Below are 113,359 nucleotides of genomic sequence, written 5' to 3'. Positions count from 1 at the left end.
GATAAAAATACTAAATATATCACACTTTTTTACTGTATTTTGATATAATATTAATTGATATGTGCTATATATTAAATTGCCTCGATAATAAATAATATTATTTATTATAAATACATGTATAACAAATTTCTGTTTTTTAATTTATTTTTATATACTCTATACATCATTCTTATTGTAATATATATTTATAATTGCGTTCACAAAAATATATGTAAATAAACGTTAAAATAATGATATACCAAATTTATCAGTGTTTCTTCTTTCTGTATTATTATATATATATATGTATATATATATATATATATATATATATATATATATATTAATATAACATTAGTTTTTAATATATTGATTGATGAATGATTTTCCAGTTCCTTGTTCTGATCAATACAACGAATAGAACTAATATGTGAACATTTATTGCATTTTGCTTGATTGTTTTCTATAGAAAAAAAGTTCTTTTCTTGTAAAACTTGTAATGGAATCCGTTTTCCATAATCTGTTTTATGTTTATTATATATGTGGCTATTTATAGTTGCGTAATCTACGGTAATAGATAAACGTTTACCACAAATATTGCAATTTGCACGTTCCTCTCCTTTTGTTAATAAGTATTTTGTAACAAATTTCCACATCCATTCTTTGCGATTTGCAGTAGACTCCCATAATCTGTATAATAAAGAGTAAAAAATAAAAAAAATAAAAAAATGCTGAATTAATCAATATTATAAAGTTTTGTTTAAATCCTGTGTATAAATTGTACAGTAAATATAATTATGAAACACAATCATTAATAAAACACTTTTAGTATTCGATCGTCTCTCAAAATTCGAATTTGATATTTCCATAAATTAACAATATAAAAATGCTATTCGAGTACAAAAGTTCTCTTTTTCTTATATAATTCACTTTTTATATTTATTCAAAATTTCACTTATATTCAAATTGTCACATATCACTAATTATAAGAGTTTTAAAATACAGTACTCGACAGTATAGTGTTAGACTTGAATCTTTATATCACTTATGATAAATATATGTCAAATATTTATATTTTATGATTTTATTATCTACACACAATTCTACGTATTGTACATAAATTAATTTTTATTTATTTATTTATTAATAATTTAATAAACAAAAAGTAATAACATTAAATTCTTACTTTGTTGGTCTGATCTTCTCAGGTATTTTAATCTCATCATGCACTTGTTCCAAATGAAAAATTAAAAATACTGGTTTATTGGGAATGTCATTATTGCAATGATTGCAGCAGCATGATTTTGCATCCACAATATTTTTGCCAAAATGTTTTTGTAGCCAATTGCAGATTTCTTTTGCTTTATTTATTCCATCTATATGAATATCCGTTATGTGATTTTGTATATAATGGAACGTTTTGTTTTCTCCAAAATAAATTTGTTCACAAAAATTGCAGTAAACGTCATTATTTTTTATTGCATAAACTTGCGTCGATTCATATGATCTAAAGTTGATTTCTGATGAATTGATAATAGTCAAATAAGATTCCTTATGTTTGCGTATCAAGTGAGATTTTATTAGCTCTATCTGGTCGTCAATAAGATTATGTTTCCAGGAACAAATATCGCACATTGCCATATTATTTTCTATTGTGCAAAAATTCAGAAACCAATTACTATCTTCTAAGCTTGACGTGTCCATGATATATCTACTTTGTATTATCTGTCGTGCACTACTAACAATAAATACAAAAAGAAAATATTTTAACTAAGCATATAGAAGATATCAGACAGAAAAAAATGAGAAGTCGTGAAAGACTCGTATATACATATAATTTATTGTATAAATGTAAATATCAGAGAGATATTTGTATTTTAACGTGTGTTTTAACAGTTACAGTTTTGTAATCCAATGCCGATAATTCTATAGATTAGAAAAATGAATATAAAAATTATACAATCACGAATTAATTTACAATAAAATGCGAATGTTTTCAATTTTTAATTTTAAATAAGTTAGCAAAGATTAGTCTTGTCAAAATGACTAAAGTAAATTTTTAAGATTTTATTATCAAAGAATAATATAACTTTGCTTTGCGCGCATAATTGTATTCGGTTAGATTAAACAAAATGATATATATATATATATATATATATATATATATAAATATATATATATATATTTATTTAATATAAACTGTTAATTAATAATAAAACACTTTTATTAAAACATCTCTCACTTTATTATTATTAAAATATCTCTAACAGAAAACTTGAATTCAATATTCTTATAAATTTGATATATATATATATTTTTTTTTTTTTTTTCAAGTACAAATATTCCTGTAGATTTATTAAATTTATATGATTCACAATTTACATTTATTTAATAAATTGTCAAAACTTATTGATTATAAGAAAATTGAACATATGATTAATAAATTTTTATTATCGTATTTTGATATAACAATAGCTAACATAAATTACGTTTTGTCCCAAATATTTAAATTATTTACGATAAAAATATGATAAGCCTACATACTAAATAAATTTTACGACTCAATTCAATTATATTCAATTCTACGTATTTTAATAATTACTTTTATGTATATAAAAATGTAGATAAATGATTTAAATGAAATTATAAAGTAATACAGATTTTATCGTAATTTCCTTTTACCTCGTTAGTGAAATTTTGGATAAATTTTGATCAACATTCTGAACTGGCTGCTGACAGCTTGATGTAGCATTATCTTCAGCATCATCATCAGCATTTGAAATATCTAAATCTTTATTATTTATTAATCTACACGGAATAAAAAATAAAATTTACTAAATTAATCAATATAATAATGTTTTGTTTAATTAATGTGTATGTACAATGTATAATTATTAAATATGAATTGTGGTAATTATGGCTTTTTTTTATACTCGCAACTATGTTAGATTGTAACGTCAGAGGCAAAACATATACTTCAAAATATTTGCGTGCCATTTATAGACAGAAAGATATTTTGATAAGGCACAACATTAGATGGTATTATCTTTTTTAAAATGCTTCGCAAACTATTTTTTCCTTTGGCGCAGTCAATCTTTAACCGTAAATAAAAATTGAAACATAAGACTTTGTCCTGCGAAATAGCTGTGCATGCGTGCAAGAATTAATACGAGTACAGATTAAACCTCAAATTTCATATTATATTATTGTCACATTTTACAACTGCAAATTAATTATAAAAAAAGGACAGTGTTCAAAATATTTTAAAAGTATACTAAAGCTATCTGAAATTTTCTGTTTCATTAAAATAACTTTTTATTTACAAATAGCATTCAAATTTTCTCGCATCTGACATCACAATCTAACATAGCCGCGGCGAGTACGCAGGAGCCTTAACAAAACACTTTTATTATTAATAAATATATTTCACGGTAAAATCGAATTTCAAATTTTTATTATATTCAACATACAAATTCCATTCGAATAATTTCTGACCAATTCTTTAATTCGAATAACAATTTTATACTTAACGAAAATATCATAATTTATTAATTATAAGAATATTAAATATAATAAGAATATATAATAAGTAACAAATTTATATTAATCGTATTTTTTGAACATGGCTAAGTAATGTTGATTCGAATATTTAAAATACTTGTGGCAAACACATATGCTAACTAACAAAATTTTATGATTTTATTTATGAAACACAATTCTATTCAGTGTAATATCTACTTATACGTATACATAAAAATATAGATGAATAATTAAAAAGATGAAATATAGTAATTATCATTGTATTGCTTTCTTTTACCTTGTTGATGTGTTATTGGAGAAGCTTTGATCAATATTCGGAATTGGCAGTTCATAGCTGCTTATTGCTGATGTACCTACATTTTCTATGTCATTATCAGAACTTTTAAACTCTGAAATATCTGATAACCTGCGCACAAAAATAAAAACTTCTGAATTAATCTATATTATGAAATTTGAAAGTATATGCATTTATATTAAAATGTCCAAACACAAACATTTTTAACAGATTATTTAATTCCTATTTATTCACTATCTATATACTTATATCTTAATTGTCATAAATTACAGGAATATTAAATATAGTAAATAACAAATTTATATATATACAATTCTACTCTTTGTAATATCTATTGTACTTATACACGTACATCAATAAAGTATATAGACAAATAAATGAAACAAGAAATATAGTAAGTCTGATTTTATTGATTTTTTTTACCTTGGTGATGTGATTTTGGAAGTACTTTGGTTAATATTCTGACCTGGCTGCTGATTGCTGCCTCCTGGTTTAGCAATATTCTTGGCATCATTAAATATCTTTAAAATTTGTAAATTATCTAATAATCTGTACGGAAAAATATAGAAATTGATGATTTACAAATAATTATTATATATGTATAAATTTATTATTGTTATAATATATAATTAATAAGCACAAATCATTATTAATAGAAGTTATATATTAATAAGCACAAATCATTATTAATAAGAAAAAACTTATTATCGAAACATCTCATAATAAAAAATCGACATATGCGAATACTGTTCGCACAAATAAATTCTTTCACTATTATTTAAACATATTTATTCACCACCATGGTTATTTATTAGATAAAAATATTAAATATAATAAACTTTTTTACTGTATTTTGATATAATATTAATTGATATGTGCTATATATTAAATTGACTCGAATATGAATAATATTATTTATGATAAATACATGTATATCAAATTTCTGTTTTTTAATTCATTCTTATATACTCCATACATCATTCTTATTGCAATATATATTTATAATTGCGTTTACAAAAATATATGTAAATAAACGTTAAAATAATAATATACCAAATTTATCAGTGTTTCTTCTTTCTGTATTATATATATATATGTATATATATATATATATATATATATATATATATATATATTAATATAACATTAGTTTTTAATATATTTAATAAACACATTAAAATATTATAGTTTCTATAACTTCACTTACATACAATTCTACTCATTATAGATAAAAATTATTTAGAGTTATTAAATTATAATATTTATAAACGCGCTTTATAAAAGATAATATAAAATAAAAAAATAAAGTATGTTTTTCTTACTTTTCTGATATTAGATGTAAGAGAAATTTGATTGAATGTTCTTCAATAAAATGTCTCATTAAACTAAAATAATTGTCATTAGAAATGTTCTTGCAAGCATTGCATTCTAATGTTTGAAAATAAATTACATTTTGATACAATTTTAGCCAGTTGACAAAATCATTTATTTGGGCGTAATCAAGTTTATGTTCATTCGAAAAATGATTTTGTAGTTCCTTGTTCTGATCAATACAACGAATAGAACTAATATGTGGACATTTATTGCATTTTGCTTGATCGTTTTTTATAGAAAAAAATTGTTTTCTTGTAAAACTTGTAATGAAAACCGTTTTCCATGATCTGTTCTATGTATATCATATATGTGGTGTCTTATAGTTGCGTAATCTACGTTAATAGATAAACGTTTACCACAAATATTGCAATTTGCACGTTCCTCTCCTTTTGTTAATAAGTATTTTGTAACAAATTTCCACATCCATTCTTTGCGATTTGCAGTAGACTCCCATAATCTGTATAATAAAAAGTAAAAAATAAAAAAAGTATAAAAAATGCTGAATTAATCAATATTATATAAAGTTTGTTTAAATCATGTGTATAAATTGTACAGTGAATATAATTATTAAACATAATCTGTTATCATTAATAAAATATTTTTAGTACTCGATCGTCTCTCAAAATTCGGATTTGATATTTCCATAAATTAAAAATATATAAATGCTATTCGAGTACAAAAGTTCTCTTTTTCTTATAATTCACTTTTTATATTTATTCAAAATTTTACTTATATTTAAATTATCACTTATCACTGATTATAGAAGTTTTAAAATACAGTTCTCCACTGTATAGGACTAGACTAGAATAATTATATTACTCGAGATAAATATATGTTAAATGTTTATATTTTATTATTTTATTAGTTACACACAATTCTACGTATTGTACATAAATTTATTTTTATTTATTTATTTATTAATAATTGAATAGACGAAAAGTAATAATATTAAATTCTTACCCTGTTGGTCTGATCTCCTCAGGTATTTTAATCTCATCATGCACTTGTTCCAAATGAATTATTAAAAATACTAATTTATTGGGAATGTCATTATTGCAATGATTGCAGCAGCATGATTTTGCATTCACAATGTTTTTGCCAAAATGTTTTTGTAGCCAATTGCAGATTTCTTTTGCTTTATTTATTCCATCTATATGAATATCCGTTATGTGCTTTTGTATATAACGGAACGTTTTGTTTTCTCCAAAATAAATTTGTTCTCAAAAATTGCAGTAAACGTCATTATTTTTTATTGCATAAACTTGCGTCGATTCATATGATCTAAAGCTGATTACTGATGATGAGCTAATACTCCGATAAATCTTTTTATGTTTACTTGTTATGTGAGATTTTATTTGGTCTAACTGGTCGTCAAGAAGATTATGTTTCCAGGAACAAATATCGCACATTGCTATATTATTTTCTATTGTGCAAAAATTCAGAAACCAATTACTATCTTCTAAGCTTGACGTGTCCATGATATCTGTTTTGTATCAGAAATTGTACATTACTGACGGTAAGTACAAAAGAGAAATATTTTAACGAAGAATATAGAAGCTATCAAGCAGATGAAAAAAGAAAGGTCGTGAAAAAACGCGTATATAATTTATTGTGTACATATAAATATTTATATTCAGAAACAAATTTGTGTTTCAATAGTTACGGATTTTGTAATCTAGTGCCGATGATCTCATATAATAGATATCTTATATTTTATTATTAAAAATATATTATAATTATTATTTTATCGCAAATATTATTTTAATAACTGCAAATTTTTTCTTTTTCTACTTTTATAGTTAACAATGATTAGTTTTGTCAAAATGATTAAAGTAAATTATCTAATTAATAAAAAATAAAAGACAAAATGCCGAATCTATAATATATTATATAAAATTTTTATGTATGCTGGAATAATTAAAAAGATGTTTTATTTTGTATTTATTTATATATTTTATTATATTTGCTTATTATTTACAGGGGCTAAACAAAATAATGTGAACACCTGTAAAAAAATATTTATATTTGTTTATTAACAAGATGTTGGGCCATCATTTGCTTTTTTTCAGAGGAATATTGTCTTATTTTTCTGCCAATTTCTTTAAAGATGCTGAAGGAGGAAACCCGCTTTTTCAAAATTGCCTACAGCTCGATGATATTAAGCTATTAAGATGTTAAATATGTTCCCTGGGCAGTTCAATTAAATTATATTTTGAATGCATGCATGTATGTAAACTACTTTTTCGAAAAATCAAACATTCATTACTCAAGAATTGTTTGAACTACAACGCTTATTTAGGATATAAGTAAAATAGTACGATTTTTATTTGTCGTCACTTTTATAAAAATTTGTATTGTGTTTTAGATTTTAATATGTACCTTCAATTTTTCAAAGAATATCTGTAATTGCTCTAACTTTTGTAAATTTTAAAATATTAAACTAAATTTTTTTACATAAATAGAGTAGGTACTATTAAAAGATGATTGGTATTGAATTTAAATAAGAATCGGTGAAAGGATTTATTTTTTACAAAATTTTGAATTCTAATTTTTTTAATGTAAATTCTCGAATTTTTAAAAATTATTTATGTGAAAAATTGTAATCTATGTAAAAAAGCTTTATGAGTTAATATTGAAAAACCAGCTTGTTCATGTTGCAAGTTTCGTCTCTTTGCGTTTTTGTTTCGCGATCAATCGTTCTTGAATTTGAGACGAAACTCGCTGACCAACCCACACCAAATAAATGGTATATATATATATATATATATACAGGGTGTCCCAGACTTACCCGTTATGGTAAATTATGGATTAAATGTCGAGATACCAATAATTTTTTAGTTATAAGCGATTGAAAATGAAAGGTTTTTCGCAAACTAATAAGCCTTGTGGAAATAAATTATCAACACAATGACATATTTCAGTTAATTTTAAATTTAATTTAATATACCAAAATTTTAATTTAAAACTTAATCACAAAAATATATGGTAACAAAAATTAGGAGCCAGCACAAAAAATCACCTTCTTTTTTGGGGAGGAAAAATCGTCTCTAAATAACCTTAAGAATCTCATTAATGAGTGATCCTGTACAACTGGGACATCTAGTATATGACAGAAAATATGTGTATATAATTCTTATTTTAAATTTTGGGTTAAAACATATATACAAAAAAAATATTTTTCGTTAAATTTTAAATTTTACTATAAATTTTACACATTTTTAGTAACCTTATTATTTGATGGTATGAAGAATATTATATATATTATTCTTCTTAATCCTGCGTTAATAATTCTTGAAAGTTTTCAGACATATTTTATGGATTTTATACTCAAAAGAGAAAAATAGTTCAAGTAAATTGTAAAATTATATATTATACAGTACCCTCCATAAATTTAGAAACACTTAACATTTTACAGTTAAAGAATTGCATGGCAGCGATCTGTTATAAATAAAAATATTATTTAAGTATTTTATGTTTATTTTATGATTTATTTATACAAAAAATCTGCACAGATCTGTCAAAAAGATCCTCTTAATTTAAGGGAAAAGTTCTCTAAAGAAATATCTTTAATTAGATATTCGTAACATGCAAGAATATAAACTTAATGGAATGTTATTTATCAATATATTATTTAAAATATTATTAATCGTGATAACAGAAAACAGTCTTATAAATGGACATTTGTTATTTATTGCATACAGTACCTTTCACAAGTTTGGATACACTTTACATTTTACAGTTGAACAATCGCATGGCAGCGATCTGTCATAAATAAAAGTGTTATTCAAATATTTTACGATTTATTAGTACAAAAAATCTACACAGATCGCTACCATACGATTGTTTAACTGTATAATGTAAGGTGTTTCCAAATTTATAGAGGGTACTGTATGTTGAATAAAAATTATATACACGGAGAAAATTTTTCATTATATTTTAATATTAGAGGTTTTTGCGTTTCTAATTTGTTGATGATCGATACATATACTATATGTTACAAATAATATAAAATTATTGCAATATATTCTAAATAAAAAATATATGTATAGCATTATTAAACATATACGATAATATATAGATATATACATACATTAATACAATTTTTTAATTTATCATATATAGTATATATCTTTTTAATTATGCCAACATATATAGAAATTTATTATAATTTTTGATAGATTTTGCATTTTGTTCTTTATTTTTGACTAATTTGATCATATACTTTATTTGTATAGACAGAAATAATTTTTGCTAACTTAGAAAGTAGAAATTGGAAACATTCGCATTTATTGTAATATTTGTGATTATATAATTCTTTAACTTATTTTTATAATCTCTTTTGGATTATCAGCATTGCATTCAGTCTCCGTATATACTATAAATATTTACATTTTTACAATAAATTATATACGCGTTTTTTTACGACCTTTCATTTTTTTCTGTCTAATATCAAGCTATATTCTTCGTTAAAATATTTATGAAATAGAAAGTGCTTTCACCTGCGATGTATATAAATTTTTATCACTATTTATAAAATTTTTATTATAATTCAAGAAATTAATATTGTTATATATACCGATTAATTATGTCAATGGGGAAACAATTGTTTTGTAAAATTTTTTTAATTGTCCGTATATTTTCTTCCTGAAACCGTTTATCGGTGGACCATGCAATATTATTATCCAATTCACACTTATCTATTATAAGAATATTGAACATAGTAAAATTAACAGATTTTTATTACTGTATTTTAATACAATATTAGCCAACAAAAATTATGTTTTGTCCCGAATATTTAAATTGTTTACGATAAACATATAATAAGCTTACATATTTGATAAATTTTATCATTTAATGATCTATGCAGAATAAAATAATAAAATTTACTGAATAAATCAGTATAAAAATGTCTAGTTTGAATAATGTGTATGTATAATGTATAATTATTAAAAATAAAAATTGTTGTTATTATGATTCCTTTTTTACCACTGATCACGTGTCCATCGGGCTTGTGCTCGCGAATCAGTCTTGCGCGAGCCGCGCAGCGTTACGGAGTATGGGGCATGGTGTTTCGCGCGAGTCTAATAAAAGTGTAGATATTTAATCAGAAAAGATTCTTGTACAAAATTTTATTTCTTCGTTCGTATTTTCTGTAAAAGATTTAAATATTAAATTTTTATTCGTTGCATAATAAATTAGTATACTTTTTAGGCATTGATTGCAATAATAATTTTTGTATGCATGCGTCGCAATTTTTGATATTTTATTATCAAAGAATAATATAATTTCGTTTTGCATGCGTAATTATATATGGTTAGATTAAACGAAATGATACGTATATGTATATATATATGCTACATAAAAGTATTTATAAGAAAATTGTACTTCCACAAAAATGTACTCCGACAAACGTACTCCGTCAAAGAAACTCGGAAATTCGGCGAATATCTATTATGTTGATAATTTTAATTCGTCGAATTTCTATATGACAGTTTATAGAATAATTTCTATATTATAATTCCTAATTTTGATTCGCCGAACTTCCATATCATGAAATTTTTTTTCGCTGTATGTAGATTATGTGCATAATTATAATTCTTGATTTTAGAATATGTACATAATTTTGATTTGTCGAATTTCTATTATGTACACGAAGAATCTATTTATGTATAAAATATTCGTACGCTTTCTCAAAAATAGAAGTTAGAACCAACACGCATATTTCACAGAAAATTCAGAGTTTTATCTTGAAAATAAAACTTTCGACCGAACCTCGTCAAATTCATTCGTTTTAATTTAATACACATTTAATTACATAAAAAATACACAAAATTTAATACACATCCAAATCAATCGTTTTAATTTAATACACATTTAATTTCATAAAAATACACAAATTTAATACACATTTAATTATTTTTTAATTTCATATTTTATTATGTCCGTAGTAGCAAGCATCTTAATTTTAATTAACATTTCAAACTCTTTAAGGAAAATAATTTGGCCATCACTGTTGGTGATTAGGTCTTTATTCAAAAACTTGTTATCTCAACTTAATCTGCACAGAATAAAATTAAATTTGTTAAATTAACCAAAATTATACATGTCTTGATTGAATAATGCGCACAATGTATAATTATTTAAATATAAACTGTTATTTAATAACAAAGCACTTTTATTAAAACATCTTCCACAGAAAACTTGAATTCAATATTCTCATAAATTCGATATATAAATATTTTTTCAAGTATTAACATTTCAACTGAATTATATAATTTATATAATTTTCTACAATTTACATTTATCTAAATTGTCACAACTAATCAATTACACGAATATTGAACATAGTATAAGTAACGAATTTGTATTGCCGTATTTTGATATAATTTTGGCTACCAAAAATTGTTTTGTCTGAAATATTTAAATTATTGACAATAAACATATAATAAATATATTTAAATTTTATGATTTCATTCAATTATACACAATTCTATATATTTCAATATTTACTTTTATGTATATAAAAATATAGATAAATTATTGAAAAAAAATTATAAAGTAATACAGATTTTATTGTAATTTCCTTTTACCTTTAATCGTTAGTGAAATTATGGATAAATATTGATCAATATTCTGTACTGGTTGCTGACAGCTTGATGTAGCATTATCTTCAGCATCATCATCAGCATTTGAAACATCTAAATCTTTATCATTTAATAATCTACACAGAATAAAAAATAACATTTACTGAATTAATCAATATTATAATGTCTTGTTTAAATATTGTGTATGTACAATGAATAATTATTAAATATATATTGTTATTATGGCTTCTTCTGGTACTCGCAACTGTTAATAAGTTAAATAAGATGAAATATAGTAATTGTAATTTTATTGCTTTTTGTTTTACCTTGTTGATGAATCTTTGGAAGAACTTTCTTCAATACATTGAACTGGCTGCTGACTGCTGCTTCCTGGTAAAGCAACATCATCGGTATTGTTATCAAAATTTAAAATCTCCAATTTATCTAAAAATCTGTGCGGAATAAGAAATACAAATTGCTAAATAAATAAATATATTGTAAAGTTATTTTAATTATAAAGACTTCAATGTGAATAATATATGCGTAAAATGTATTATATTACATGTATTAAGCATCAATTATTATTTGTAATAAAACACATTTATTATTTTAACGTCTCATAAATTCGACATAAATACTTGAATATATAATTCAAACACAAAAAAATGTTTTCACGATTATTTAAGATTCATTGAATACTTGTTTATTATTACTAAAATTAATATATTTATCCCAGTTGTCACTAACAACTTATCGATGTAAATATAATAAATTTATATCACTATATTCTGATATAATAATAAATGATATGATTCAATTAAATTGATTCAAATATTGATGATATTTATGATAAATACATGTTAAATATCTAAATTTTATACTTTAATTCATGCTTTTATACGTCATTCCTATTATAATATATATTTATTATTATATTCACAAAGATATATGTAAATAAAAGATTAAATAGTAATATACTGAACTTAGCGGTTTCTATTCGTATTATTATATTTTAATATAATATATAATATTAGTTAAGCTGACTCGAACATTTTCCATACTTGTGATAAACACATGCTAAATATATTAATTTTTACGATTTTAATTACATACAATTCTCGTTGTACGTAAAGATTATTAATAATTATAAAATTATATTTATAAATAATTTTATAAATTCTCTAAATAAAAATCTAAATCTTAAGAAGATGTGAAGAGCTAAACGCTATGGAAACAAATCGTGCACAAGGCACATACCTATTACTCTTGGTGTACTAACCAAGACTTTGAAAATTGAAATAATCTCTTACTTGAGATTTTATTTCAAAAACCCCTTGACCCTCCTATCGAAATAAATAATTAAATGCAAATTCTCTAAATAAGTTTATATAAATTCTTTAGATTAAAGTATATTATTTATAAATAACTTAAAAGAGATAAAATTATATTAAAGCAATAAAGTACATTTTTCTTACTTCTTTGATATTAGATGAAACAGATATTCGATTCGATGTTCTTTTATAAAATGCTTCATAGTCATTAAACTAAACAACTTATGTTGAAATATGTACTTGCAAATTATGCATTTTGATGTTTCAATATGTAATACATGTTGATACAACAATAGCCAGTTGTAAAGATCATTGGTTTGAGCGCGATTAAGTTTATGATTGTTAAGTAAATGATGTTTCGGTTCCTCTTGTAGACCATTAAAATGAATAGGACAAGAATAATTACATTTATTAAAATTGCATTTCAATTGATTGTCTTCAACAGAAAATAACTTTCTTATTTGTGCGTCTTCTGTAGAAATAAATTTTTCAGACGTTTTTCTATGTTCATAATTTATGTGCAGTATTATCTTTATGTGATATATGCTAACAGTAAAACATGTACCACAAATATTGCATTTTATATTTTTCTCATCTTCTGTAACTAAATCTTTTGTAAAATAATAATAATACGATAGCCATTCGTTTTCGAATTTTGTAGTAAAATTCCATAACCTGTATAATAAAGAGTAAAGAATAAAAATGGTTGAATTAATCAAATATTATTAAGTTTTGTTTGACATATGTCTACATTTTATACAATATATAATTGTTAAATACAAACTGTTTTATTATTAATAAAACACTTTTATTATTCAAACATCTCTCAAAATGTAAATTTAATATTTTATAAATTATCAACATGAAAATATTATTAAATTACAATAATTCTTTATTTCTTTTAATTTACTTTTCATACTTATTGAAAATATATAAATAATAAGATGCAATTTAATTCAACCAAAAACTGATTATTCATTTATTGAAAATAAGTACACATTACGTTTCGACCCACATTGTGGTTCTTCTCAAGTGTTGTTCTTATTCAGCAATTACATTAATTAAAAATAGAAACATGAAAGTTGTCCTGTCATATCGACAATCTGTTAGCTACTGATATCGTAGTGTGTACGTATTTTCAATAAATGAATAGCCAGTTTTTGGTCCAATTAAATTGCATCTTATTATTTGTTAAAATTTATCATTGGCGATCAACAAATTTATTGTCAAAATATATAATTATATTTAAATTGTCACATTACTGATTATAGGAGTTTTTAAATATATACCTACAGTACTCAACAGTACTAGACTCGAATATTTACATTATTTATGATAAATGTATGTTAAATATTTATATTTTATGTTTTTGTTAGTTTGATACAGTTTTATTAATTGGATTCAAAAAATTATTTATTAATAATTCATTAAAAGAAAAGTGATAATATAAGAGTTTTAACAAGGCTCTGTAATATAAATATAAATTTAACGTATAAGACGGGCAACAAGAGTCAAATCGCGGATGACAATGCGTTATCCTAACGAAACTAAATAATTTTCCGTTAGTATTAAATACCGGTGCACAAGGCACCAAATTTTACTTGGACACGGCCAAGATTTTAAATATGAAATAATCTCATATTTGAGATTTACTTTCAATACACCCTTTAACCCCCCTACGGAAAATAAATAAATGAATGCAAGAGAAAAATATAGATCCGAAAATTCCCGATTCAGCGATTTTCGGATCTATATTTTTCTCTTGCATTCATTTATTTATTTTCCGTAGGGGGGTTAAAGGGGGTATTAAAATTAAATCTCAAATATGAGATTATTTCATATTTAAAATCTTGGCCGTGTCCAAGTAAAATTTGGTGCCTTGTGCACCGGTATTTAATTCTAACGGAAAATTATTTAGTTTCGTTAGGATAACGCATTGTCATCCGCGATTTGGCTCTTGTTGCCCGTCTTATACGTTAAAAGTGATAATATATTAAATTCTTACAATCGTGGTATGATATCCAGAGGTAGTTCAAACTCATGCATTTGATTCAAATGGATTAATAAAAATACTGGTTTATTTGGAATTTCAAGTTTGCAATGGTTGCAGCGACAACGTTCCTCATCCATATCAAAATTTTTGCACAGCCAATTGCAGATTTTTTCTGCTTTATTCGTTTCAAATGCATGAAACATCGTTATGTGAGTGCGTAAATTAGAAAACGTTATGTTTTTTCCAGGATAAATTTTATCACAAAAGTTGCATTCGACGTCATAATTTTTTATGGTATAAAATTTCAATTCTTTTGAGCTGATTTCTGATGACGAAGTCATACGCCTCCGATAAATGTTCGGATTCTTATGTTCATTCAATATGTGACTATGCATTTTTTCTTCCTGTACTTGAATATTAATAGTAATTTCCATTACACAGTAACAAATATCGCATCTTGCCGTATTATTTTCTATTGTATAATAATCCAGAAACCAATTGTCTTCTAAGTTTGGCGTGTCTATGTTATATCTACTTTGTATTATCTGTCGTGCACTACTAACAATAATTACAAAAACAAAATATTTTAACTAAGCATATAGAAGATATCAGACAGAAAATAAATGAGAGGTCGTGAAAGACTCGTATATACATATAATTTATTGTATAAATGTAAATATCAGAGACAAATTTGTATTTTAACGTGTGTTTTAACAGTTACAGTTTTGTAATCCAATGCCGATAATTCTACAGATTAGAAAAATGAATATAAAAATTATACAATCACGAATTAATTTACAATAAAATGCGAATGTTTTCAATTTATAATTTTGAATAAGTTAGCAAAGATTAGTCCAGTCAAAATGACTAAAGTAAATTTTTAAGATTTTATTATCAAAAAATGATATAACTTCGTTTTGCGCGCATAATTGTATTCGGTTAAATTAAACAAAATGATATATATATATATATATATATATATATATAATTATTTAATATAAACTGTTATTTAATAATAAAACACTTTTATTAAAACATCTCTTATTTTATTATTATTAAAATATCTCTAACAGAAAACTTGAATTCAATATTCTCATAAATTCGATATATATATTCTTTTTCAAGTACAAACATTCTTGTAAAATTATTAAATTTATATGATTCACAATTTACACTTATCTAATAAATTGTCAAAACTTATCGATTATGAGAATATTGAACATATGATTAACAAGTTTTTATTATCGTATTTTGATATAACATTAGCTAACAAAAATTACGTTTTGTCCCGAATATTTAAATTATTTACGATAAAAATATGATAAGCCTATATATACTAAATCAATTTTACGATTTAATTCAATTATACCCAATTCTATTTATTTTAATAATTACTTTTATGTATATAAAAATGTAGATAAATGATTTAAAAGAGATTATAAAGTAATACAGATTTTATCGTAATTTCCTTTTACCTCGTTAGTGAAATTTTGGTTAAATTTTGATCAACATTCTGAATTGGCTGCTGACAGCTTGATGTAGCATTATCTTCAGCATCATCATCAACATTTGAAACATCTAAATCTTTATCATTTAATAATCTACACAGAATAAAAAATAACATTTACTGAATTAATCAATATTATAATGTCTTGTTTAAATATTGTGTATGTACAATGAATAATTATTAAATATATATTGTTATTATGGGGCTTCTTCTGGTACTCGCAACTGTTAATAAGTTAAATAAGATGAAATATAGTAATTCTGATTTTATTGTTTTTTGTCTTACCTTGTTGATGAATCTTTGGAAGAACTTTCTTCAATACATTGAACTGGCTGCTGACTGCTGCTTCCTGGTAAAGCAACATTATCGGTATTGTTATCAGAATTTAAAATCTCCAATTTATCTAATAATCTGTGCGGAATAAGAAATACAAATTGTTAAATAAATAAATATATTGTAAAGTTATTTTAATTATGAAGACTTCAATGTGAATAATATATGCGTAAAATGTATTATATTACATGTATTAAGCATCAATTATTATTTGTAATAAAACACATTTATTATTTTAACGTCTCATAAATTCGACATAAATACTTGAATATACAATTCAAACACAAAAAATGTTTTCACGATTATTTAAGATTCTCATTGAATACTTGCTTATTATTACTAAAACTAATATATTTATCCAAATTGTCACTAACAACTTATCGATGTAAATTTAACAAATTTATATCACTATATTCTAATATAATAATAAATGATATGATTCAATTAAACTGATTCGAATATTGATGATATTTATGATAAATACATGTTAAATATCTAAATTTTATACTTTAATTCATGCATTTATACGTCATTCCTATTATAATATATATTCCTATTATAATATATATTTATTATTATATTCACAAAGATATATGTAAATAAAAGATTAAATAGTAATATACTGAACTTAGCGGTTTCTATTTGTATTATGATATTTTAATATAATATATAATATTAGTTAACCTGACTCGAATATTTTCCATACTTGTGATAAACACATGCTAAATATATTAATTTTTACGATTTTAATTACATACAATTCTCGTTGTACGTAAAGATTATTAATAATTATAAAATTATATTTATCAATAATTTTATAAATTCTCTAAATAAAAATCTAAATCGTAAGAAGGCGTGAAGAGCTAAACGCGGATGTTGCTATGGAAACAAATCGTGCACAAGGCACATATTACTCTTGGTGTACTAACCAAGACTTTGAAAATTGAAATAATCTCTTACTTGAGATTTCATATCAAAAACCCCTTGACCCTCCTATCGAAATAAATAATTAAATGCAAATTCTCTAAATGAGTTTATAAATTCTTTAGATTAAAGTATATTATTTATAAATAACTTAAAAGAGATAAAATTATATTAAAGCAATAAAGTACATTTTTCTTACTTCTTTGATATTAGATGAAACAGATATTCGATTCGATGTTCTTTTATAAAATGCTTCATAGTCATTAAACTAAACAACTTATGTTGAAATATGTCCTTGCAAATTATGCATTTTGATGTTTCAATATGTAATACATGTTGATACAACAATAGCCAGTTGTAAAGATCATTGGTTTGAGCGCGATTAAGTTTATGATTGTTGAGTAAATGATGTTTCGGTTCCTCTTGTAGACCATTAAAATGAATAGGACAAGAATAATTACATTTATTAAAATTGCATTTCAATTGATTGTCTTCAACAGAAAATAGCTTTCTTATCTGTGCGTCTTCTGTAGAAATAAATTTTTCAGATGTTTTTCTATGTTCATAATTTATGTGCAGTATTATCTTTATGTGATATATGCTAACAGTAAAACATGTATCACAAATATTGCATTTTATATTTTTCTCATCTTCTGTAACTAAATCTTTCGTAATATAATAATAATACGATAGCCATTCGTTTTTGAATTTTGTAGTAAAATTCCATAACCTGTATAATAAAAAGTAAAGAATAAAAATGGTTGAATTAATCAAATATTATAAAGTTTTGTTTAAAATATGTCTACAATTTATACAATATATAATTGTTAAATACAAACTGTTTTATTATTAATAAAACACTTTTATTATTCAAACATCTCTCCAAATGTAAATTTAATATTTTATAAATTATCAACATGAAAATATTATTAAAATACAAAAATCCTCTATTTTTTTTAACTTACTTTTCATACTTATTGAAAATATATAAATAATAAGATGCAATTTAATTCGACCAAAAACTGGCTATTCATTTATTGAAAATAAGTACACATTACGTTTCGACCCACATTGTGGTTCTTCTCAAGTGTTGTTCTTATTCAGCAATTACATTAATAAAAATTGAAACATGAAAGTTGTTCTGTCATATTGACAGTCTGTTAGCTACTGATAACGTGGTGTGTACGTGTATTTTCAATAAATAAATAGCCAGTTTTTGGTATTATCGAATTAAATTGCATCGTATTATTTGTTAAAATTTATTATTGGCGATCAACAAATTTATTGTCAAAATATATAATTATATTTAAATTGTCACATTACTGATTATAGGAGTTTTAAAATATATACCTACAGTACTCAACAGTACTAGACTCGAATATTTACATTATTTATGATAAATGTATGTTAAATATTTATATTTTATGTTTTTGTTAGTTTGATACAGTTTTATTAATTGGATTCAAAAAATTATTTATTAATAATTCATTAAAAGAAAAGTGATAATATATTAAATTCTTACAATCTTGGTGTGATATCCAGAGGTAGTTCAAACTCATGCATTTGATTCAAATGGATTAATAAAAATACTGGTTTATTTGGAATTTCAAGTTCGCAGTGGTTGCAGCGACAACGTTCCTCATCCATATCAAAATTTTTGCGCAGCCAATTGCAGATTTTTTCTGCTTTATTCGTTTCAAATGCATGAAACATCGTTATGTGAGTGCGTAAATTAGAAAACGTTATGTCTTTTCCAGGATAAATTTTATCACAAAAGTTGCATTCGACGTCATAATTTTTTATGGTATAAAATTTCAATTCTTTTGAGCTGATTTCTGATGACGAAGTCATACGCCTCCGATAAATGTTCGGATTCTTATGTTCATTCAATATGTGATTATGCATTTTTTCTTCCTGTACTTGAATATTAATAGTAATTTCCATTACACAGTAACAAATATCGCATCTTGCCGTATTATTTTCTATTGTATAATAATCCAGAAACCAATTGTCTTCTAAGTTTGACGTGTTTATGTTATATCTACTTTGTATTATCTGTCGTGCACTACTAACAATAAATACAAAAACAAAATATTTTAACTAAGCATATAGAAGATATCAGACAGAAAACAATGAGAAGTCGTGAAAGACTCGTATATACATATAATTTATTGTATAAATGTAAATATCAGAGAGATATTTGTATTTTAACGTGTGTTTTAACAGTTACAGTTTTGTAATCCAATGCCGATAATTCTATAGATTAGAAAAATGAATATAAAAATTATAGAATTGCAAATATAATTACAATAAAATGCGAATGTTTTCAATTTATAATTTTGAATAAGTTAGCAATGATTAGTCTTGTCAAAATGACTGAAGTAAATTTTTAAGGAATAATGTGGCTAGATCGCTCTTATTGTAAATAACAAGGATAGAGAATCTATTGCTTAAAGAGCCAATATATCAAATTTGTCAAGATAAGGAACTATCTCAAATCGAGATTTATAAGTTCCTCTTTCCTCCTAACAAACTCCCTAAAATTTCCTAAAATTTCCTAAAATTAATATAGACGAAAAAAATTAATCGGTCCGAAAAAGTCGACTTTTGTACCGAATATTTAAATTATTTACGATAAAAATGTGATAAGCTTATATGTACTATAAAAATTTTACGATTTAATTCAATAATACCCAATTTTACTTATTTTAATAATTACTTTTATGTATATAAAAATGTAGATAAATAATTTAAAAGAGATTATAAAGTAATACAGATTTTATCGTAATTTTCTTTTACCTTGATAGTGAAATTTTGGTTAATATTTGATCAACATTCTGAATTGGCTGCTGACAGCTTGATGTAGCATTATCTTCAGCATCATCATCAGCATTTGAAATATCTAAATCTTTATCATTTAATAATCTACACGGAATAAAAAATAAAATTTATTGAATTAATCAATATTATAATGTCTTGTTTAAATAATATGTATGTACAATGTATATTTATTAAATATAAATTGTGGTAATTATAGCTTTCTTTGGTACTCGCAGCTATGCTAGATTGTAACGTCAGAGGCAAAAAATATACTTTAAAATTTTTGCGTGCCATTTATAGACAAAAAGATATATTGATAAAGCACAACATTAAATGGTATTATCATCCTTTTAAAATGCTTTATAAACTATTTTTCCCTTAACGCAGTCAATCTATAACCGTAAATAAAAATTGAAACATTAAACTTCGTCCTGCGAAATGGCTGTGCATGCGTGCGAGAATATATATACAGATTAAACCTCAAATTTCATATTATATTATTGTCACATTTTACATCTGCTAATTTATTATAAATAAAAAGACAGTGTTCGGAATATTTTAAAAGTATGCTAAAGCCATCTGAAGTTCTCTGTTTCATCAAAATAACTTTGTATCTACAAATAGCATTCAACTTTTCTCGCATCTGACATCACAATCTAACATAGCCGCGGCGAGTACGCAAGAGCCTTGACAAAACACTTTTATTATTAATAAATATATTTCACGGTAAACTCGAATTTCAAATTTTCATTATATTTGACATACAAATTCCATTCGAATAATTTCTGACCAATTCTTTAATTTATATAACAATTTTATACTTAACGAAAATATCATAATTTATTAACTATAAGAATATTGAATATAATAAGAATATATAATAAGTAACAAATTTATATTAATCGTATTTTTTGAATATGGCTAAGTAATGTTGATTCGAATATTTAAAATATTTGTAGCAAACACATATGCTAACTAACGAAATTTTATGATTCTATTTATGAAACATCTATTCATTGTAATATCTACTTATACGTACACATAAAAATATAGCTAATTAATTAAAAAAATGAAATATAGTAATTATCATTGTATTGCTTTCTTTTACCTCGTTGATGTATTATTAGAAGAGCTTTGATCAATATTCGAAGTTGGCTGTTCAAAGCTGCTTATTGCTAATGTACCTACGTTTTCTATGTCATTATCAGAACTTTTAAACTCTGAAATATCTGATAACCTGCGCACAAAGATAAAAATTTCTGAATTAATCTATATTATGAAATTTGAAAGTATATGCAATTATATTGAAATGTCCAAACACAAACATTTCTAACAGATTATTTATATCCTATTTATTCACAATCTATATACTTATCTAAATTGTCATTAATTACAGGAGTATTAAATACAGTAAATAACAAATTTATATATATACAATTCTACTCTTTGTAATATCTATTGTATTTATACATGTACATAAATAAAGTATATAGACGAATAAATGAAACAAGAAATATAGTAAGTCTGATTTTATTGGTTTTTTTTACCTTGGTGATGTGATTTTGGAAGTACTTTGGTTAATATTCTGACTTGGCTGCTGATTGCTGCCTCCTGGTTTAGCAATATCCTTGGCGTCATTATATATCTTTAAAATTTGTAAATTATCTAATAATCTGTACGGAAAAAAATAAAAATTGGTGATTTACAAATAATTATTATATATGTATAAATTTATTATTGTTATAATATATAATTATTAAGCACAAATTATTATTAATAAGAAAAAACTCTTATTATCGAAACATCTCATAATAAAAGATCGACATATGCGAATACTGTTCGAACAAATAAATTCTTTCACTATTATTTAAACATATTTTTTTACCACCATCGTTATTTATTAGATAAAAATACTAAATATATCAAACTTTTTTACTGTGTTTTGATATAATATTAATTGATATGTGCTATATATTAAATTGCCTCGATATTAAATAATATTATTTATTATAAATACATGTATAACAAATTTCTGTTTTTTAATTCATTTTTATATACTCTATACATCATTCTTATTGTAATATATATTTATAATTGCGTTCACAAAAATATATGTAAATAAACGTTAAAATAATAATATACCAAATTTATCAGTGTTTCTTTTTTCTGTATTATTATATATATATATATGTATATATATATATATATATATATATATATATATTAATATAACATTAGTTTTTAATATATTTAAGAAACACACAAATGAAATATTTTAGTTTTTATAATTTTACTTACATACAATTCTACTCATTATAGATAAAAATTATTTAAAGTTATTAAATTATAATATTTATAAACGCGCTTTATAAAAGATAATATAAAATAAAAAAATAAAGTATGTTTTTCTTACTTTTCTGATATTAGATGTAAGAGAAATTTGATTGGATGTTCTTCAATAAAATGTCTCATTAAACTAAAATAATTGTCATTAAAAATGTTCTTGCAAGCATTGCATTCTAATGTTTGAAAATAAATTACATTTCGATACAATTTTAGCCAGTTGACAAAATTATTTATTTGAGCGTAATCAAGTTTATGTTCATTCGAGAAATGATTTTCCAGTTCATTGTTTCGATCAATATAACGAATAGGACAAGTATATTTACATTTATTGCATTTTATTTGATAGTTTTCTATAGAAAAAATATTCTTTTCTTGTAAAACTGCTTGTACTGAAATCCGTTTTTCATGAACTGTTCTATGTTTATCATATATGTGTGTCGTTATATTTTCGTAATCTACGTTAATAGATAAACGTTTATCACAAATATTGCAATTTGTACGTTCCTCACCTTCTGTTATTAAATATGTTGTGACAAATTTACACATCCATTTCTTGTTATTTGCAATACTATTCCAAAATCTGTATAATAAAGAGTAGAAAATAAAAAAAGTAAAAAATTGCTAAATTAATCAATATTATAAAGATTTGTTTAAATCATGTGTATAAATTGTACAATAAATATAATTATTAAACACAATAATTAATAAAACACTTTTAGTATTTGATCGTCTCTCAAAATTCGAATTTTCCATAAATTAATAATATAAAAATGCTATCCGAGTACAAAAGTTCTCTTTGTCTTATAATTCAGTTTTTATATTTATTCAAAATTTTACTTATATTCAAATTGTCACATATCACTGATTATAGGAGTTTTAAAATACAGTACTTCACTGTATAATACTAGACTAGAATAATTATATTACTCGAGATAAATATATGTTAAATATCTATATTTTATTATTTTGTTAGTTATACACAATTCTACGTATTGTACATAAATTTATTTTTATTTATTTATTTATTAATAAGTGAATAGACGAAAAGTAATAATATTAAATTCTTACTTTGTTGGTCTGATCGCCTCAGGTATTTTAGCCGCATGCACTTGTATCAAATGAAACATTAAAAATACTGGTTTATTTGGAATGTCATTATTGCAATAATAGCAACAGCATGATTTTGCATTTATATTATTTTCGTAAAAATGTGGTTGCAGCCAATTGTAGATATCTTTTGCTGTATTTATTTCAACTTTATGAGTTTTCGTTATGTGAGTTTGTATATTACTGAACGCTTTGTTTTCTCCAAAATAGATTTCATCACAAAATTTGCAGTAGACGTCATAATTTTTTATTGTATAAACTTGCGTCGATTCATATGATCTAAAGCTGATTACTGATGATGAGCTAATACTCCGATAAATCTTTTTATGTTTACTTGTTATGTGAGCTTTTATTTGGTTTAACTGTTGTTTAATAAGATTATGTTTCCAGGAACAAATATCGCATTTTACCTTATTATTTTCTATCGTGCAATAATCCAAAACCCAAGTATTACTTTCTGAGTTTGATGTTGCCATGATATCTGATTTGTATCAGAAATTGTACACTACTGACAATAAGTACAAAAGAGAAATATTTTAACGAAGAATATAGAAGCTATCAAGCAGAAGAAAAAGGAAAGGTCGTGAAATAACGCGTATATAATTTATTGTATAAATGTAAATATTTATATTTAAAAACAAATTTGTGTTTTAATAGTAACGGTATTTGTAATCCAGTGCCGATGATCTTATATAACAGATATCTTATATATTATTATTAAAAATAAATTATAAAAATTATTTTATTGTAAATATTATTTCAATAAATGCGTATTTTTCCCTTTTCTACTTTTATAGTTAACAAAGATTAGTTTTGTCAAAATGATTTAAGTAAATTATCTAATTAATAAAAAATAAAAGACAAAATGCCGAATCTATGAAATATTATATAAAATTCTTATGTATGCTGAAATAATTAAAAAGATGTTTTATTTTGTATTTATATTTATATGTTAATATATTTGCTTATTATATACAGGGGCTAAACAAAATAATGTGAACAACTGTAAAAAAATATTTATATTTGTTTATTAATAAGATGTTAGGCCATTATTTGTCTTTTTCCAGAGGAATATTGTCTCATTCTTTTATCTGCCAATTGCTTTAGAAATGCTGAAGGAGGAAATCTGCATTTTCAAAATTGCCTACAGTTCGATGATATTAAGCTATTAAGATGTTAAATATTTTTTCTGGGCAGTTCAATAAAATAATATTTTTAATGCATGCATGTATGTAAACTACTTTTCCAAAAAATCAAACATTTATTACTCAAGAATTGTTTGAGCTACAGCGCTTATTTAGGATGTAAGTAAATTAGTACAATTTATATTTATCGTTACTTTTATAAAAATTCGTATAGTGTTATAGATTTTAATATGTACCTTCAATTTTTCAAAGAATATTTGTAATTGCTCTAACTTCTGTAAATTTTAAAATATTAAACCAAATTCTTTTACATAAATAGAGTAGGTACTATTAAAAGATGATTGATATTGAATTTAAATAAGGATCGGTGAAATAATTTCTTTTTTACAAAATTTTAAATTATAATTTTTTTATGTAAATTCTCGAATTTTTAAAAATATTTTATGTGAAAAATTGTAATGTATGTAAAAAAGCTTTATAAGCTAAAATTGAAAAACCAACTTGTTCATGTAGCAAGTTTAGTCTCTTTGCGTTTTTGTTTCGCACTCACTCGTTCTTGAATTTGAGACGAAACTCGTTGAAAAACCTGATAAATGGTACATATATACATATATATATATATATATATACAGGGTGTCCCAGACTTATGGTTAATTATGGATTAAATGTCGAGATATTAATAATTTATAAGTTATAAGCAATTGTAAATGAAAGGTTTTTCGCTAATAAGCCTTGTAAAAATAAATTATCAACACAATAACATTATTAAGTTAATTTTAAATTTAATTTAATATACTAAAATTTTAATTTAAAACTTAATCACAAAAATATATGGTAACAAAAATTAGGAGCCTGCAAAAAAGATCACCTTCCTTTTTGAGAAGAAAAAATCGTCTTTAAATAATCTTAAGAATCTCATTAATGAGTAATCTTGTAAAATTGGGACATCTTGTATATGACAGAAAATATGTGTAAATAATTCTTATCTTCAATTTTGTTAATAATTCGTCAAACTTACTGATATTATTTACAGACTCTATATTTTATAGAGAAGGAGATAGAGGGATGAATAATTCAAACAAATAGTCAAAATTATGTTAAATAAAAATTATATACAGACAGTTTATTTTTCGTTAAATTTTAAATTTTACTATAAATTTTACAGATTTTTAATAATCTTATTATATAATGGTATGAAAAATATTATATATATTATTCTTCTTAATCCTGCGTTAATAATTCTTCAAAATTTTCAGACATATTTTATGGATTTTATACTCGAAAGAGAAAAATAGTTCATGTAAATAGTTAAAATTATATATTATACAGTACCCTCCATAAGTTTGGAAACACTTTACATTTTACAGTGAAAGAATTGCATGGCAGCGATCTGTTATAAATAAAAATATTATTTAAATGTTTATTATATGATTTATTTATACAAAAAATCTGCACAGATCTGTCAAAAGGATCGTCTTAATTTAAGGGAAAAATTCTCTAAAAAAATATTCTTTAATTAGATATTTGTAACATGCAAAAATATAAACTTAATGGAATGTTTTTTATCAATATTTTATTTAAAATAATATTAATCGTGATAACAAAAAACAGTCTTATAAATGGACATTTGTTATTTATTGCATACAGTACCCTTCACAAGTTTGGATACACATAGAATAATTTCTATATTATAGTTCATAATTTTGATTCGGCGAATTTCCATATCATGAAATTTTAATTTGCTGTATGTTGATTATATGCATAATCATAATTCTTAATTCTACAATATGTATATAATTTTGATTTGTCAAATTTCTATTATGTACACGAAGAATCTATTTATGTAAGCAATATTTGCACGCTTTCTCAAAAATAAAAGTTAGAACCAACACGTATATTTCACAGAAAATTTAGAATTTTATCTTGAAAATGAAACTTTCGACCGAATCTCGTCAAATTTATTCGTTTTAATTTAATACACATTTAATTACATAAAAAATACACAAAATTTAATACACATCTAAATCAATCGTTTTAATTTAATACACATTTAATTACATAAAAATACACATTCAATTATTTTTTAATTTCATATTTTATTATATCCGTAATAGCAAGCATCCTAATTTTAATTACCATTTCAAACTCCTTAAGGAAAATAATTTGGCCATCATTGTTAGTAATTAAGTCTTCATTCAAACTTGTCATCGTCACTTAATCTGCACAGAATAAAAATAAAATTTGTTAAATTAACTGATTTTATACATGTCTTGATTGAATAATGCGCACAATGTATAATTATTTAAATATAAACTGTTATTTAATAACAAAGCACTTTTATTAAAACATCTTCCACAGAAAAACTTGAATTCAATATTCTCATAAATTCGATATATAAATATTTTTTCAAGTATTAACATTCCAATCAAATTATACAATTCATATAATTTTCTACAATTTACATTTATCTAAATTGTCACAAAATCAATTACACGAATGTTGAACATAGTAAAATTAACGAATTTGTATTACCGTATTTTGATATAATTTTGGTTACCAAAAATTATGTGTTGTCTGAAATATTTTAATTATTTACAATAAACATATAATAATTGTATCTAAATTTTATGATTTTATTCAATTATACACAATTCTACTTATTTTAATATTCACTTTTATGTATATAAAAATGTAGATAAATGATTTAAATGAAATTATAAAGTAATACAGATTTTATCGTAATTTCCTTTTACCTCGTTAGTGAAATTTTGGATAAATTTTGATCAACATTCTGAACTGGCTGCTGACAGCTTGATGTAGCATTATCTTCAGCATCATCATCAGCATTTGAAATATCTAAATCTTTATCATTTATTAATCTACACGGAATAAAAAATAAAATTTACTAAATTAATCAATATAATAATGTTTTGTTTAATTAATGTGTATGTACAATGTATAATTATTAAATATGAATTGTGGTAATTATGGCTTTTTTTTATACTCGCAACTATGTTAGATTGTAACGTCAGAGGCAAAACATATACTTCAAAATATTTGCGTGCCATTTATAGACAGAAAGATATTTTGATAAGGCGCAACATTAAATGGTATTATCTTTTTTAAAATGCTTCGCAAACTATTTTTTCCTTTGGCGCAGTCAATCTTTAACCGTAAATAAAAATTGAAACATAAGACTTTGTCCTGCGAAATAGCTGTGCATGCGTGCAAGAATTAATACGAGTACAGATTAAACCTCAAATTTCATATCATATTATTGCCACATTTTACAACTGCAAATTAATTATAAAAAAAGGACAGTGTTCAAAATATTTTAAAAGTATACTAAAGCTATCTGAAATTTTCTGTTTCATTAGAATAACTTTTTATTTACAAATAGCATTCAAATTTTCTCGCATCTGACATCACAATCTAACATAGCCGCGGCGAGTACGCAGGAGCCTTAACAAAACACTTTTATTATTAATAAATATATTTCACGGTAAAATCGAATTTCAAATTTTTATTATATTCAACATATAAATTCCATTCGAATAATTTCTGACCAATTCTTTAATTCATATAACAATTTTATATATAACAAAAATATCATAATTTATTAATTATAAGAATATTGAATATAATAAGAATATTGAATATAATAAGAATATATAATAACTAACAAGTTTATATTACTCGTATTTTTTGAATATGGCTAAGTAATCTTGATTCGAATATTTAAAATACTTAAGGGCAAACACATATGCTAACTGACGAAATTTTATGATTTTATTTATGCAACACAATTCTATTCATTGTAATATCTACTTATACGTATACATAAAAATATAGATGAATAATTAAAAAGATGAAATATAGTAATTATCATTGTATTGCTTTCGTTTACCTTTTTGATGTGTAATTGGAAGAGCTTTGATCAATATTCGGAGTTGGCTGATCATAGCTGCTTATTGCTGATGTACCTACATTTTCTATGTCATTATCAGAACTTTTAAACTCTGAAATATCTGATAACCTGCGCACAAAAATAAAAATTTCTGAATTAATTTATATAATAAAAATTAGTAGTATATGCAATTATATTAAAATGTTCAAACACAAACATTTCTAACAGATTATATAATTCCTATTTATTCACAATCTATATACTTATCTAAATTGTTATAAATTACAGGAGTATTAAATATAGTAAATAACAAATTTATACAATATATATACAATTCTACTCTTTGTAATATCTATTGTACTTATACATGTACATAAATAAAGTAAATAGACGAATAAATGAAACAAGAAATATAGTAAGTCTGATTTTATTGGTTTTTTTTACCTTGGTGATGTGATTTTGAAAGAACTTTGGTTAATATTCTGACGTGGCTGCTGATTGCTGCCTCCTGGTTTAGCAATATCCTTGGCATCATTAAATATTTTTAAAATTTGTAAATTATCTAATAATCTGTACGGAAAAAAATAAAATTGATGATTTACAAATAATTATTATATATGTATAAATTTATTATTGTTATAATATATAATTATTAAGCACAAATCATTATTAATAAGAAAGAACTTATTAACGCAACATCTCATAATAAAAGATCGACATATGCAAATACTGTTCGAACAAATAAATTCTTTCAATATTATTTAAACATATTTATTCACCACCATCGTTATTTATTAGATAAAAATATTAAATATACTAAACTTTTTTACTGTATTTTAATATAATATAAATTGATATGTACTATATATTAAATTGCCTCGATATTAAATAATATTATTTATGATAAATACATGTATATCAAATTTCTGTTTTTTAATTCATTTTTATATACTCTATACATCATTTTTATTGTAATATATATTTATAATTGCGTTCACAAAAATATATGTAAATAAACGTTAAGATAACGATATACCAAATTTATCAGTGTTTTCTCTTTCTGTATTATATATATATATATATATATATATATACATATATATATATATATATATATATATATATATATTAATATAACATTAATTTTTAATATATTTAATAAACACACAAATGAAATATTTTAGTTTTTATAATTTTACTTACATACAATTCTGCTCATTATAGATAAAATTTATTTAGAGTTATTAAATTATAATATTTCTAAACGCGTTTTATAAAAGATAATATAATATTAAAAAATAAAGTATATTTTTCTTACTTTCTTGATATTAGATGTAAGAGAAATTTGATTGGATGTTCTACAATAAAATGTCTCATTACACTAAAATAATTGTCATTAGAAATGTTTTTGCAAGCATTGCATTCTAATGTTTGAAAATAAATTACATTTCGATACAATTTTAGCCAATTGACAAAATTATTCATTTGAGCGTAATCAAGTTTATGTTCATTTGATAAATGATTTTCCAGTTCCTTGTTTTGATCAATATAACGAATAGAACAAATATGTGAACATTTATTGCATTTTGCTTGTTCGTTTTCTATGGAAAAAAGGTTCTTTTCATGTAAAACTTGTAATGAAATCCGTTTTCCATAATCTGTTTTATGTTTACGATATATGTGGAGATTTATAGTTGCGTAATCTACGGTAATAGATAAACGTTTATCACAAATATTGCAATTTACATGTTCCTCATTTTTTGTTAATAAATATTTTGTGACAAATTTCCACATCCATTCGTTGTTATTTGCAATACACTTCCATAATCTGTATAATAAAGAGTAAAAAATAAAAAAATTTTTTAAATGCTGAATTAATCAATATTATAAAATTTTGTTTAAATCATGTGTATAAATTGTACAGTGAATATAATTATGAAACACAATCATTAATAAAATACTTTTAGTATTCGATCGTCTCTCAAAATTCGAATTTGATATTTCCATAAATTAACAATATAAAAATGCTATTCGGGTACAAAAGTTCTTTTTTTCTTATAATTCACTTTTTATATTTATTCAAAATTTCACTTATATTCAAATTGTCATATAGTACTTCACTGTATAATACTAGACTAGAATAATTATATTACTCGAGATAAATATATGTTAAATATCTATATTTTATTATTTTGTTAGTTATACACAATTCTACGTATTGTACATAAATTTATTTTTCATTTATTTATTTATTAATAAGTGAATAGACGAAAAGTAATAATATTAAATTCTTACTTTGTTGGTCTGATCGCCTCAGGTATTTTAGCCGCATGCACTTGTATCAAATGAAACATTAAAAATACTGGTTTATTTGGAATGTCATCATTGCAATAATAGCAACGGCACGATTTGCATCCATATTATTTTCATCAAAATGTTGTTGCAGCCATTTGTAGATTTCTTTTGCTTTATTTATTTCAACTGTATGAGTTTTCGTTATATGATTTTGCATATAACGGAACGTTTTGTCTCCAAAAAAAATTTGATTACAAAAATTGCAGTAGACGTCATAATTTTTTATTGTATAAACTTCCGTCGATTCTGTTGAACTAAAGCTGATTGCTAATGATGAGCTAATACTCTGATAAATCTCTTTATGTTTACTTGTTATGTGAGCTTTTATTTGGTTTAACTGTTGTTTAATAAGATTATGATTCCAGGAACAAATATCGCATTTTGCCTTATTATTTTCTATCGTGCAATAATCTAAAACCCAAGTATTACTTACTGAGCTTGACGTTGCCATGATATCTGCTTTGTATCAGACCACTACTGACAATAAGTACGAAATAAAAATATTTTAACGAAGAATATAGAAGCTATCAAGCAGAAAAAGGAAAGGTCGTGAAAAAAACGCGTATATAATTTATTGTATAAATGTAAATATTTATATTCAGAAACAAATTTGTGTTTTAATAGTTACGGATTTTGTAATCCACTACCGATAATCTTATACATTAGAAAAATAAGTTACAAAAATTATTTAATCGCAAATATTATTTCAATAAATGCAAATTTTTTCATTTTCTACTTTTTTAGTTAACAATAAAAATTAGTTCTGCCAAAATGATTAAAGTCAATTATCCAATTAATAAAAAATAAAAGACAAAATGCCGAATCTATCAAAAAATTATCTTTAATTTTTATGTATGCTGGAATAATTTAAAAAATGTAATATATTAAAAAAAAAAGATATTTTATTGTGTATATATTTATATATTATTATATTTGCTTATTATATACAGGGGCTAAACAAAATAATGTGAACACCTGTAAAAAAATATTTATATTTGTTTATTAATAAGATGTTGGGCCATGCCTTTTTCCAGTGGAATGTTGTCTCATTCTTCTATCTGCCAATTGCTTTAAAGATGCTAAAGGAGGACTATGGTTTTTTATAATAATTTTTAAAATTTACCAAAAATTTTTTCAGTAAAAGCATTAAATAAAAAATTTTTTCCAAAAATAAAACCTTGGAAATAAATTAAACCAAAAACACTTTCAATAATTTTAAATTTAAATTAAATTTATAAAATTTTTAATTTTAAAAAAAAACACAAAAAAAATATGGAAAAAATTTGGCCGCAAAAAGAAACCTTTTTTTTGGGGAAAAAAAATGTTTTTTTAAATAACTTAAGAACTTAAGAGAAATTTTTAAAAATTTTGGGAACTTTATTTGACAAAAATTTGTTTTTAAAAATTTTATTTTCCCCAATTTTGGGTAAAAATTTCCAAAATTTTGAAAATTTTTCAGACTCTAATTTTTAGAGAAGGAGAAAAAAATAATTCAAACAAAAATAAAAAAATTTTTAAAAAAAAATTAAACAGAAAGAATTTTTTTTTAAATTTAAATTTTTCATAAATTTAACATTTTAGTAATTTATTTATGATGGTTGAAAAATTATTAATTTTTCTTCTTAATTTGCGTTAATAATTTTTAAATTTTTTTAAAATTTTATGGTTTTCTCGAAAGAGAAAAATAATAAAGAAATATCAAAATTTTTTTAAACAGTCCCCTTTTACAATTTTTAACTTTTTTTTCAGTAAAATCGCGGAGCGATTTCCCAAAATAAAAATTTTTAAAATATTTTACGATTTTTAGTACAAAAATCTCACAGACGTTCCATACGATTTTTTAAAATGAAAAATTTAAAGGGGTTTTTTAAATTTAAAAAAGGGGATTATTTTGAAAAAAAATATACCGGGAATTTTTTGATATTTTAATTTAGGGTTTTTGGGGGTTTTTTAATTTTTTTGATCGAAATACAATTTACAAAAAATAAAAATTATGAAAATTTTTTTTAAAAAAAAAAAATTTATAGCTTATAAGAAAACATAAATATAAATATAACATAAAAACTTTTTAAATTTTCAATATATATAATTTTTTAATTTTCCCCACATAAAAAATTTTTATAATTTTTATAGATTTCGCTTTTGTTTTTTTTTTTGAAAATTTATCAATATCATTGGCAGCAATTTTTTGTTAACGAAAAAAAGTAAAAATGGAAAAATTCGATTTTTTGTAATATTTTTGATATAAAATTTTTAACTTTTTTTAAAAAACTTTTTAGATTTTTTAGCTTCATTCAAAAAAAGTGTTTTAAAAAAAGTTTAAGCAAAATTTTTCTTGTATATAAAATTTCATTTTTACAATAAAATATCCTTTTTCACACCTTTTTTTTTTTTTTGGTATCACTATTTTTTTTAAAATTTTTAATAAAGGGTTTTACTTAAAAAGTATAAAATTTCATCCTTTAAAAATTTTTTAAATTTAAAAAATTTTTTTTTTTATATATACCGTTATTATGCAATGGGGAAACAATTGTTTCAAAAACTTTTTAATTTCCGTATTTTTTTTTTAAAAAAGTTATCGGAGATCTTGCAATATTTTATTAATTCCTTATTAAATTTTCGCAATTTATCTTTATAAAATATTGAAAAAAACTAAATTAAAAGATTTATTATGTATTTTAATATAAAATTTGGCCTGAAAAAAATTTTTTTTTCCCCAATTTTAAATTTTTACGAAAAAATTTTAAGAGTTTAAAATTTTTTAAAAATTTTTCATTAGATCACGCAGAAAAAATATAAAATTTACTGAAAAAAACAGTAAAAAAATGTTATTAAAATTTTGAAATTTAAGAAATTTTTTTAAAAAAAAATTGTTTTATGATTTTTTTGGTACTTGGGCAAGTAAATTGTAACTAATGAAAAAAATATATTTAAAAATTTTTTTGGGGCCGTTTTCAGACAAAAATTTTTTGATAAAGCAAAAAATTTTAAAGGTTTTTTCATTTTTTAAAATGCCCCAAAAAAATTTTTTCCTTGACAACAATCTGTAACCAAAATAATAATTAAAAATCAGATTGCTTTCAAAAAGGGGTTTCATGCGTGCGAGAATATTCAATTAAATCTCAAACTTATATATTTAAAATTTTTCAATTCCTGCACTGATCATTGACCACTGATCCGTGTCAGGACCCGATTCGTGAAATCTCGCCGGAGCCGGGGGCTTAAGAGTATGGGGATGGAGTTGGGGAGTTTTAAAGAAAGGGTATTTTAACAAAAAGTCTTTTTAATAAATTTTATTCTTTTTTTCGTATTTTTGTAAAAGATTTTAAAAATTTAATTTTTTTGCGTTGGATAAAAAAATAATATATTTTTAGGGTTATTGCAATAAATTTTTGTTGCAGCAATTTTTTTATATTTTAAATGAATAATATCTTCGCTTGCAGCTAATTTATAGGTTAATTTAAAAAAAAATACGTACATGTTTTTTTATAATATATTACATAAAAAGTATTTTTAAGAAAATTTTTTCCACAAAAAACCCCCACAAATACCTCAAAGGAAAAACGGAAATTGGCGAATATCTATTTTGTAGTAATTTTAATTGTCAAATTTATATTACAGTTATAGAAAATTTCATTTATAGTTCTAATTTTTATTCGCCGAAATTCCATATCATAAAAAATTTTTAATTCGCGTATTTTGATTATGTGCATCAAAATCTTAATTTTAAAATAGATATAATTTTGTTTGCGAATTTTTTTAGTACACGAAGAATCTTTTTGTAAACAAAATTTTTCGCTTTTCCCCAAAAAAAAAAAATTAGAAAACCCCCACGATTTTAAAACAAAATTAAATTTTATCTTTAAAATGAAATTTTGACCAACCCCGTCAAATTCATTCGTTATAATTAACACATTTTTCATAAAAATACCAAAATTTAATACACCCAAATCAATTTTTTAAAATTTAAAAAAAAATTTGTTAAAAAAATAACAATTTAATACCTTTAAATTTTTTTAATTCTATTTTATTATATCCGAAAAAGCAAGCCTCCAATTTTTTAAACCATTTCATTTCCTTAAGGAAAAAAAATTTGGCCATCATTGTTAGTAATTAGTCTTCATTCAAACTTGTATCGTACTTAACTGCACAGAATAAAAATAAAATTTTTTTTTAAATTAAACTATTTTATAATGTCTTGTTAATGATCGCACAATGATAATTATTTAAATAAAACTTTATTTAATAACAAAGCACTTTTATTGAAACTTCCCCCCACAGAAAAAACTTGATTCAATTTTTCATAAATTCGATATTATAAATTTTTTCAATTTATTAACATCCAACCAAATTATACAATTCTTTATAATTTTTACAATTTAATTTTCTAAATTGTCACAACAATCAATTACCGAAGTTGAAATATAAAATTAACGATTTGATTATATTGTATTTTGAATAATTTTGGTTCCAAAAATTATGTGTTGTCGAAATTTTTAATTATTTACAAAAACAAAAATAATTGTATCTAAATTTTATATTTTTATTCAATTAACACAATTTACTTTTTTAATATTACTTTTTTATATAAAAATGTAGATAAATGATTGTAAAGAGATGATTACTAAATTATAAAACACAGTAATAACGATTTTTCGTAATTTTTTTTACCTCGTTAGTTAAATTTTTAGGGAATTTGGTCAATACTTAAAATGATTGCGACAGTTGAGTACATTTTTCAATATATCATCATCACTCAAAATACTAAATCTATATCATTTATAATCTAAAAAAAATACAAAAAAATTTACTGATTAATCCAATTTATAAGTCTTGTTTAAAAATTGTTAGTACATGTATAGTTAAAAATAAAATTGTGTTAATTAGGCTTTTTGGAAACCCCCGCAGCTATTTAGTAATAACGCCAGAAGCAAAATATACGAATAAGAGTTCTAACACGGCTCTGTAACAGAGAAAAGTATAGAATCGAAAAATCTGAATAGCTCAGTGGAAGAGCAGTCGCTCGGCAAGCGAAAAGTTCTCGGTTCGATTCCCGATTCAGCGACTTTCGGATCTATATTTTTCTCTTGCATTTATTTATTTTCTGTAGGGGGTTATAGGAATTATTGAAATTAAATCTCAAAAAATGAGATTATTTCATATTTTAAATCTTGGCCGTGACCAAGTAAAATTTGATATGCCCTGTACACAAGATATTTAATTCTAACGAGAAAATTTAGTATTATTAGGATAACCACTGTCTTCCGCGAATGGCTCTTATTGCCTACCTTACACTTTAAAATTTATATTTACAAAAAATATACTTTAGAATTTTTGCGTGCCATTTATGACGAAAAGATATTTTGATAAAGCACAACCTTAGATGGTATATCACTCTTTTAAAATGCTTCGAAAATTATTTTTTCTATTGGCGCAGTCAATTTATAACCGTAAATAAAAATTAAAAAACATTAGACTTTGTCCTGCGAAATGGCTGTGCATGCGTGCGAGAATATATCCAGATTAAACCTCAATTTATATTATATTATTGTCACATTTTACATCTGCTAATTGATTATAAAAAAAAGGACAGTGCTCGGGATATTTTAAATGTATGCTAAAGCCATCGAATTCTCTGTTTCATCAAAATAACTTTTTATTTCCAAATAGTATTCAAATTTTCTCGCATGAAAATCACAATTAAACTAGCCGCGGCGGATGCAGGAGCCTTAACAAACATTTTTATTTTTAATAAAATTTTTCCGGTAAATCAATTTCAAATTTATTTATTCGACTAAAATTTCATTCGAATAATTTCAACCAATTCTTTAATTATTATAACAATTTTATACTTAACGAAAATATCATAATTTATTAATTATAAAAATATTGAATATAATAAGAATATAATAATAATTAACAAATTTATATTAATCGTATTTTGTGAATATGGCTAAGTAATCTTGATTCGAATATTTAAAATACTTAAGAGCAACACATATGCTAACTGACGAAATTTTCTGATTTTTATTTTATGAAACACAATTCTATTCATTGTAATATCTACTTATACTTATACATAAAATATAAATGAATAATTAAAAAGATGAAATATAGTAATTATCATTGTATTGCTTTCTTTTACCTTTTTGATGTGTTATTGGAAAGCTTTGATCAATATTCGGGAGTTGGCTGATCATAGCTGCTTATTGCTGATGTACCTACATTTTCTATGTCATTATCAGAACTTTTAAACTCTGAAATATCTGATAACCTGCGCACAAACATAAAAATTTCTGAATTAATCTATATATAAAATTTAGTAGTATATGCAATTTATATTAAAATGTTCAAACACAAACATTTCTAACAGATTATAATATTCTTTATTATTCACAATCTATATACTTATCTAAATTGTTATAAATTACAGGAGTATTAATATAGTAAATACAAATTTATATATATACAATTCTAACTTTTGTAATATCTATTGTACTTATACATGTACATAAATAAAGTAAATAGACGATAAATGAACCAAGAAATATAGTAAGTCTGGATTTTATTGGTTTTTTACCTTGGTGATGTGATTATTGAAAGAACTTTGGTTAATATTCTGACGTGGCTGCTGATTGCTGCCTCCTGGTTTAGCAATATCCTTGGCCTCATTAAATATTTTTCAAAATTTGTAAATTATCTAATAATCTGTACGGAAAAAATAAATATGATAATTTACAAATAATTATTAGATATGTATAAATTTATTATTGTTATAATAGATAATTATTAGCACAAATCATTATTAATAAGAAAGAACTTATTAACGCAACATCTCATAATAAAAGATCGACATATGCGAATACTGTTCGAACAATAAATTCTTTCACTATTATTTAAACATATTTATTCATTACCATCGTTATTTATTAGATAAAAATACTAAATATATCACACTTTTTTAACTGTATTTTGATATAATATTAATTGATATGTGCTATATATTAAATTGCCTCGATAATAAATAATATTATTTATTATAAATACATGTATAAACAAATTTCTGTTTTTAATTTATTTTATATACTCTATACATCATTCTTATTGTAATATATATTTATTAATTGCGTTCAACAAAAATATTGTAAATAAACGTTAAAATAATTGATATACCAAATTTATCAGTGTTTCTTCTTTCTGTATTATATATATATATATATAATATATATATATATTACTATAACATTAGTTTTAAATATATTTAAGAAACACATAAATGAATATTTTAGTTTTTATAACTTTACTTACATACAATTCTGCTCATTATAGATAAAATTTATTTAGAGTTATTAAATTATAATATTTCTAAAACGCGTTTTATAAAGATAATATAATATTAAAAATAAAGTATATTTTTCTTACTTTCTTGATATTAGATGTAAGAGAAATTTGATTGGATGTTCTTCAATAAAATGTCTCATTAAACTAAAATAATTGTCATTAGAAATGTTCTTGCAAGCATTGCATTCTAATGTTTGAAAATAAATTACATTTCGATACAATTTTAGCCAATTGACAAAATTATTCATTTGAGCGTAATCAAGTTTATGTTCATTTGATAAATGATTTTCCAGTTCCTTGTTCTGATCAATATAACGAATAGAACTAATATGTGAACATTTATTGCATTTTGCTTGATCGTTTTCTATAGAAAAAAAGTTCTTTTCTTGTAAAACTTGTAATGAAATCCGTTTTCCATAATCTGTTTTATGTTTATTATATATGTGGCGATTTATAGTTTCGTAATCTACGGTAATAGATAAACGTTTATCACAAATATTGCAATTTGCATGTTCCTCATTTTTTGTTAATAAATATTTTGTGACAAATTTCCACATCCATTCTTTGCGATCTGCAGTATACTCCCATAATCTGTATAATAAAAAGTAAAAAATAAAAAAAGTATAAAAAATGCTGAATTAATCAATATCATATAAAGTTTGTTTAAATCGTGTGTATAAATTGTACAGTAAATATAATTATGAAACACAATCATTAATAAAACACTTTTAGTATTTGATCGTCTCTCAAAATTCGAATTTGATATTTCCATAAATTAACAATATAAAAATGCTATTCGAGTACAAAAGTTCTCTTTTTCTTATAATTCACTTTTTATATTTATTTAGTATTTTACTTATATTCAAATTGTCACATATCACTAATTATAAAAGTTTTAAAATACAGTACTCGACAGTATAGTGTTAGATTTGAATCTTTATATCACTTATGATAAATATATGTCAAATATTATATTTTATGATTTTATTATTTACACACAATTCTACGTATTGTACATAAATTAATTTTTATTTATTTATTTATTAATAATTTAATAAACAAAAAGTAATAACATTAAATTCTTACTTTGTTGGTCTGATCTTCTCAGGTATTTTAATCTCATCATGCACTTGTTCCAAATGAATCATTAAAAATGCTGGTTTATTGGGAATGTCATTATTGCAATGATTGCAGCAGCATGATTTTGCATCCACAATATTTTTGCCAAAATGTTTTTGTAGCCAATTGCAGATTTCTTTTGCTTTATTTATTCCATCTATATGAATATCCGTTATGTGCTTTTGTATATAACGGAACGTTTCGTTTCCTCCAAAATAAATTTGTTCACAAAAATTGCAGTAAACGTCATTATTTTTTATTGCATAAACTTGCGTCGATTCATATGATCTAAAGTTGATTCTTGATAAATTGATAATAGTCCAATAAGATTCCTTATGTTTGCGTATCAAGTGAGATTCTATTAGCTTTAACTGGTCGTCAAGAAGATTATGTTTCCAGGAACAAATATCGCACATTGCCATATTATTTTCTATTGTGCAAAAATTCAGAAACCAATTACTATCTTCTAAGCTTGACGTGTCCATGATATATCTACTTTGTATTATCTGTCGTGCACTACTAACAATAAATACAAAAAGAAAATATTTTAACTAAGCATATAGAAGATATCAGACAGAAAAAAATGAGAAGTCGTGAAAGACTCGTATATACATATAATTTATTGTATAAATGTAAATATCAGAAAGATATTTGTATTTTAACGTGTGTTTTAACAGTTACAGTTTTGTAATCCAATGCCGATAATTCTATAGATTAGAAAAATGAATATAAAAATTATACAGTCACGAAATAATTTACAATAAAATGCGAATGTTTTCAATTTTTAATTTTAAATAAGTTAGCAAAGATTAGTCTTGTCAAAATGACTAAAGTAAATTTTTAAGATTTTATTATCAAAGAATAATATAACATTGCTTTGCGCACATAATTGTATTCGGTTAGATTAAACAAAATGATAAATATATATATATATTTATATATATATATATATATATATATAATATATATATATATATATTTATTTAATATAAACTGTTAATTAATAATAAAACACTTTTATTAAAACATCTCTCACTTTATTATTATTAAAATATCTCTAACAGAAAACTTGAATTCAATATTCTTATAAATTTGATATATATATATATATTTTTTTTTTTTTTCAAGTACAAATATTCCTGTAGATTTATTAAATTTATATGATTCACAATTTACATTTATTTAATAAATTGTCAAAACTTATTCATTATAAGAAAATTGAACATATGATTAATAAATTTTTATTATCGTATTTTGATATAACAATAGCTAACATAAATTACGTTTTGTCCCAAATATTTAAATTATTTACGATAAAAATATGATAAGCCTACATACTAAATAAATTTTACGATTTAATTCAATTATATTCAATTCTACGTATTTTAATAATTACTTTTATGTATATAAAAATGTAGATAAATGATTTAAATGAAATTATAAAGTAATACAGATTTTATCGTAATTTCCTTTTACCTCGTTAGTGAAATTTTGGATAAATTTTGATCAACATTCTGAACTGGCTGCTGACAGCTTGATGTAGCATTATCTTCAGCATCATCATCAGCATTTGAAATATCTAAATCTTTATTATTTATTAATCTACACGGAATAAAAAATAAAATTTACTAAATTAATCAATATAATGTTTTGTTTAATTAATGTGTATGTACAATGTATAATTATTAAATATGAATTGTGGTAATTATGGCTTTTTTTTATACTCGCAACTATGTTAGATTGTAACGTCAGAGGCAAAACATATACTTCAAAATATTTGCGTGCCATTTATAGACAGAAAGATATTTTGATAAGGCACAACATTAGATGGTATTATCTTTTTTAAAATGCTTCGCAAACTATTTTTTCTTTTGGCGCAGTCAATCTTTAACCGTAAATAAAAATTGAAACATAAGACTTTGTCCTGCGAAATAGCTGTGCATGCGTGCAAGAATTAATACGAGTACAGATTAAACCTCAAATTTCATATTATATTATTGCCACATTTTACAACTGCAAATTAATTATAAAAAAAGGACAGTGTTCAAAATATTTTAAAAGTATACTAAAGCTATCTGAAATTTTCTGTTTCATTAGAATAACTTTTTATTTACAAATAGCATTCAAATTTTTTCGCATCTGACATCACAATCTAACATAGCCGCGGCGAGTACGCAGGAGCCTTAACAAAACACTTTTATTATTAATAAATATATTTCACGGTAAAATCGAATTTCAAATTTTTATTATTTTCGACATATAAATTCCATTCGAATAATTTCTGACCAATTCTTTAATTCATATAACAATTTTATATATAACAAAAATATCATAATTTATTAATTATAAGAATATTGAATATAATAAGAATATTGAATTATAATAAGAATATATAATAACTAACAAGTTTATATTACTCGTATTTTTTGAGTATGGCTAAGTAATCTTGATTCGAATATTTAAAATACTTAAGGGCAAACACATATGCTAACTGACGAAATTTTATGATTTTATTTATGCAACACAATTCTATTCATTGTAATATCTACTTATACGTATACATAAAAATATAGATGAATAATTAAAAAGATGAAATATAGTAATTATCATTGTATTGCTTTCTTTTACCTTTTTGATGTGTTATTGGAAGAGCTTTGATCAATATTCGGAGTTGGCTGATCATAGCTGTTTATTGCTGATGTACCTACATTTTCTATGTCATTATCAGAACTTTTAAACTCTGAAATATCTGATAACCTGCGCACAAAAATAAAAACTTCTGAATTAATCTATATTATGAAATTTGAAAGTATATGCAATTATATTAAAATGTCCAAACACAAACATTTTTAACAGATTATATAATTCCTATTTATTCACAATCTATATACTTATCTAAATTGTTATAAATTACAGGAGTATTAAATATAGTAAATAACAAATTTATATATATATAATTCTACTCTTTGTAATATCTATTGTACTTACACATGTACATAAATAAAGTAAATAGACAAATAAATGAAACAAGAAATATAGTAAGTCTGATTTTATTGGTTTCTTTTACCTTGGTGATGTGATTTTGAAAGAACTTTGATTAATATTCTGACGTGACTGCTGATTGCTGCCTCCTGGTTTAGCAATATCCTTGGCATCATTAAAAATTTTAAAAATTTGTAAATTATCTAATAATCTGTACGGAAAAAAATAAAATTGATAATTTACAAATAATTATTATATATCTATAAATTTATTATTGTTATAATATATAATTATTAAGCACAAATCATTATTAATAAGAAAGAACTTATTATCGCAACATCTCATAATAAAAGATCGACATATGCAAATACTGTTCGAACAAATAAATTCTTTCACTATTATTTAAACATATTTATTCACCACCATCGTTATTTATTAGATAAAAATATTAAATATACTAAACTATTTTACTGTATTTTAATATAATATAAATTGATATGTGCTATATATTAAATTGCCTTGATATTAAATAATATTATTTATTATAAATACATGTATATCAAATTTACTGTTTTTTAATTCATTTTTATATACTCTATACATCATTTTTATTGTAATATATATTTATAATTGCGTTCACAAAAATATATGTAAATAAACGTTAAGATAACGATATACCAAATTTATCAGTGTTTTCTCTTTCTGTATTATATATATATATATATATATATATATTAATATAACATTAATTTTTAATATATTTAATAAACACACAAATGAAATATTTTAGTTTTTATAATTTTACTTACATGCAATTCTACTTATTATAGATAAAATTTATTTAGAGTTATTAAATTATAATATTTCTAAACGCGTTTTATAAAAGATAATATAATATTAAAAAATAAAATATATTTTTCTTACTTTTTTGATATTAGATGTAAGAGAAATTTGATTGGATGTTCTTTAATAAAATGTTTCATTAAACTAAAATAATTGTCATTAGAAATGTTTTTGCAAGTCTCGCATTCTGATGTTTGAAAACAAATTACATTTTGATACAATTTTAGCCAGTTGACAAAATTATTTATTTGAGCGTAATCAAGTTTATGTTCATTCGAAAAATGATTTTCCAGTTCCTTGTTCTGATCAATACAACGAATAGAACTAATATGTGAACATTTATTGCATTTTGCTTGATTGTTTTCTATAGAAAAAAAGTTCTTTTCTTGTAAAACTTGTAATGAAATCCGTTTTCCATAATCTGTTTTATGTTTATTATATATGTGGAGATTTATAGTTGCGTAATCTACGGTAACAGATAAACGTTTATCACAAATATTGCAATTTGCATGTTCTTCATTTTTTGTTAATAAATATTTTGTGACAAATTTCCACATCCATTCGTTGTTATTTGCAATACACTTCCATAATCTGTATAATAAAGAGTAAAAAATAAAAAAATTTTTTAAATGCTGAATTAATCAATATTATAAAGTTTTGTTTAAATCCTGTGTATAAATTGTACAGTAAATATAATTATGAAACACAATCATTAATAAAACACTTTTAGTATTCGATCGTCTCTCAAAATTCGAATTTGATATTTTCATAAATTAACAATATAAAAATGCTATTCGAGTACAAAAGTTCTTTTTTTCTTATAATTCACTTTTTATATTTATTCATAATTTCACTTATATTCAAATTGTCACATATCACTAATTATTAGAGTTTTGAAATACAGTACTCGACAGTATAGTGTTAGACTTGAATCTTTATATCACTTATGATAAATATATGTCAAATATTTATATTTTATGATTTTATTATCTACACACAATTCTACGTATTGTACATAAATTAATTTTTATTTATTTATTTATTAATAATTTAATAAACGAAAAGTAATAACATTAAATTCTTACTTTGTTGGTCTGATCTCTTCAGGTATTTTAATCTCATCATGCACTTGTTCCAAATGAATCATTAAAAATACTGGTTTATTGGGAATGTCATTATTGCAATGATTGCAGCAGCATGATTTTGCATCCACAATATTTTTGCCAAAATGTTTTTGTAGCCAATTGCAGATTTCTTTTGCTTTATTTATTCCATCTATATGAGTATCCGTTATGTGCTTTTGTATATAACGCAACGTTTTGTTTTCTCCAAAATAAATTTGTTCACAAAAATTACAGTAAACGTCATTATTTTTTATTGCATAAACTTGCGTCGATTCATATGATCTAAAGCTGAATACTGATGATGAGCTAATACTCCGATAAATCTTTTTATGTTTACTTGTTATGTGAGATTTTATTTGGTTTAACTGTTTGTCAATAAGATTACGTTTCCAGGAACAAATATCGCACATTGCCATATTATTTTCTATTGTGCAAAAATTCAGAAACCAATTACTATCTTCTAAGCTTGACGTGTCCATGATATATCTACTTTGTATTATCTGTCGTGCACTACTAACAATAAATACAAAAAGAAAATATTTTAACTAAGCATATAGAAGATATCAGACAGAAAAAAATGAGAAGTCGTGAAAGACTCGTATATACATATAATTTATTGTATAAATGTAAATATCAGAAAGATATTTGTATTTTAACGTGTGTTTTAAAAGTTACAGTTTTGTAATCCAATGCCGATAATTCTATAGATTAGAAAAATGAATATAAAAATTATACAATCACGAATTAATTTACAATAAAATGCGAATGTTTTCAATTTTTAATTTTAAATAAGTTAGCAAAGATTAGTCCTGTCAAAATGACTAAAGTAAATTTTTAAGATTTTATTATCAAAGAATAATATAACTTTGCTTTGCGCGCATAATTGTATTCGGTTAGATTAAACAAAATGATATATATATATATATATATATATATATATATATATATATATTAATATATATATATATATATATTTATTTAATATAAATATTAATTAATAATAAAACACTTTTATTAAAACATCTCTCACCTTATTATTATTAAAATATCTCTAACAGAAAATTTGAGTTCAATATCCTTATAAATTTGATATATATATATATATATATATATATATATTTTTTTTTTTTTTTTTTTCAATTACATACATTCCTGTAGATTTATTAAATTTATATGATTCACAATTTACATTTATTTAATAAATTGTCAAAACTTATTCATTATAAGAAAATTGAACATATGATTAATAAATTTTTATTATTGTATTTTGATATAACAATAGCTAACATAAATTACGTTTTGTCCCAAATATTTAAATTATTTACGATAAAAATATGATAAGCCTACATACTAAATAAATTTTACGACTCAATTCAATTATATTCAATTCTACGTATTTTAATAATTACTTTTATGTATATAAAAATGTAGATAAATGATTTAAATGAAATTATAAAGTAATACAGATTTTATCGTAATTTCCTTTTACCTCGTTAGTGAAATTTTGGATAAATTTTGATCAACATTCTGAACTGGCTGCTGACAGCTTGATGTAGCATTATCTTCAGCATCATCATCAGCATTTGAAATATCTAAATCTTTATCATTTATTAATCTACACGGAATAAAAAATAAAATTTACTAAATTAATCAATATAATAATGTTTTGTTTAATTAATGTGTATGTACAATGTATAATTATTAAATATGAATTGTGGTAATTATGGCTTTTTTTTATACTCGCAACTATGTTAGATTGTAACGTCAGAGGCAAAACATATACTTCAAAATATTTGCGTGCCATTTATAGACAGAAAGATATTTTGATAAGGCACAACATTAGATGGTATTATCTTTTTTAAAATGCTTCGCAAACTATTTTTTCCTTTGGCGCAGTCAATCTTTAACCGTAAATAAAAATTGAAACATAAGACTTTGTCCTGCGAAATAGCTGTGCATGCGTGCAAGAATTAATACGAGTACAGATTAAACCTCAAATTTCATATTATATTATTGCCACATTTTACAACTGCAAATTAATTATAAAAAAAGGACAGTGTTCAAAATATTTTAAAAGTATACTAAAGCTATCTGAAATTTTCTGTTTCATTAGAATAACTTTTTATTTACAAATAGCATTCAAATTTTCTCGCATCTGACATCACAATCTAACATAGCCGCGGCGAGTACGCAGGAGCCTTAACAAAACACTTTTATTATTAATAAATATATTTCACGGTAAAATCGAATTTCAAATTTTTATTATATTCGACATATAAATTCCATTCGAATAATTTCTGACCAATTCTTTAATTCATATAACAATTTTATATATAACAAAAATATCATAATTTATTAATTATATGAATATTGAATATAATAAGAATATTGAATATAATAAGAATATATAATAACTAACAAGTTTATATTACTCGTATTTTTTGAATATGGCTAAGTAATCTTGATTTGAATATTTAAAATACTTAAGGGCAAACACATATGCTAACTGACTAAATTTTATGATTTTATTTATGAAACACAATTCTATTCATTGTAATATCTACTTATACTTATACATAAAAATATAGATGAATAATTAAAAAGATGAAACATAGTAATTATCATTGTATTGCTTTCTTTTACCTTTTTGATGTGTTATTGGAAGAGCTTTGATCAATATTCGGAATTGGCTGATCATAGCTGCTTATTGCTGATGTACCTACATTTTCTATGTCATTATCAGAACTTTTAAACTCTGAAATATCTGATAACCTGCGCACAAAAATAAAAACTTCTGAATTAATCTATATAATAAAATTTAGTAGTATATGCAATTATATTAAAATGTTCAAACACAAACATTTCTAACAGATTATATAATTCTTATTTATTCACAATCTATATACTTATCTAAATTGTTATAAATTACAGGAGTATTAAATATAGTAAATAACAAATTTATATATATACAATTCTACTCTTTGTAATATCTATTGTACTTATACATGTACATAAATAAAGTAAATAGACGAATAAATGAAACAAGAAATATAGTAAGTCTGATTTTATTGTTTTTTTTTACCTTGGTGATGTAATTTTGAAAGAACTTTGGTTAATATTCTGACGTGGCTGCTGATTGCTGCCTCCTGGTTTAGCAATATCCTTAGCATCATTAAATATTTTTAAAATTTGTAAATTATCTAATAATCTGTACGGAAAAAAATAAAATTGATGATTTACAAATAATTATTATATATCTATAAATTTATTATTGTTATAATATATAATTATTAAGCACAAATCATTATAAATAAGAAAAAACTTATTATCGCAACATCTCATAATAAAAGATCGACCTATGCAAATACTGTTCGAACAAATAAAATCTTTCACTATTATTTAAACATATTTATCACCACCATCGTTATTTATTAGATAAAAATATTAAATATACTAAACTTTTTTACTGTATTTTAATATAATATAAATTGATATGTGCTATATATTAAATTGCCTCGATATTAAATAATATTATTTATGATAAATACATGTATATCAAATTTCTGTTTTTTAATTCATTTTTATATACTCTATACATCATTTTTATTGTAATATATATTTATAATTGCGTTCACAAAAATATATGTAAATAAACGTTAAGATAACGATATACCAAATTTATCAGTGTTTTCTCTTTCTGTATTATATATATATATATATATATATATATATATATATATATATATATATATATTAATATAACATTAATTTTTAATATATTTAATAAACACACAAATGAAATATTTCAGTTTTTATAATTTTACTTACATGCAATTCTACTTATTATAGATAAATTTTATTTAGAGTTATTAAATTATAATATTTCTAAACGCGTTTTATAAAAGATAATATAATATTAAAAAATAAAATATATTTTTCTTACTTTTTTGATATTAGATGTAAGAGAAATTTGATTGGATGTTCTTTAATAAAATGTTTCATTAAACTAAAATAATTGTCATTAGAAATGTTCTTGCAAGCATTGCATTCTAATGTTTGAAAATAAATTACATTTTGATACAATTTTAGCCAGTTGACAAAATTATTTATTTGAGCGTAATCAAGTTTATGTTCATTCGAAAAATGATTTTCCAGATCCTTGTTCTGATCAATACAACGAATAGAACTAATATGTGAACATTTATTGCATTTTGCTTGATCGTTTTCTATAGAAAAAAAGTTCTTTTCTTTTAAAACTTGTAATGAAATTTGTTTTCTATAATCTGTTTTATGTTTACGATATATGTGGAGATTTATAGTTGCGTAATCTACGGTAATAGATAAACGTTTATCACAAATATTGCAATTTACATGTTCCTCATTTTTTGTTAATAAATATTTTGTGACAAATTTCCACATCCATTCGTTGTTATTTGCAATACACTTCCATAATCTGTATAATAAAAAGTAAAAAATAAAAAAATTTTTTAAATGCTGAATTAATCAATATTATAAAGTTTTGTTTAAATCATGTGTATAAATTGTACAGTAAATATAATTATGAAACACAATCATTAATAAAACACTTTTAGTATTCGATCGTCTCTCAAAATTCGAATTTGATATTTCCATAAATTAACAATATAAAAATGCTATTCGAGTACAAAAGTTCTTTTTTTCTTATAATTCACTTTTTATATTTATTCAAAATTTCACTTATATTCAAATTGTCACATAGTACTCCACTGTATAGTACTAGACTAGAATAATTATATTACTCGAGATAAATATATGTTAAATATCTATATTTTATTATTTTGTTAGTTATACACAATTCTACGTATTGTACATAAATTAATTTTTATTTATTTATTTATTAATAAGTGAATAGACGAAAAGTAATAATATTAAATTCTTACTCTGTTGGTCTGATCTCCTCAGGTATTTTAATCTCATCATGCACTTGTTCCAAATGAATCATTAAAAATACTGGTTTATTGGGAATGTCATTATTGCAATGATTGCAGCAGCACGATTTTGCATCCATATTATTTTCGCCAAAATGTTGTTGCAGCCATTTGTAGATTTCTTTTGCTTTATTTATTTCAACTGTATGAGTTTTCGTTATATGTTTTTGTATATAACGGAACTTTATGTTTTCTCCAAAAAAAATTTGATTACAAAAATTGCAGTAGACGTCATAATTTTTTATTGCATAAACTTGCGTCGATTCATATGATCTAAAGTTGATTATTGATGATTTGATAATAGTCCAATAAGATTTTTTATGTTTGTGTATAAAGTGAGTTTTTATTTGGTCTAATTGTTCGTCAATAAGATTATGATTCCAGGAACAAATATCGCATTTTGCCTTATTATTTTCTATCGTGCAATAATCTAAAACCCAAGTATTACTTACTGAGCTTGACGTTGCCATGATATCTGCTTTGTATCAGACCACTACTGACAATAAGTACGAAATAAAAATATTTTAACGAAGAATATAGAAGCTATCAAGCAGAAAAAGGAAAGGTCGTGAAAAAACGCGTATATAATTTATTGTATAAATGTAAATATTTATATTCAGAAACAAATTTGTGTTTTAATAGTTACGGATTTTGTAATCCACTACCGATAATCTTATACATTAGAAAAATAAGTTACAAAAATTATTTAATCGCAAATATTATTTCAATAAATGTGAATTTTTCCATTTTCTACTTTTTTAGTTAACAATAAAAATTAGTTCTGCCAAAATGATTAAAGTCAATTATCCAATTAATAAAAAATAAAAGACAAAATGCCGAATCTATCAAAAAATTATCTTTAATTTTTATGTATGCTGGAATAATTTAAAAAATGTAATATATTAAAAAAAAGAAGATATTTTATTGTGTATATATTTATATATTATTATATTTGCTTATTATATACAGGGGCTAAACAAAATAATGTGAACACCTGTAAAAAAATATTTATATTTGTTTATTAATAAGATGTTAGGCCATGCCTTTTTCCAGTGGAATGTTGTCTCATTCTTCTATCTGCCAATTGCTTTAAAGATGCTAAAGGAGGAAATCTGTTTCTCACTCTTTTTTAAAATTGCCTACAGCTCGATGATATTAAGCTATTAAGATGTTTAAATATTTTCCCTGTGCAGTTCAATAAAATAATATTTTTAATGCATGCATGTATGTAACTACTTTTCCGAAAAATCAAACATTCATTACTCAATAATTGTTTGAGCTACAGCGCTTATTTAGGATATAAGTAAAGTAGTACAATTTTTATTTATCGTCACTTTTATAAAAATTCGTATAGTGTTTTAGATTTTAATATGTACCTTCAATTTTTCAAAGAATATCTGTAATTGCTCTAACTTCCGTAAATTTTGAAATATTAAACTAAATTCTTTTACATAAATAGCGTAGATACTATTAAAAGATGACTGATATTGAATTTAAATAAGGATCGGTGAAAGGATTTATTTTTTACAAAATTTTGAATTCTAATTTTTTTAATGTAAATTCTCGAATATAAAATCTATTTTATGTGAAATATTGTAATGGATGTAAAAAAGCTTTATGAGCTAAAATTGAAAATCCAGCTTGTTCATGTTGCAAGTTTCGTCTCTTTGCGTTTTCGTTTCGCGATCACTTGTTCTTGAATTCGAGATGAAACTCGTTGACAAACCCGATAAATGGTACATATATATATATATATATATATATATATATATACAGGGTGTCCCAGACTTATGGTTAATTATAGATTAATTTTCGAGTTACCAATAATTTTTCAGTTATAAGCGATTGTAAATGAAAGATTTTTCGCAAACTAATAAGCCTTGTGGAAATAAATTATAAACACAATAACATCTTTCAGATAATTTTAAATTTAATTTAATTTACTAAAATTTTAATTTAAAACTTAATCACAAAAATATATGGTAACAAAAATTAGGAGCCTGCAAAAAAGATCACCTTCCTTTTTGAGGAAAAAAAATCGTCTTTAAATAACTGTAAGAATCTCATTAATGAGTAATCTTGTAAAACTGGGACATCTTGTATATGACAGAAAATATGTGTAAATAATTCTTATCTTCAATTTTGGGTTAATAATTTGTCAAACTTATTGATACTATTTACAGACTCTATATTTTATAGAGAAGGAGAAATGAATAATTCAAACAAATAGTCAAAACTGTGTTAAATAAAAGTTATATACAGAAAGAATATTTTTCGTTAAATTTCAAATTTCACTATAAAATTTACACATTTTTAGTAACTTTATTATATGATGGTATGAAGAATATTATATATATTATTCTTCTTAATCTTGCGTTAATAATTCTTCAAAGTTTTCAGACATATTTTATGGATTATATACTCGAAAGAGAAAAATAATTCAAGTAAATAGTCAAAATTATATATTATACAGTACCCTTCACAAGTTTGGATACACTTTACATTTTACAGTTGAACAATCGCATGGCAGCAATCTGTCATAAATAAAAATGTTAATCAAATATTTTACGATTTATTAGTACAAAAAATCTACACAGATCGTTACCATACGATTGTTTAACTGTAAAATATAAGGTGTTTTTAAATTTATAAAGGGTACTGTATATTGAATAAAAATTATATACACGGAGACATTTTTTCATGATATTTTAATATTAGAGGTTTTTGCGTTTCTAATTTGTTGATGATCGATACATATACTATATGTTACAAATAATATAAAATTATTGCAATATGTTTTAAATAAAAAATATACGTATAGCATTATTAAGCATATACGATAATATATAAATATATACATACAATAATACATCTTTTTAATTTATCATATATAGTATATATCTTATTAGTTATGCCAACATATATAAAAATTTATTATAATTTTTGATAGATTTTGCATTTTGTCTTTTATTTTTGATCAATTTGATCATATACTTTATTTGTATAGACAGCAATAATTTTTGTTAACGTAAAAAGTAGAAATTGGAAACATTCGCATTTATTGTAATATTTGTAATTATATAATTCTTTAACTTATTTTCATAATTTCTTCTAGATTATCAGCATTGCATTACAAAAACAGTGACTATTAAAACACGCTGAAGAACAAATTTGTCTCCGTATATATAAATATTTACATTTTTACAATAAATTATATACTCGTTTTTTTACGACCTTTCATTTTTTTCTGTCTGATATCAAGCTATATTCTTCGTTAAAATATTTATGAAATAGAAAGTGCTTTCACCTGCGATGTATATAAATTTTCATGACTATTCATAGAATTTTTATTATATTTTAAGAAATTAATTCTTTTATATATACCGATTGATTATGTCAATGGGGAAACAATTGTTTCGTAAAATCTATTTAATTGTCCGTATATTTTTTCTTTGAAACCGTTTATTGGTGGACCATGCAATATTATTATCTAATTCACATCTATCTAAATTGTCACAACTTATTTATTGTATTATAAGAATATTGAACATAGTAGAATTAACAGATTTTGATTACTGTATTTTAATATAATATTGGCCAACAAAAATTATGTTTTGTCCCGAATATTTAAATTGGTTACGATAAACATATAATAAGCTTACATATTATATAAATTTTATCATTTTATGATCTACGCAGAATAAAATAATAAATTTTACTGAATAAATCAATATAAAAATGTCTAGTTTGAATAATGTGTGTGTATAATGTATAATTATTAAAAATAAATTGTTGTTATTATGATTCCTTTTTGACCACTGATCACGTGTCCATCGGGCCCGCGCGCGCGAATCAGTCTCGCAAAATTATTTCTGTCAATACAATTAAAGTATATGATCAAATAAATAAATAATAAAAGACAAAATGCGATATCTATCAAAAAGTCCTGAAAAACGCATTTCTCAAACCCTCTACATGGTTTCGATATGTTGATGACATCGTTGTCATCTGGAGTCATGGCAGAGAAACACTCTCTCAATTTTTCGATTTTCTAAATTCTCAGCACCGCAGTATTCAGTTTACAATGGAAATAAAACAAAATAATCTGCTCCTCATTTTAGACGTGTTAGTTAAAAAGAACGAAGACGGCACCTTAGGCCGTCGGGTTTATCGAAAACCAACACATACGGATCGTTACCTCCATGCCACCTCTCATCATCATCCGGCTTAGAAGAATTCTGTCATCAGTTCATTAATATACAGAGCCTTAACAATTTCTAAAGCAACTTTTCTGAATGAAGAATTAAAACATCTCAACCAAGTCTTGATCAAGAATGGGTACAACACCAAAGACATCCATCGAACAACTGAAAGGCTGAAAAATAAAATCTCCAGTTTTACAAATATGAGAGCATCAAGTGAAAAAGAAGAAGAAGAAAAAGAAGATAAAAAATAGACGATCTTTCCGTATCTTCAGGGTACAACAGAACGCATTAACAAGATCCTGGGTAAACACAATATCAAAGTAATTTCCAAACCTCAAAATAAGATTGCGCAACTACTTCCTAATCCCAAGGACCGGAGTTCACACTTAGAAACACCAGGTGTATACAAGATTCCTTGCTCCTGCGGAAAAGTGTACATAGAAGAAACTGGGAGAAAGATCAGTACACGAATTAAGGAACACCAACGGAGTGCCAGGTACTGCCATTTTAGTCAATCAGCCTTGGCAGAACACTGGATGGAGACGGGACACTCGGTGCAATATAACAAAGCAACCAGACTAGCCAGCTTTTTCGCCAACATCGTGAAGAAATTCTAAAACATCCCGACAACCTCAACCGCGACAAAGGTGATCAAACAAACCCTATTTGGCACACTGCCCTTAATATACACTCACATCACTAGGCAGCGTCATTACGGAATACTTTTCCGTAGATGAAAAACCTCCCATAATAGATATAAAGACCACAACCCAAGAAAGCTCAATATTGGAACTCTCAGCCCTGAAGATGCAAACGTTTGCGAAACGTCGGCATTACGCTGTTAAACCACGCGGCATCCATCCGGAAACCTTTTGCATTGATATTGTCGTATTTCTTATTTAAAATATATTGCAATAATTTTATATTATTGGTAACATATAGAATATGTATCGATCATCAACAAGTTAGAAACGCAAAAACCTCTAATATTAAAATGTAATGAAAAATTTTCTCCGTATATATAATTTTTATTCAACATATAATATATAATTTTGATTATTTACTTGAACTATTTTTCTCTCTCAAGTATAAAATTCATAAAATATGTCTGAAAACTTTGAAGAATTATTAACGCAGGATTAAAGAGAAGAATAATATATATAATATTCTTCATACCATCATATAATGAAGTTACTAAAAATATGGAAAATTTATAGTGAAATTCAAAATTTAACGAAAAATATTCTCTCTGTATATAATTTTTATGTAACATAATTTTGATTATTTGTTTGAATTATTCATCCCTCTATCTCTTTCTCTATAAAATATAGAATTTATAAATATATCAGAAACTTTGAAGAATTATTAACCCAGAATTGAAGATAAAAATTATATACACATTTTCTGTCATATACAAGATGTCCCAGTTTTACTGGATCACTCATTAATGAGATTCCTAAGGTTATTTGGAGATGATTTTTTCTCCTCAAAAAGGAAGGTGATCTTTTTTGCAGGCTCTCAATTTTTGTTACCATATCTTTTTATGATTTAGTTTTAAATTAAAATTTTAGTAAATTAAATTAAATTTAAAATTAATTGATAGATGTAACTGTGTTGATAATTTATTTCCACAAGGCTTATTAGTTTGTGAAAAACCTTTCATTTTCAATCGCTTGTAACTAAAAAATTATTGGTATCTCGACATTTAATCCATAATTTACCATAACGAGTAAGTCTGAAACATCCTGTATATATATAAATATATATATATATATATATATATATATGCACCATTTATCGGGTTTGGCAACGAGTTTTATCTCGAATTCAAGAACGAGTGATCGCGAAACGAAAACGCGGTGAGACGAAACTTGCAACATGAACAAGCTGGTTTTTCAATTTTAGCTCATAAAGCTTCCTTACATACATTATAATTTTTTACATAAAATATTTTTTAAAATTCGAGAATTTACATTAAAAAAAATAGAATTCAAAATTTTGTAAAAAATAAATCCTTTCATCGATCTTTATTTAAATTCAATATCAATCTTCTTTTAATAGTACCTACTCTATTTATGCAAAAGAATTTAGTTTAATATTTCAAAATTTACGGAAGTTAGAGCAATTACAGATATTCTTTGAAAAATTGAAGGTACATATTAAAATCTAAAACACTATACGAATTTTTATAAAAGTGACGATAAATAAAAATTGTACTACTTTACTTATATCCTAAATAAGCGCTGTAGCTCAAACAATTATTGAGTAATGAATGTTTGATTTTTCGGAAAAGTAGTTACATACATGCATGCATTAAAAATATTATTTTATTGAACTGCACAGGGAAAATATTTAAACATCTTAATAGCTTAATATCATCGAGCTGTAGGCAATTTTAAAAAAGAGTGAGAAACAGATTTCCTCCTTTAGCATTTTTAAAGCAATTGGCAGATAGAAGAATGAGACAACATTCCACTGGAAAAAGGCATGGCCCAACATCTTATTAATAAATAAATATAAATATTTTTTTACAGGTGTTCACATTATTTTGTTTAGCTCCTGTATATAATAAGTAAATATAATAATATATAAATATATACACAATAAAATATCTTTTTTTTTTTTAATATATTACATTTTTTAAATTATTCCAGCATACATAAAAATTAAAGATAATTTTTTGATAGATTCGGCATTTTGTCTTTTATTTTTTATTAATTGGATAATTGACTTTAATCATTTTGGCAGAACTAATTTTTATTGTTAACTAAAAAAGTAGAAAATGGAAAAATTCACATTTATTGAAATAATATTTGCGATTAAATAATTTTTGTAACTTATTTTTCTAATATATAAGATTATCGGTAGTGGATTACAAAATCCGTAACTATTAAAACACAAATTTGTTTCTGAATATAAATATTTACATTTATACAATAAATTATATACGCGTTTTTTTTACGACCTTTTTTTTCTGCTTCATAGCTTCTATATTCTTTGTTAAAATATTTTTATTTCGTACTTATTGTCAGTAGTGGTCTGATACAAAGCAGATATCATGGCAACGTCAAGCTCAGTAAGTAATACTTGGGTTTTAGATTATTGCACGATAGAAAATAATAAGGCAAAATGCGATATTTGTTCCTGGAATTATAATCTTATTCAAGAACAGTTAGACCAAATATGCACTCACATAATATTTAAACATAAAGAGATTTATCAGAGTATTAGCTCATCATCAGCAATCAGCTTTAGTTCAACAGAATCGACGGAAGTTTATACAATAAAAAATTATGACGTCTACTGCAATTTTTGTAATCAAATTTTTTTTGGAGAAAACAAAACGTTCCGTTATATACAAAATCATATAACGAAAACTCATTCAGTTGAAATAAATAAAGCAAAAGAAATCTACAAATGGCTGCAACAACATTTTGGCGAAAATAATATGGATGCAAAATCGTGTCCGTTGCTATTATTGCAATGATGACATTCCAAATAAACCAGCATTTTTAATGTTTCATTTGATACAAGTGCATGCGGCTAAAATACCTGAGGCGATCAGACCAACAGAGTAAGAATTTAATATTATTACTTTTCGTCTATTCACTTATTAATAAATAAATAAATAAAAATTAATTTATGTACAATACGTAGAATTGTGTATAACTAACAAAATAATAAAATATAGATATTTAACATATATTTATCTCGAGTAATATAATTATTCTAGTCTAGTATTATACAGTGAAGTACTATGTGACAATTTGAATATAAGTGAAATTTTGAATAAATATAAAAAGTGAATTATAAGAAAAAGAGAACTTTTGTACTCGAATAGCATTTTTATATTGTTAATTTATGGAAATATCAAATTCGAATTTTGAGAGACGATCGAATACTAAAAGTGTTTTATTAATGATTGTGTTTCATAATTATATTCACTGTACAATTTATACACAGGATTTAAACAAACTTTATATAATATTGATTAATTCAGCATTTTTTATACTTTTTTTATTTTTTACTCTTTATTATACAGATTATGGGGGTATACTGCAGATTGCAAAGAATGGATGTGGAAATTTGTCACAAAATATTTATTAACAAAAAATGAGGAACATGCAAATTGCAATATTTGTGATAAACGTTTATCTATTACCGTAGATTACACAACTATAAATCGCCACATATATAATAAACATAAAACAGATCATGGAAAACGGATTTCATTACAAGTTTTACGAAAAAAGAACTTTTTTTCTATAGAAAACGATCAAGCAAAATGCAATAAATGTTCACATATTTGTTCTATTCGTTATATTGATCAAAACAAGGAACTGGAAAATCATTTATCAAATGAACATAAATTTGATTACGCTCAAATGAATAATTTTCTCAATTGGCTAAAATTTTATCGAAATGTAATTTATTTTCAAACATTAGAATGCAATGCTTGCAAGAACATTTCTAATGACAATTATTTTAGTTTAATGAAACATTTTATTGAAGAACATCCAATCAAATTTCTCTTACATGTAATATCAAAAAAGTAAGAAAAATATACTTTATTTTTTAATATTATATATCTTTTATAAAACGCGTTTAGAAATATTATAATTTAATAACTCTAAATAAATTTTATCTATAATGAGCAGAATTGTATGTAAGTAAAGTTATAAAAACTAAAATATTTCATTTGTGTGTTTCTTAAATATATTAAAAACTAATGTTATATTAATATATATATAATACAGAAAGAGGAAACACTGATAAATTTGGTATATTATTATCTTAACGTTTATTTACATATATTTTTGTGAACGCAATTATAAATATATATTACAATAAGAATAATGTATAGAGTATATAAAAATGAATTAAAAAACAGAAATTTGTTATACATGTATTTATAATAAATAATATTATTTAATATCGAGGCAATTTAATATATAGCACATATCAATTAATATTATATCAAAATACAGTAAAAAAGTTTGTTATATTTAATATTTATATCTAATAAATAACGATGGTGGTGAATAAGTATGTTTAAATAATAGTGAAAGAATTTATTTGTTTGAACAGTATTCGCATATGTCGATCTTTTATTATGAGATGTTGCGATAATAAGTTATTTTTTATTAATAATGATTTGTGCTTAATAATTATATATTATAACAATAATAAATTTATACATATATAATAATTATTTGTAAATCATCAATTTTATTTTTTTCCGTACAGATTATTAGATAATTTACAAATTTTAAAAATATTTAATGATGCCAAGGATATTGCTAAATCAGGAGGCAGCAATCAGCAGCCAAGTCAGAATATTAACCAAAGTTCTTCCAAAATCACATCACCAAGGTAAAAAAAACCAATAAAATCAGACTTACTATATTTCTTGTTTCATTTATTCGTCTATATACTTTATTTATGTACATGTATAAATATAATAGATATTACAAAAAGTAGAATTGTATATATATAAATTTGTTATTTACTGTATTTAATACTCCTGTAATTTATGACAATTTAGATAAGTATATAGATTGTGAATAAATAGGAATTAATAAATCTGTTAGTCTCCTACGTACTCGCCGCGGCTATGTTAGATTGTGATGTCAGATGCGAGAAAATTTAAATGCTATTTGTAAATAAAAAGTTATTTTGATGAAACAGAGAACTTCAGATTGCTTTACGATAAATATAAATTTGTTACTTATTATATATTCTTATTATATTCAATATTTTTATAATTAATAAATTATCATAGTTTCGTTAAGTATAAAATTGTTATATGAATTAAAGAATTCGTCAGGAATTATTTGAATGGAATTTGTATATGTCGAATATAATGAGAATTTAAATTTGAAGTTTACCGTGAAATATGTTTATTAATAAAGCGTTTTATCTATGCGCCTTGGTACTCGCCGCAGCTATGTTATATCGAATTCGATTGGATGCACTAGTGCGCACTGAGTGCATATAAAGGTTTATCACTCACAAGTTTACAATGACAAGAGTAATTAAAAAAGGAAAATAATTAATAGTATGAGCTATTATAGTTGTTCAATATGAATAATGATAATATAATAGCTCTTACTATTAATATTGTTTTACTTTTTTAATTAGTTATGTCATTGTAAAATTGTGTGCGATAACCTTTACGTGCACTCAGTGCGCACTAGTGCATCCAACCGAATTCGCTATTAGATTGTGACGTAAGAGGCGAGAAAATGTACGCTGAAAATGTGTGCATGTTATTTTTAAATAATAAATTTCAACATAAAAAATATTTTGATAAAAGAGAGAACTTCAGATGGCTTTAACACACTTTAACAACATTCCGTAGACTATCCTTTCTTCTTTATTATCAATTAATATTGTAAAATGACTGTCATATGTTTGAGGTTACGTATATAGTCTTGCATGCATGCGCAAATCATTTTGCAGGACAAAGTCTGACGTTTCAATTATTTTACGGTTATTCATTGACTGTTATGGGAAAAAATAATTTTCGGAGTATTTTAGAAGTGCTAGAACCATATCTAAAGTTGTCTTATTATCATAATATCTTTTTATCTAAAAATGACACGCAAATATTTAATTCAAAGTATTTTTTCGTTTCTGACGTCTTAATCTAACATGGGTGCAAAAGAAATCATAATAACAAATATTTATATTTAATAATTATACATTATACATACACATTATTCGAACAAGACATTATAGTATTGATTAATTCAGCAAACTTTATTTTTTATTTTGTGTAGATTATTAAATGATAAAGATTTAGATTCAACTGCTGATAATGATGCTGAAGGTAATGCTACATCAAGCAACTATCAGCAGTCAACTCAGTAATGATTAAAATTCTTCCGACATTTCACCGAAGAGGTAAAAGAAAATTACGATAAATTCAGTATTACTATATATTGTATATGTATATAATTTCTTTTCAACCATTTATCTATATTTTTATATACATAAAAGTAAATTTTACAATAAGTAGAATTGGGTATAATTGAATAAAATCTTAAAATTTAGATAGTTATCATATGTTCATCGTAAATAATTGAAATATTCGAAACAGAACATAATTTTTGTTAGCCAATAATATATCAAAATATGATAATACAAATTTGTTAATTTTACTATGTTCAGTATTCTTGTAAATTAAATAAAATCTTAAAATTTAGATAGTTATAATATGTTCATCATAAATAATTGAAATATTCGAAACAGAACATAATTTTTGTTAGCCAATAATATATCAAAATACGATAATACAAATTTGTTAATTTTACTATGTTCAATATTCTTGTAATTGATAAGTTGTGACATTTTAGATAATTGTAGTTTGTCAATAATTATACATATGAATTAAATAATTTGGTAGGAACGTTTGTGCTTGAAACAATATTTATATATCGAATTTATGAGAATATTGAATTCAAGTTTTCTGTGGGAGATGTTTTAATAAAAGTGTTTTATTAAATGACAGTGTATATTTAAATAATTATACATTGTGCACATTATTCAAACAAGACATGTATAATATTGGTTAATTTAACAAATTTTTTTTTATTCTGTGCAGATTAAGTTGAAATGATAAGTTTTTGAATGAAGACCTAATCACCAACGGTGATGGCCAAATTATTTTCTTTGAGGAGTTTGAAATGTTAATTAAAATTAAGATGCTTGCTATTATGAATATAATAAAATATAAACTTAAAAAAATTGAATGTGTATTACATTTTGTGTATTTTTTATGTAATTAAATGTGTATTAAATTAAATGAAACACTTTTTCACTCTCTTGTCCAAAACTGTCCATAGTGCGATTTGATGATATTTAAATTGAACAAGTATATAAAGAAAAAAATGAATAAATAAGTACAAAAATCAGGAAAACGTGAAAAAAATCCGGGGTTGCGGATATCGATTTCTTAAAATCGTTGAATCGGAACGAAAGAATATTTCGTTGAGCGAAACGGTACGGTAAAACGCCGGCAGTAAACCCGGCAGTATTACATGGTAAAAGATTTGGTAAAACCAGAGTCGAACGTGCGGAAAACCTATAGAATCTTTTTGCCGGAGAGAGCGCCGCTCGTTAAGCTCTCTTGAAAACGAATAAAAATTACGTCCGCGGATCTCTAAATTCCTTCCAGTACCGGCAAAAAGCAAAACCGCGCTCGGGGGAGAAGGCCATCCCTTTTACCCTTTCTCTCTCTCTTTCTCTCGTCCATATTATCACTGTTGAAGTATTATCTGACGTAATTTCTTGACAAACGGCTTCGACGAGGTCAAATGGCGGCGGTAGGATAAAAACATGACGTAGCGATCCTCGATTTCGAAGACGGGGGATGATGCTAGGAGTGTCTGGAATGCGAATAAAATTGTCCAATTATATGAATATATATTTTAGCATCTTCCCCTCTTTCCCTTTTCTCTCGGGTGTCAGTCGGAGGGGCGTTTTCGGGTTGGACGTGGAAGAGGGTGGTTTTCAAAGGGTATGGGTCCGGCGTAGAGACAATAGTAGGCGGACAAAAGCATGATATACGGCGACCTCGGAGAGCAGTGGTATTAAAATCATATTTTTAAGCCCTCTCGCCCTCTCGCTCGCTCTTGCCATCCCCTATCGCGGGAGACTGTCCTCCGAGACCGACCTATTCCGCAGAATCCCGCGCCATGGACCGCGAAATGGAGCGCGGAGGACTTTGAGCGCTGTCTTTTGCGGAGGAGACCACCGCCGGATTTAATTGGATTCGTCGGCTATAATTAATACGCTCGGCCAAGACAGACTGTGTATTGATTCACTTTCAATATCATTTTCGTGGAAAAATTAATCCCTCTGCGCGACCCAAGTATAGCAAACTCCCTGGCGGGCCACTAGATGGCCTATAGACAAAAAGTAGACGTAACCTTAAACTTGTTTTAGGTGCATTCTGGACATCGGAACATGTCCACCAGTTTCAGACTACCTTGTCCAAAAGAAAAAAATTCTAATAATCCCAGCAAACACCGATATATAATTGTTGCATTGTTATAATAAAACGGAATATAACAGGTAATATAACGTGTACGTTACATGTAACATTCATGTTAGTAGTAATTTCCCACTCATAGATGTAACATTTTAATATAACATATATTACATTGTAGTTATATTGTAATTATATACCAAATAGCACATTGATGTATTGATAAGTCAGTGCTATCTTGGGATATAATGACAATATAACTACAATGTAATATATGTAATATTAAAAATGTTACATCTATGAGTGGGAAATTACAACTAACATATACGTTACATGTAACATGCTTGAGTATATAACATTTATATACTGTGTTTACTGAGATTACATAAAATCAGACCCAGCAAACACCGATATATAATTGTTACATTGTTATAATAAAACGGAATATAACAGGTAATATAACGTGTACGATACATGTAACATCCATGTTAGTTGTAATTTCTCACTCATAGATGTAACATTTTAATATAACATATATTACATTGTAGTTATATTGTAATTATATACCAAATAGCACATTGATGTATTGATAAGTCAGTGCTATCTTGGGATATAATGACAATATAACTACAATGTAATATATGTAATATTAAAAATGTTACATCTATGAGTGGGAAATTACAACTAACATATACGTTACATGTAACATGCTTGAGTATATAACATTTATATACTGTGTTTACTGAGATTACATAAAATCAGACCCAGCAAACACCGATATATAATTGTTACATTGTTATAATAAAACGGAATATAACAGGTAATATAACGTGTACGATACATGTAACATCCATGTTAGTTGTAATTTCTCACTCATAGATGTAACATTTTAATATAACATATATTACATTGTAGTTATATTGTAATTATATACCAAATAGCACATTGATGTATTGATAAGTCAGTGCTATCTTGGGATATAATGACAATATAACTACAATGTAATATATGTAATATTAAAAATGTTACATCTATGAGTGGGAAATTACAACTAACATATACGTTATATGTAACATGCTTGAGTATATAACATTTATATACTGTGTTTACTGGGATTACATAAAATCAGACCCAGCAAACACCGATATATAATTGTTACATTGCTGTAATAAAACGGAATATAACAGGTAATATAACGTGTACGTTACATGTAACATCCATGTTAGTTGTAATTTCTCACTCATGGATGTAACATTTTAATATAACATATATTACGTTGTAGTTATATTGTAATTATATACCAAATAGCATATTGATGTATTGATAAGTCAGTGCTATCTTGGGATATAATGACAATATAACTACAATGTAATATATGTAATATTAAAAATGTTACATCTATGAGTGGGAAATTACAACTAACATATACGTTACATGTAACATTTACATAAAATCAGATAAACTAATGATAAATATTTTCAACAGTGCCAGATTTAATAGCAGCTATTAAAAGGATCATCAATAACATTAAAAATGACATGTTAGATAAAGTTTTTACGAGTTTTCGTAAAAGGACAGAATTTTGAACCAATTCAAATGGTGCGCACTTCGAAAATATTTATCATAGTTTACATATGTGATTATTAGCACTTTTTTCATTACTTTTTTTCAAACAAATAAACTGATATACAAAGCAGACTTTCCTCTGTCCAACACAATTTTTGTTTTCTCAATAACTGCATGCATTAAAAAATGACAGCTGATTAGTTTCAGCAATTTCCTATAGGATACCCTATATGTTATAAAATAAGTGTTGTCAAACACTTTGACATCGACCTTATCTAGGTCTTACATCTAATCTCCGATTTATAAATCACGCATAATGCGACTTCTCAAACTCGCGAAGAAGGGATTATTGCTAATAATATCCAGTTCGCGCTAGTGCATGATGTTTTCATAAATCTGCATTCGTTGCGTCGAGAGCAGTTATGAAAAAAATAATCCTCGATCCTCTCTCTCTCTCTCTCTCTCTCTCTCCTCTTGGAGCGCTTATGGCCGCGTATATGCAGGGCTGCGTCCCGGGTGCAGCACTTCATTAAAACTTTTAAATTTTCCTTCGCTCTCCTCGCGTTCGCGCGAATGTACCGTAACTCGCAAAAAAAACCAGGGGGTGAAAACGAGAGAAAGAGACAGACAGAAAGAGTTTCGCGCCTCCGCGCATGAATTTGTTGCCCTTTGGTCCCTTGAACGTCGTTACGTCAGTCGCGAACGTGTTACACACCTTTCTCGTGTAAGTTTGAGAGAGAGAGAGAGGAGAAAAGTATTTTCTTTCACGTATAACATACGTAAACTGTGCAACTGTATACCTTGTTACAAACTACTGCACAACGAGCTGTGTACGATAATCTGCGTCGGGTGGATGCAAAAGTGTGAGAGCGGATTGGATTTTTCTGCCACATCTTATCGCTGATTCTGGGGAAACAAGACTTTATATTCTGTCTCGTCTTGTAGATTTATTTCTTTTACGCGTAAAAAGTTTTGGTTTTGCAATATTAATTAATTCTTCTTTTGCATTATATTATATACATATATGTTTATATAATATTATATTATATATTATATAATATTATATATTTTATATTATATAATATAATATATTATATATTATATAATATATTATATAATATATAATATAATATTATAATTATTATTTTCGATAATTTTAATTATTTTGATTCTCATTTTATTCTCATTATTTTCATTACCTTCAATTGATTTGATTGTTTCGATTATTATGATAATTTATATTATTTTGTCCATTTTTATCTTAATTTATTTTGATATTATTTTAATTGTTTTAACTATTTTCATCATTTTGATTGCATCAATCGTTTTCATCATTTGTTTACATTTTGATCAACAAATTAAAATTTATGCGATTTACAACATTCTTGTCGTTTTTTCGCTCTCTTTATATAAAAATTGAAAGACTTTATCAGAAAGAAAATGCGTTATTATTAATTACATTATACTTTATGCGAGATTCATGTCATTTCCGTGCGAAACAAAGATGCACGAGTATCTCTTTTCTCTTAAACAAAATATAATAATACAAAATAATAATATAAAAATATTAATAATAAAAATAAAAATAATATTAATATAAAAGATCTTATTAGAGAAAAAAAAACATTATTAATTACATTTAATTAATTATATAATACTTTATGCGAGTTTATTGTCATCTCGTGCGAAACAAAGTTGCACGAATATCTCTCTCCTCGAAAGATTAATCGCTCCTCTCATTGAGACTAACTGCGAGCGCGGGATCATGTCTTTACATGGCGACCGATCTGTATTTAGGGAGAAAGGGGTCAGTATTATTTCACTTATGTTAATCTCCCGGAGGATCCAAGAGCCGCCGATGTTATTAGGTTCCCGATGGGGTCGGACGTCTAATCGACCCAGGAATAATGTCGCGTTTGCCAGCAACTTTATCCCGACAGAGAGAGAGAGAGAGCCAGAGAGCGAAGGGTCGCTCCGAGGGATATTCTAATTCGCCCCTGGGAGAGAGAGCTCTCCGCTTTGCGGAATCCGGCTTGTGAGGCAGAGGAAGCGTACGTGTCTCCTCTCCTCTTCAGCCTCTCTGTGTTCGTCGCGAGGCTAAACGCGCGAGGATGAACGATAGATCGTCCAGGTGGCGCTGAGGGAGCAAAACGATAATTCGAGTCGCTCGGTGAGCGATTATATGGGGGAACGAGGCTGGATTCCACTTTCTTGATACCGAAATTTCGTCCTAATCTCGATTTACGGCACCCGGCCAAATCATACATCGCGCCCCCCAAAAGCCCCCCAGGCGTTTCTCTACGAACAGCCGACTGTAGTTCCGAATTATTACGATCGGAGGATGATTGCGCTCTCTTCTGTGTCATGAAAATTTTTTAACACCCTTTATAAAGATATACATCCTGACATTTATCGCGATATTCATATAAGCCAGAAAAATTTGTATAATGTAATGATAACATATCGACAAACGATAAGATTAGGTTTAAACGATAAGAATTTTGAGAAAAAATTGCAATTGCAGGGGGTTGGAGCCGCTATCGCCCGAGCAGCGGCGTTTCCGGTGTTTGCGCCAGAAATTGTTGAATTATAAAGTGATACTGATGGATATTCGACAAAGTGTTAATTGTAATTTTAGGTTCATCTTTTATTCCTTTTATTAAATTGAAAATTCTTTTCAGGGATTAAAATACTTACGTTAATAAAGGCATAGGTGATATCTTTGAAAAAAGAAGAAAAAATTAAGAAAGTTTTCCGACAAGCTGTCTGTTCATACAAATATTTATTTTACATTAAAATTATGTAGTTTGTAAGTACAAAATAAATCCAGGGAGGCTGAAAAAGCATGTAAAAGAATTACAGGAAACCTTTAAAATTGAGTTTAGAGGTTTGACCTTAAAAAAAAGTCTGATTTACACTACCGCTCAAAAGTATTTGCTCATCCTTTAAGAGAAAACTCGAAAACTAAATTGTGTCTATTATAGTCATTCATTCTCATTGTAGTTATTTATTTATAGTCATTAATAGTCGTTTATTTATAGTCATTAATTTATATTTATTTATAGTCATTTATTTATAGCCATTAAAACACAATTGTAGTCATTTATTTATACTCATTAATAGTCGTTAATTTATAGTCATTAATTTATATTTATAGTCATTTATTTATAGTCATAAAAACACAATTGTAGTCATTGTAGTCATTTATTTATAGTCATTAATAGTCGTTTATTTATAGTCATTAATTTATATTTATTTATAGTCATTTATTTATAGTCATTAAAACACAATTTATCTAGGTGGGCAGATACTTTTGCGCGGTAGTGTATGTAAAATATGTATGAAATATCGAAGTAATAAGCTGAAAAAAGAGTTCCTGGATATTGATCCAGAGAGACCAATATATTTTATAAATGCAATAAAAAATAAAATTACAAATTAATTCTGCCGGTAAAATAGTCATGTCCAGCATTCTCCGCGAACTTATCAATTTATCGTGTATTTCTTCGAAAGATTCTTCTCCCCGGCGAGGAGCTAGATTGCTTGGAATGTCGCCAGCGAGGTCGTCCAGTCGGAAAGAGAGACTCACCGAGATGCCCGGGAGCCTTTGTGAGAGAAAGTGGCGAAAAAGAATGCGCGGATAGTGGACTCGAAGGAGAAGGAATTGGACCCGAGAAGGGTGGACACAGGAAGGAAGGAAGGAAGGAAGGAAGGAAGGAAGGAAGGAAGGATGGAAAAAAGAGAGAAAGAAGAGGCGAGGACGAAGACCACGAAATATCTGTCAATCGCAAGAAGGCGAAGAGGACCAGCAGAGTCCCGGCAAAGTCGATTTAACGCCCGTTAAAGAAGCAATTCCTTTAAGAAAGACGAGCGCCAGCAGGGACAAGGTAACCTCCTTCCCCCGGAAGATCCTTGACCCTCTTCGAAGGACTTATGACCTTTCCGCGAAAGAATCGCTTCCGTTCGCCATTATCGACGAATAGAACATCAATAACCAATTCCGTAAGACTAATATCGCGAAAATTAGTTTTCCGAAAGTCCTTTTCCCCCATCTCGGCGCTCGTAGAAGCTTCGTTAAAGGATCGCAGGACCGCTTCATGGTTCTCTTAATGTCCATCTTTCAGAGGTGGAAGAGAAGGGAGGACGAGCGATCGTGAATCTTTTTTTATCGTTATGCGATAGCCATTATTTTTTTCGGCATTTTTAAAATTCCAATTATCGACAAGGTGCGATATTTCCATAAATTAAGGGGATCCTGTTTTATCGGCAAAATGTGAGGTTAGATTCAACTATAAATCTATTTATTGGCTATACGACTTGTTTTTTACCAGACTATACAGATTGATAAACCTTTCTCCTGTACAAATTAAAGTATTATTATTAACAAATGTGGAAGTGCTCTAATTTCAGGTAAAAAACAATCCGTATAACCATAATAAATAGATTTATAGTTGAATCTAACATCACAATTTGTCGATAAAACAGGACTGAAATTCAACTGCATTTAGGATCCCCTTAAGAATCACGATCACAATTGCACGATGCGATCACGTGATAGGGTGTTCAAAGGACTTGTTCCAGAACACGGGTCGTCACAAGGATGTAACCCTGTGCAATCGCGCGGGATGTAAATCTTTCGCGAGTCTTTCCAATGTGGCGTTGATGAATAAGGAATCGCTCGCTTTTGTACCCTGTAAACGAAATACAGAGAAAGAGAGATAGGAGTGATATAAAGACCTCGTCGGAAACTGATTGTGAGTTTCATCAAGCACTAGCCCTCCCTCCCTTCTTTCTCTCTCACTCTCGCAATCTCGGCTCCTTTATATATTCGCTCTTATCAGGAACGCTGTTGAAGAGGGATGGGGCCGACACGCCCGAAGGAGGCCCGAAACAGGATTTTGCCTACCAAAGTTGACGGAGTATTCGCCATACATTATTCCAGGTCCTTTGTGTGCGCGTCGTGCCGTATCTGTTACGTTGTTCTCGCGCCTTTTTCATCTTTTCTTTGTCACCCCGCACATACACATATACACTGCTTGGTAAAAAATCGACTATGAGCGCCCCCGTATTTTTAAGTTATCCAGCTATAACTTGGCAATATGTGTTGTGTTTATTTATTATAGAGTATGTAAATTGACTTTAAAAAAAAATGAAACTTGCGAAATAGTGTTATTTCAATTCACAAAAATAATAATATTGAAAAAATGCGCTAATTAAAAAGATTTAAAAAAATGTTAATTAAAAAATAATATTAGATTTAATTACAAATTAAGAGAAAAATAGAAATAATTAATACGAAAAATAAAAAAATATAAAAAGAATTGAAAAATTAAAAATTGTAAATTATAAAGAATTGTTTAGAATAATTCTATAGGATCATTATTTTAAATGATTGAAAGTTAAAATTTTTCATAATAATATTTACACAACTAAATAAATTTTTTTTGCAACATTTAATTATTTTAAGTAAAAACGTAAAGTACATGATTTACTTAATTAAATAATAGTATTTGTAATTCATTTTCCTTTTACACTTCTTTTACATGATATGTTTTTACGCACTTTTAATAATTAATCAAATGTCAAAGATTTGTTTTATGCACGTGTTTCACGTATATGGTGTGTCACGTTTCTTTATGATAAAACATTTTAATAAATGTATATACGTATTTGCAGCTTTATACGTAAAAGTGAACAATATAATATTGAAAACATTGGAATCAAAATTGAAATATGAAAGTGTTGTGAAAATAAAGACCAAATAAATTCAGACTGTTGAATTTGATCGAACGTGTTATCAAGCATATCATGTCAACACGGCGAAATCGTGAAGAAATAATAAAAAAAGCAAACATCGCAGACATTTCTGTTTCAAGGGGATTGAAAGCACTGGGCACTCGACGTGTTTCAGTCGAGATCCGAACATCGAGAGGTATAGTTCGATTATATTGCGTGCTGATAAGATTTCAATTTCACATAGTGTTTGCAAGACCAAATTGCGATTGTTAAGGATTAGTAATTACGTATCTGCATCTTATGTAATTGGAGCAAGACTGGAATTGTATATTAAAAAAGAAGGTAAAAATAATATAGTATATAATATAATATAAAAATATAGAATCAAAACTAATAAAATTTTTAGATTAGTTTATATATTATTTTGTATATTATTTATATATTATTTTAAAACTGTATTTTAAAATTTTAAAAATATAGGTAAAAATTGATATTTAGAACAGAATTTTGATTTTCGAAATGGAATTTTTTTAATAATAATTAAATTATCTTATAAAATATTGATATATTAAATGCAATGATTATAACGCAAATAAATATTTAAGTTCAGAAAATAATATTTAAAGTAAGAATAATTAGAAATTTTATGTATATTGTGCCTTTTTATATTGCTCAGTTGAAAACTGTTCATAGTTTTATTTTAATTAGTGACCTAATGCAATTATATATTTATTTGTTTTTTGTGATATTTCAATTTTCAAGACCATTTTCTAACGTTAATATTAGTCATTTATTGCACAAAATAAATATCAAGTAAATTTGTTGACTAAAAATTTCTCGAAAGTCCGATTTTATATGATCAGATATAAACGTAATAAAATATAAATGTCTACAAAAAGTAACGTGTTATATTATTATTAACAAATTTTCGTGTTTCTTCTTCGCAGATAATCTTCCCGATCTGATGCTATGGCAGAGCCATGAGAGGCTTTGAAAAATAATAATTGCTTCTAGTCCAAGGAGAAATTACGATTCTTAAAGCAAAGGCTACTTCTTTGGAGACAACTCAAGTATTTACTATGTATGTTTCACATTTGGATTCGAAACAGACAAAAATATCGAAGAAAGATCACAAAAGGTATATGTTTTTTGATTATAAATATATGAGACATACATAATATTGCCTATTCAAAAAATTAATATTTATATTAATAAGTTTTATTCGCTTTTTTATTATTTATATAAAATATTAAAAATTGTGAAAAATAACATTATATTATTGTTATTATTTTGAATTACTTAATACTATAATTTTTTATTAAAATATACAATAATCTAATTATTTGAAATAGAAACGCAAAATATGTCACTTATTTAATTAAAGAACAGTATTTATAATTATTGTTATAGTATCTACAATATAATTCAGAAATAAGTTAAACATACAATAAAATATTTGGATCTTTTTTTTATTTAATTTAAAGTATAAACGTATGTTAAACATGTTATATTAACAAATTTTTATATTTTTTTCGCAGACAACTTTCCAAGTCCGATATTATGACAGAATCGCCCACAATTTTTAAAATCAATGATTCCTCCAAATCCGATAAGAAACAGTCTTCTAACATATCCAGGCTCAAGAATGAATTAAATTTAATGCAAGAAAGTAATAATCTTCTGGAATTATATCTTCATATACAGAATGTACAAAGATGCATTTCCGAGTTAAATGTATCTGTAATTTTACAAAATTACAAAAGGTACATATGTATTTATATATATTCTAAGATTAAGAATTAGTTGAAATCAAGTCTCACAATACGCAAAATTTAAGATATTTATGAACAAAATTTTATTTAGATGTTTTTACATATTTTGATGATTTTAGTAAATTATTGAAAATTATAATTTGCACGAGTAAAACTATTTTCTCAATTAGTACAATAAATGTTTGAAGTTTAAAAGCATAAAACAATATTTATTTGCATAAAAGTAGTATTTATTATTTATTGTTAATATCTGCAAAATAATTTAGAAATATTTCAACATATTTTAAAATAACATGCTAAAATAATATATATATATTAATGACAGATCTCGCTGTTTTCTTCGCAAACAATCTTTCAAATCTGATATTATGGCAAAATTGCCTGAGCCTTTGGAGATCGATGATACTTTTAAGTCTGATGAGAAATCATTGCCTCGCCGAAAATGTCATGCTTTGACGCCAATAGAAACTTTTCTTCTCGGGTTTGGAATCTTCGCAACATTCTCGCTTATCGAATACTCATTGCATTTTTACAATCGTGCTGTTTTATTTTATAATCTCGTTTATATTTTTTCTATTTCCATTTTTCTATTTCCATTTTTTTTCGTAGCTATAAAATTATATAGCGTTATTTATAAAAGACATGTTTTGTTTTGTTCTACATGGATAAACAATTATTTTTGTAAGTGAATATGTTTGAGTAAATTAAAACAATATTTTTATTCTCTTTCTCCTGAATATATATGCTAAATTTTTTTGATACCACAAGAAATATCTATTTCTATTGTATTTTTATATGGAATTTTTCCATATATAATCTAGAAAATTGGTGATTTACCTTGTAAATAATAACGTAGATATTTGAGAATTGCCAGACAGAATTTAAAAAAAGGTAAGAATCTTCTCTCGACCGTACTGGCAAATATTATTTATTAAATCACAACGTTTCGACCCTTCTTTGAGTCCTTATCAAGTGATCTAAATATACATAGAGAAGAAATACAGTACAGAGATTAATATAATAAAAAAAAATTATTACTTCACTTAACAATATTACAAAATAATAAAAAGAAGCAAAACATACTTGTAAAAATAAAAATAAAATTATAACAGATAATAATCTTTAAGGTTCGCCAGTAATAATTAATAAAAATCTTTCCTCAATGGTAAAAGTCGACCAAACTGGCAATCATTTATTATAGATAATTAGTTAAAATACAACGTTTCGGCTGTCATTGCAGTCCTTTTCAAGTAAATCTATAAAAAGTTACATAAAAATAATTATAATTTTAATACATTTTATCGCAAGAAATAATTATCAATTCATATACAAAAATATGTTACATACCAAAAGTAAATGCAAAATAAATTAATACAGTAAATCAAATTCACTGCATACCTCAGACAACATTCACCATAATTTTAATGAACAATGTAAAATTGACAGAAGTAAGCAAGAAATAAATAGATGTTAACAGTTAGCAAGAATCTTAGTCACTACGTGTTAAAAAAAAAAAAAAATCGAGACGTCGTCGGTTTTTTTAATCATAATAGGCATATCCTCCATAAATATAATAAGAGTGAGAAGTTGCGTCTAAAAAACAAATTTGAATATATCAGTCGAAAGTATTATGGGATTCGGAATCTATTGAGAAAAATAGATTATAGTAAATGGATAGTGAATATTAGTAATTGTCACGTTCCTGACTCATTGATGAATTTTTTATAACATTGAAACTAAGTTGACTTAAACAATGTGTTTCGAGATCATCCATCACCATGTTTCGCTTCTTTTTATTATTTTGTAATATTGTTAAGTAAAGTAATAATTTTTTTTTTTTATTGTATTAATCTCTGTACTGTATTTCTTCTCTATGTATATCTAGATCACTTGATAAGGACTCAAAAAAGGGTCAAAACGTTGTGATTTAATAAATAATATTTGCCAGTACGGTCGAGAGAAGATTCTTACCTTTTCTTGTAAATAATCTTTTAATATTAAAATGTAGCATATAATCCAGAGAAAAAAGATATTTTTTTAAATTTACACTTCAACATTGTAATAATTTTATAGCCAAGCAAAGAAGAGAAAACAAAATTAAGCAATTCAAAATTGATTTTTGAATGAGAGATATTACTTTTTAAAGACATGTTTTTATTAATAAATAATTATTTTTCTATGTTAGAATATGTTTGAGTATAAATTCAACAAATATATCTTTCTGCTTTCTCTGCATATACAATATATGTTACATTTTGCTATAAGGTATTTACAAGGTAAATCTCTTAACTCTTCTAAATTATATTAGAATATATAGTTTTCTAAGAAATATCTACAAAACTCGAAATTTTATAAATTTTATAAATATTATAAAACCGCATAATTTTATATTTTATTATATAAAAGACGTGTTTCTATTATATTGATAAATAATTATTTTTGTATGTTAGAATATTTGAGTGTAAATTAAAAAAATATTAATTAATGAAAGGCTCGTATAAATTAACAAATTAAATAAATCAAATATAGTAGGCCAACTAAACGAGCAAATAAATAAGGTGTAAAAATTTTTTTATTATTAGTTAAATAATTAAATTAACATTCCGTTACAGAATCGATATAAATTGTAAACGTTTCGACTGCACTACAGTCTTTATCAATACGTAAAAGTTAAATATTAAAATACAAAGTTAAATGTTAAAAATACAAAAAGTTAGTTAAATATTAAAATATAAAATTAAAACGATTCTTCGCTGTTGACCAATAGATATGCAAGGCGATTGGTCTGAGATGCCAAGTTATGCGACATTTGAACATGCTGCGGATATAATACGCGAATTAAATCAATGTCAGAGAAAATTAAAAAATCTTTCAACTTACATTATCGTTTTAACAAGTCCTTTTTCCCGATATTTCAAGTGTGTGTTGCAAAGTCTGAATACCAAATGTCAAAATAGAGAGCGTGATGTATTTATTTATTACCAATGTTTTTTCTAAATTATGATTCAGCAAATTTTTTAAGTATGTCAAAATAACTAGTGTCTAACAATTCGGTGTCTTTATTTAAATTAATTCCATTTTTCTGTTCTTTAATGTGGATCATTTCAGATATTAGTCTTTTATGGTAATTCTTTTCATGATCCATAATTTTAATATTGTCCCAGTCAAATGTATGTTGTTCGTTTAGAATGTGTTCCGTGACAACCGAATGTCTAGCAGAGTCTAATTTAATATTATTTTTATGTTCTTTAAGTCTCGTTCCTAACTGTCTTTTTGTCTGTCCGACATATGTGGCGTCACAATCGTTGCAATTCAATTTATAAATAACGTTAGAATTCGTGGGGCAATTATTTTTGTCCTTTTGAACTTTTATGAAGTCATTCAATTTTTTAATGCAACGATATCCTACCACTACGTCAGGTCTTCTTATTGCTGAAGCAACTTTCTCAGATATTGATTCTATATATGGTATGACAAAATATTTAATATTAGTATTAGTATTATTAGTATCTGTTATATTGTTATTATTCGACTTCGCAACACACACTTGAAATATCGGGAAAAAGGACTTGTTAAAACGATAATGTAAGTTGAAAGATTTTTTAATTTTCTCTGACATTGATTTAATTCGCGTATTATATCCGCAGCATGTTCAAATGTCGCATAACTTGGCATCTCAGACCAATCGCCTTGCATATCTATTGGTCAACAGCGAAGAATCGTTTTAATTTTATATTTTAATATTTAACTAACTTTGTATTTTCAACATTTAACTTTGTATTTTAATATTTAACTTTTACGTATTGATAAAGACTGTAGTGCAGTCGAAACGTTTACAATTTATATCGATTCTGTAACGGAATGTTAATTTAATTATTTAACTAATAATAAAAAAATTTTTACACCTTATTTATTTGCTCGTTCAGTTGGCCTACTATATTTGATTTATTTAATTTAAAAAAATATTTTCTCTCTGAGTATTATGTTATATTTTGATACCACAAGAAATATACACATATCCGATAAATTTATTATAGTTTGTATAAATTGATTTTTGTTGAAATACTAATAGATGTACATTTGTTGTCAGGTATTAAATTTCTTAACAATCGCATTTATGACTTAGTTTTTAGGAATTACTTTGATTGTTTTATGTTTTAATTTATAACAATAATTAAATTATTATATAATGTGTGAAAAAGTTTAGATTACAAATAATTATATTATATTATGTACATATATATGTATTATTTTGTATTTTTAATATATTTAGGAATAAGTTGTTGAAACGAAATATTAATTGTGCAGTAAAGGTATAATGATATGTTTTTTTATTAAATAAAAGCTCTTGCGCCCAAAAATAATTGATTTAGCGTAAAAAGTTACACGAAAAAAATTATAAGATCTTAGATGTTAAATTACATGTACAATTAGTTATAATCAAATTTAGCTGTTGTTTGTACGTGATTTGGCGAGAGACACTATATCTCTTGATACATACAGAGTGTCAATATATTGAGCGAGTGGCATCACACAAACATACAAACAAAAGCTGATCGATCTCAATAAATGTCAGTCGTCCATATGTCATCGCGTTCAGATAAATTTGCAGTACATAATAGATAGACAGTTGTCAAACCTCTGTAAATACTTTTAGTAAAAAAAAAAAAAAAAAAAAAAAAAATAAAGCTAAAGAATTCTCATTGGAATCAAAATTTTATTGTAGCTTCTTGTGTAAATTTAATTTTTTCAAGACCCATCTAAAGTGTCTATTATATTCTTTTGAAAGAAATCGAGAGAAAGAAAAATAAATCTACATGGAAATAAATTTTCTAAAATCATCGAAAATTGAAACGAACATTGAAATAGTCGAGTTTGTTATTTCCAATATTTGATTACGATATATAATTTTTTTCCATTTTTAACTTGGTGTTACATAATTCTTCATTCGCAAAGGTGCGTTCGTCGAGGAAAGGGAGACGAAATTCGCTTTCTGCGTTATTCTCGTACGGTAACGAAAATGAAGAGAGGGACTAAGTGTATCGCGCAGACCATTAATCTGTCAAATCCGAAAACATGCGTGAGGCCGAAAGTTCAGAGGCTCGTCAACGCAGATCCACACTTCAATTCTGATCGCGTAACCGATTACTGGATCGCTAGACCGGTGGCTGTTAAAGTCTGCTCGCGGAAAGACATGCAACAAAAGTGCCCGCTAAAACTAAAGGTGTATGAAACAAATCATTTTATTCCGATTCGTTAAAAAGTTTTAATAAAAAATTGGATAGGGGTTGCTAGTTCCATCATTAATGCAGGAGAATTAAACACATATTATTAAGTATTATTAAGAACAGAAATATTAATATATAATAATATATAATAATTTATAACAATAATTTATAAAAATTAATAAGTTCTTTTTACTAATAGGAAATATCCACCAAACTTCATTTTTTTAAGAGAATGCTGACCATGACTGTTTTATCGACTTTGAGTTCAAGGGTTTTTCTTTTTATTGGCTGCACAAATTGAAAAATCGTTCTTCACAATTAAAGTACTGATAATAATAAACGGGGAGCGCTGTAATTTCGTATAAAAAAAACAATAAGAGTTAAAAAATTATAGTTTTTGTATCGGACTCTTAATTGCATCAGCTCATAACAATATTTATTTAATACAAAAGTTCTGCAGTTTATTTGTGCACAAAATATGGCGCTGTCAATAGAGATGACATGAAAGAATAATACAGAAGTAATATAAATGATATTAAAAGCCTGTATCAAAAGATTCGTACTTGAATTAATTATGTATGTATATTTGCGCGCGGAATGTCGAGGCATAAAACAGCAAAAAGTCGGATAGCGCTCCCCATTCATTATTATCAGTACTTTTATTGTAAAGAATTTTTCAATCTGTATATTCAATAAAAAGTGAACTTAACCAATTTTGAAATATAAAACAGAACTACGGCAGCATCCCTTTAAGATAGATTTAATTTTTCTTGAAATTAATTAGTTGTGCACAGAGCGTAAATTTGGTATAATACGAAATTAAATGTCAATTTGATTTTATTTCCTTAATAAACCCCTTTGTTCCTTTTAAGAAATATAGAGATGAGAAATAGGATAATTCTTTAAAAGACTTAATCAAACAAATCGAAGTTTCGTTCTTTTTAATATTTAAATCATACATTTATTTTAAAGGATTTTAATAGGATTTAATTTAAATACTTATACAAAAATTGAGTCCTATTTTGTACTTTAAATAAAAGAACAATTTTCTAGAATTAAAAAAAAAATGTTTTCAGCAAAACTAGATTAAATATAGGTTCAAAAGAAGATGATCTTCAAAATATCAAAGTAGGTGGAAATGTTAGAATGAAACCTAAGAGAGAAGAAACAAAATCGATTGGAGAAATAAAGAGATACCAGCATTCTGTCCCTTCTCTTTCTTTCTCTGTCGGTTTTAAAAGGTAAAAATATTCGAACATCAATACCCCTAATTTTTTTGACTTGTATCGGATACAGGGCATGTATATTCCGTGTGAATTGCATCCAATTTCGAGTTAAATCATGTGGCTTGTCGAGCCTCGCACGATATTGACACGCCGTGTAACGAGATGATGGTGTTCGAGCACCTGTACGGAATTGGTTAGTCGATACGTAGTTACGTTTACCTGGAATTAGCTCGACAGTCGGTGTACACTGCTACAGCGACTATCGATGGGTCTCTAATGGAGGAGGACGGTCGCCGAGCTCTCACCTAACTGTTCGGGACATCATCCAGGTTCTTGGAATGGGGAAAGGAAACGGAGAGAGGTCAAGCACAATGACGTGTAGCTAACGAAAAACTTGACGTATTTGTCTTCGTCATCGTTGATATTCGATCGTGATTCGATAAGTGTGCGATCGTATTAACCTCTCTATCGATATATGATTTTTCACCATTTCATCAATGTATGGGTACCAATTGTGTGTTTTCGACATATTGAATTGTGACGATTTATTTATAACAGCTGCTGGACATCGAACATTCGTTTATTTAATTATTTTAGGAAATTTCCAAATACAAGGACTCTATATTTCGTTTCGGGCGGAGAAGAAATCCAAGATATATTTTTGACATTTATAAAATTGCTTTGGGTACCCATTCATTGAAACAAAAGGATTATTATTTTTTATTTTGTTATTTCGTTCGAATTATTTCTGTTTGATCCTTGCGTGCTACTGTCAAATAAAACGAAGCAAGAATCGTATTTATTTAATCCTTTTATCAATATATATGTAACTCTTCACTTTTTCATTAATATATAGGTATTAACTGCGTGTTTTGAACACAATGGATTGTGATAATTTATTTACAGCAGCTGCTGGATACTTAACATTCTTTCCTTTAATTATATTTCAGGAGACTTTTTAATACAAAGACCTGTTTCAGGCAGAGGAAAGTTCTTTTTTATCATTTAAGAAGCCTTTAGGTACCTGTTCGTTGACTCGTTGAGAAGGGTTAAAGAGGAGTTGATGAACACTGGAACTAAGTCGAGTATTTACAAGATCCTTCGTGCTTTTTTCCTTAAAAATCTCAAATAAGATAATCTGGATGCAGATTCACGCAGCCTGTCCTGTTGAGACGCCTCTATCGAGTGGCCAACGACTTTGCGGGATCGCGATGTTCTTTCTGAAGGGTGCCATCGCCGCCAGTCTTGTTTATTGGACCTGCACGGAGGGTCTCTGGGGCGACAGTAGCGAAGCAGAGGATCTCTATTGCAGAATAATAAGCGCAGTTTTTTCCACTGCTCGACCGGTAAATATCAAATTTCTTTCTTTCTTTTTTGAATCTAAAATTCCCTCTTTCGAGAGAGAATCGTAACGCTTTTTATCCGCATCTCGGCAGCAGTGTTTGCTGTTATTTAAATAAATTATATAGATGATCATCTAGATGAAAATTTGACGTCATCTTATCTTTAGATAGATAATAAAAATATGGATCATCTATATTTGCCTCTCTCTCTCTTAGATGAAAAAAGTATTATCTTTATTAAATTATATAGAATAATTTTCCGCTAATTTTAGTTTAGAATCATAGCATATAAAAATATTTATATAGTAGATACTTAAGAAGATGCTATGTCTGTTTTACCGACTTTGAGTTCAAGGGTTTTTCTTTTTATTGGCTATATAGATTAAAAAATTCTTCTCCACAATTAAAGCACTGACAATAATAAACGGGGAGCGCTGTAATTTTGTATAAAAAACAATAAAAGTTAAAAAATTACAGTTTTTGTATCGGTCTCTAGCATCAGCTCATAACAATACTTATTTAATGCAAAAGTTCTGCAGTTTATTTGTGCACAAAATATGGCGCTCCCAATAGAGATGACATGAAAGAATAATACAGAACTAATAAAAATGAGATTAAAAGCCTGTATCAAAAGATTCTTCAATCTGCATATTCAATCAAAAGTGAACCTAACCTAACTTAAAGTCGGTAAAACAGAACTACGGCAGCATTCCCTTAAGCAGTAAGCGATAAAAATTTATAAATAAAAATATGAATAGTTATAAAAATTTTTTATAACTGCGTTTACATAAGCAGTTTTAAAATTATCTAGAAAATTTATTTAGCTAATTTTAAAATCATCTAAGCACAACACCGCTCTGCAGGTACAGCTGCCGCATCTGGAGGGAATAAGATACTCGATGTCAGAAGCGTACAATCGCGCTCTGGTGAGATGCATGGATATTATCGTCGGTGTACCGTTGGAGCTGCATCGGAAGCTGCGAGATCTCTTATTCCCGTGCGACGACGTAACCGGAGGAACGGAAGAGGCGGAAGAACGCGAGGCGCATCTCACCAGCTGACGAGAGAGAGAGAGAGAGAGAGAGAGAGAGAGAGAGAGAGAGAGAGAGAGAGAGAGAGAGAGAAAACTCGCAGCAGATATGATTCTTCAAATTGTGTCAATATTTAAGATATTACATCGCGCCGCGGGTCGCATTACGATATTTTTCCTTCTCCGGAGAACCTTTTCCGGTATAGTGTACAAAACTTTCGCGTAATCCTGGAGATTACGTAAAATTTTCAAGCAAATGTGAATTATTATTTTTATTGTGAGATAAAAAGACAAAGAGGAATTTCTTCAAAGCTCGCGTACTCGATTCGCGTCGCGCGGTTGCTATTAAAAATATTTTATATAAGGTTGCTTCTTTTTTCCCTCTCTTTGCTCTTCCACATGCACATATATGCACACATACACACATCGCGAATACGTTAAGGCAAGGATTAAAATTCCGCGTGGCATCTTTTCCATTTTTTCCCCCCGTTATGCGAAGAGCACACAAGGGAGCTCGCGGAGCGTGCATCTCAAGCGATTTTTATGGTCCGTCTGTCTATTGCCGTAAAACCTTGAATAAAATCGGAATAAAAACTACACCCGACGCTACGTTATACCTTCTTCTTCGCTGCAGTGCTTTTAATGCAAACGCGCAAATTTTCCCATATGCATTTTACACGTAGAGCGTAATGTATACTGTAATGATAAATGCGTTGAAAGAATCATTAAAAAAAAAAATATATATATATATATATATATATATATATATACGCATACATATTGTTCAATTGGATCGTTGAAATATAACTTGTGCAGAAAATGAAAGATGTTTAGTCTCTTATTAATTGAAAGTGCATTGTTATATAAAATAATTAATAAGAGCCTCACTATTATATAAAATAATTAATAAGAGAATTATTAATTAAATTTGTTATTAATTGAAAATGTCATTCATTGAAGCAGTGACACAAGATTCATCCAAAATGATTGAAATTTGCGGATTTTTAGTGGAAACACTCACAGTTTGCTCCTCCATTATTTTTCAATAAGATTTTACTGAAAAATCAACACTAATTGTATATATTTGTAAAATGTATTTTTTAAAGCTCTTTTTCTATATAGTTTTTTATTTTCTGGAAAAGATTCTATACATAAAAAAGTATCTGGAATAAAACGCATAACTAATTTAAAAATTCAGTTGTTTAATATTCTATCGTACTTTTTCTTAAGATATGATAAAGCTGCAAAAAAATAAACGAGTCTTTTGATCAAAAATTCTGTGAATATTTCAAGCAAGTTCAGTGAAACATTCACACTTTGTTCCTCTATTCCATTTCTCACTAAGAAAAATCAACAATAATATAGAAAATGAAAGATGTTTTTTCTCTTGTTAATTGAAAAATTATTATAATAAAATAATATATCAATAAGTGAATTATATATATATATATAATTTTTTTTATTAATTGAATACCATTCATTGAAACAGTAAAATATAAGGTTTTATTCAAAATTATTGAGTTTCGCGGATTTTCAGTGAAAACACTCACAGTTTGATCCTTCAGCTTACGTCCTAGTGAGATTTCACTGAAAAATTAGCAATAATATTTGCAAAATGTATTTTTTAAAGCTTTTCCTATTTTTTTATTCCATACACAATATATGTAGAATAAAACACATAACTAATATTTAAAAATTCAAATTTATAATATATCGTACTTTTTATTCTTAAGATGTGATAAATTTAAAAAATAATAAAGATTCTTTTGATCAAAAATTCGCATAATTTCTTGATCAAAAATTCAGTGAATATTTCAAATGTTTTCAGTGAAACACTCACACTTTGCTCCTCCATTTCATGTCCCACTAAGAAAAATTAGCAATAATATACAAAAAATTAAAGATATTTATTCTTTTATTAATAAGTAAATTATTAATTAAATTTTTTACTAATTGAAAATACCATTCATTAAAATAGTGAAACAAAATTTTATCCAAAATCATTAAGTTTCGCGGATTTTCAGTGAAATCACTCACAGTTTGCTCCTCCAGTTTATGTCCTAGTGAGATTTCATTGAAAAATCAGTAATTAATCGTGCATAGATTTGCAAAATATATTTATTATAACTTGTTTTATATATTTTTAGAAGATCTCACATATATTTGGTGTAAAAAAATATAACTAATATTCAAAAATTTAAATTTATATATCATGCTTTTTTATTCTTAAGACATGATAAATCCATACAAAATAAATAAGACACTTGAAATCAAAAACTGAGATATTTCTTTAAAAATATGTTATTTTGTTTCATATATACAATATATATAATATAATATTTTTATAAGCTTTTTTACTAATTTTTTATATATTATCTATATTTTCTATATAATATATAAAGATGATTTTTAAAAATACTAACTGATTTTTTTCACTAATACCAATTTGTTATATTTATATAAAATTATATAATATTGTTATATAAAAGAGGGAACATTTAGCGCGTTCTTAATACCTTAACCTTAAGACTTACGTGTAACCGTCTTCTCCTCTTCAGGGCGCCGCAGCAGGAATTTCTCAAAGCCGTCGCTCCGAGGGTTGACTCCTCACGTGCTGAGTATTCCTTTTTCGTCGAACCGGAAGGAAGTTTCGGCCCCCATTTTTCAGGCGCGTCTATCTTTTTGCGGCACGTGAGCGTCGTTTGTCAAGGCGCCTATTTTACTTTATAAGTGTGCTCTCCTCTTCTCTCTCTCTCTCTCTCTCTCTCTCTCCTGAGGATATCCCTATATAGGTGAAATGCACCCTGTATTTCTCGTCAAAAAATAAAAGCTTTTTCTTTTCTTTAGTGTTCTTTAACAAAGTTTCCGGAAGATCATGTATCTTTTTTCCGAGACGTCTCGTTGTTCAATGTTTTGCATCTGCTGTTTCTCTATTTTTCGCGCCAAAATTTCAATATTCTGTCATCATTAAATTCAGTGCTGTTAGCTAAATAAAATCCTATAGATAATCTTCTTTTCTAAATTATTTAGAATAATAGTTAGATAATTTTAAGATCATAGCATATAAAAATACTTAATCAGTAAACGATAAAAACGTATAAATAAAAATATTATCTAGATGAATCGTCATATAATTTTATTTTTATCTAGGTATATTTAAAACGAAATTATTTTCATCTTATTTAAGATAAATTTATATATTTTTATATCATCTTTTTCTAGCTAATTTTAAAATTATCTAAGCACTGATTAAATCTAATATTCGCATTTTTGTAATAGATCATTCGAGGAGAAATTTTGACATAAAAGAAATTTTTCTGGCAACGAAGCGTGTTCTTTTGAACGTAAACAAAGGGATTAATATTTACATGTGTAATATAAATATATCACAAAATTCATTAAAATATCACAAAATTACAGCGCAATTTCTACACGTAATTAAAATATCACAAAATTATTTTTACACAAAAGAATTAATAAACGGGGAACTCACATTAAAAAAACGAAACGTTTCCTTTTTTTAATGTGAGTTCCCCGTTTATTAATTCAACATTTTTCAATGTCGGCAAAGAAAAAAAGATGCTTATTCTTTAACAGGAAATACACTTTTTATAAATAAACACAAGAGATTCGGACAATTAAACAGTTTATTCAGATCAAAACATGGTGTTATGTATATACATACGACTTTAGTTAAACGATATGTGGGGGGAGGGGGGAGGGGAATGGGGGCCTGATATGAAATCACCTATACAGTGAACTTGAGGTTCGACGACGTCGAAATCGATTTACATGGACTCTGTGTCGCGTCGTTACGTACAACTGATTATGTACAATTGTTACTCGCTATTTATTATTTCCTTGTTCGCCCATTTTTTTTTTATATTTTTGCACTTGATTGCGTGGCCGGGTTACGTCGATCTGAGAGCCCTCTCTCGGGTCGATCCGAGAGCCCTCTCTCGGGTTAGATCTGCGATATCTACTTTTGGCGATCTTTCTTGCACACATACACACGTGTGTGTGTGTGTGTGGGTGGGTGTGTATTAAATATATATATATATATGTGTTAATATCCCCGACGTTCCCCGTTTTACAAAATGAATAGGCAGTAGAGTGCTTCGTCTTATTTCTAATTTCCTCGGTCCGCTTTAATATGTTTTACATCTCTCTCTTTCTCTCACTTCATTCATTCCGGAACAATTCATCGAACAGATTCTCTCTTACGGACGTAAAAGATATGTGTGCATCATCGTCGAAAAAAATAGGGGGGGCGAAAAGGGGGACGGAAATGAAAAGATCCTTGTAAAATCGCGAGCCATCGAGCGCGAAACAATTTCAACGACATAAATCTTCTTCGAAGTGTAACATTAATTAAATTAAGAGAGGAGGCGCTCGATAATCATCTTGAACGTTCAACTTATCTCTTATATAGACTCTCTCGTGATAATAATATATATTATATACAGCGATGCGCATCATCTAACGAGCAATCATTATATCATCTCGTGTGTATACAGGGTGTCCCAGAATTAGTAGGACACCTGTTAATGACAGATCCCTGGGATCATTTGGAGACGATTTTTTCTCAACGAAAATGTCGAGACATCAATAATTTTCGAGTTATAAAAGATCGAAAATAAGAGGTTTCTCGTAAACTACGTTTTGTGGAAATAAAATATTATTAACAAAATCACATTCTTTTTATTAATTTCATGTAGAGTTTACTTTAATAGAATTTTTATTTAAAGGTTAAGGTGGTCCTAAACATTCTTGAGTTTCACTCCTGTTTTATCGACAAAATCTGAGATTAGATAACCTATAAATCTATTTATTGGCTATACAGATTGTTTTTTTACCTGAAATTAGAGCATTTCCACATTTGTTAATATTAATACTTTAATTTGTACAGGAAAAGATTGATCAATCTGTATGGTCTTATATCCTTATAGAAATTTATCACTAGTAAATAATCACTTATTTCGAGTACTTAAATTGCTGCATATCAGTAATTTAAGTACTCAAAATAAATAATTATTTGGACTTACTAGTGATAAATTTCTATAAGAATATATATCTAGGTTGCAGAATTACGAAGAAAAAGAATTCATAATTATTTTTTGCCAATAAATAGATTTATAGCTGAATCTGATCTCATATTTTGTCGATAAAACAGGACTGAAACTTAGATTAGCTTAATACATCATGGCAAAAATTGGGAACATGCAAAAAATGATGGCTTTTCTCGATATTTTCGCTGAGGAAAAATCGTCTCCAAATGATCCCAGGAATCTGCCATTAAAAGGTTTGCTATTAATTTTAGAAAACCCTGTATGTGAATATATATGTATGTGTGTGTATGATACTTGATCGTTATCGTTTGTTTTTTTTGTTTACACATCGAAAATATGAATTCCTGGCGCCGATTCCTCGCTCTTATTTTTTTTCCGTGTTTTCTTTCGTTTTTTTTTCCTTCGTTCGTTTGTTTATACACATTACAGGAGTATCTATCGATCATTTTCTCGACGCGAGAGAACTTTTCACGAGCACACAAAGTTCGTATTACATCATTTCCATTATAGAGATACGCTTTTCGTGTTCGTTAGTTACGTTCTCGCGCGTGAAAAGTTTCACGACCTTTTTCTTCTTCAAGTGTCACACGGGGAAGACCAATTTTTTTTTTGCAAACACCCTTACATAAGTGAAGCTCCCTTCACGCGTGCACAGAAATTCGTGGACGTCATTTTATCGTCTTCCGTCCCTCTTTCTCTTTCTTTCTCTCTTCTCTCGTCGCGAATCAAACGAAATCGCGAATAACGATTCGATAAAGAACCCGTTAAACTATGTATATATTTACACGCGCATACACATACATACACACACATACGTCATCCGGGATAAGAGTATTTCGATGAAAACGCTTGAGAATATTTGATAATCTCGTAGAGTTATCCGACGTTTACGGGAATACAGAAAACTCATATCAGCGGTAGAAAAATTTACAAATGTTCTATCACACATACATACACCAACACACACATACGTACATACTATAGAACAATAGAGTATAACGCGTGTCTGGTTTTGCTTTTCTAAGAATCGTTTCGTTTTTTGTACATTACGCGGTTCGCACATTCGTCCCCTAAATGGGGAGGAAAAAGGGAGAGTTGCGTCTCTTCTCGGTCTTAATTTAACCCCTCTGTCAATGCGGAACAGGGTAACCCGGATTAAAGTAATTTACATTTTTTTCAAGCAATTTTAAACGTTCAAAATGTGTCGGGACCTTTTTCCACCCCCCAAAAAAAAAGATACAAAAAGTCTGCTATAATAAAAAGTGTCAAAAAAAATTTAATACCCATAAAAAGATGAAAAATTATGCATCGACAGAAGGGTGTCGCTGCGTAATTTCGATGTCGCTCTCTTCGAGATATCGCGAGAGCGAGAAAGCTGCGCGCCCGGAAATATCGAATTCGGAATTTAACCGGGATATATTTGATGCCCTTCGGTGTCTCTCTCTCTCTCCGCCCTATTTTTTTTTTTTTTTTTTTGTTATCGCGATATCGGAACCGATCGTTCAACCTTAAAACTGCATTTCACGCCTTCGAAACTGCACACAGGGCCAAAGTAGCATCGGGCGCATTCCCTTTCCTTCATTCCGTCTCTCTTCCGGTATATTTTCGCGCGGTTCCTCCATTCGTCTTCATTCGAGCCATCGGAAAAGGGGTTCGTTCGAGAGCCTCTTATCTTTTCTCGTGTTTCACGGCCTGATGCTTCCGGACCAACGTCTCGTCGCTGGGATTCGGATTTATTTAAGGACGCCGCGAGAGATGCTAACAAGTTCGTGGAGAGATAGCAAAAAGAGGCGAGAGAAGCAACAGACGAAAGATTAATGTATTCTGGAGGGAAAAATCACACCTTTACAACTGAAAATAAATGTGCGAATATAAATCAATATAATGTACATATATATAAATATAATATATATATATATATATATATATATATATATAAATACAAATATATATATATATATATATATAAATATATATGAAGATGTATATTATATAAATCAGCTAAAAATAAGAAGAGGAAAAATAATCAATTATTCATTTATTAAAAAAAAAAATCTATAAATTATATATAAATATCTGTGAGAAAATTAAAGAGTCTTTTCGGGGAAAGCTATTTTATTTCAATTCAATGTACCAATTGAATTTCGAGGTAGCGCTTTCTCGCAAAATTTCGGTTCTCCTTTCATTCAATTCGATTCTTCCAACACTGTAACAAGAGTAAACGAACTCCGGCGAAGAAATATTCGATAAGACACCGTCGAAGATCATTTAATTAGGAACAAAGAGAAAAAAAGGGGAACAAAGACGATTAAGTCGACGACCGAGGGACGACAGAATGTTAGAACTTTGCGATATTCCTTCCTTCGGGGCGGCGAAGGGGTAGGAAGGGGTAAAAGTTTGCGAAAAGTTCTCGGTTGACTTCTCCGCATACTTTCGCTCGCTTTGCCCCGTGGAAGGAAAATTAATTGATCGCCAAAACAATATCGGCGACCGATGGTTGGTTTATATATGTACGATGTGTTTCTCGGGCGTCCGCAGGAATTTTTCCAGGGAGGAGCATGATTAAAATTGTTTGTTTCTTATTATTCTTTGTTAATTTTTTTATTATTTTATTTCAATATTTTTATATTAAATAAAATTGCAAATCAATTCCAGTGTTTTTTTTAAATTTTGTTATTTCACTATGTTTATATTAAATAAAATAGCAAAAAATTCCAGTGTTTATTCATAAGGAGAGCAAATGTTTCATCTTTTTCCTGATTCCAAGAGGGGGCATTGCCCCCTCTGCGGCCGTCCATGATGACCCAGGGAGAGGCATCATTTTTTTTCTTATTATTCTTTGTTAATTTTTTTATTTCAATATTTTTATATGAAATAAAATTGCAAAAAAATCCCAGTGCAAATCTTAATCTTTTTCCTGATTCTAAGAAGGGGGCAATGCCCCCTCTTGCCCCCTCTGCGGCCGTCCATGATGATGACCGCAGGGAGAGACATCATTTTTTTTTGTTTTTTATTAATCTTTGTTAATGCTTGATCTTTTTACTGACCCAAGAGGGGGGCAATGCCCCCTCTTGCCCCCCTGCGGCCGTCTATGACGATGACAGCAAAGAGGAGCATGGTTTTTTTTCTTATTATTCTTTGTTAATTTTTTTATTTCAATATTTTTATATGAAATAAAATTGCAAAAAAATCCCAGTACAAATCTTAATCTTTTTCCTGACTCTAAGAAGGGGGCAATGCCCCCTCGTGCCCCCCTGCGGCCGTTCATGATGATGACCGCAGGGAGAGGCATCATATTTTTTTTTTCTTATTAATCTTTGTTAATGCTTGATCTTTTTACTGACCCAAGAGGGGGGCACTGCCCCCTCTTGCCCCCCTGCGGCCGTCTATGACGATGACAGCAAAGAGGAGCATGGTTTTTTTTTCTTATTATTCTTTGTTAATTGATTTATTTCAATATTTTTATATGAAATAAAATTGCAAAAAAATCCCAGTGCAAATCTTAATCTTTTTCCTGATTCCAAGAGGGGGGCAATGCCCCCTTTTGCCCCCTCTGCGACCGTTCATGATGATGACCGCAGGGAGAGGCATCATATTTTTTTTTTCTTATTAATCCTTGTTAATGCTTGATCTTTTTACTGACCCAAGAGGGGGGCCATGCCCCCTCTTGCCCCCCTGCGGCCGTCTATGACGACTGACAGCAAAGAGGAGCATGGTTTTTTTTTCTTATTATTCTTTGTTAATTGATTTATTTCAATATTTTTATATGAAATAAAATTGCAAAAAAATCCCAGTGCAAATCTTAATCTTTTTCCTGATTCCAAGAGGGGGGCAATGCCCCTTTTGCCCCCTCTGCGACCGTTCATGATGATGACCGCAGGGAGAGGCATCATATTTTTTTTTTCTTATTAATCTTTGTTAATGCTTGATCTTTTTACTGACCCAAGAGGGGGGCAATGCCCCCTCTTGCCCCCCTGCGGCCGTCTATGACGAATGACAGCAAAGAGGAGCATGGTTTTTTTTTCTTATTATTCTTTGTTAATTGATTTATTTCAATATTTTTATATGAAATAAAATTGCAAAAAAATCCCAGTGCAAATCTTAATCTTTTTCCTGATTCCAAGAGGGGGGCAATGCCCCCTTTTGCCCCCTCTGCGACCGTTCATGATGATGACCGCAGGGAGAGGCATCATATTTTTTTTTCTTATTAATCTTTGTTAATGCTTGATCTTTTTACTGACCCAAGAGGGGGGCCATGCCCCCTTTTGCCCCCTCTGCGACCGTTCATGATGATGACCGCAGGGAGAGGCATCATATTTTTTTTTCTTATTAATCCTTGTTAATGCTTGATCTTTTTACTGACCCAAGAGGGGGGCCATGCCCCCTCTTGCCCCCCTGCGGCCGTCTATGACGACGACAGCAAAGAGGAGCATGGTTTTTTTTTCTTATTATTCTTTGTTAATTGATTTATTTCAATATTTTTATATGAAATAAAATTGCAAAAAAATCCCAGTGCAAATCTTAATCTTTTTCCTGATTCCAAGAGGGGGGCAATGCCCCCTTTTGCCCCCTCTGCGACCGTTCATGATGATGACCGCAGGGAGAGGCATCATATTTTTTTTTTCTTATTAATCTTTGTTAATGCTTGATCTTTTTACTGACCGAAGAGGGGGGCACTGCCCCCTCTTGCCCCCCTGCGGCCGTCTATTACGATGACAGCAAAGAGGAGCATGGTTTTTTTTCTTATTATTCTTTGTTAATTTTTTTATTTCAATATTTTTATATGAAATAAAATTGCAAAAAAATCCCAGTGCAAACCGTAATCTTTTTCCTGATTCCAAGAGGGGGGCAATGCCCCCTTTTGCCCCCTCTGCGACCGTTCATGATGATGACCGCAGGGAGAGGCATCATATTTTTTTTTTCTTATTAATCTTTGTTAATGCTTGATCTTTTTACTGACCCAAGAGGGGGGCAATGCCCCCTCTTGCCCCCCTGCGGCCGTCTATGACGACGACAGCAAAGAGGAGCATGGTTTTTTTTTCTTATTATTCTTTGTTAATTTTTTTATTTCAATATTTTTATGTGAAATAAAATTGCAAAAAAATCCTAGTACAAATCTTAATCTCCTGACTCCTAGAAGGGGGCAATGCCCCCTCGTGCGCCCCTGCGGCCGTCTATGACAATGACCGCAAGGAGAAGCATGGTTTTTTTTTCTTATTATTCTTTGTTCATTTTTTTATTTCAATATTTTTATATGAAATAAAATTGCAAAAAAATCCCAGTGCAAATCTTAATCTATTTTCTGATTCCAAAAGGGGGGCAATGCCCTCATCTCTTGTCGTCGCCCTCCCTGCGGCCGCCCATGACGATGACCACATTTCCCGATGATTCCGGTTCGCGTGCCAGAAAATCAATCGCTCGTTCGCGAGACACGTAATAATGCGGAATCCGCGACACGTAACCCCACGCGGGTCCGCTATTGATCGCCGCGCTTGGAAACCCCATCGTCTCCGTATCCCAACACCGGAGTTTCGCCGAGTTTCGATCGAGCACCGTATTATACCGTAAACACACGTTAAAGCTAAACAGACGGCTGTCACGAAAGCGGACAATGTAAACGTCTCTCCACGACAGGTCTCTCCTTCTCTCCCTCTGCAAAATTGCTCTTGGATACTCTTGGTTGACAAGTGTTTTTCTTCCCGGAGAGCAGCTAGGTAGTTACATCCCTCTAGAAGAATGGGGGCTAGGACGACGACGACGATGACGGGAGAGTCTAGACGCAACTCTCCGGCAGTCTGTTGGCCATCAGTCTTCGCTTGATCGCCTCCCCATCGAGGCACTCGCCCGCCACGATGACACCCTGACCTCCGCCGACGACGACACCCTGGGCGCCGCCGATGACGACGCCCTGGCCGGCGCCCACCATCACCCCCGTCACCGGCATCCCCGGCAGATTCGGTATCGTGCTTCTGGACGGTAGCCTCAGCTCCGTCGGCCGCCCCGTGAACTTGTGACAGAGCTCGTCTATGCTTGGCGTAGGTCCAGGCGTGACCCAGTGCCCCGGGGGATAACCGCCCGGGTAACTCGGCGGGCTGACCTCCACGAGATTACCCTCTGAAACACCGAAGCGGGGGTCTCCGTCGAATAAAGAGAGTAAAGAGAGGCTCCCTTTCCTAAGTTTCTTTGCTTCAACGCGATTGAATTTGTGTTCAATTTAACAGATATGTCGACGGACATTTTTCTGTTCATTTAACATTAATGTTAATATTTTAACACTAAAAAAGAGCAATGTTTTCAAGTAATTTAGAAATCAATTTTGTGTAAAATTAATATAATTTTAATGTAAAAATCAAAAATGTTAATTTTACATTTTATCATCCCCCTTATAGAATAAAATAAATTTTTTTCTGTAAATTTTAATAATTTTGTCACTAATAATACGGACCATATTTGTTATGTAAAACTGGATGCACATTTTGTTATTTTTACACTTTCTTTCAATTGTTTTAATAATTTAACATTTGGGTTTAATTAACACACAACAGCAAGATGTTAAATTAACAGATAAATGTGTTAAATATTTAACACTTAATTTTAATGGGAACTATTTTTAACAAGAAAACAAATTTTTTTACGGTGAAATATTGCGAGACAAGAATGGGACAAAGTTGGTGTTTTTTCTATGATAGGCGTGTTTGAAGAAGGAAGTGTGATTAATTCCTTCACTGATGCTTTTCTAAAGCTCGCTTTGTAAGACAATAATGTACGGGTGACAAATAACAGAATAAAAAACTTTGACAGGTTGTTCAGGAAATTACACTGTAAAAATGTTATATAAATATAGGTCCTATTTCAAGCTTACAATCAAACTCGAGGGAGATATTTTCAGCACTTGTTATAAATCTATCGCTAGATTGTTATTTTCTAATAATAATTATAAAATTTATAAATGAAATGTTTTTAAGTGTAAGTTTGTAAGTATTAAATATGCTACTTTAATGTAACATTTTTAACTTAAATGACCTGCCGAACTAACTGTCAATTTCTTTTAACTCGGTGCAGATAATCCAGAATTCTATTTATAATTTTGTATGTCGTGTGACAGATAATATTTGATGAAGTAAAATATATAGAAACATTAGAACACACAACACAAAAATAGAATTCTGTAATTTTTTGTCACGAATCATAAGTGGTTTAATAAAGCAATTTTAGGAATAAAACATAAATACGCAAATGAAATACGTAGTTTAATAATTAATTAATTATTAAAAGTTGCTCTAATCAAATTGTTAGTTAATTACCCCGATTGAATAAACTATTAAATTAATTCTCTTAATTGTAACTAGATATTGAATCTATTATTTATTTTATCGCGTTAAAAAAACTTTGATTTCTTCTAGTTCTATAATTAATTGAAACAGAACCTATGTTAACACAACATTTTTAACTTAAAATGGCCTCCCGAATTAGCTGTCAAATTTTTTTGCACTCGATGTAGATCACTTATATTTTCGCGACAGAATTCTATTTATAATTTTGTATATCGTATGAGATATAAAATATCATATAATTAAAATATCACATAAATAGGATTTTTGCCTTTTTGTAATAGATATAGTCATATAATCATAGATGGTTTAATATAAAACAAGTTTTAAGAATAAAATAACAAATACGTGAAAAACATTCGTATAATTTGATAATTAATTACTTATAAAAAAATAATATTACAATTAAATAAAATAATATTAATATTAAAAATAATGGATCCAAGAGAGTTAAATATTTGCAATCTAATTTATAAAAAAAAATTTGACAAATGCGTCATATTATTCCTGTCGAAACAATAATTACTGTAGTCAAGTTTTCAATTACCCCAAACAAATTATGTAAATTTTCTCTTTCTCCGCATGAAAGCCCTAAATAGGGTAATCGTGACTTACAAACGAGCGGAGGCTTGTAATCGGATTCGCGCGCGGATTATTTCAGTATCCGCGGCGGCATCGATGGGAGTCTTACCGAACTTGTTTGGGATCACGTCGGGATCAGTCTCCACAGTCTGCTGGGAGTTCTGCATGGGATATTGTTGGGACGGCAGCTCGCTGAGTTCCGCTGGTTTCTCGTGCCGCGGCTTCGCCACGCGTTCCCGACGTACTCTGACCACCACGACCAGGATGATGAGAACCAAAGTCACCAGAGCGCCGACCACAACGCCTATCAGTGGCGATAACACGATTCCGGCGTCCTGACCTGTAACGATCGAATAAAGCCGATGTTCACTCTTCTGTTCTCGGTTTTAGCTCAATCTGATTGCACGATTAAGGGGATGCTGATCATGACTGTTTTACCGACTTTGAGTTCAAGGGCTTTTCTTTTTATTGGCTATACAGATTGAAAAATCTTTCTCCACAATTAAAGTACTGATAATAATGAACGGGGAGCGCTGTAATTTTGTATAAAAAACAATAAGAGTTAAGAAAATTATAGTTTTCTATCGGCCTCTTGCATCAGCTCATAACAATACTTATTTAATACAAAAGTTCTGCCGTTTATTTGTGCACAAAATATGGCACTCCTAATAGAGATGACATGAAAAAATAATAAAAATGAGATTAAAAGCCTGTATCAAAAGATTCTTCAATCTTTATATTCAATAAAAAGTGAACCTAACCTAACTTAAAGTCGATAAAATAGAACAACGGCAGCATTCCCTTAAGAATAAGAATTTAGAAATGTTATAATATACATATAATAATATATAATAAATTATAATAATAATTTTAAAAAATTAATAAGTATCCTTTTTACTAATAGATGTCTACTAAAACATAAATTGTAAATAGATGTCTACTAAGACTTTAAATTATTAGAAATTTATTAGAAATTCATTTAGCCTGTTATATTGGAAATGATACATTTTCGTTGAAATCGTCCGATCAGGCAGATAAATAAAATAAAAAGAAGATCTGTCTATCAATTTGAGATTTAATATGTAAAAATGGTATTATCTTTTTTGCAAAAAAAATTTTAATCAGAAATCATGAATTCATCAGAGTTCATCCCTTATAATATAAATTTTTTTATTTCGATATCTGACTTTTTAATCATGTTAGGAAAGATTTAAATACAGAGTTTTGCTGAGATAGCAAATATTCCGCCTATGATGATGAAGTCATATAATTATATTCATAATTTGTAGTTTAGGATTATTGTAATTTATCGTGATAGATTCCATTAAATGTAATAGAGTGTCTCATTTTAATTGCTCACCTTGAATTTTTCGAAAAAATGCATTTTCGAAAAATATTCCAGACAAAAGTTATATGATCTAAGGAGGAACAAATTATGGTAAAATCAATTTTGGAAAAAATAATTTTTCTCAAAATTTTTATAAATATTAAACTTCAATTATTTTGGAAATCTGATGTGCTAATGAAATTTAGTTTGCAGCATCCAAAAGTATGAAACACTTTGTCTGGCTTAAAATAATTTTTGTAAACTAGTGTACGCTCGCTAATTTGTTTTTTTTTTCTACCTTCTGTCTTCGCAAATTGACATTTCTCCGAAAATATCTGCTTAAAAATATTAAATTAAATCAACACACACAAGGAGAATTTTAGAGGACAGTGTCGCGCTAAAAGAATTGCACAATAGAACAGGTATAATAAATTAATTCGGTAGAGGTGCGGCAAGAAACACACACAAAATTAATGTGGATATTTCTCCGCGACGAAGGATTAACCACACCGTGTCACGGTAAAGAGAAAACGAAACGTTGCATCCGCCCTCGCTATGCTACTTACGAAGCGTTTCATTTTTTTCCCTTCCTTTTTTTTGCCTCCCTCCTTCTCCATATACCAGGCAGCTTTGTTACATGCGTAAACAAACCCCGGTCGGCGCCGTAGAGAAAACATTTTATATTCCTCAACGTTGGGATTACATCTGGCATGCCAGTATTTTTTGCGCCGCTGTCACGTACACACACGGTTTTATCCGCATTTTGTATTTTCGAATCGCCCGTGGAATCTCAAGTAGAAATGGCAATCGCGAACGAAAAAAAGTATAAAGGTCGCGAAATATGATTAAGTAAGTAAGAAACGCGTTGCGGCTGGACGCGAGAGTAATAACATAAAAATTCGTTTATGTCGCAACTAAGACGAATACAATTATTTTATATTTTAACGCAAAAAGACGCCAAGATATGATTTTTAAATCCATTTTATATTATATTATGTGTAAAATAAATTTACAGCAATATATTTTGTTTAAAAAATCTGAATTTGTAATAAAAAAATCTTATTTAGCTTAAGAGTAAAAAAGTATGATATGTATACATAATTTTTAATTTAAATAATGTATCTAAAGATAGTAATACAAAAAATAGAAAAAACCATCTTTTATATGTACAGTGACTTTTTGCTTTTCTCGATATTGATATTCGAAATATCAAAAAAATATACAAAATAATTTCATGTTGAAAATACTTTTACTTAATCATATCTTAATAAAATTAAAAAAAAAATTTTTTACTGGGATAGTTATTATCTTTTTCTTTTTTTTACTGACAGTTTTTTCCGCTCTTCAAATTTAAAATCGAGAGCGAGAAATAGAGAATGTAATATAATTGTGAGAGTAACTCGCGAAAGCCGATAATTCTGATTTCAATGATACTTTATATAAATTTAGGAAAGATAAATAGAGAAATTTTTAATTGCGACCCATCATATTATATGTATTTTTTCAAAAATTTCAAAAAAAAAAAATTTCTCCAAATATTATTTAAAAAAAATATTATTAATGTAATTAAATTGAAGTGTTTTTACTATGAAATTTTTTAATGTCATAAAAATATTTTTATGATAAGAACGCCTCTATTAATAATAATTTGATTAAAAAAAACATTTTTAAAATTATTTTCTTAAAACATTAATGTAATTAAATAGAGGTATTCTTATCACAAAATTTTTGTATGAAATATTTCTTGACATCTCGAATACTTTTCGAGATATATAAAAAAAACTGTTTTATGAGGGGTGGTTTCACCCTTTAGAATCATTATTAATTTTTAAATAATATTATTAAAAAAACTGTCTTATGAGGGTTTCACCCTTTAGAATCATTTTTGGGGCACATCTAAAAATCTATTTATCCTTTCTACATGCGTGTAAAAAACTGAGAATTTTAGGTCGACGACATTTTTCTTCGGAACTTTGCATGAAGAGACTAAAAAGAAGAAATTTGTGCTGTATTTAGACGCGAGGTGCTATTTTCTTAGAGAAGGAGGAGCGAGAGAACGGTGGGAAATCTTGCAGCTATTTCTATTTGTTCTCCTCTCTCTTAGCACCTCGGTCTCGCGATATACCACCGTATTCGTGATAGCGTCTCGCCGCTTTGATAGCGTGTGGCCGGCGAAGCGTGGGATCGCGCCTGCTGTTTTTGTCGGATAATTAACAAAACTGCGCTCCTCCTCTTGCGCCTCGTGGTGAGTTGCAACGCGATCAGGCGGGCTGCGAAAAGCGAGTCTTTAATTCTTAAATTTTCTCTCGTTCCAAACGGGGTCGATTAAGCGTCGGCCCGGCAGAATTTGTGCTCGCAACCCTCACTTAGGTATATCGCGTAAAACTTGGATAGGCTGTTTTTCTACTGGAATATTGTTAGAAAATATTTGCTCCGTTTTTAAAAATATCTCATCGGCCTTCATTCGGCTAATGTTTTAATAATATAATTATTGCGTGTAATTTTTTTATTCGAAAATATATTCGCATGATTTGAAAACCGTCGACCGAACCACTTATTCGATTATTGCTTTAATCATGTAATTATATTGCGCGTTTTTTATATTGGAAAATATTTGCTCGATTAAAAAGAATCCTCCATTATCAGATATTCGGGTAATGTTTTAATAATGTAATTATCGCGTGTATTATTCTCATACAATCAGTGGAAAGTATATTTACTCTATTTAAAAATAGTTGATTGCCAGACACTCATTCAGTTATTAATTTTTAATAATGTAATTATCACGTGCATTATTTTTTACTAGAAAATATTTGCTCGATTTAAAAAAAGACAATATTACTCTATTTTTATTATAATATCGTGACTCTCGCATTTTTTTTCATCATAAAATATTTGTTTGCTTTAAAAAAAAAAAGGATCATATTAGATACGTACTCTGGTATTATTTGAATAAATTATCGCATGCATTTTCTAATTATAAAATATTTACTTGATCAAAAAACATCGTCGACCATCAAACATTTATTCTATTAATGTTTGAATAATGTAATTATAATACATGCATTACTTTTTACTAGAAAATATTTGCTCGATTTAAAAAAATACACTTATTCAATTATTGTTAAAATAGCGTGGTTATCGCATTTTTTTAATTATAAAATATTTGTTCGATTTAAAAAAAGGACCATCAGATACTTCTTCGAGTATTAATTTAATAATAAAATTATCGCATGCATTTTTTAATTAGAAAGTATTTACTTGACTAAAAAATGTCGTCGAGACCATCAGACATTTATTCTATCAACGTTTGAATAATGTAATTATCGCGTGCACCTTTTTCACGCGATAATCACATTATTAAAACGAACAACCGAATAAGTCTCTGATCGACGATTTTTAAATAAAACGATATTTTCTAATGCCAGTAAAAAAAATATCCGTATCGAAATATTTGCATTGCGAATTTTTATCGGAGCAAAAGAAAGATAGCAAAATATATTAATATAATAATATAATATAAAATAATAATAAATAATATAAAAATAATATAAAAATATAAAATAAAAATATAAGAAATAAAATAAAATATAAAAATAATATGACAATATAAAATAATAATATAAAAAATAAAATAAAATATAAAAATAATATAAAAATATAAATATATAAAAATATAACAAATAAAATAAAATATAAAAATAATATATAAATATATAAAATTAAAATATAAGAAATGAAATAAAATATAAAAATGATTTAAAATATAAAATTGTAACTAGAGAAAAGAAAAGGAACGACAGATCGGATTGTGTTGCCTTGTGTAGACTCTCGCGCGCTTAATACAGGCATATTTACGCCTGTAAACGCATTAACCAAATAAGGTGCGCGTATATGTGCGTTATATATGTTGTTGATGCGCGGTAAAACCCCGGGTTTAATCAGCCGGCAGCCGAAATTTCCCGCCGCCGCGTCGTGACCAACCCCCATAACCTAAGGAAGGTTTTGCCGGAGGAATATTATGTCGGGAGACCACTAGTGTCAGAGCGGAGTGTAAATGAGCTTTCTGAACTGCGCGAAGCGTCTTGACAACGTTTTCTCTCTCTGCGAAGCGGAAATCTCAAGATTTCGCGTCGTTTTACAGACACGCGTGCGGAGATTTTTTCTTCTTCCTTTTTTGCGGAAATGCGCGGAAGGGATTTGTGAAAAATGCCGGGTAATTACGCCGGGATATAAGCCGGGAACTAGAAGTTTTTTTTCCTCTCAAGAATCTTCTTGGCGCGCGCGCTCGACATTTAAATTCACGCAAAATAAACTCGCACTCGTTACGCCGTTAACGTTTACGCGATTATACGCGACGTTGGATTAAAGAATTTTTTTTTGTATTTATATATTTCGCATTAAAAATTTTCAACTTGTTTTTACTCTAAATTTACAAAATTTTAAATCCATCTTTTGCCTGCTCAAAATAAAATAAATATTAATAATATTGACGAGTCACCGGGCACAAGCTTCAGTTTCCTTATAAAATTCTCTAGTTTCGTGTAAATGAGAAAACTTTGTCCAGTAAATACATAATCGTGACGTGGGTAAATAAATAGTGTAGAAGTAATATTATGCGAGTTTACATTTTTCATGTAATTGCTCGCGTACTTTCGGCCGGATTATAAAGGAAGATTTATGACGTACTGAGTGAGAGAGAAAGAGAGAGAGAGAGAGCGAACACGTCATGTGTGAGTACACATAAGTGACACACGGAGTCCTATTGCGACCAGCTTAAGAAACTCTCGTAAATTCATCCAGCTCTGTGGATGAACTGCAGTAAAGCTTTTGACAATTTAGCGGAGGAAGATTTATGGTAACCGCGCGATATTTCGTCTATGACAGATCTAAGCTTTTAAATAAATAATTCGTTCATTAAAAAAAAAAAAAATTTTTGTTGTAAATTAAAAAAAGCCCGCTCTACGTGTTAATATACTATATAGGATAATTCTAAATAAGTATGAAACATTTTGGGAGAGAATTCTTTGTTAAAAATTAAGGAAGGTGAAAAATAGGTTCCTATTTTTTTTCCTCAAATTTTTGGCAGTTAAAGAAATGAAATTTGGTGGACATTTTCTATTAGTAAAAAGCAGGATACTTATTAATTCTGATAAATTATTATATATTATATATTAATATTTTTTAATTCTTATTCTTAAGGGAATGCTACCGTTGTTCTGTTTTACCGACTTTAAGTTAGGTTAGGTTAAATTCATTTTTTATTGGATATAAAGATTGAAGAATCTTTTGATACAGACTTTTAATCTCATTTTTATTACTTCTGTATTATTCTTTCATGTCATCTCTTTTGGGAGTGTTATATTTTGTACACAAATAAACTGCAGAACTTTTATATTAAATAACTATTGTTATGAGCTGATGCAAGAGGCCGACAAAAAACTATAATTGTTTAACTTTTATTGTTTTTTATGCAAAATTACAGCGCTCCTCGTTCATTATTATCAGTACTTTAATTGTGGAGAAGGATTTTTTAATCTGTATAGCCAATAAAAAGAAAAGCTCTCGAACTCAAAGTCGGTAAAACAGTCATGGTCAGCATTCTCTTAAAAAAATGAAGTTTGGTGGATATTTCCTATTAGTAAAAAGAACTTATTAATTTTTATAAATTATTGTTATATATTACTATATATTAATATTTCTGTTCTTAATAATACTTAATAATATGTGTTTAATTTTCCTGCATTAATGATAGAACTAGCAACCCCTATCTAATTTTTTATTAAAACTTTTTAACGAATCGGAATGTGATTATCTAAAAATATGCGTTAGAAAGCTCGATTCTTTTAGACACTTTTTCATTTGTTTGATTGTTTTCGTAAAATCAATAATTTGCAAAAAAAATTTAGAATAAAAACAAGTAAAACAAAATTATATTAAATTTTGAAAGAAATGGAAAACAAAGTTTGGGAAAAAAAATAAAAACGTAATTTTCACCTTCCTCTTTTTTTTTAAAAAACAGTGTAATTCTTCAGGGAGGGATATAAAAGTATATATATCCTTCTTTAAATTGTCGACAAAGAATCATCTCCTAAAATTTATCGCACTGATTTAGAATCATCCGGTATAACACTTTCAAAGTTTTTATTTCTTCACATCTTATCATGCTTTCGCTGCGCTCTCGTTATTCCTGTAAAATATTCTGTCATTTCGGCAACGTCTTTGCGCTTTCCAGATCGACAGATAATTTTTCAATTTATTATCGCCCTTATGCGCGGAATGCGCTCGTGCGTTCGACGGGAAATCGGTACATTTAGCGATCGTATACAACCCTAAGCCTCCGATACTGTCTCGTAAAAGTTGCAATGGAAGTTTAATCGAGTTCTACGCGGAGAAACGTCTGGTGCCGGGGTAGTAAAGATAAACCGGTCCTTATATCGTCGATCCTTGCGAGAAAGGGCTAACAGGATTCACGAAGAGGAAGTGAGAGAGAGAGAGAGAAAGTAGGGGGATGAAAGAAAGAGAGAGAGATCGCAACCCCCAGCGGAGTCCCGAATCCTAAGTTCATCGAAGTTTAGATCACTAATCGGACTTGCAGTAGGGTCAGAGATGGAATCTAACCGCTTTTGGATTATTTGGAAAAAATATCCTCCCCCGGATTTCGTCCTTGAGAGAAAGAAAAAAATTCCGACCGTCCCGAAACTTTTTCTATCTGTCAGAAGCATCTCGAGAACTTTATCTGTATCTTGATCGATCGTTATTTTCCGTCGATTATTTTCGCCCGCTCTTCAAGATTGTAGAACGAACCGATAAATATTTTATTATAATATTAACGAAATATTTTTCGGAGAGAGTCCCGACCTGTTCCATCATCCCACAATAATCCGGAAATTAAATTGACGCGTAATCAATTTCAATTTATATTTTAATACAAAGTAAGAGAGAAAGAATTCCGAGGATGGAGAGAAAATGATTAAATTGCAAATTTTTAATTTCCCAGCTATTGTCTAAACATTTCACGTTCGAGTATATCCCGAAGAAAGAACTCAATTAGCAATTTTTTCTCTCGACGCGTTATTTCTTAATATAAAATAAAACATTCGAGGTTTCATTAACTTTGATTAACGGGAGGAAAATTTTATCCGATAAATTTATAGCATAAAAGAGAGAGTTTCGGGATAAATCATCAACTGGAAAGCGAGAGAGAGATATATATTCGACGGAGTTAGGGAAGATCCCCTTTAATAGGGGGTGGGGGAGGGGGAGAGTTACACCGCCGTAACGTTGGCGTCCGCGTCAGAGGTAAGACGAAGCCTTACTGAGGTCATGTGGCCGGTTAAGTCACCAAGAAGCCAGGGCTTAGCCGGCGCCCAAATCCAAGTTCGGCTCACCTGGATTAATTCCAACATAGGGTCGAACTCCGGATCGCTGCGTTACGCCTTCCCCTTCCTCCTCGTCTTTCTTCCCCCACCCTCCGGTCGGCTAAAGCGACTTAGAGTCTCTCTCTCTCTCGCTCCCGCTTTCAATTAATGAAAGCGTTCACGCGGCGCACCTTCGTCGCTCCGTCACCATGGATCATCCCACGGGAGAATTTCTCCCGTTAACCTTACGGCGGAACTTCTAATATAAATCGCCGAATATATATATCCCGGGCCGTCGACGTAATTATTTCACCCCACTAATCGAATCACTCTCTATTTTCGAGTTAATCCGGTTTCCGAGGCGTCGAGAGTGCAACTTCCATTTTGAATAAACCTCTCTTTTTCTGTCTTTTTTCTTTTTAATTTATCTAATTTATTATAATTTGTTATTTTATTTTATCATATTTTATTATAATTTATTAATTTTTAATTAATCTAATTTATTTAATTTTCTCTATTCTAAATTTACCTGCCAAAAAAATATTAGCTACCATATGTTTCTATATGTTACACCCAAAATTTAGTGTGTCTAAATTCCAGCTATGATAATTCATATTTTTAACTATGATTTAATGGAAAATTTCCTAAATTATTAACTTGATAATTAAATTTCAGATATAATAAAGAGGGAGGGAGATACCTAAAATTTACGATGACTGATATGTGTTTTCCTTGTTCATGTTGTCTAAGGGAAGCAACTTCCCTCATGTGATCATTTCAAGTGCATCTTGCCGCAATCCCATCGACACGATGGGACAGCAAATACTGAGATGCGGAAATATGGAAGCAAATCGATCCGATTAGTGTTAATCGCCTAAGAAGCTCCCTAAGTCAACAGTGCACTGGTCGGGAAACCTTTGTCTCGGATCATCCGTCATTATTGTGCGCCCTCGTCGAAGCTAATGAAGGATGATCGAGATGCGGCCGGTAGGTCGATCTCGTCTTTGATGCAATTAGTCGGTATCGTATACCAGGACAAATGTGCGTTGAATCCCTAGAATGCAAGACGACTTCGAGAGAGCGAGTGATGCAAATTTCCCGAAGGCCATAATCGCCAGAGAGGCTAAATGAATGTACTTAAGAGGATTCTAAACGTCCTTGACAAGTCTGTGATTTCTGTCCTGTTTTATCGACAAAATGTGAGGTTAGATAAACTATTTATTGGCTATGCGGATTGTTTTTTACCTGAAATTAGAACGCTTCGCGCTTTGTTATTAATTTGTACAGGAAAAAGATTTATCAATCTGTAGCAATCTGTAGTAAAGGGTGAAGCGGTCTAATTTTAGGTAAAAAACAATTCGTACAGCCAATAAATTGCTTTATCGATAAAATGTGAGATTAGATAAACTATAAATCTATTTGTATTACACGTGCAGGCAAAGTGGCACTTTGTATGCGTGTTTTCTGTGCGGAAAGCGGCCGATTTCCCATGCGCCATCTAGCGGCGACGCGGTGAGTGAATAAGCCGCATTCAAAGCCATTGCCTACAGCTGAGCCGCGTTCAAAGTCATTGTCCACGGCTGAAGCCGTAGGCAATGTATTGAACACGGCTATTCCCGCACCGTGCCGCCGCAAGATGGTAGCGTGCGATCGGCCACCTCGCGCACAGAAAACGCGCACAAAGTCACTTTGCCTGCACTTGTAATACAAAATAGTATGTGTATCACGTGCGGATTGACAATTGTTCACTCGTGTGGGGTGGTCGCACTCGTGACCAATTGTCAACTTTCCGCACTTGATACACAATATACTATTATTGGCTATACGGATGGTTTTTTACCTGAAATTAGAACGCTTCGCCCTTTGTTAATATTAATACTTTAATTTGTACAGATCAATAAATCTTTTTCCTGTACATCCAATGCCAAATCCGGCCTGGTCTAATTTCAGGTAAAAAAACAATCCGTACAGCTAATAAATAAATTATATACTTTATCTAACCTCACATTTTGTCGATAAAACAGGAAAAAACACCGCACTTCTCAAGAACGTTTAAGATCCCCTTAAGGAGCCGTATGCATATCCCCTTAATTGCAATCGGCCGGAACAGTTTTGGGGAGATTATTGTCAATCGATCCTTTTGCGTGTAATATAGGCGCGCGTCTACCTACATACGTACACACACATATATATATATATATATATACGTATATATACGATGGCACGCTCGATGGTGCGTGTCGGGGCGAAATCGGACAGCAATTACCACTCCGCAATCCCGCGATGCGGAGTGAATTGACTCTCTCTCTGGGGCTCCGGTTTGCATAGTCGGGCCGAGTCCTGCGGCGGCCTCGATCATCTCCCGAGTCGAGCAATAAACGCTTATCGGAATGTCGAAGGGGGGCAAAGGGGTTTGCGATCCGAATCGTCGAGCATCCCTTCGGAAGATTTCGGCGAGTTCTAATCTCAAATTGTTATAGGAACCGCTATCTTCCTCCCAACCTTCTGTCCCCCTTCTCTATTTGATGCCCCCTTTAATTCGACGAGTCCCCCGGGCTAGTCTCGATCGAATTGCCCCGGCGATCTCGCCCCGAGATCAATCCTGCATGTCCGTAAGGCGGACTGCAGTTATTTTATACTCGCAGTTATCATTTGGATTAAGGGGAGAATCTGGTTTATAGGGGGCTGAAATATACATAATTTTTAGAATTTTTTTTCTTAAAATAAAACCAATTAATTCCAGATTTTAGGTACATTTTATTATACATTTAAATTATGTAAAGTAATTTTTTTATTAAAAAATATTGAAGTTTTATTTAAAAAATAAATTTTACTTAAAAAATTAAAAGAATAGGTAAATTAGATTTTTTTTAAAGTTGTAAAAGTTTTTCAATTTTTACTTTTCTTTTAATTTTTCTAGTTTAAATAGAAGGTAATAATATATAACATTAAAGAAATGAATTGGTTTTTTTGTTTCAGATAAAAATTACGATCGCTAGGTTGTACATTTAAAATAAAACTTCAATATTTTTTAATAACAAAATTATTTTATATAATTTAACTGTATCATAAAATGTGCCTAAAATTTGTAATCGATTAATTTTATTTTAGCTGAGAAAAACATTCTAAAAATTATATATTTTTCAGCTTTCTAAACCAGGTTCTCCCCCTTAATTGACAGGTTTTAAATCGAGATAAGTGTAGAGGGAAATTACGTTCTTTAAAATATTTTTTGGATTAGTGTGTGAGTGAAATAAAAAATGACAGAATGACAAATATTCATCGCGTGTATTTCTTTAATTGGAAAAAGAGACAGTGACTTATTATAATATATAACTATAATAAAAAATAAGAATATATAACTAAAATAAAAAATAAGAAAATAAGAAAGTATATAACTATAATAAAAAATTAAAAAACACGAATTCAGCCATGTAAGTTTCATTATACAAATTATATGTAGCTATGAGAAAAATGAAAATATATTTGTTTAATTTAACTGTTTCCGATTTAATAAAAATTGAAGAAAGTTTAATGCAATATTCTCAAAAATAATTGTAATATCTAATGACTATTTTTATGAATTCCAATAATATTTTAAGTAAAACTTTTCGAGTAAATTTTATTTTTTAATATTATATATATATATATATATTTTTTAATATTACATTTTTAAACAAGAAAAACAGTTGAAAAATTCTGATTATATAATGCATACCTATTTAATTTTAAGATTTATTTACACAAAAAGTAAGAAGGAAATAAGCATCATCGCACGAGTGACTAGCAATCCCTCAACAATCTCCTTTCCGTCAAGCGCAATCTGCTTAAAATCCTCGCTAGCCTTCAAGAGATTATCTCGCGAACATTTCGTCGTTGTATAAAATCACTAGAGCGTGCAACAAATAACTGTAAAGTCAAGAAAAATTCGATAACTATATTTACTATTTATTCCGTCATTGCATATGTCATCGTCATAAGTCATAATTTGTTATTACAATAGCTAAAAAATACATTAAAAAATATTTTAAATAATAAAAAAAAAAAAAAATCAAATTTTATTTTATTTATTAATAAATTCGAAAATGTATTTCAAATTGATCGAACTGCCCTAATTCGAGTACAGTTTTAAGTGTCGAAGCAGACCGAAGCATTTCGAGGGGATTATTTCGAGCAAGAGATAACTGATGTTCACACTTTTTTAACAAGACCGGAAACTTGTCGATTACCCTCAAGTCCGGGCTTTTCGGAAGTTCGAGATTTTTGATTTCACATTTCTCTCTCGATAGCTGAAATCATCGAAACCTCGGGGGATTTTTTGCCCTTTCAACGGTGCGTCGACGTGATTTATCGTCCGATGTTGCGCGACGATAAAAGGATAATGTTGAAGCGGACATGCGGACCCCGAGGGATTCCGCGAATGGACGGTGACGCTAATTATTCTTTCCCGCTGGACCGTGAAAAAAGGCGTCCGGGAACGAAATAACCTGGCCGAGATCTAAAAAAAAAAAAAAATAAAAATAAAAAGTAAAACGGAAATGGAAAGGAAAGACGCGGAGCTTCGTGGACGATGTCTGACGAGGTCGCTCGTGGAAATGCGAGACCGGGGATGGGAATATGAAAGGGGGAAATATGAGGTCTGGGAAGGGGAGAAAAATGACGACGGGGGTAAACACAGCTAAGTGAAGTTAACGATCGGGCAAGAAGAGCGGCAAAAATGACCCCGGGAAAATTACCGCACGCGCAACGGCTTAATGTCCAAAAAGATGAGAGAGTCGAGGGAGGAAGAGGGTAAAGAGAATAAGAAGAGAGGGGGATGAAGAAGAAAGTCGGGGAGAGCAATGTCAAGAACTGAGAGAGATATTCGCAAGAACGCGGAGGGAAGGGAAAGCTGCAGCTGCTTAATGACCACCCTGTACATTCGTATCTCTCTTAGATAGGCTCCTTTCTTACTCTTCCTATCTTTCTCTCTTTCTTCCTTTCTAATTCCTTCGCAGTCCCAGCGCTGGGTGCCGCTGGGACCATTATCTGTAATTGCTTTCCTTAATTCGATGTTCGTTGCCTATATACGGTGGGACAAAAAATTTCGCCTATAAAAATGGGTTAAGCGCGTTTTGACGTCTAGAATCGCGTAAAAGATCCAAATTCGTCGAGTAGAAATTTATTCGGCGTTCCTATATTCAATACAGACATTTATAGTCAAACTCAAACTCATTTAGGATCTAGTTTTTATTTTTTTAAGAGGATGCTGCCGTTGTTCTGTTTTACCGACTTTAAGTTAGATTAGGTTAGGTTCACTTTTTATTGAGTATACAGATTGAAGAATCTTTTGATACAAGCTTTTAATCTCATTTTTATTATTCTTTCATGTCATCTCTATTGGAAGCGCCATATTTTGTGCACAAATAAACTACAAAACTTTTGTATTAAATAAGTATTGTTATGAGCTGATGCAAGAGGCCGTTAAAAAACTGTAATTTTTGAACATTTATTGTTTTTTTATACGAAATTACAGCGTTCTATACAAAATTACACCATTTATTATTATCAGTACTTTAATTGTGAAGAAGAATTATTCAATCTGTATAGCCAATAAAATGAAAAGCCTTTAAACGTAAAGTCGGTAAAACAGTCACGGTTAGCGTCCCCTTAATTTTGATTTGTACGCTTAGAGACTGTCTCGGGTCTGATTAGGTCATCAATTAAAGACATTTTAATTTAAGCATGTCCAACTATAACTCATACCAGTTTAAATAAAAAGGATTATTTAATTATATAGTAGAGAAGTGTATAAAATATATAATTAAAAATCACTGCACGCTGATTTATTAGAAGAACCATCATTTAACAATTTCAATGCGTTAATAAGGAGATCCTTAAAATTTAATTCAGACAGTAATATATTTTTTTATTCCGATTCTTTTATCTTACTTATATAGGTCCGAGTTACAAAGCCGAGCAAAAATTTTTATATTGATCCAAGTTTGGAAAGTAATAAAGGCCCTAAATAGAAAAGCATAACAATCTGAGATTGGGCGTCCTAACTTAAGCCTCAAATAAAGTCAGAAAATCTCTATAAGGCTCGGTTACATAATCTAGGAAAAATATCCGCACGGATTATTTCTCGATCCTTGGATTTTTCTCTATACGTCGTTGAGACAAAAATCCATTATTTTTTTTTTCTTCCTCGAAATTAATAAAATCGCGGCTTGTTTTCCTTTCTTTTTCCGACCCACAAAGAGAGCGCGATAGCGACAGAAGCTGCCCGGCGAAATTTCCTCGCGCGAGAGATCGATTTCCGGAAATAAATCTCGCTCAGCGGCGATCAGAATCTCCTTCGTCTCGCATTCGGATTCCGCAATTCGTTTTTAAACACGCCGGTGACGGCGGGAAGGGATGAAAGGGGGTTGAGAGTCACGCGAAACACGCGGGAACGTCGCGTCGCATCGAGCGGCAAATTGATCGACGCTGCGACGGCCGTAAATCACTTTGCTGACAATTGATTCGCCTCTGGTACGCGTTTTACCTCGGATCGCGGTAATGTTTACGGGAGGACGCACGTGCGCGTAACACTGTTCGCCGTTTTGTGCGTGCGTGTCGACCCGGCGAGAACGGCTTCATTTGCCTACCAATGAGACATTCTGTTTAAAACATTAAAACACTTGTCATAAAAAAATAATGCATGTATTATCGCGTTAAATTGAAAAAAAAAAATAGTTTGCTCAGTTTTTGGTCAAATTTCGAAAAATCTGCTGTCAAAAACGAATAAACGAATAAAGTTTGTTAAACTATAGATAGGAATAAAAAAAAAAATTGCATAAGCATTAGTTTGAAAATGCTTTATTATCATGTTATACTAAATAAGAAAAAAAAATTAAAACGTGTTTAATTTTTTATTTCAATCTGTCGTTTTTTGTTTAGTTCAACAAATGTCAAATTAATCTTTTCAGTGAATTTTGATTGTAAATTAACTTTTATATGACATACTTTTAATTATTCACAGGTAAACATCAAGCTATAACAAAAAGTGTAGCTAGAATAAACAAATAAATATTACTGTTATGCATCAACACGAAGACAATAGCCAGTATCTACTCCATTGTCCCTCGTGTTACATATTTTTATTATAACCCCTTCTAATAAAACATCCATTTTCGGGCTAATATTTATATAATGTTTCGACCAGCCCGTACAATATATAATAGAAAAAAATTTTTTATACACAAGCAAATATTACTTTATCAAAAATTAATATTTACTTTGCAATATCAGAGTATCGATTACATAATATTCTACAGGTTGAAATAAAAGTGGGACACTCGATATATTTTCCCGCAGTTAATTTCCAGAGAGAATTTTTCCTGATAAGCAACACGGAGTGTACGCATATATATATATACGAACGAAAGGTAACGTTGTCTCGAAAGCAGCGATCCGTCTTGTTTACCCCCTCGCGGCGTTGACACCACCCACCTCGGGAACCCTGGTAGCTCCATCCGATTCATCCCCGAAAGACCCTCCCTCCCTCGCAAAGCGGTGACCTTGCCGTCGATCCGTGTACTCGACCAGCATCTTTCTCTAATCTCCGAGCAATCGCGGATCTCTGCTAAATTGAGCAGGGTTGACTCTCTCCTCAATGATGCCTCTCGCGATTCGATCTCGTTTGTCGACTTGTAAGTGATGGACGATTTTTCATTCCCCGTCGAGATATTTATTCCGATCCGCGCATTCGAGTATCCAAGTATTTTCTCGAGCAAAATAAATAATAAAAATTGAAAGTACTAAAAAAACGACAAATATGTCTACCGCGTGATGTAGTAATAGTGTATTGTGTATCAAGTGCGGAAAGTTGACAATTGGTCACGAGTGCGGGGGATGGACCACCCCACACGAGTGAACAATTGTCAATCCGCACGTGATACACATACTATTTTGTATTACAAGTGCAGGCAAAGTGGCTTTGTGCGCGTTTTCTGTGCGCAATGGTGGCCGATCGCACGCCGCCATCTTGCGGCGGCACGGTGCTTGAATAGCCGTGGGCAATGACTTTGAACGCGGCTCAGCCGTAGGAAATGGCTTTAAATGCGGCTTATTCACTCACGCCGCGTCGCCGCTAGATAAAGGCGTGGGAAATCGGCCGCTTTCCGCACAGAAAACACGCACACAAAGTGCCACTTTGCCTGCACGTGTAATACAAAAAATTATATGTCTGTAATCTTATTTATAAAGAATTTTATTTCTATTATTATTTTTAATTTTAATTGAATTTAATTTTTTATTTTATTATTATTATTATTTTTGTTATTATTTATTTTATTTATACAAAATTATTTAATTAAAGGCTCTGATATATATATATATATATATATATATACACACACATACAAATAGAAATTTAGATGTAATAAGAAACCAGGTTTGTTTCTAAATTCCCCTCTAATAATTTGTAAAATTTGTAAGAAAATAAAATTAGGGAAAAATTTAAGAACAAGTTTGTTGGATTTAATATCTGGTCCTTTTATGCCTAAAATGATATTTAAAGTCGTACTTACCGGTTCGTTTTTCGGCGTCGCGATAGGTGACCTCGCTGAGGGTGACAGGTTGACTTCGTCCCTTGGCGTTGACCGCATAAACCGCCACGTGGACCCCGAGCTCGACCGAGGCCTCCAGCCCGGCGAGGGCAAAGGTCGGCTCGTCCGGGTTGGAGACGTTGTAGAGAGGCTGGCTGCTGGTGAGGAAGTCCACGTCGCCGTGATAGACTTCCAGGACGAATTTCTGCGGCAATCCGCCGTCGTATCCTGGCACGCACTTCACCTCCACGCTGGTATAAGTCTGGTTCGCCAGAGTGCAATTGCGTACCGAAAATGGTTTTCCTACAAGAGAGAACCAGTGTTTGTGAACCGGAAGCTGAATTGTTACAAATTTTATGGTTGTCTGCATAATTTTTCCTTCTTTCTGGAAAAGAAGATTAATTTTCTATAGAGGGTGTCCCTAAATTACTAGTAAACATTAATGGCAGATTCCTGGGATCATTTGCAGATTTTTCCTCAGCGAAAAAGGGAGACTGTCATTTTTTACACGTTCCCGATTTTTACCAGCATGTATCTTCGTAATTAAGTCTTAAATTAAAATTCTATTAAAGTAAACTCTACGTGAAATTAATAAAAGAATGTGATTTGTTAAAATTTTCTTTCCACAAGGCTTAGTTTGCGAAAAACTCCTTATTTTCAATCGAAAATTATTGATGCCTCGACATTTTCATTGAGAAAAAATCGTCCCCAAATGATCCCAGGAATCTGAATCTGCAAGACAAACTGGAAAATGGGGTTAAAATCCCTCCGACGCATTTTTGAAAATTCTTGAGGGGATGCTGATCTAATCTGTTTTATCGATCGAAAAAATGAGATTATATAGATTCGACTATAAATCTATTTATTGGCTATATGGATTGTTTATTACTTGAAATTCTGAGTTCCCCATTTGTTAATATTAATACTTTAATTGTGCAAAAGGCTTTATCAATCTGTATAGTCAATCAAAATATAAGTATTTGAACTTACAAAATCTCAAAATTATGAGTTCAAGTACCTATATTTTGATTGACTATACAGATTGATAAATTCTTTTGCACAATTAAAGTATTAATATTAACAAATATGGAGAGCAGGCTCAGTTTCAAGTAATAAACAATCCGTATAGCCAATAAATAGATTTATAGTCGAATCTAACCTCACTTTTTCGATCGATAAAACATACTTGGAGTTCGTCTGCTATAAAAATGGTTAAAAAACGCATTCTCATTCTTATTTTTTTTTTAATAACCGACTGGCCATTTTTGCTCGCGAATTTAGATCGAATAAAAAACTATAATAAACTACTTTTCTTTTCCAGACTGCAAAATCACGCGGATCTGCGTAATCTTCCTAGTTCAAAGATAGAACCCGGATGGAAACGAGATACTTTCTTTTTCCTCTTTCTCTTTCCCTCACGGGTCGCTAAATCTTTTTCAACGACACGCACGACCACTTCCGTCCCGTGTGATATTTCCTGGACTTTTTGCACGCGTTTCCGTTAAAGAACGGCTCCACAGGTCCGTCGTTCTCTCGGAAATCAAGCCCGGTATGCGAGTGAAAAATTCTCTCGCGTGTCTAGGAACGGCAAGAGATTTAGTGTACCAGGATAGTAATGGATGTAGATATGTATCATTCTCTCTTTTTTTTTCTCTCTCTTCCCTGTTATCGCTCGAGTCCTTGCAAATTCCTCGGGATTTCGCCCAAATCAATTTTTGTTGTCACTCGAATCGCTCATTGGCCCTATATCCCCTAATTTTCGATGATCGATCGTGACGTTCTCTCGTCTACTCGCGTTCCGATTTCGCGCAGAATCACCCTTATCTCCCTCGATATTCCTAGTTTCATCCGCGAGAGACGCTTGGGGATTTCATTTCTTTCACGTTAATCACAAAGTCGTCGTCGTCGACGTCGACGTCGTTTCTCTCGTTACGACTCGCGGATCTACGGGACGTTATATTGAATCTCGACAATGCCTCGTTTGTACTTTATGCGCGCTTATTCTTCCCCCAACTCTTCGTCTCCGTCTCCTTTGCCCTTTCGCCTCTTATGTATCTTTACACGTAGCTCGGACTCCATTCTTCGTGAGAGAAAGCAGTTGTAAC

General features: G+C 27.9%; 7 protein-coding genes and 1 long non-coding RNA gene across 14 annotated transcripts in view; 3 read left to right on the top strand and 5 right to left on the bottom strand.

The window, feature by feature from the left end:
- Positions 1–11,026: 11,026 nt before the first annotated feature.
- LOC114939408 (uncharacterized) lies at positions 11,027–24,646 on the bottom strand. The gene is made up of 14 exons (XM_085484812.1): positions 24,095–24,646; positions 23,094–23,606; positions 22,228–22,353; positions 21,789–21,917; positions 20,660–20,785; positions 19,383–19,928; positions 18,060–18,590; positions 16,889–17,014; positions 16,572–16,697; positions 15,109–15,654; positions 13,248–13,778; positions 12,099–12,224; positions 11,779–11,909; positions 11,027–11,246 (listed from the first exon to the last, which is right to left on the bottom strand). Exons 1-14 carry the CDS (start codon positions 24,607–24,609, stop codon positions 11,242–11,244), a joined length of 4,077 nt encoding a protein of 1,358 aa, XP_085340938.1. The 5' UTR covers positions 24,610–24,646; the 3' UTR covers positions 11,027–11,241.
- Positions 24,647–27,311: 2,665 nt separating this feature from the next.
- On the bottom strand, positions 27,312–32,006 carry LOC114934412 (uncharacterized). Its single transcript, XM_085484842.1, has 6 exons — positions 31,481–32,006; positions 30,504–31,013; positions 29,630–29,755; positions 29,186–29,314; positions 28,032–28,157; positions 27,312–27,497 (listed from the first exon to the last, which is right to left on the bottom strand). The coding sequence occupies exons 1-6, from the start codon at positions 31,537–31,539 to the stop codon at positions 27,470–27,472; spliced, it is 978 nt and encodes a 325-aa protein (XP_085340968.1). The 5' UTR covers positions 31,540–32,006; the 3' UTR covers positions 27,312–27,469.
- A 6,177-nt stretch (positions 32,007–38,183) lies between these two features.
- LOC146722397 (uncharacterized) lies at positions 38,184–40,558 on the bottom strand. Its single transcript, XM_085484847.1, has 3 exons — positions 39,968–40,558; positions 38,963–39,472; positions 38,184–38,248 (listed from the first exon to the last, which is right to left on the bottom strand). The coding sequence occupies exons 1-3, from the start codon at positions 40,483–40,485 to the stop codon at positions 38,212–38,214; spliced, it is 1,065 nt and encodes a 354-aa protein (XP_085340973.1). The 5' UTR covers positions 40,486–40,558; the 3' UTR covers positions 38,184–38,211.
- An 875-nt stretch (positions 40,559–41,433) lies between these two features.
- On the bottom strand, positions 41,434–50,398 carry LOC114945576 (uncharacterized). Its single transcript, XM_085484833.1, has 11 exons — positions 50,369–50,398; positions 49,869–50,189; positions 48,893–49,402; positions 48,032–48,157; positions 47,593–47,721; positions 46,439–46,564; positions 44,911–45,462; positions 43,907–44,416; positions 43,068–43,193; positions 42,629–42,757; positions 41,434–41,602 (listed from the first exon to the last, which is right to left on the bottom strand). The coding sequence occupies exons 2-11, from the start codon at positions 49,994–49,996 to the stop codon at positions 41,473–41,475; spliced, it is 2,466 nt and encodes an 821-aa protein (XP_085340959.1). The 5' UTR covers positions 49,997–50,189; positions 50,369–50,398; the 3' UTR covers positions 41,434–41,472.
- Positions 50,399–57,166: 6,768 nt separating this feature from the next.
- LOC114945574 (uncharacterized) lies at positions 57,167–61,829 on the top strand. Its single transcript, XM_085484845.1, has 5 exons — positions 57,167–57,695; positions 58,164–58,673; positions 59,369–59,494; positions 60,904–61,027; positions 61,728–61,829. The coding sequence occupies exons 1-4, from the start codon at positions 57,574–57,576 to the stop codon at positions 60,992–60,994; spliced, it is 849 nt and encodes a 282-aa protein (XP_085340971.1). The 5' UTR covers positions 57,167–57,573; the 3' UTR covers positions 60,995–61,027; positions 61,728–61,829.
- Positions 61,830–68,257: 6,428 nt separating this feature from the next.
- On the top strand, positions 68,258–73,433 carry LOC114945577 (uncharacterized). 4 transcript variants are annotated; one of them, XR_003822431.2, is made up of 6 exons: positions 69,419–69,433; positions 69,521–69,621; positions 70,356–70,757; positions 71,363–71,553; positions 71,954–72,178; positions 72,513–73,433. It is a non-coding gene; the product is annotated as an uncharacterized LOC114945577 (long non-coding RNA). The 4 variants fall into 4 exon arrangements; XR_003822429.2 differs by lacking the exons at positions 69,419–69,433; positions 69,521–69,621 and adding an exon at positions 68,258–68,566; XR_003822430.2 differs by lacking the exons at positions 69,419–69,433; positions 69,521–69,621 and adding an exon at positions 69,648–69,718.
- Positions 73,434–77,207: 3,774 nt separating this feature from the next.
- Positions 77,208–81,082, top strand: LOC114945575 (uncharacterized). Its single transcript, XM_029321830.2, has 3 exons — positions 77,208–77,411; positions 79,790–79,966; positions 80,830–81,082. The coding sequence occupies exons 1-3, from the start codon at positions 77,208–77,210 to the stop codon at positions 81,043–81,045; spliced, it is 597 nt and encodes a 198-aa protein (XP_029177663.1). The 3' UTR covers positions 81,046–81,082.
- A 6,971-nt stretch (positions 81,083–88,053) lies between these two features.
- LOC114945579 (kin of IRRE-like protein 1) overlaps positions 88,054–113,359 on the bottom strand; it is a 652,455-nt gene continuing 627,149 nt past the window's right edge. For all 4 annotated transcript variants that reach the window (XM_085484861.1, XM_085484860.1, XM_085484862.1 and 1 more), the window contains 3 exons: positions 111,237–111,557; positions 94,106–94,336; positions 88,054–92,197 (listed from right to left, as the gene is read on the bottom strand). In XM_085484861.1, coding sequence (XP_085340987.1) covers positions 91,857–92,197; positions 94,106–94,336; positions 111,237–111,557 — 893 coding nt within the window. In that variant the 3' untranslated portion in view covers positions 88,054–91,856. The remainder of the gene's footprint in view (positions 92,198–94,105; positions 94,337–111,236; positions 111,558–113,359) is intronic.

This window comes from Nylanderia fulva, unplaced genomic scaffold, assembly GCF_048542155.1.
Source record: "Nylanderia fulva isolate GAGA-0341 unplaced genomic scaffold, ASM4854215v1 Scaffold32, whole genome shotgun sequence".
Taxonomy (NCBI): Eukaryota; Metazoa; Arthropoda; class Insecta; order Hymenoptera; family Formicidae; genus Nylanderia; species Nylanderia fulva.
The sequence above is the reverse complement of the archived record's forward strand: the minus strand, read 5'-3'. Positions and strand labels throughout refer to the sequence as shown.

Bases quoted from the DNA above. Each gene is read 5' to 3' on its own strand.
- LOC114939408 (XM_085484812.1), bottom strand. From the start codon at position 24,609: ATGGCAACATCAAACTCAGAAAGTAATACTTGGGTTTTGGATTATTGC. The intron at 20,786-21,788 runs GTAAAAGAAAGC...TATTCCGTGTAG, and splicing joins TCTAATAATACATCAACGAG to ATTATTAAATGATAAAGATT. The intron at 11,910-12,098 runs GTAAAACAAAAA...TATTCTGTGTAG, and splicing joins TCCAAAGATTCATCAACAAG to ATTATTAAATGATAAAGATT.
- LOC114934412 (XM_085484842.1), bottom strand. From the start codon at position 31,539: ATGTTTCATTTGATACAAGTGCATGCGGCTAAAATACCTGAGGCGATC. The intron at 28,158-29,185 runs GTAAACGAAAGC...TATTCCGTGTAG, and splicing joins TCCAATTACACATCAAAAAG to ATTAATAAATGATAAAGATT. The intron at 27,498-28,031 runs GTAAAAGGAAAT...TATTCTGTGCAG, and splicing joins TCCAAAATTTCACTAACGAG to ATTAAGTGACGATGACAAGT.
- LOC146722397 (XM_085484847.1), bottom strand. From the start codon at position 40,485: ATGGACACGTCAAGCTTAGAAGATAGTAATTGGTTTCTGAATTTTTGC. The intron at 39,473-39,967 runs GTAAGAATTTAA...TTTATTATACAG, and splicing joins GAGAAGATCAGACCAACAAA to ATTATGGGAGTATACTGCAG. The intron at 38,249-38,962 runs GTAAGAAAAATA...TTTTCCGTACAG, and splicing joins TTACATCTAATATCAAGAAA to ATTATTAGATAATTTACAAA.
- LOC114945576 (XM_085484833.1), bottom strand. From the start codon at position 49,996: ATGGATGCAAAATCGTGCTGCTGCAATCATTGCAATAATGACATTCCC. The intron at 44,417-44,910 runs GTAAGAATTTAA...TTTATTATACAG, and splicing joins GAAGAGATCAGACCAACAAA to ATTATGGAAGTGTATTGCAA. The intron at 42,758-43,067 runs GTAAAAGAAACC...TTTTGTGCGCAG, and splicing joins TTCAAAATCACATCACCAAG to GTTATCAGATATTTCAGAGT.
- LOC114945574 (XM_085484845.1), top strand. From the start codon at position 57,574: ATGCAAAATCGTGTCCGTTGCTATTATTGCAATGATGACATTCCAAAT. The intron at 57,696-58,163 runs GTAAGAATTTAA...TTTATTATACAG, and splicing joins GAGGCGATCAGACCAACAGA to ATTATGGGGGTATACTGCAG. The intron at 58,674-59,368 runs GTAAGAAAAATA...TTTTCCGTACAG, and splicing joins TTACATGTAATATCAAAAAA to ATTATTAGATAATTTACAAA.
- LOC114945575 (XM_029321830.2), top strand. From the start codon at position 77,208: ATGAAGAGAGGGACTAAGTGTATCGCGCAGACCATTAATCTGTCAAAT. The intron at 77,412-79,789 runs GTGTATGAAACA...ATCTGGATGCAG, and splicing joins AGTGCCCGCTAAAACTAAAG to ATTCACGCAGCCTGTCCTGT. The intron at 79,967-80,829 runs GTTTTTTCCACT...AAATCATCTAAG, and splicing joins ATTGCAGAATAATAAGCGCA to CACAACACCGCTCTGCAGGT.